The sequence below is a fragment of the Anopheles funestus genome, chromosome 2RL (genome assembly GCF_943734845.2).
Source record: "Anopheles funestus chromosome 2RL, idAnoFuneDA-416_04, whole genome shotgun sequence".
Taxonomy (NCBI): Eukaryota; Metazoa; Arthropoda; class Insecta; order Diptera; family Culicidae; genus Anopheles; species Anopheles funestus.
The window spans coordinates 56,774,432-56,918,610 of NC_064598.1; the positions used below are offsets into that span (position 1 = coordinate 56,774,432).

The 144,179-nt window shown below is 39.3% G+C and overlaps 9 protein-coding genes across 22 annotated transcripts in view; 3 read left to right on the forward strand and 6 right to left on the reverse strand.

The window, feature by feature from the left end:
• The window catches only part of LOC125760966 (zinc finger protein 345-like), a 3,382-nt gene extending 2,568 nt beyond the window's left edge, over positions 1–814 (reverse strand). The window contains exons 1-2 of the mRNA XM_049421624.1: positions 416–814; positions 1–313 (exon numbers count right to left, since the gene is read on the reverse strand). The exon at positions 1–313 is cut by the window's left edge and continues 2,568 nt beyond it. Coding sequence (XP_049277581.1) covers positions 1–313; positions 416–426 — 324 coding nt within the window. The 5' untranslated portion in view covers positions 427–814. The remainder of the gene's footprint in view (positions 314–415) is intronic.
• Positions 815–910: 96 nt separating this feature from the next.
• Positions 911–3,178, forward strand: LOC125760968 (spindle assembly abnormal protein 6 homolog). The gene is made up of 3 exons (XM_049421628.1): positions 911–1,684; positions 1,762–2,929; positions 3,015–3,178. The coding sequence occupies exons 1-3, from the start codon at positions 1,427–1,429 to the stop codon at positions 3,119–3,121; spliced, it is 1,533 nt and encodes a 510-aa protein (XP_049277585.1). The 5' UTR covers positions 911–1,426; the 3' UTR covers positions 3,122–3,178.
• Positions 3,179–3,198: 20 nt separating this feature from the next.
• Positions 3,199–3,937, reverse strand: LOC125760980 (coiled-coil domain-containing protein 12). Its single transcript, XM_049421661.1, has 2 exons — positions 3,673–3,937; positions 3,199–3,581 (listed from the first exon to the last, which is right to left on the reverse strand). The coding sequence occupies exons 1-2, from the start codon at positions 3,804–3,806 to the stop codon at positions 3,221–3,223; spliced, it is 495 nt and encodes a 164-aa protein (XP_049277618.1). The 5' UTR covers positions 3,807–3,937; the 3' UTR covers positions 3,199–3,220.
• An 8,219-nt stretch (positions 3,938–12,156) lies between these two features.
• On the forward strand, positions 12,157–30,976 carry LOC125760961 (transmembrane protein 132E). Of its 12 annotated transcripts, XM_049421620.1 has the most exons (16): positions 12,352–12,538; positions 14,083–14,287; positions 20,887–21,799; positions 22,408–22,590; positions 22,668–22,908; positions 22,978–23,121; positions 23,206–23,408; positions 23,518–23,842; positions 23,910–24,157; positions 24,286–24,478; positions 24,538–25,150; positions 25,219–25,447; positions 25,516–25,636; positions 25,793–26,009; positions 26,130–26,734; positions 26,819–30,976. In XM_049421620.1, exons 2-16 carry the CDS (start codon positions 14,233–14,235, stop codon positions 26,831–26,833), a joined length of 4,305 nt encoding a protein of 1,434 aa, XP_049277577.1. In that variant the 5' UTR covers positions 12,352–12,538; positions 14,083–14,232; the 3' UTR covers positions 26,834–30,976. The 12 variants fall into 12 exon arrangements, with proteins under 12 accessions (XP_049277576.1, XP_049277573.1, XP_049277564.1 ...); XM_049421619.1 differs by lacking the exon at positions 12,352–12,538 and adding an exon at positions 12,157–12,344 and having other exon boundaries at positions 25,793–26,734; XM_049421616.1 differs by having other exon boundaries at positions 12,343–12,455; positions 25,793–26,734.
• A 21,131-nt stretch (positions 30,977–52,107) lies between these two features.
• On the forward strand, positions 52,108–57,764 carry LOC125760967 (cytochrome P450 18a1). 2 transcript variants are annotated; one of them, XM_049421627.1, is made up of 6 exons: positions 52,108–52,615; positions 52,781–53,265; positions 53,951–54,072; positions 54,221–54,650; positions 54,757–55,021; positions 55,354–57,764. In XM_049421627.1, the coding sequence occupies exons 2-6, from the start codon at positions 52,881–52,883 to the stop codon at positions 55,742–55,744; spliced, it is 1,593 nt and encodes a 530-aa protein (XP_049277584.1). In that variant the 5' UTR covers positions 52,108–52,615; positions 52,781–52,880; the 3' UTR covers positions 55,745–57,764. The 2 variants fall into 2 exon arrangements, with proteins under 2 accessions (XP_049277584.1, XP_049277583.1); XM_049421626.1 differs by having other exon boundaries at positions 52,108–53,265.
• On the reverse strand, positions 57,589–87,670 carry LOC125760969 (cytochrome P450 306a1). 2 transcript variants are annotated; one of them, XM_049421630.1, is made up of 6 exons: positions 87,574–87,670; positions 59,745–60,070; positions 59,215–59,360; positions 58,838–59,046; positions 58,231–58,711; positions 57,589–58,142 (listed from the first exon to the last, which is right to left on the reverse strand). In XM_049421630.1, exons 2-6 carry the CDS (start codon positions 60,055–60,057, stop codon positions 57,774–57,776), a joined length of 1,518 nt encoding a protein of 505 aa, XP_049277587.1. In that variant the 5' UTR covers positions 60,058–60,070; positions 87,574–87,670; the 3' UTR covers positions 57,589–57,773. The 2 variants fall into 2 exon arrangements, with proteins under 2 accessions (XP_049277587.1, XP_049277586.1); XM_049421629.1 differs by lacking the exon at positions 87,574–87,670 and adding an exon at positions 60,818–62,962.
• On the reverse strand, positions 69,760–79,836 carry LOC125760965 (serine/threonine-protein kinase fused). The gene is made up of 4 exons (XM_049421623.1): positions 78,653–79,836; positions 76,224–78,271; positions 76,028–76,157; positions 69,760–75,970 (listed from the first exon to the last, which is right to left on the reverse strand). The coding sequence occupies exons 1-4, from the start codon at positions 78,761–78,763 to the stop codon at positions 75,908–75,910; spliced, it is 2,352 nt and encodes a 783-aa protein (XP_049277580.1). The 5' UTR covers positions 78,764–79,836; the 3' UTR covers positions 69,760–75,907.
• On the reverse strand, positions 83,020–85,588 carry LOC125760974 (chitooligosaccharidolytic beta-N-acetylglucosaminidase). Its single transcript, XM_049421653.1, has 3 exons — positions 84,885–85,588; positions 84,480–84,796; positions 83,020–83,878 (listed from the first exon to the last, which is right to left on the reverse strand). Exons 1-3 carry the CDS (start codon positions 85,507–85,509, stop codon positions 83,300–83,302), a joined length of 1,521 nt encoding a protein of 506 aa, XP_049277610.1. The 5' UTR covers positions 85,510–85,588; the 3' UTR covers positions 83,020–83,299.
• Positions 87,450–110,737, reverse strand: LOC125760978 (homeotic protein ocelliless). The gene is made up of 3 exons (XM_049421659.1): positions 109,842–110,737; positions 108,161–108,272; positions 87,450–89,741 (listed from the first exon to the last, which is right to left on the reverse strand). The coding sequence occupies exons 1-3, from the start codon at positions 110,046–110,048 to the stop codon at positions 89,215–89,217; spliced, it is 846 nt and encodes a 281-aa protein (XP_049277616.1). The 5' UTR covers positions 110,049–110,737; the 3' UTR covers positions 87,450–89,214.
• Positions 110,738–144,179: the final 33,442 nt, after the last annotated feature.

The window sequence follows — 144,179 nt, forward strand, 5'->3', positions numbered from 1 at the left end:
AACCATGCACAGCTGGCAAATGTTTTTATCAGAAGACAATTGAATTTGGGAAGATACTTCATTTGGTTGCTCACTGCATTGTTTTACAATTGAAACCGCATTTGTATCCGAATTCGCTATGGTAACGCTTGTGTCGGTTCTCCTGTTAACAACAGCTGTTGCCTCGATGATTGTCAAAACACACTGTTCAGCTGTATCTTGTAAATCACAAGAAGGTTCACTCCCGTTTTCTATAGTTTCGTTAACAAAAGTCGGACATTCCGATTTTACAATGTAAATTTCTTCCACAGCGTTACTACCAGTAACAAATTGCCTGCAATTTAATGAATAGATCATATTTAATCCAAATATACAACATAAATCGGTTCAACAGACTTGCTTAATGTAGATCACCTAACACCTATTCCGTACTTACCGGAGAATCATTGTGTATCACTGTTGTTCACACGCCTGCAATTGCCTCTCATACATCAATCGAAGTTGTTAATCTAGTGAACGAAACAAACCGATTGGTCTTTTCCAATAGTAACAGAAAAAACGGTGATAAGATATTGCAAATGTAAATAGCAGAGCGTTTACCAAGCTTCTGTTAGTTCGTTTTTTTTCTGTTGTTGTCTTTTTCGGTTGTCACTTTGACATTTTCTATTTTTACAAATTAAAAGTCAACATATATACAGGTTAGATGTATCCGAGTCGGATTTCGTCTTGAACGCTGAGCAAAAGCGTTCGCATGACTTCAGAAATTATGTGCAAAAGTGATTGAGTTTTTATTGGTCAGGCGTAATGCGAGTTCTAGAATCAATATCAACACAAATTTTTTTAATATTTAAAAACCCAAATGTGTGGACTGGCCCGGTGGTGTATGTAATAAACCTACCCCATCCACACGACAGGACCGGGATTCAAATCCCATCCGGACCGTCGCTCCGTAGCAAGGACTGACTATCTTGCTACGTGGTAAAATAAGTCTGAAAACGGCCTGGCCGTTCTAACCAAGCAAAACAAAAAATCTAAATGTGGGGAAATTCGGGGATCGCTGAAGCTTCTACACTTTTTCAACTTCAACTCTATTTCACCCTATCCTTTAATATATTAAGCGTTGTTAGTTTCCTGAGCATTTCCTCCTCCTATGTTGGCTTATTCTCATCATATTCATTTTCCATTTTAAATTCTGCCATTGACGGTGGTTCGAATTCGAGGAAATGTCATGATACTGTAATAGTGTTATGATATGGTTTTATGTTTGTTCTTTTTTTGTATTTTTCTGTTAATGAAATCTTGAAGTTGCCAATTTTTTTTTTAATTTTATTAACATGCAATTGATCTTTAAAAATAACATTAGCATACTGAAATTCATATATGTCACCCTGTGACCTGCGAATGGCTGTCAAGATCACCTCTTGTGTGTATACCTAGAGAAAAAAATATGAAATCGAAATGTCAAACGGTTTATTGGTACGTAAACAAAAAGAACGCCAGCGTCCAATTCAGTTGCAAATATTTCGTTTACAAAATGCATAAGGCATCGCAGTTTGATAATAAATTTATCGATCACAATCTTAGGCGATGTGTTAAAGTGCTATTTCCCGTTGTACCTTTGCGGATAAACATCGAGAGTGTTGCAATGCGCAAACAGCAAATGTTTTACATATTAGTTGAGCAAATTGATCTTCAAAATCTGATAGTATGTCACGATTTGCTGCGGTTGAAACAAGACACTTTAATAAATAAAATGTTCTACTTTGTTATTTCTTTTTGCAGCAAATAAGAATGACTCAAGTAAACGATCATTCCAGAATGTTCATTAGCACCATCGACAACGCATCATACGAACAGATAAGAACAGAACAATCGCTGCATGTAACATTCCAAGGGTTTGTTGATCATCTAATCAAAATTCTTGATAGTTGCAAACGAGAAGAGCTACATCTAGCTCTGGTAACGGAAAACAATAGCCATATGTTGCAAATTTTCGAAAAGAGCTCATTCAAAAATTTAACACATTTGTTACTTGCAATGGAAAATGCATCAACCGAAACTGTACTTTTTCACATTAATCAATCACTTCAAATGCTTCAAGAACAGACATCTGCATACTCCTTACAAGTGCAGAAGTATCAGACTGAGATGAGTTCAAAAAATGATACTATCAGCAAAATGCAGGAAGAAATGATATCCTTAAATGGGAAAATAAGGGAGCAAGAAAATTTGATATTCAACAGAAACACTGAAGAAGTTAATCGTCTGCATCAAACTATTAAAAATTTAAACGAATGCAAGGATGCGGAAGAAAAGCGATTGAAATCTATACTTCATAGCATGCAAGAGAAAATTGACCAACTGACGCAGGAAACTTACGAGCGCACAGAACGTATGGTGCAGGAAACAAAACGTTTTGAGATCATTCGAGAAGATAATGTAAAGCTTCGAGGCCAAAATGCACAAATCAAGGAAGAATTGGAACGATTACAGGCCAGCGTTTCATCACAGCAGAGCCGCGAATCTAGATCCGAGATTACTGTTGCAGAATTAAAACGTCAACTGAGCGAAATGCAGAGCAAACTAAAGATTGCCCAAAAGCAACGGTCGGAATTGGAAGCTGAATTAGAAGCAGAGAAAAATATATGCCACACTAAAAAGCATGCGTTGCAATTAACGACCGATGAACTTGCAAACGCCTCATCGGTTATCAATAAACTCAACAAGGAAAACGTCAAACTGCAAAGCAAAATCGATCTACGTACCGAAATAGCGATGCGTCAAGAGAAAATGCTGCTCGAAAAGGAAAAACAAACTATGGAACTGAGCAATACATTAGTAGCTATACAGCAAGAACATGTGAAAAATAAATCTTGTAACGAAGAGTATGCAGAAACGGTCAGACGCCTCAAGGAAACAACGGATCTAATAGAAGAGAAGTACCGAAAAAGTAAGTATTTGCAAGCAGGGCATCATTTACTAAATATTTACAATTTACAAAAAATATGCAATGTACGTTATGCTCTACGTTACAGAAATTAACGACATGATACTGAGAATGACAAACAATCAGCCCGTTGAAGGAACGTCCGTGTTGGGCTTTCAAGGAAGAAACTTACGCCCTCAGAATAAAGTAGAATAAAGAATACATTTTGTTTATAACGCATGCTAACGCACTTTAAAAAATACTAGTTATTAGTTAATGGTGACCAAAGTACGTAATAGAAAAATATGCAAACTTTTATTGATCATCAGGATTGTCCTTATCGTGTAGCGCGGTAGATGCAACAGAAGTTGCAATATTTACAGCTTGCAATATGTCTTGCTCTTGTCCGGCTTTCAGCCGCTCGCGTATTAGTTCAGCGATAGCCTTTTGTGTTCTACGTTCCAATTTTTCTAACTTTTTAGAAACATCCCTTTTCAAATCCCAATCAGGCTTACGCGGGGCAAGATTAGCAATATCAATTTCTTCAATAACAATCGGAGTTTTCATCATCTTAAGGTGCGTACCGACCTCCTTTTCCACAATCCCAGCGTGATCGTCCATTGCCATGGATTCTTGAAATTCTTCAGTTTCTGGTTTGTAATTTCGAAACACAGGTCTGCAATAAATTCGAATGGCACACAGTATAAAAATATGAACTCCATTTAGATTAATATATCGCCAATTTATACTAACGAGACGCTACTCACTTAGGTACAGCGACACCTTCTTCATCGTTGATGTTGTGCTGTTGTTCCTCATTTGTTCTCTTTCCTCGTAATTCCCGCAAACGATTTTTACGCTTGAGAGCTTCCTCCTCGAGTTTTCCTATTACTTCTGCCATTTGGGATAAATATTCGCTAAATTACAGCAGGAACGCTTGCATATTAGCGACAATTCCTTTCGTTTTGCGATATAACAACATCAACTGAGTGTGAAAAAACAAAACAAAGCATGAAGATGACATTTTGAATGTCATGTTGATTGATCGCGATTGGTAGCGGGCTTGTTTCACGCACTCAGTATGTCATAATATTCAAAAATCATCATTGTCATATTTCGTACCCCAACCGATCCAGTAAAGCAAATACTCTCTACAGATACAAAAAGCAGTCTTCCTTCCTCCTATTAAATTACTGTTCATTCAAGTACTAAGATGTTCGTGTTTTGTGAACTGTGCTACGAACAGAGAACAACGGGCGAGTTAGAATTCTATATAACAACTTGTGGCCATATATTCTGTCGTAAATGTTCACCAATTTCGAAGGAGTGTCCGATTTGTACGCAAATGAATAAAGACTTGCCATTGAAAGTAAAGGAGCACTTCATGAACCAGGAAGACCAGCTAGGTAAACAGCTATCAATTCCAAAACAGCAAAATGGACCAATTTATAGAAGCAAACTGGAATGTATTCAAGGAATACGGAACAAGAAAACAACGTTTCCAGAAACAGAAGCAAATGTATGAAGCATACAAAAAAGGAATTGATGAGGATAAAATACAGCCGCTAAAAGATTTTAGTGCTGAAGCTTTGTAGCATATATGCGTTGATGCTGGTTGTACGCAATAAAACTTATTTTGAAACAAAACACTGAATGCTATACGATTTTAAATATTTCTGCTTAAATATTTTGTCCATTCCAAACGCAAATTAAACCGCAATTTCGATTTAGTGTACACTACATTACGTACCGCGCCACGGTTAAACTACAAAACCATACTAAGAAAAAAAACTGAGAAACTTTCATGCTAATCAAAAGGAGGATGTGAGTATTGTTGAAATGTGCATCGACGCTCAAACGTCACTTTTGGTGAACACATTCTGTGTTCACACCTTGAACTAAATCACACCTTGAACTTTATGTATGTAACAATCTTGTAAATAGCAAATAAAGAACTCTAGGTTAGTTGAGCTTAAACCGTGAGCCAGAACGGATCCACTGCGTATGGTTATATTATTTGTGAAGCGAAACTCAACAGGTTATGGGCCCAGGATAGAGGCTTATAGTGAAAAATTCACGAAATAGTTTTGATTTGTTCATTCGATCGGTTAGTGTCGAGTATACATCGCAAAAGGACTCGGTCGCGTTTCCGAGCATAAAAGCTACAGTGGTAGTGCAAAAGAACAATGGCGGACACAAAGCTACGGTTCCCGAAATTGAATGGGACAAACTGGAGCACGTGGAAAGTGCGCATAGAAAATTTGCTGCAGCGTGAAGATTTATGGGACGTGGTAGAAAATTCCTCGAAACCCAAAGAAACATCGGATGATGATTGGAAGACCAACAATAGACACGCAAAAGCGAACATAATCTTAGCGATTGAAGACAACCAGCTCCCTTTAGTTAAAAATCAAGAAACAGCGCACGATGTGTTTAATGCTCTGAAAAAGTACCACGAGAAAAACACACGGTCGGTGAAGGTTTCCTTGCTAAAGAAACTGTGTGCATTGAATTTAGACGAGCATGGCGACACAGAGCAGCATTTGTTCAAGATAGATGAATTTTTCGATCGTTTGAGTGCAGCCGGATTATCCCTCGATGAAGACACGAAAATCTGCATGATTTTTCGTAGCCTACCTACTTCGTACGAAACGCTTGTAACAGCGCTTGATTGTTTGTCGGATGACGACATTTCGGTGGAATTAGTGCGATCGAAAATTGTAGACGAAAGCCAGCGAAGGAACGAGCGAGATAGTAGTGGTACTACGCAAAGAAACGAGAAAGCGCATGTTTCTGCAGAAAATAACAGGCAACGGACGCCTCGCCTTTGTCATTTTTGTAAAAAGCCCGGCCATCTTGTGGCAAATTGCAAAAAGAAGCAAAAGGAAAACAAGTACAATGGAAATGCGAAGACAGTACTGAGCACTGTTCTTGGAACAGCGTTTGTTGTTAACGGCGGTAGCAGCAACGCTTGGATAATCGACAGTGGTGCGAGCGCGCACATGTGTCATGACAAAGCCATCTTCACGGAACTGAAAGAATTTGCTGGAGGTTTTATTACACTTGCAAACGGGGAGAAAACTAGAGTTCTAGGTGAAGGTAGTGCTGTGATTACTGTACTTGATGGAAGCCAGAAAGAGCGGCGCATAACGTTTAGCGATCTGAAGTATGTGCCTGGATTAGAAGCTAATCTAATCTCCGTGGATCGTTTGGCAAAGAGAAAGATGAAAGTAATTTTTGACTACGAAGGCTGCAAAGTAATCGATGTACAAGGAACCATCGTGGCGACTGGAGTGCGATACAATGGTCAATACTACTTACGTTTGACTGAATCATCAATGAGAGCAGTACATGCCCAACACCTCGAGAACTGCCAACATCAGTGGCATCGGCGTTTAGGACATCGCGATTGGGCAGCTGTTGAGAAAATCAACAAGGAGGAGCTCGGCACCGGGATGAAAATCACGGACTGTGGTTTGAAGTTGGTGTGTGAATGCTGCTTGCAAGGGAAATCAACCCGAGCCCCCTTTCCAACAGTGATAGACCGAAAATCAACTAGGGTGCTTGACCTTGTTCACACGGACGTATGTGGCCCTATGGAGACACCAACACCAAGCGGCTACAGGTATGTGTTGCATATTGTAGACGATTTTAGCAGATTTACTGTTACTTGTCTTATGCAGAAGAAGTCCGAAGCTGCTGAAAAGATCATGCACTACGTACAATGGGTAGAAAACATTTTCGGAAGAAAGCCCCGGTTTATTCGCTCTGATGGAGGTGGAGAGTTCGACAATACACAATTGAGGAAATTTTATACAGACAACGGTATAAAGCCACAGTTTACAACGCCATACTCTCCTCAGTCCAACGGCGTGGCAGAGCGCAAAAATCGATCAATTACTGAGATGACTACGTGTATGCTGATGGATTCAGGGATGGACAAGCGATTCTGGGGTGAAGCGACGCTAACTGCAACTTATTTACAGAACCGTTTGCCTTCTAGGTCCGTTTCTAAGACACCGTACGAACTCTGGTGGAATCGAAAACCAGATTTGAGACACCTACGCATTTTTGGTAGCGATGCGTATGTGCATATTCCAAAGGTTAAAAGGAATAAGTTAGACGAACGGGCGGTTAAACTGAAGCTGGTAGGATATTCTCATGAGCATAAGGCATACAGATTCGTAAACCCAGAAACAGACTGCATAACGATTAGTCGCGATGCCCGATTCGTGGAAAATGAAATTGGAACAAATTTCGTGGAAGTTTCAATGACCGAGACGCTTCGTAAGAAAGCTGATAATGAGAAGAATGTAACGACAGATTCATCAACTGTAACAGAGCCATCACAAAAGGGAAATGAAGATACAGAAACGGAGATAAATACGGAGGAAAATGGTCGTCCAGAAAGAAGATCAAAATTACCAACACATCTCGAAGATTATGTTCTGGGTTATGCAGCAGGTGTTGCATCATGCGCACGCGAGGAACCATTGAATGTTCAAGAAGCCATGACAGAAAAAGAATGGCGTGAAGCGATGTCCTCAGAGATGGAATCGCATCGTAGCATTGGTACATGGGAACTAGTACCACTTCCCAAAGGACGTAAGGCTATAGGATCCCGATGGGTGTTCAAGATTAAGCGGAACGAGAAAGATAAAGTCGTAAAGTATAAAGCTCGCGTAGTAGCACAGGGGTATACACAGCGGTATGGAATCGACTATTGTGATGTATACGCTCCCGTGACTAATTACACAACGTTCAGAACTTTTCTCACAATAGCTGGGAAGCAAAAATTAACGGTTCAACATTTAGATGTGAAGACGGCGTATCTTAACGGTGTCCTTGAAGAGGAAATCTATATGCGTCAACCACGCGGTTTCGCAGTACAGGGACAGGAGGAGCTAGTTTGTCGGCTCAAACGGAGTATTTACGGTTTACACCAATCGGCTCGTTGCTGGTATCGAAAACTCAGCGAGGTACTGGCCAAACTAGCATTCAAGGCATCAACGGCGGACCAGTGCTTGTATGTGAAGTCTGCAAATGGGAGATCGTTGTTCTTATTAGTGTATGTAGACGACATGCTCATAGCCACATCCACTCAAGCGGAAGCAAGGCAGATATGCGATGACCTAAACCAAGAATTCAGCATCACCTGTTTGGGAGAAATCAAGCATTTTCTCGGTATGGAAGCACAGCAAAGCGGTGGTTTCTACAAGATAAGGTTGAAGACATTCATCGAAAGGCTTTTAGAAACGCATGGTATGAATGATGCAAAATGTGCCAATTCACCGATGGACCAGGGTTATCTGAAGCAGCCAAGCGAAGCACAATTGTTTGAAGACGTTACGAAGTACCGTAGTTTGGTGGGAGGTTTACTCTATCTCGCAGTGACCGCTAGGCCGGACGTAGCAGCCGCTACAGCTATCCTCGGGAGAAAATTTACATCACCAACGCAAGCGGACTGGACCGCAGCTAAACGTGTGCTGCGTTACTTGAAACGAACGAAGGAGCATTTTTTACCACTAGGCGGGACGGATGAAGCACTGTGCGGGTACTCGGACTCTGATTGGGCTGGTGACAGCGAGAGTCGTCGTTCAACTTCTGGGTTCATTTTCTTATATTGTGGAGGAGTTGTATCTTGGGCTAGTCGACGTCAGACGTGTGTTACACTTTCGTCGATGGAAGCTGAGTATGTTGCACTCACACAGGCATGCCAAGAGACTATTTGGCTGCGGAAACTGCTTCGCGATTTTGGAGAAGGTCCAAAGGATCCTACCGTCATTAAGGAAGACAACCAAGGTTGTTTAGCATTTGTGAAAAATGAGCGTACTCATCGTAGATCGAAACACATTGACACAAAAGAGCATTTCGTTCAGGAATTGTGTGAAAGGAATGAAATCATCCTCGAGTATTGTCCGACAGAGGTGATGATTGCGGACATCATGACCAAGCCGTTGGGACCGCAAAAGCACGAGTTCTTTTGTGATCTACTCAACATGAAGTAGTTGGTACAGAGAGAGTCGTCGATGAGGAGGAGTGTTGAAATGTGCATCGACGCTCAAACGTCACTTTTGGTGAACACATTCTGTGTTCACACCTTGAACTAAATCACACCTTGAACTTTATGTATGTAACAATCTTGTAAATAGCAAATAAAGAACTCTAGGTTAGTTGAGCTTAAACCGTGAGCCAGAACGGATCCACTGCGTATGGTTATATTATTTGTGAAGCGAAACTCAACAAGTATAAGCTTGGTTTGTTGTTCATCCGTTCACATGCGGAACGTGTGATTGAATGTTGGCCGATCAAAAGACTAAAGTTCAACATAAAGGATTCGTGCAAAGTTGTTCAACATCAATATTGTTCATACGCCCGGTTTTTATACGCAATTGAAGAAATAGTGCGTTCGATGCCCACTGAGCATCGGAGATCCTAATGTAGAAGCCCGAAGGAACTTCACCACAGAACACATTATTACCCAAACAACGGCGTTTTCATCGATGGATTTTTCGGATATCACCGACGTACAGAACTACACAATCTAATATTTTATGGACATGTGTAAAACTTCGCTACAAGGTTTCTGTGCTTGACAAGTTACGATGGTAGTTTACGGCAAGACTTCGTGCTCATGTTCCACTGCTGCCAGAGGAACTCTGCTGCGATTTCCATCAAGGACCACATACTTGAATGAACCATCAGCAGCAATGCGGATCCAACGATCTGCCATGTAGAAATGAATTTAACAAATGAACTAAATAGTGAATTGTAAAAATCTAGTTGTAATGAACAGTTGAATACACGCTAGCAAGCCGACCACACGCGTTCTTCTATAAATGCCTAAAGTCTGAAATAAGGACCACCCCCCTCGCGGTCACTTATCTGCGTGTAAATTTTTCATACAGGGTGGTTCGGAGGCTATGCAATGTGGCCTGAATTTTATTTTTTTTATAATTACAAATACATTGTAAGGAGGTTTTCGCATAGTGAAAAGTGATTTATTCATCGAGGAACCAAGTTCCATACGCTGTTTGTGAAACCGTAAAATTTTACTCATTTTTGACCCAACTTTGCCCCATAGCTCCGCCGGTATCCAAGATATCGCCAAACTTTCTTCTGGCCATGGCTAGATGGCACTTGTGGCTAGATTTCGTCCATGCACCACTAATCGCTACCATGTCTGTGGCCGGAGCTATTCGCGAAAGTTCCAACGGATCGCCAATCTTTGGCCTGTGGTCGATAGATGGCACCAATTGCTACATTTTCTTCTTCGACGGCCATGCCCTCAGGTGTCTGTGTCTCGAAACATAATTAAAAAAACACGCAACCGATTTCGAACCACCCTGCACGAAAGAAAGTCACTCAAATGAGTGCCCGTGAGTGGGGGGGGGTCGTGTTTCAGACTTTAGCCGAAAGTTTGGCGATATCTTGGATACCGGCCGAGCTATGGGGCAAAGTTGGGCCAAAAATGAGGAAAATTTTACGGTTTCACAAACAGCGTATGGAACTTGGTTCCTCGATGAATAAATCACTTTTCACTATGCGAAAACCTCCTTACAATTTAATAGTAATTGTAAAAAAAATCAAATTCAGGCTACATTGCATAGTCTCCGAACCACCCTGTACGAAAAATTGACACGCAGATGAGTGACCGTGAGTGGGGGGGGGTCGTGTTTCAGACTTTAGCCCATTTTTGGCCCAATTTTGCCCCATAACTCGGGTGGAATCCAACGGATCGCCAATCTTTGAGCTGTGGTCGATAGATGGCACCAATTGCTACATTTTCTTCTTCGACGGCCATGCCCTCAGGTGTCTGTGCCTCGAAACATAATTAAAAAAACACCCAACCGAATGCGAACCACCCTGCACGAAAAAAAGTAACACACGTGAGTGACCGTGAGAGCGGGGTGGGGGTTCTTATTTCAGACTTTAGCCCCAAACACGACATTACATTTAAAATCGATAATGTTCGTATTTTTAAGGAAAATTACCATATATTCTCCATTGTAGCTTTATTCAATCGAAAAACTCAAAAAATTACCTAAACTCCCCTTCATAAGTTCGGCACAATTTGTTTATGCGGAGAAATGACAGTAAGTTTTCGCCAACATCATATTACAGAAGCTTTCCGGGCGTTTATGTGAAATTCACGCGGCTAAACGAACCGAAATCTTTTTGATGTGAGGTCGATTACATACGGGCCGCGGAAGACGCGGTACCGCGGAAAACGCGTACCACTTTCATTGTCAAAACAGCACTTCGGCTCGGCTCGGCTCGGTACGAGTCGGCTGTTAATAATGAAATGTCGTCAAACGCGGTACCGCGGAAACGCAAAATTGTTGAACATCTACAACTCTGCGGAACAGCACCCGCGTTTGAAGGCGCGTCGATTTGACAGCCAAACTGTTATAAAAGTATGGTATTGCCAACACAAGTTATCCGCGTTTACGCGTACGCGTTTTCCGCGGTACCGCGTCTTCCTAACTAAATGTAGTCAACCTAAATTTTTAATAATTTGAGTTTGCGCATGTACATGTTTGCGGGACATGTACCAGTACCTTAAAACCCTTTTTTTCTTATTCTTGAGTGTCGTATTAAAGGGGAGTTATCTTCAAATTCATGATGGCGGAGCGACAAAAGAGAACCCTTCAAAGATTATCATTCAAGTCAACTACAGACAGGCCGCGGTAGACACGGTACCGCGGAAAACGCCTATAACTTGTGTTGTCAATACCAAAGTGGGTAAAGAGACTAGGTGGGCTCATAGGTTTGATGCGGTAGACATGCTGAAAACCAATTAGAAGTTTGTGGGTTCGCTTGTGATACGTACATTTTCACTCACACACATAGCACATTCCAAAGGATTCACGCACATACATTGACAAAAGATCAAATCCATAAACGTCAAATTTTAATTCATTTTTCTTTAATTCATTATTTCTACAGCGCAGAGTTGTAGATGTTCAACAATTTTGCGTTTACGCGGTACCACGTTCGGAAGACACGCCTGTTTGACAAATTTTGTACCTAAGTTATACGCGTTTTCCGCGGTACCGAGTCTGCCGCGGCCCGTCTGTAGTCGGCCTCAGAATTGTCATAGTGAAAGAGCGAGAGGGAAATTGTTAGCTGGGTATAGCTGGAAATGGAGGGTACTTGGGCAACAATGTGTGTGTAAAAAGCAAGATAACCGTTTAAACGTAAAATCAGTTTGTTTTGGAATAATCACTAATGTGTTTTGCGGTCCCATAATTATGATACTAACTTCACGAACTTTCTTGTGTTGTACGAAATTTAAGTTGTCAAACAATGTGTATACCAAAATGCTGCGGTTAACCCTATGTGATTGGACTGGAATGTGTATGTGCAGGCGTGTTCAGCGAAGAGAGCAATAAAGATGAAAAAGAAGGAAAGCAACAAAATACCAGGAGGCTGTACAGTGCGTGCATTTACATAGCTAATGCGAAGGAATAGGTCGTCAGTTCGACACACGCTTTGTAAAATCGTGTTTATCTGCTGGCACAGAGAGTCGTTTATCGAAAAGAGCCATGTTAGTAAAAGAAAAAAAACGTGAAGTGACATGACAATGCTGTTGGTAAATGTGAAATAGAGCCGAAAATGTAATTACAAAAGGTGACAAAACAACCAGTCGAAGACGGACCAGCGAATGGTTTTTTTTTCTTCTGTTTTACACGAGCCGAAAAAGAGAGCGTGCGATCTCTGAGTGTGACACCAGTGGGCGTATGTGTGTATTATAGTCAGTTGTTATAGCTGTGCATAAGGTTATGTCAGTGTGCGTGAAACAAGTGATATCCTAGGAAGGGAATTTTCTCGACCACGAAGGATACGAAAGAAATTTGTACTGCTGGTGAAATAGTCCGGAGTAAATTGTATCTTTTGCTTCTTTCAAAGAAGATACCTAAAATGCATAGATACAATGCAATAGTGTAGCCATAACGAATGTGAATGTAAAATCAAAGAACGTGAAGTGTAAATATAATTTTCTCGCGTACGGTGTTATGCATATTTGTACGATGGGAGGATATATGAAATAGGGCTGTGTGACGTAAAATTGTTCTTCGATTGCTTTGCTTTCAGTACTATTGCAAGTTCTGATTATAATATTTTGCAGTGAATGTTGTGTAGAAATGGAATATTAGTGCTATATAAAGATTGTGTTTTATGCAACCGAAGCAAAACAAACAAACAAAAAAACACAAGAAAATTCTGTAATGTGCAATTGCGCTAAACTTTCGTGTTGTAAGGTGTTTCCTCTTGAAGTACTTTGGAAATGTGATTGGAAATGGTTATTTGGATGCAAACGACGAATAAATTGGATGTACCATCACATCACAGTGATCATATAATATAAATTGAACATGCAGTTTCGCACGTTTCATATCTATACTTTGAAGCTTTGCGAATATGTAGTAATATTTTCATTACTATGCTGTGTATCTTTTCCCTTTTAAACGTTTATTATTGCAAATTATTGCACGCTGCTAAATAAGTGCATGAAAAGTCATCCACGCTTCACTGTTTGTGCGAAAGAAAAGCATTCCAATTACATTCAAATGATAAAGTATAGTTGGAAAAAGAAAAAAAATGTACTCAAGGTAGCAGCAGTATATCGATGAATTTAGCGTAAAATTGAAGAAAAAAAATCGATTCGCTACCACACAGAAACTAACACTTGCTGTGCAATGCGAAGACAGGAGAGGAAAAAAAATCGATGAAAACATTTTGCTGCTTACAAAAAAAAAACACACAGTGAAAGAGTGACAGAGCAAGTGGTAACTGACTGTTGAGAGTAAACTGAGAGAAAATAATGACACAACGCACATATCCACACGTTCACTCTTTACATTAATACACCGAGAAGCATTCCTAGTAGTGAACATATCGAGCACGATTAGAACGCAGTGCGTATAGAGAAAAGGCTACTACTGTAAGAAAAGGTGTGCCGCCGTGTAGTGAAATGTTGTTTAAAAACGCATCAGACTATACGCATTTTTTTCCTTTTATTTTAACAACATGTAAATGGCTCTCATGACAGACGGTGTAATGCATATTAAATGTATGGTACATGAGAATTCCGCCACAACGTAACTTATAATATCCTGCGATGTTCTTACGAAACTAACCGTACCAAATCCTTGTTTTCCCAAATGTAATAGGTAAAAGGATAGGTGATATATATTAAAAAAAAGAAGAAACGAACAAACCACGGTTGTGCCCATATTGGGTCAACCGGTCAAAGAGGTTTAAAAGTCGTTGGACTGCGCAACGGAAGGTTCTTGAGAGACAAACAAAATTAAACGTGTATTATGAACAAACGACACAACATGGGACGTAAGCGGATTAGCTTGATATCGTTAATAGGTAAGTTTAAAAAGCTTGTTGATTTCTCCTGTTGGCTTAGTACTCATTTTACTTTATGAATTTGTATTATTTGAATCGCACAGGAGTATGTGTGGCGAAGTATGTGGAGAATTTCTTGTGTTCTCCTTTGCATAACGAGCCTCTATTATATGTCACTACCATTTATGTCTTACTAGACTTATTTTGACGCATGTAGCCGGAAAGGTAATATTTGTTACGGGGGAACTTAGCGTGGTGACCATGTAAAGAAAATAAATGGTAATAAATTAAATACGATTTAGACGATAAGAGAGAGATATTTCATAATTCCAGGTTGGTTAACAAATTAACAAATAGAAAAAAAAAACAATACAAAATTAGGCGCGCAGTAATGATAGTAACGATTAACATGTAGTAATAAATTCAATGTTTTAGTGTGTCGTTATGTGTACTAGATTATTGTCAACAAGTTTACTCGATGTGTGTCCCTTGTTTCTATCAACAATATGCGCAAGCCAACACCGCACACTAGAACACGTCTTTCAAACTCGTAGTCCTCCTTATATGTACTGTCACATGCGTAATATAACAGACCGCAAGATCTTTAGTCTATGATCTAGGATGTTTTGCAGGCTTTAACGTACGCCCAAATAGAAAAATCCGTAGGGTTGTGGTCCTATCTCCTTGCGGGCTACAAAATTTTAGACTTAAAGTAATTCAAACTTTTTATTTACAGAGCTACATTTCAACCAGGGAATCACATAGCTTTCCAAAATACCAGTACACATTTATAGTTAACCACTTCTTTAGCATACTTACTCGCCGCGTTATTGTAAAACGCAAAGTAGTGAAAAATTCAGTATATAAACAAACTAGTTGTTTTTAAAATTTAGTCATTACCGAAAGAGATTGACTTGATATTTATGTATTAAGATATATTAGATATCCATGTATATAAAATTCTCGTGTCGCGGTGTTAGTGTGCAAACTCCTCTTAAACGGCTGAACCGATTTGTATGAAATTTTCGCTGAACGTTCGTTAGGTATGATAATAGATTTACCGCTACTTTTCGTTTCGATTGGTGGCCTCTGGCCAATATTATGGAATTTTTTCTGTTTTTCCTACGGGGGTTTTGACAGTTATTGGCACATGAAGTGGACATAGCCATTTTTTCAATACGTACCCCAATAAAACGTAAAGTGAGTGTTAAGTAAGTTAAAAGCGTGATAAGTGTGTGAATAATACAAAAATGTTATGTAGTGATTTGCATGTGGAATTGGCGCCTTGCCTTGTATTGAATCCCAATCGTCAAGGAAAGCTAAAAATACCTCCTGAAGTGCCAGAAAAGGAGAAGAAATGCCACAACAGAAGATGAAGAAATTGCTTATATTAGGAATATCATTTTGTTCAAGAATAGTAATAGGTAATTGAAAAAAATTCAATTGATCAACGATTTTCTCTAATCACCACACGGATCAAAATTGAACATCCAAATTGTTTGCTAGAAAAGTTTAATTACAAAACGCATGTTTAAGGGCAAAGCTAGGTTTGCCTGGTAAGCTAGTATATTTATATACATATCTATCGTTATCCCCCTTTCTCCTAATCCCCCGTTTCTACAACACAATGTTTTCTCGTATTTTTGAAAAATTATTATTTGACGTTCTAATTAAAATTTTAAATGTTATTTGATAATAATTTGTATTTGTAATTGGAAATTTTTTTTTTATTAAAAGTACTACCGCAGAGAGCCATTTTATTATCGGATAACGCTCCGCCACATCCAGCAGAATCAATTTTGAATAGAGATGCCATGTTTTTGGCCAAATTTCTCATCAAATGTAACTAGCATAATCCAATCAATGGTCCAGGGAGTAATATTAATGTATTACGTAGTAATAGTAATATAAGTTTGGGCGGCTCGGTGGTGCATGTGATAAACGGCGCTGGTCCACACGGCAGGACCGAGTTTAAATCCCATCCGGACCGTTCCGCCGTAACAAGGACTGACTGTACGGCCACGTGGTAAAATAAGTCTAGTAAGCCAGAAATGGCCGGCGTGACCTGTAAGCTCGTTAAAAGCCGAGAGAGAGAGAGAGAGAGAGAGAGAGAGAGAGAGAGAGAGAGAGAGAGAAATATAAGTTTACTTAAACGACTGTACCGTTCCAGTATTTTAAATATGTTTCTGGAACAGGACAACCAAGTGTTGGATTTTTTGAAAAATATACAGTGATACAGTATAGTATCCAGATATCGAGATATATAAGTGACATTTAAGAGACTATTATCCGTGGAAATCAACTAACCGGTATTAGTCCGGTCCAGAGCCTTCCGGATAATCGACGTTTTACTGTATCTGTTTCTCTGTAAGGCATAGTTAGGCTTCATCTCAGGTTTTTTTCTTTCGTGAAATGTACTCTAGATAATAAGTATAGGATAAGGATTAGCTATTGTGCGTATAACTTAATTCTTAATAAACCATTGAAATTAAACAATTGATTTTGAAATATTGAAGTTTTAAATTGTATTGGTAATCACCTCCATTATAATGAATTTTTCGAGTGACAACTATAACACTGGAACAAACAGATTAAACTCGTTATAAGAGGGTCTGTAGTTATATGTACACAATTTTGTGAACTTTACGAAAATGAAAGTAATTTTGAATTTATGAATTTATTTGGAGCGTTTCCATACAAAATTATGCACATTTGAAGCTGTATGCGAACAAAAATTACAGACTTGTCGTTTAAATGCAATAAAACACACGAGATGGCGATAACCACTAGCGTTTCGTCGAAATTATTGTAGGTTTAAAATTTAAAAGAAGAAAACATGGATTATCTATCCAGTACTAAACGAGTCAACCTTCGTAAGTTTCAATTTATTAAAAAATGGCTACTTTTAAAGTTTGTAAAAAGAAAGTTTATTAAAAATTTATTAGTATCAGCTATAAACCAATAAAAATAAAATAAGATCAATTGGTTTTAAATTGTATGAAGAACATTAGAAGGAAATTTCAAAATCATCCTTCTCGTATCGATTTTCTAATCGTTACTGTCAGTACACGTTCAAGTGCTTTTTATACTTTAAGAAAATGCTAATTTATCTTACAGCGCTGATTATATACAGTCATCGGTGTAAGAAAAATGAATATTTTCTTAAAAGTTAAGGTCTCTGTAAAATGTAATAAAAATCAAGCAAATCAACGGTACTATTAATATCGAAGGTCTTGCTGGATCTATCTCCCAAAACCTTGTTCTTAACGTTCCCCCGCTTTGTTCTTATTGTTCCATAGTGATAGTTGTCTTATGTTGTCATGTTATTTTAATGCAATAAATGAAATCTTATATGAAAAATAAAATTAGAATAAAAAAGAAAACTAACAAAAATAAACAAAACGAAAATGAGACAAATACATCTGTCTGGTCATGAATTGTTCACACTTGTTTCAAGAATGTAGGTTAAACGAGCGAAGACTCTTGCTACCGATGGTAATGGTAATTTGGTGCGGATTTTTAGATTCAAAAATAACTATTGTGGCTTTCTAACCTGTTCATGGGTCTCTGGCAACGGAATCTTTGAAATGCTTGCGAATGTTTGATCTAGAGCCAATTTTGCTTATGGGATGTGCACATAGTTTTCAACAACAGTTCTAATGTGAGTTTTTTTAGGGGAATGGTAACAAAATGAAGATTGCGTACTGTAGACCTAAAACCTTTGTTTTAGTACATTTTCATATATATTTACTCTTTCAGGATCAAGTGGATCACTATTTGTACATAGTTTGATAGTTCATTTGGAAGTTGGAAGATGAAGTATATATTTAAAAAAAAAATATGAAAAATTGCTGCTGCTGTTGGTGTTGGTTGGTGGCGGTCATCAATTTGGTGTTTGCCTCGCTAATTTCCAACTCGATATTTTCTGCCACCTGTTTGTTCTTGTGATGAGCATCCGCCGCCATGATGTTTATGTATATCACCAGCGTATGCCAGAATGTAAATTGACTTATAGAAGATGGCCACCGAAGTTTTCACCTCTGAAAAGCGGATGGGCTTGTCTAGCGTTATTTTGAAGGGTAGACATACCACTCATCTCCTTGGCGCAGACCCTTGATAATAGGCTACTCTGGCTATGGCATCTTGTGCGAAAAGAGTTGATTGGCCATCTTCTTCAATATCCGCCGCATTGTAAAGATTTGATCAGTAGTTGATTACACGTATCGGAATCCTGTTTGATTATTTCATACTCTAGGTGGCTTGAATTCATCTGCTAGAGGAGTTCGTCGAACTGAGTGTTATTTAATTTACCATAAAAAAACTGAGCGCGATAGGATGTCTGGCCCGGTAACTGACCAGATCTCCATCCTTGTATCGACAGCAGGTTACCTTAGGTACAAACTCGCTAGGACGGCATTCTGTCTCTTGGTTAAACTTTCTCCAGAATCTGTTACATACTCTGATTTCTTCAAATTCCCGCACCCATTGTTTCTCCCAGTGTCTTTTAACGGTGAGATTGCTCTTCCTTCATTTTAATCAGTGTATATTTCTCTGCGCATGCTCTCGTGTTCTATGCTTTTGCTGCATTTGCTCCGTATGCGCAGTTCTTAAGCTGCGACGTCAGTTACGACTTTCCCTCAAACTTTTGGAAACGTTTGATAACTTTACATGTTTCATTGTTTCATAGAAAAAATCCTCAAGGAAGGAAAACGAATGTAAAATTATTTAAATGATACAGTGAAGTTTATGTAGGCTGCAAAACTTACCCCACATGGAAAACTTGAAGATGGCAGTCCTTTCGGTTTGCATCTTAGAGAAACTTCACTATATTTTATAAAATTATATATAAAAAAACATTTTCTTTAAAAACTTTTAACTCATTATTTGCCTCACAACAGTAGATAACAATATGAAATAGACCTATTTTTGTGGAAGGTTTTGAAGTGTAATTGTTAACTAATAAGATAATTAATAGGTAACCATTCAGGGCAAGCTGTAGAAAATACTCAAAATATGTAAATGTGGTTTCTTAGTTTTTTTGTTGTTGTTTCGATCGTATTGGTTGGTCTTATTTGTAATATTTTTCCCATGCACATGTCCCTTAATGGGTAATGAAAGCTTAGATATTTACTTTTTCGAGCAAAGACATTAGTCGAACCAGCTCCAGCAATTCTTTTATAATGTTACATCTTCTACGATATATTGGATGCAATACAAAATTAAACATCAAGACAAAATTAAAACAAAAGCTTACTACTTATTGCTGTTTTCATTTCACTCGTGAGTAAACTGTTAAAAAAATTGCTCCATTTTTATCCTGTTTCCAATTTGTTTAATTTTGGCTTTAAAGCCACTTATTTCAGGTGCTACCTCTTACCAAAAAAGATTTAAACAACACAAACACACCATAGATTGCAATTGTGTCTTTTTTGTTGTTGATTCTATGTGGGTCTGGTTTTCATCGAAAATGGAAATAAACATGCAAGACATTTCAACAGCGACTATTTATTAATTGCCTCCGTCTTAAGTGCTTATGCCAAGTGCTGATTGGCACTCACTTCACACGTTAAAATGTTTTCCAATTCCAAGAATGTAGTGAAAATTTAAGCATATTCATCCAGAGATCTGTAATCCGTTCTATTTTTGGTACATTTAGGGTTTCTTCGTTCTTTTCAAGACGCATGATGTGGGTGGGCTTGGGTTTGGGAAAACATCACAGATTGTTGAGTTTGAATTGAATCTAGATTGACCGATACCCTAGTAGTAAAATAGTAATTGATTGTTAAATTTATCTATCCGGCTACTTGATAAATGCATGTCTAGTTAACCGATACAAGACTGATGACAATGGATACAACACAATAGTTTGGCTGTAGTATAGCGCATCATTTAGCAATAGGTAGTATCAAAAATTCTTCTGCATTTAATTGCGTTAATTTTTGGAGGATTTTATTAATATAACTTCTCTCTATCTCTTAACGACATGTAAGGTCATATTGTTTATTTCTAGCTTACTATACTTATTTTTACCACGCAGCCGGATAATCAGCCCTTGCTACGGGGGGACGATCCGAATGGGATTTGACCGCCGGTCCTGTCGTTTGGACCGTTAAACCGGCGTGACCCGGTTGTTTAGTTGGTAGCTGCACTTTTCATATGTCAGGACCAGTAGCAAGGATTGACTAAGAGGCTTAGACCAAGTATGGTAGGCATGGCCCACTGATTTTCATATAAAGAGCAAGAAGAGTCTAATAACTGAAAATTGAAAGTTGATAACAATTTGGATTTCAACTTGTATTTAATTTTCGAAAGAACGGCCAGATGGTATAAATATTTTTATAAATCCTATAAATAAACACGAGGACTTTTCGCTTAAGAACGACAAGGTTGTATTCAAACTTCTTATGTGTTTATATATTGTTTATGTTAGTAAAGTATATAAACAGAAGTACATAAAAGCACGAACTATTTAGATGAGGAGAAGAAAAAGGTCAAAAGCCAATCTTATAATATTTGAGTTTTTTTTAACTATAACTAAACGATCTCAAAATAAAACTATTTTGCCGCAGTTTTTCATTCACCCTAATAATATTATTGTTTTATTCATTCGTGTATTACAGGTATCCTAAGTCTGACGTTTGCAGTTGAAGTTCACTTCGAAACCCCCGACAGTGGATTTTTTCTGAAGCATTCTCCGCGACAAAGTGCACTGGCATCAGTCGTGTCGGGTGCAACTTCTAGCGCTGGCAAGGTACGATCAACTAATGGCGATTCCTTGCTTTCGGTCGATCGATTTACAGTAGTACAAACTAGTCAACCCGTGTCCGTGCGTGCTAGCTATGGGCCTTTTTCTACGAAACAAACAGTACCAGCACGATACATCGTACCCGATGTTATAGAAAGTACGAATTCAGACGGTAACACCCCACAAAATACCACCGTCGCATTGATGGACTTACAACAGCAAGCAAATCTTCATCTGGACATATCAGCTCACGTTGTTCGGAGCACTGTGGCCCGCGATTCACCGGTGCTTCGTGTTTTGTTTCATGCTGGTGCCGACCCTGGTGGTCATTTACAGCGACAAAAAATATGCGTGCTTCTTCACGCTTCCATGGGTAACCGGATCCCTCTTAAAGGTAGATGTATGCCGGAAGGAGAAGATGGAGTGTGTGTCGCGGAAGTAGTAATACCATCCAACTGGTGGCCTGCACTACCACCTCCAGAAAGAGATGGCCGTGTATCCAGCACTCCACCGAAAAGCCCACAGAGATTAGTGCAAGTGTCTTACAGCGTGTTCGAACCTCCTGCTAGAAGTCCTGAGCTATGTGAGCCGAAAGTGCAGATTCAACCGTTAACATCATTCGCAAAAATACCCTTAACTCAATCACAATTGCCCTACAAAGAACTACGCGCTGATAATACACTTACGATGATGGTACCACAAATACCATTGTATCCTCTTTCAAAAATACACGTTCCAGTTTTTCTACATCCAGAAAATGGACAAAATATTGCAGTATTCATAGTAAGGTGGGTAGAAGATGGCCAATCATAATCAGTCTGTAAAATCATAATCATAGTTTCATAGTTTCTTAGAGATAAAATTAAAAAAATAGTTCTTGTTACAACATTTGCAGCCATCACATACTTGATTTGATGCCATAATGCAGGCATGAGCAGCCTGCGGCCCTCGAAGTGGTTTTATGCGGCCCGCGAATAGCCTGTAGCAAATTTTATAGCAAATGTTATTAAGAATTAAAAGTGCAAATTACCCGGTTAATGCAACACGCAAAACTAAAAAAAAAGATTTTTAATCCTAATTCACTTTTAAAAAATACAACAATGCATCTAGTCCGAAAAAGTCCGGATAAAAGCAGCTTTACTACATTCATTATTATATCAATGCATCCTGCAATGTGGCCCGCCAACCAGTTTTTGATTTTGAATGTGGCCCGAAGCTCTAAAAGGTTGCTCATCCCTGCCATAATGTATATTTTTTATAATAAAAAAATCTTAATGAAATGTAAGGGAACAACATCTTACAACAAAGTATGAAACAATATTCTTAGAATATATATCTATATTATATGCATATAGAGGTATAAATTAAAATTGAATAAAATCTCAAATAATTTCAGAGCTCGTGTGAAAGCCGGCATGCGCATCCTTGGCGCTGTGGCATCATCAGATGAGTGGAACGTTTCGGTAGAGAAAGAAAATACAAAGCACACCGTGGCTCGAGTAACTGCTTTTCGTAAAGACCAGGATCCTGACAGTCCTACCGGAGGAGTGCGTTTTGATGATGTATCTACAAATGACGGGTACGCATTGTTACTACAATACAAAGAATGATTTATTCTGTATGTTTATGATGCTACAATGTTTTCTAAAATTTTAGCGTTGTGGAAGTTTTTTCTTGGTTGCTTGAAGTTTCTAATGATACCAAGGAATATTGGGATGGTGGAAGAATAATTTGGTCTGTTAGTTATGTTCATGATGGCCCAAAAATGAAGCTAGATTTATCGACCGAATCTTCACTGATCAGCAGCACCGGACTGCAAGAAGAAGGTCGGAAGAAAATAGTGGCAAAACTCGAAATACAAAAGGATGACATTCAAGCTGTATTACCTATTGCAAAGGTAGATAGAAATGTAAAGAAGACCCTGAAAAACCTGATGTATATTTAACAATTATTGCATTTGTTATAGAATTGGGAACTTATGAATACCGCCGTTCTAACCGGTAGACAAGTATCACAGGCCATGAAAGTATTCATTGTATCACAGGCAGGCAAGATGGCTGATGTCACACTCCAGAGTTCATGTCAGACAGAAGATGAAAGTGTGATAAAGGTAAAAGTAAACATGCAACTAAAGAACGAAATGAATTAATCGAAATACTTACTAATACTAATACTATACTAATTCTTCTCACAGGTATCGTCGTCATGCAGCTCGGTTTACATAGATGGGTCCGAAGTAAGAGGCTCATCCAATGCCTCAATATTGGTAAAATATGGAACATATTCCGGACTTGCGCGTTTCACCGTGTGGATGCCTGAATTTCCCTTAGAGGTATCTGTCGCCGATTTTCGATTATCTCAGATCAAAGGTTGGAAAATTCCGGAAGATCATAGCACGTAAGTATAGTTTCACGTATTTCTCTTTCACTTCTCGTAAAGATCTGCTATATACCTGATCTTGCTATACCTACCTTATATTCTCAAAACACATTCGCGCGTTTTGTAGTGCAAACGGGAAGCCAAATCGACGTAAGAAACGAGCATATGGCAATGGTGGTGCTTGGGGTCATCATAACGATGATTTCAACAATGGCGTTTCGCCAGAAAGGGGCGTTTGTCGTGCAAGATACCAACAAAGTCCGGTGGAAGTATATGCAAGGTTTGTAGCAGTGGATCAAGATTCAGGACGTGTCAGTTATTTAATTTCCCGCCGAACTGGTCTGCGAGTTACGGATTTGGTTCAATCGTTATTGCGAGTTGCAGATCCAAAAATTGCCAGTTTAAGAGGACGAACACTTCAAGGGCGTGCTATGGGCCGCACGGATGTTCAGGTAATTCATACAAACGTAATGTGATGCCGCATTGCACAGGTATTTGACTTTTTGTTTTGTTTTGCAGGTTCTCTCTCCTATTAATGGTAGAGTTATAGGTGCTCGTGAAGTACGTGTGGGTAGTGACAAAGTGACTATCACGCGTTTGACGGTAAAAGTGGTTTCCGGATTGCAATTATCAATATCTGGCGATGGTTCCATCGATAATGGATATATCGCTGAAACTTCAGTTACACGCAGGTTAACTGCACAGTATCAGGAAGGTCTTCTTGACATTGAACTAGAATTTTCTGATGGATCCAGAACACCGCTCAGGTTAGCAATGCAAACATAATAACTGTTTTGGTAACAGTACGCTATCATGAATGCTAATGCTAAATAGATTAATACATAATGTACTCATGCGTTCTCTATTGGTTTGAAATATGTTTTGTCTCCTACAGGGATATTTCGGTTGATGATTATTTCCTCCTGGTTGAAAGTCTTGATACGGAAGTAGTTGCCTTTGCACCAATGCTTGCATCGCATCACCCGCGAGTGATTGCAGTTGGAGAAGGAAACGGAGAGTTACTACGAGTTACCTTACTCCTATCCGAGGAATGCCGTATTCGTCGTAATATGCCGGTTTCCAAACAGGTACAAATTGGAATCATAAAACTATTTTTTACGATCATACATAATTTGACTTGTTTTAGGGTATGAAGACATCTGTTGGCCCGTTGGTTAGTGCTCTTGCATCGGTACAAGTTGATTTCAGTGAATCAGACACGAATACCAGATCCGATACATTACAGAACGATGGTGCTGTGGGTCGAGATCGTAACAAAATGGGGAAAGATTTAAATGATTTAGAAGACATACTTATTGGGATTCCGCTGCAGGATGATAATGGTCACGAAACCGCAGCTGTTGTGCATTCTTCCAGGCAACATCATCGAGGAAGTGTAGGAGGTGGCATTATTAGCAGTAACAGTGGGATGGTTGGAGTTTTCTCATCAAACAAAAGTATGGTCCATGGCGATGCATCCACACTAGAGATAGGCATGTACATTGTATTGACTGCATTTTGTTTGGCGATTGTCGTGTTTGTGGTGTCGTGTGTCGTGTATGCGTCGAAGTATCGACCCGTTATGATTGATGCAAATGGGGATGCTAGCGTACGCGATGGTATGGGACATTCAACTGTGTTTGATGTTGGAAAAGGTAACGAGTCGTGTGCTACCAATGCGCACGATTGGGTTTGGTTAGGCCGAGCAACTGTTGATCGTTCTAACGCGGATGGTTTAGAAATGGGTGTAAATCAAAAAGGTAAATATATACGTTAGAATATGCTATAGTTGCAAACTTATAATGCTTATATTATTTTGTCATCGCAGACTCACGGATGCACATTATCAGTAATCCAATGAACTCGAAATATGATGATATGAGCGAACACGTCGTTCAAATTAATAGTTTCGATAATCCAAATCATATACAATTGCCATCAACTGTAGCTGTACCTTTTCAAAATAATCGAGCAGGATTAGGAACAAACGAGAAATCAGTTGCACCGATTAATTCCTGCACATATAAGACACGTGATCGACACACTGCTACCATAAAGTAAGATAAGTTAATAATTCATCTGTTAAGCGAATTTAAAAATATAAATAAAATTTGCTCTATTTTAGCGATGAGGCTTCTTTGCTTCCACAACGGAGTATGGCAACAACGGTGGTAGATCGTATCGAATACCGTCCACCAGTTCCACCACATCGTAATATTGGTGTAACTGCTCAAGTTTCTAATAAGGTATGGTTTGTTTTTATATACATATAAATATGCATTCTCGAATGCAATTTAGTTGTAGGAAAATTTAAATAGCTTATGCAACTATTGCCGTATTATGAAGCTTTTTCAAATATAATAATGCGTCTTTCAATATATTTCATCTTAATAATCATTTAGCAAATGCCAATTGACACCGTTCCTCAGTTAAAAGCATCGAAGCGTTATCATCATCGCCCTCCCAGGAACAGCGGTGGAATTGTGCTCAGCAATGTGGGTAGCAGTTGCTCGAGAACAAATCCTGCTTTTGATATACAGTTACAAAACGTTTCGGGATTGCAACAGCGTAACATAAATCATACTCAGCAGCAACTAAATTTGGCGCTCTTCAACAACGGTAATGCTAATCATGCTAAACAGTACGAATCGGTGCAACCGATGCCAACTAGAAGGACGAACAGATCACCGCATTCGTTTGAAAACATGGGCTTCTCTGTCATGTCACTATCTATTGCAGAAAACTTTCAAAACGGTGAAAAAAACCAGCAGCAGCATCGACCACCAAAAGAATTGCATATGGCTGAGCGCTTGGTAGAACAACCAAATGATCAACAGACGGCATTTAAATTTGACACTATTAATCAACATCAAAAATATCATCAACCATTTGCATGCCCTAAATCATCAATACCATCAGTTGAGACCACTATGAATCCCGGCGATCGAAGGAGTGCAATTTACAGTCAAAAACTCCAGCAGCAACGAACAAACGAACCCTTTGAAAAAACGCTCGATGGTGTTTGCAAAGTTGGCAAACCACAACACATCGATGAGGAAGATTGCCAAAAAAGTGTCTCTCTTTCCTCGGATGACGATGGCGGCTTTATCCCAACAGTTGAGCAGACCTGTAGAAAAAATAATGTTAATATGGAAAATACTACGCCAGCCTTTGTTGCGTCCATGATGGCAGCAACGAAAAAAGCGAACAAAAAACCGACAGTAGTAGGAAATCCGATGTTTTCAACTACACCAGATAGTGAATTGGGTCCGGGAGAAAGTCTTGGGTTAGATGATCTAGACATGGATTACGAACAAATTATGCATTACTTCGATAATCTGAAGGTATGTCTGCAAATATTAATTCCGTAATTTTGTAGTGTATTTCTATTATTACTGAAATAATGTGCAATCTTCTTCTTATTTTAGGAATCGAACGCCTGAGTGCAGGAGATCATTGCAAAGATTCGCGAAATATTAGCCACGTTTCAGCAGCAATATAGAAACGTGGCGAAAACACCGCTGTCCAGTCCAAGCTGTATTCCCGGTATGAAAGATCCTAACTTTGAGCAGTTTTTTGAACATTTAAGTGAATCATACGCTTAAAAATGATAAAGGCTATTGTAGGTTTTACTGCACCAACACAACATCTGCCTCATATCGCTGCAAAAGTATAGCAATGTTGTCATTTAAAAAAAAACCGAATGATGTAATTACAAAACGTCCGTACAAAGTGACCACAATCAGCGATTGTGACTTATTGTTCTTAGACATATTTTTGAAACATTTATTTATTATTAGGTGCCATATCACCTAGCGAAGCTTAGTGTAATAGCATTTATCTTCATACATACCAGTGCTTGAGCGTGCTAGAAGCGAAAAAAATGAACAATGTATATTTTTATCATATTTGTAATGAATCTCAATCCACAACGTAATTTAAGCTACTGCGCAATTGAGTTCCGCGTTATATTGTAGAGATCTCAGGTTTTAGTTTTAGCTTTTTCCAAATATTATTGCCCATTAAATCTAGGTGTGCTGCTGGATACATTTTCACTTGAGAAATTTGAACAACACATCAGTTTTTATTACATCTATTACAAAAGGTATAATCATTAGTGTGCTGCTATGTTTGATTTCGATTTTTATCTGACTTAATTTCCCTATAAGTATAATTTTACTCAAGGAGCGGATCTACAAATTTTGCGAATTTGCAGTGATCTAAAGAAAAATCTATCGAATATCTTAACATCATAATAATATCGTCGAAGTCAATAGAATAAATATACATAAATATAATGGATTATTGCACCTGATGTCATGTGAGCTTACAAAGCGAAATTCACGTATTGAATTGGAAAACGTAAATCTAATTAAATATAATGCTACCTAGTACGACATTCTAAACCTACTTCGAATGTTGTACATTTGCTGTATTAAAAAATACTATACAATTCTAAACTCAGCATGACCAGGCTAGTTCATGGTAAAGCAATGCGTTAAGTACTGAATGTGTATGCTATGGTCTTGTAAAATATAATGCATGAAAATATCATACAGTTGTATAATGCAGTGAAAACCTATTGTAAAAAAAACAGAACAAATGTAACATTAGCATGACTACACGTCAATCGAATTGTTTAGAATCTGTTTCACTAAAACAATGCGTTTATGTTATCGAAATAAATTCACTGCCTGCGTTTTGTTCCGTATTCCATAATGAGTACGATGATGTTCGTAATGCAGCGGAAATAGAATTTTATAGCCATGAATATTTTGTTGAAGAAAGGCTAACAGATTGTATATCGTACAAGACATACATTATGACATATGTATTCAACCAAGTGTGACAGTAAAATAGAAAGTAGTAAATGCAAAGATAAAATTAAACAAAATAATTACGATTATCTATGCATTATGCAGCGAAAATTTAGCTAAATGAGTCATTGACCAAATTAAATGTATATAAAGCTATACATATAAATGGCGCGGTATGTAAACAAGCACACTTGCTTGTTTATTAATTTGATACATTTTGATTGCAAACACAAGGTGCGATTTGCAAGAAATCACACAAAATGGTTTGGAAGTATTTTGAGTAGATCTGCAATAAAGAACTGCTTTTTGGATGCTGCATATTTTGAACGTATAAAAACATTACGGCTGGGAGAGTTTCGGAAAAATGCTCTTATTACGAACGAAGTAAAGCAAACAACGGCATGCTTAGTGGATTGGTTTGGTTATCGCTGGAATTAACATTCCGCAAATTGTTAATTATTGCAACAACTATTTTTAGTACTTATACATACATACTTATACTCACAATCAATGTACAAACATTTTTGCTGTAATAGTGAATATGTAATGATTATACTGTGTACTGTAGATACCTAATATATTTTGCTAATTTCGTTCATTTAATTGTAAATGATCATTTGTACCAACAAATATCTCTTCCTACTGCAAATTTGTGTTATATGTAATTATTCTGATCAACAATGAATACATAAAAAATCGAAAATTTCCCACAAATTTACTCTATGTATAATTAAATTATAGCTCTTAAGAAAACTCATAAGAAATATCTTGTGCAAGATAGTAAAACCTTTATACCAAAAATTAGCTTTACAACATTTATAAGCTGCCTGCAAATGACTTACTGCGTGACGTTCTACACTTGCACATGTACTCAGACCTAACCAGGTCATACATACCAACGACGATAGTTTTGTTAAACTAAATCACTAAACTACAGCTCGATTCCCGCTAATATTTGTAACCTTTGCTTCTAAAAAAATCCGTGCCATAAAAAGGTGATTCGCAAAATAGTATAACGGAAAGAGATGCACGATGCAGTGCAGAATAATCCCTGTTTTGAAATTTGTAATAGTCTCTCAGTTTTATAAACAGGTTTATCCCATATAAGAAGAAAAAAAAGTTTAGGATAGCAGAGAATATTCTAACATAGCTTTTTTTGGCACATTATTTTATCACACAGCACATTTGATTGATTTGTACATCGATTTTAAATAATCGGAGGATTGCTTTTTTAATCTGTTAATCGACGCTTTTGCGATATGTGCATGACGAATCGAATCAGCTAGTTTGTAACGAGTAAAACCTGCTTATTGAGTACTAGTTACAGATGGGTTACAGCTGTTTATCAGTTTCGGTTTTGAATATCTCACGGAATACGGAAAATATTCTCAAAAGTATAAAATATATTAAATGGAAGTGACGATTATTATTATCACGGAATATATACCATTACAATTTGCGCTTCCATGGTGGATTACCTGAAAGTTAGCATTTGCTACGCCGATGAGCGTCATTCGTTAGCAGAACACATCGTTTACCAAAATGTTAAAGCGCTTGTTGTTGGTGCTTTTTTCTATAGTGTTAAGCGATAATTTATTACTTTTGTTCTCTTCACAAAATGAAAGAATTGCTAGATATTAGGTTTTAATTTTGCTTTAATGAGTTCGTCATATTTACCTACATGCAACGTAAGGCAAGAATCAGTTTTATGTTTCAACTAAATTAAGGTTCAAGTAATGTAAACCCATGAAATATAAAAATGTCAAAGGTGATGATTGATGATTTTTCCACAACAATGTGCTGTGTTGTGCATGAGTATAACGCTCATGTACGGCCTAAAGTGCAGTATAACCCAACACAATGTATACCCTGATTAAAACAACAAAGCCAATATATGAAGGAATGGTTCAATAGTAAACCAAAATTAGAAAATGAGTAAGAAAATTGCTTCGCTTAAAAGAAAATCAGTCTAATGCATGTACTCCTGCAAATAAATGGATTATGTATTAATTTGTTCATCTACTATTTTTACTCAAAAACTGCAATGTTTAACACATATAAGGACAACAAAACTGTATAATACTTAAAAGAGCTTGAATATACACGTAAATGCGCTATACTTTTAACATGCAAAAAAAAAACTCGAAAACATATATTCTAATTATGTAATACATTTATCATCAAATACCGATCATTTAAAATTATTGAAAAAACTATCAATTAATTTAAAAAAACATGGTAATCTATAAATTTACCTAGATTTTGACATGTAACAACAATAGGCAATAATAGAAATGTTTAAGAAAATTATTTTGAAGTGGTAATTTTCGTCAACCACAGAAAGCTTATGTGAATTTATGTGTTAATTTATTAATCATTGGTATGCAACAATCTAAACCAAGAAGAACGTGTGGCCATTAATCGGCCATATGGAAAACAAACATTATATATTTAACAGAAGCATTAATGTATGCAAAAAGTGTGCGGCAGCGCGCATGAAAATAGAATGGAAATGAAACATAGACTAAAAAAAACATTCTAAAGGAACATATGCGTGAACTACGTCAAGTAAGCTTAGTACTAAATTGGATGTACATTTGTGTTTCTGATATTGCGTGATGCCATAAAATGCTCAACTGTTATAACCAATACAAATCACATCCCAGATGACAAATACATACTCATACCTACTGCAATAGAAATACAAAAACAAACTTGAGTACACATTGGAATAAAACAATATGAAAGATGGCAAGCGGTCAATATAAATAGTGGTCAATAGTGGTCAAACTTGAATGGAAACTCATTTGCTTGAGAAAAAATAGCTATATTCCGAAAAGCAAAACATAATGATGTAACATGTAACGACCTCCTTGTAACAGGTTTCGACCTTACCTGTGTTTATCATTTTGCTTATCATCGGACTGTCTTCCTTGCATTCCATCACTTGGTGGAAATGAGCGAAGTGAGGATATATCTTACGGATTTAATAACGTTGGACACACGGAGGACAACAGTGGTCGGGGGATACTCAATGGTCTGAAAATAAACCGACACAAATTGGTTACGTTCTATGCCAAGTCCAGATTAAGTATTTTTTATGTAATACCTGTTATTTTAATACTATAGCAGAGCTGTATAGCAGACCAAATAATATCTACTTCAATGTGTTAGATAGTACACGATCGATTTTTATTTATCTATTTACACAAAATTCATCCATCTGGTTTTTGACTTAAAAAGACCTATTAAAAAGACAACACTTAAAGTTTATGTTTCAGCTAGGGTTCCGTTACGTATTAAATCTTCTGTCGTCTCTCGGGGCCCCTCCAAACGACGAGGCCCCTCCAAACGGCGGGTCCCTAGGTGGCCGCCTACTCCGCCCACCGTTAGACCCGCTACTGTCGATAACGATCACAAAATCACCAACTTTCAACCCTTTCTGATCCTCAAACCATTTGCGCCTCTGATTTATGGACGACAAATACTCTTTTGTCCATCGCTCCCACATCCTATCGGCTAAATGTTGTGAGCGTTTGTAATGGTTCCTATATTCTTCAGCAAGGCTATACGATTCGCAAACCCGGGTGCCCTCAAAAATCGGTTAGGAGATAATCGACCGCAACTGCGCTGAATGGACGAAGGTTTGGTGTTGATCACCCAATAAGTAGTGGCGCCATCCTCGGTGTAAAAGGTTTGCACTTGTAGACCTTACATCAAGTGCATTGACAACGTATCTCTTTGATCGTTGCTCGAAGTTTTGGGATTTTGAAATGTTGTCGTATCTCGTTTAAGACCGTTTCACTATTGGCTTGTTCATAGGACTTGTGATAGTGCTGAATGAACAATTTTGTGATGTTGTTTTGTCTTGCCAATATTTTTGGGTCACATTGTGTCGCTGACGGAAATTATGTCCTTTTTAGGAACCGCTGTCCGCGCTCAAAAAAGGTCCCTAGCTTAGGAGAATAGTAGCAGGAGAGCGGACTTAGCCGCTCTCAACGTAAAGATAAGCTAGGAGACTAAGCTTACCTCTCTCGCATCGCTTCACCGTGAAGCGATGAGTGAGAGGGAAGTTAAGCGTCTCTGTCTGTCTCGCTTGCTCCTGCAGGCGCAGACAGATAATGCAAGGACAATGCGGGGATCGGCGCGAAAAATCCTCCCCAAAATTATTAAATTTATTAGGCAAATAGGGAAATAATTGAGGAAATAGCTACAGGAAATTAGAGGAAATTACAGGAATTACAGGAAATTAGGAAATTGTTACAGGAATTAATAATATAAATAAGAAGTAGGGCGAAAGGATAAAGGGTGAATAAAGGGTTGAGAAACGCGAGGAAAACACGGTTATGCGTCGCCGTCAAGGAAATGTATCGATTATGTATCGCTAAGGCAGCATGTACGATAAAAGGGGGCTACGGGGAGGTAGCCCTAAATAAATAAGCTTTCTCACAACCGGAACAAAAAGCCTTTTTATTTCGGTTGGCCGCGGATAAATTAGTTTAGTTTCTACCTTCTCTCACCCTCGGTCGGAGTTTGATACTCCGGTCCGAGAGCTCAACACGGGTTTATCGCCCTGCTGTGCTGGGAACATTGGTGGCTCCAGAGAGGAAGGTAGTACTTGCTAACGTTCCAAGGCACGAGAAAGTTTCCCGCCACGAGGTAACCGGAGGACCCCATTCCCGGTCGAAGGAAGGAAGACGCCAAGCGCCGAAGAGAACCGGAGGACTCCATTCCCGGTTGGACGGAGGACGAGAGAGGGCCACCCGCCTCTAGCAGACCGGAGGACCGCATTCCCGGCTGAAGGAAGGACGAGAGTAGGCCACCCGCCTCGAGCAGACCGGAGGACGTTCATTCCCGGTCGAAGGAAGGAAGGAAGACGCTAAGTGGTGAAGAGAACCGGAGGACCCCATTCCCGGTTGGAAGGAGGACGAGAGAGGGCCACCCGCCTCTAGCAGACCGGAGGACCGCATTCCCGGCTGAAGGAAGGACGAGAGTAGGCCACCCGCCTCGAGCAGACCGGAGGACGTTCATTCCCGGTCGAAGGAAGGAAGGAGAGGGGCAACCGCCCTGTGGAAACCGGAGGACGTTATTCCCGGTCAGCGAAAGGAAGGAGAGGGGCAACCGCCCTGTGGAAACCGGAGGACGTTATTCCCGGTCAGCGAAAGGAAGGAGAGGGGCAACCGCCCTGTGGAAACCGGAGGACGTTATTCCCGGTCAGCGAAAGGAAGGAGAGGGGCAACCGCCCTGTGGAAACCGGAGGACGTTATTCCCGGTCAGCGAAAGGAAGGAGAGGGGCAACCGCCCTGTGGAAACCGGAGGACGTTATTCCCGGTCAGCGAAAGGAAGGAGAGGGGCAACCGCTCTGTGGAAACCGGAGGACGTTATTCCCGGTCAGCGAAAGGAAGGAGAGGGGCAACCGCCCTGTGGAAACCGGAGGACGTTATTCCCGGTCAGCGAAAGGAAGGAGAGGGGCAACCGCCCTGTGGAAACCGGAGGACGTTATTCCCGGTCAGCGAAAGGAAGGAGAGGGGCAACCGCCCTGTGGAAACCGGAGGACGTTATTCCCGGTCAGCGAAAGGAAGGAGAGGGGCAACCGCCCTGTGGAAACCGGAGGACGTTATTCCCGGTCAGCGAAAGGAAGGAGAGGGGCAACCGCTCTGTGGAAACCGGAGGACGTTATTCCCGGTCAGCGAAAGGAAGGAGAGGGGCAACCGCCCTGTGGAAACCGGAGGACGTTATTCCCGGTCAGCGAAGGGAAGGAGAGGGGCCACCGCCCTGTGAAGACCGGAGGACGCTCATTCCCGGTCGGAAGGTATAGTGATAGTGAAGTGCAACGGTTCCAGCGGCAGCAGCAACAGTGGTGCCTAACACGGCTTAAAAAAAAAAAAAAAAATAGTGCGACGGTTCCAGCGGCAGCAGCAACAGTGGTGCCTAAAACGGCTTAAGAAAAAAAAAAAAAAAAAATAGTGCGACGGTTCCAGCGGCAGCAGCAACAGTGGTGCCTAAAACGGCTTAAAAAAAAAAAAAAAAAAAAAATAGTGCGACGGTTCCAGCGGCAGCAGTAACAGTGGTTAAGCTTAAACCGGCTTAAAAGAGTGCATCAGCAGCGACGGCAGCAGCAGCAGCAGCAACCGGAGCGGTAGCAGCGGCAGCAGCAACAACAGCAGCGGTGGCAGCAGCAGCAGCAACCGGAGCGGTAGCAGCGGCAGCAGCAGCATCAGCAGCCGAAGCAGTAGCAGCAACTGCAGTAGTAGCAGCACAACAAGAAGCGACGAACCCGCAAACAAACCGTGAGTAAAATGGCAAACACTAAAGAGAAAATTACCAAATTTGAGGAGGAAGTAGGGAGTGATGTGTGCGAAATGAGAAAAGAAATAGAGAGGTTGAAAAGGGAATATAAGGACTTATCCGAAAAACATGAAGAAACGAAACGCGAATCGCAAGAAAAACAGACCAAATTAGTCACACAATTAGCGGAAAAAGAGGCAGAAACTAAGAAATTGCGCAAGGAAAAGGGACAGAAACGTGAATTGCAAGATGGAAGTGCTACAGTCGCAAGCGCATCGACAAGCAACTCAAGCCCTGCTTCCGAATTGCTCATAAAGGGATTGGTCGATGCTTTAAACGAGCGGTCTAAAAGAGATTCCTTAATGGAGCTTCCTGAATTTAATGGTGATTTTAAGAAATGGAACCATTTCAAATCAGTGTTTTATAAAACAAGTGAAGAGGCTAAATTTTCAGATTTGGAAAATCTAAATCGTCTGCAAAAGGCTCTGAAGGGAGATGCCCTGGAATGCGTGAGTGGTTTGATGCTCGATGCGCAAAACATCGAAGGAATTTTACAGCGATTAGAGAAGGAATTTGGTACGCCTGATTTGATATACAGTGCGTTATTAAAAGAATTGCTAGCAGTAGAGAACCCAACGATGCAGAAGCCAAAAAGTTTTATAACGTTTATGCATGCGTTAAACAACCTGGTCATAAACATGAACACTATAGGAGAGCCAGAATATTTAAACGACCAACGTCTTTTAAGGGACTTGGAGAATAAGATTCCCACTAATTTAAAACACAAGTGGTACAATCATATCTTGGCAGACAACGAGAATTATGGTAGAAGCAAGCTTAGGACTCTCGAGGATTTTGCTAAGTGGCTTAAGCCCACCGAAAATTTAGCTATTATGCTAACAGCGGATGTTGCTAATGATGTTGTGAATTCACAATCGCATCAGCACAACCAACAGTTAGGTCATAGGAATTTTCGTGCTCAACCACGACAACAGTTCCAAGCGAATATCCAATCGCAACCAAGGCGTAGAATGGGTTGCTTGATTTGTGGCCAAAATCATAGGACGACAGAATGTTTTCAATTTCAAAACATGTCGGTCGAACGAAGATGGGAAACGGTTAGGCGGTTGCGCATTTGCACAAACTGTTGCAACCAGTCGAATCACGACGCCCAAAATTGTTTTCTGCCACCACAATGTCGGCAATACGGATGTAGAGCGAGACACCATACCCTACTACATAGAACAACTCCTACTGGCTTAAGACAGGTTGAGAATGTTAATACTCACCACGGTTCTGATTTGCCTGAGTTATATTTTCAAATCATCCCAGTAACGCTTCGTCATAAGAATAGGGAGGTTGATACATTCGCGTTCATGGATACGGGTTCATCTGCGAGCTTAATACATCGTGAGCTCAAAGAAGAGTTGCAGGTAAATGGATCTCCACGACCATTTTCGCTAGCTTGGACTAACGGATCAATACAAGATGAGCCGGAAAGTGAAACCATCTCGATCCTAGTTAAGGATCAGGATGGGAAATTTATAAACCTTAATGGATTAAGGACAGTAGAATCCATGGTGCTGCCAAAACAAACGGTTGACGGAAAGGAATTAAGAAGAAAATATCGCCATTTGAGAGGCATCAATTTACAAAGCTATCGTGATGGAGCTCCGAAGCTAATTATCGGATTGCCACATGCGCATCTAATGTGCGCATTGCAAACCAGAACTGGCCGAGCAGGCGAACCGATAGCAATTCGAACCCACTTGGGATGGGTATTGTTAGGATCAAATGATCTTAATAGCAAGCAAGCAAAACTCTTTTCTCTAATCGAAGCAAAAAATGCTAACAAGGACATAGCGAATATGATGAGAAATTACTTCTCAACGGAAGATTTTGGTGTCAAATTGGGTTGTAAGATACCGCAGCCCAAGGACGAAGAAAGGGCGAAACAAATAATGGAGAAAACGTTGAAGAAAACTGGAACCGGTTACGAGATAGGGCTCCTGTGGAAAACGGAAGACGTCAGTCTACCCGAAAGCTATGGCCAAGCTTTAAGGCGACTCCAAAGCCTAGAAAGAAAATTGGCACGAGATGAAATGCTAAAAAAATGGTACCATGAGGAGATAGACGCATACTGCAAAAAGGGTTACGCGCGTCCAATAGGTCAGAGTGAGGTAAATAGCGATGAGTTTAATCCCAAGATCAATTATATACCACACTTTGCTGTAGTAAACTACAACAAACCCGTGCCTAAACCGAGGTTGGTTTTCGATGCAGCCGCAAAAAATAATGGAATATCCTTAAACTCGCAATTATTGTCAGGGCCAGATGCAGTCGCATCTCTATTCGGCATTCTAATACGATTCAGAGAGGGACGCATTGGTATATCAGGTGACATCAAGGAGATGTTTCACCAAGTGAAAATCCGGCAAGATGATCGCTGCGCGCAACGTTTTTTGTACAGACGCGAGCCGTTCATGAAACCGGAAATTTATGAAATGCGGGTTATGACCTTTGGAGCGACCTGTTCCCCAGCATGCGCCCAATACGTCAAAAATGAAAACGCATCGCTCTTTCAAAATCAGTACCCTTCAGCGGTAGTCGCAATCATTCACAATCACTACGTGGATGACTATTTAGACAGTTTCGATAATGAGGATACCGCGGTAAACAGAACCCGACAGGTAATTGAAATCCACGATAAAGCTAATTTTTTCATTAGAAACTTCATATCGAATTCAAATGAAGTGTTGAAAAGTCTGCCACCGGGAAGAGTGAGCGAGAACACATTGATCAAAATAGGCGAGAAAGATGCAAATTTCGACAAAATACTTGGCCAATGGTGGGATAGGGAAGAAGATGCATTAAAATACGTGCCGAAAGGATTATATGAATTAGGAGGAGAAGTTACAAAAAGGATGTTGCTTTCTAACATAATGAAAATTTATGATCCCCTAGGACTTATTGCGAATTACATAATAGAGTCGAAGATTTTGATGCAGGATATTTGGAAGCAAGGGCTCGATTGGGATGCCAAACTACCCAGAAATTTAGCAGACCGATGGCAGGAGTGGGTAGAAAGGATGAAGGGTATAGAGAACATAAAAATTCCGCGTTGCTATTCAGTAGCGGAAGATGTTGCAAAAAGAGAATTGCACGTTTTCGTAGACGCATCAGAAAAGGCGTTCGCGACGGTTGTCTACATGCGCACTATTCATCAACAAGGAATCGATATCTGCATTGTTGCAGCAAAATCACGCGTTGCTCCTACTAAACCGCTATCCATACCGCGTTTAGAGTTGCAAGCAGCTGTGTTAGGAGCCAGATTAGCTGAAACGCTTAGAAGAGAAATGAGGATCGACATAAACGAGACGTGTTATTGGACCGACTCGAAAACAGTTTTAGCATGGATCAGTTCAGAGCCAAGAAACTACAAACAGTTTGTTGCGTTAAGAGTAGGAGAAATTCTCAATCGATCTGGTGTAAATCAATGGCATTGGATAGGAACGAAAGATAACCCAGCCGATGAGGCAACAAAGGTAATAAAGGGACCCTCAATTTGGTTCGAAGGACCTTCATTTTTAAAGGCGTCTTATATTCAATATGATGGATTTGAACCGACGACGCTTGAAGAAATTCGACCGGTGCACACTATTAATGCAGTGAACCGACTAGATTGGGAAGTAATCAATGTAAAATGGTCTTCAAATTGGTTGAAACTTAGGCGCGCGATAGCTATTTGCCTGAAATATCTTGAATGGTTGAAAGCAAAGGTTAATAACAACTCATTCTCACCAATCATTAGTAAGGGAAATTTAGATAAAGCAGAGCATCTTTTGTTTAAAAAAGCACAGTGGGAGGGGTTCAGTGACGAAATGGCAGCCTTAGCTGCAGGACATCCAATAAGCAACAGGAGCGACATAAAAAACCTCTGCCCGGTCCTGGACGAAAATAACGTAATGAGAGCCGAAAGCCGATTAACCAGAGCGCAATTTTTGGGGGAAGATACTAAAAGACCGATCATACTCCCAAAGCATAACTATATCACTACACTAATAATACGTTACTATCACGAAAAATACTTACACAGAAAGACAGAGACGGTTATAGCTGCAATCAGACAGCGCTTCTGGGTAGTTGATTTAAGAGCAACGCTCAAAAGAGTCGTGACATATTGTCAAAAATGCAAGAACGATAGAGCCAAACCACAACCGCCAATGATGGCACCTTTGCCTGCATGTAGAACGACACCATTCGTTAAACCGTTTACCCATACGGGTGCAGATTATTTTGGCCCGCTTACTGTTTACATTGGAAGGCGATCCGAAAAAAGATGGTGCGCTCTATTTACCTGCCTCTCTACTAGAGCAGTGCACTTGGAGTTGGCAAGCGATCTTAGCGCGAATTCTTTCCTTGTATGTCTGAGGGCAATGCAACACAGACGCGGAAAGATCGCTCATCTATATTGTGACAATGGCACGAATTTCGTAGGTGCGTGCCGCGAAATAACAAAGTTGCAAGAAAAATGCGCTACGGAGGGAATATATTTTCATTTCAACCCACCGGCGGCGCCACACTTTGGAGGATCGTGGGAGAGAATGGTACAAGAGGTAAAAAGCCTTCTCTCACTATGCAACGAACCCTATCAAGAAGCAGTACTTAGAAGCGCGCTAACTGAGATTGAATTCATGATCAATAATAGGCCTCTTACGCATATTCCTTTGGACCACGAAGACGATGAGCCTCTCACACCAAACCACTTTCTAATAGGCTGTTCTGGAGAAGCAGAACCAACTCAGTGTGAGATTTCGGAAGCTGAAGCTTTAAAGACACATTGGAAGAAATCCCAATGGGTTGCACAAAAATACTGGTCTAGGTGGATAAAAGAATTTCTACCTCGATTGGTAACGCGAGAGAAATGGTTAAAACCAGTGAAAGAATTGCGCATAGGCGACATAGTAGCATTTCCAGATGAGCAGACTCGCGGAAGGTGGCGTAAGGGGATAATTACGCAAGTGCAAGAAGGAAAGGATAAACAGGTTCGATCCGTAACGATAAGAGTAGGAAGTTTATTTATTAGAAGACCAGCGGTAAAGGTCGCACGGTTGGAGGTTCGCGCCGAAGAAGAAATAGGTAGGACATAATTCCGTCAGCTTATTATTGTTTGTAACACCTCTACGAGGAATTACGGGGGAGAGGATGTCGCTGACGGAAATTATGTCCTTTTTAGGAACCGCTGTCCGCGCTCAAAAAAGGTCCCTAGCTTAGGAGAATAGTAGCAGGAGAGCGGACTTAGCCGCTCTCAACGTAAAGATAAGCTAGGAGACTAAGCTTACCTCTCTCGCATCGCTTCACCGTGAAGCGATGAGTGAGAGGGAAGTTAAGCGTCTCTGTCTGTCTCGCTTGCTCCTGCAGGCGCAGACAGATAATGCAAGGACAATGCGGGGATCGGCGCGAAAAATCCTCCCCAAAATTATTAAATTTATTAGGCAAATAGGGAAATAATTGAGGAAATAGCTACAGGAAATTAGAGGAAATTACAGGAATTACAGGAAATTAGGAAATTGTTACAGGAATTAATAATATAAATAAGAAGTAGGGCGAAAGGATAAAGGGTGAATAAAGGGTTGAGAAACGCGAGGAAAACACGGTTATGCGTCGCCGTCAAGGAAATGTATCGATTATGTATCGCTAAGGCAGCATGTACGATAAAAGGGGGCTACGGGGAGGTAGCCCTAAATAAATAAGCTTTCTCACAACCGGAACAAAAAGCCTTTTTATTTCGGTTGGCCGCGGATAAATTAGTTTAGTTTCTACCTTCTCTCACCCTCGGTCGGAGTTTGATACTCCGGTCCGAGAGCTCAACACGGGTTTATCGCCCTGCTGTGCTGGGAACACATTGATTGAATGGAAGATCGGTGTTGTTAGTCAGTCTGGTCTCCATCCGCATTCACCCGTTTTCATCCAATACTGGGGAATATTTTATACTGCGCTTTTTTCTTTATCTTTACTCTTAGCCCTTTCGTCTGAGCTATCGAGATTACAGCTTAGGATACAAATTTCTTCTAGGAATGATTCCCATTGTGATAGTCTTACCAAATTGGTCTTTGCTCTTTCCAATTCTTCTCTTCTGTAATGGTAACTTTTGAGCGATCAGATTACCTTTTAATGATTTAGAAAGCCTTTCAGTTGCTTCTACATACAGTATGGATTGCTTGATTTTGGCTCTTTCTAACGCAGTTGTCAATGAATCGACCGACGTATGACATAACACGAACCAATTGTCGCCAGGTTAGAAGTTGTGGCGATGAAATCACTGAATGAAATAACACTATCTTCAGGGTGTCTTCTTCAGTGCTTTCTACCAGTACATCTTGAACAGGTAAATTTTCTGCAGGCTCATAAAAAAGGGTTGGACCTTTGAACCATTCTCCATTCATATCTAACGGAGTACCTTTGCTACATTTGATCATAATATCGGCGATGTTCAGTTGAGTTGGCACCAATCTCCAGTCTGCTTTGCTGGTTAGCTCCCGTACTTCGCCGAGGTCATTCGAAACTTATGCTTTTACCTATCCTAAAGAAAGGTAATCCCTCCTTGGTCACGAATTACCGTGGCATCTCACTTCAATGTGCGATGTCAAAGATGTTAGAGCAAATGCACCACTCTTTCCTTCTAAAGTCTTCCAGGCCGTTTATTATCCCTTAACAGCATGAATTCCTTCCCAACAGATCTACCACTACTAACCTTATATCCTTTACTTCCTTTACATCCTACAACCTAGAATCGGCTGATCAAGTTGATGCCGTATATACGGATTTTAAATCGGCCTTCGATTGCGTCCCTCACTCCTTACTCCTTGATAAACTTTTCGATTAGGTATTATCCAATTTTTGTGTGATGGTTGGTTGTTTTCTGTATGTTCGTTCGTATTGTGTTAAGTATAACAATAAATTCTTCTACCCTTCTACCTCTAGCGAACGCTTTGAAGGCTTTGTACTGCTCGCTAGTCAGATCGATTATGGAATATTGTTCAGTAGTCCGGTCACCACTAGCAAAAATTCATATCGAGCGTATTGAGCGGGTGCAGCGATTGCTCACTAGGTTTCTTCTTTTCTTCTTCTTTTCTGGCCTGCTCATGGTCGAGCACGTCGCGTAGACATGGCCTGGTCGCCAATCCGTTTCCAGGAAACTCGCTCCAGTGCTGCAGTCCTCCATCCACGGCTGCATCCGATCTCCGACAGGTTTGACTCCACCTGATCCAGCCAACGAGCTCGCTGTGCTCCTCTCCGCCTCGTGCCGAACGGATCGTTGACGAGCACCTTCCTGGTGGGGCATGAGTCCGGCATCCTCATCACGTGCCCCAGCCATCGTATCCTTCCGGCTTTGACCACCGTCAGGATATCTGCACCGCCAAACAGCTCAGCTAGCTCGTGGTTCATTCTCCTTCTCCACACGCCCTGCTCGCACACACCGCCAAAGATAGTCCTTAGCACCCGCCGTTCGAAAATAGCAGAGTCCAGGCTCGTACCCGTAGAGTACTGCCGGACGTATCAGTGTGCGATATATCGTACATTTCGTGTGTTGCTGGAGCATTCTGGATCGCAGGAGTTTGTGGAGCCCGTAGTAGGCACGATTTCCCTGAACAATGCGCCTTCGGATTTCGCTGCTCATGTTGTTGTCCGAAGTTACGATCGTACCAAGGTAGCAGAACTCCTCTACCACCTCGACATCGTCGCCGTCAACTGATACTCTGAGTCGGGCTCTATCACGGTCAGAGCCTCCGGCAAGCAAGTACTTTGTCTTCGTCGCATTGATCCTCAATCCAATTCTGTCGGCCTCGCGTTTCAGTCGGGTGTACGCGTCGCACACCGCCGCAGATGTCCGTCCGATGATGTCAATGTCATCCGCGAAGCCGAGAAATTGGAGAGAACGGGTAAAAATCGTGCCCCGGATGTCGAAGCCCGCGCTTCGCATGACACCTTCCAGAGCGATGTTAAACAGCAAACAGGAGAGTCCGTCCCCTTGCCTCAGACCCCGGTGAGATTCGAACGATTCCGACAGCATGTTCGATACTCTCACCTTGCACTGCACCCCATCCATCGTGGCCTTCAACAGCCGTACCAGCTTCCCAGGGAATCCGTACTGCTGCATGGTGTTCCATAGTTCGGTCCGATCTATGGTATCGTAGGCCGCCTTAAAGTCAATGAACAGGTGGTGCGTGGGGATCTGATGCTCTCGGCACTTCTGGAGGATCTGCCGTAGAGTAAAGATTTGGTCGGTGGTCGATTTGCCTCCAACAAATCCAGCTTGGTAGCTTCCGACGAAATCTGTGGCAAGGGGCGCAAGTCTGCAGAAGAGTATTCGGTACAGGATCTTGTAGGCAGCATTCAGGACTGTGATGGCTCGGAAGTTAGCACAATCCAATCTGTCGCCCTTTTTGTACACTGGGTGTATGACACCCAGCTTCCACTCGTCCGGTAGTTCTTCCTGGTCCCAAATCCTTACGATCAGCCGATGCATAAGCGCGGCAAGCCTCTCCGGGCCCATCTTGAACAACTCTGCCACCAGCCCATCGCTGCCAGCTGACTTGTTACGTTTCAGCTGTTTGATGGCACTGATGACTTCGTCCAAGGATGGCGGGGGCACTTCGTCAGCTCACTAGGTTTGCAGTACGCAAATCATGTGGTGGGCTTTATTGCCTCCCCCCCCCCTCCCCCATTCCTCCTCTCCCCGAATATGAATCCAGGTGTCAGCTGGTTAAACTAGACTCGCTGGAAGCTCGCCGTTTCAAAGTGTAATCAGTATTCATTGCCGCTCTCGTTCTCAGTCATACCGATGATTCTGCTTTGTTATCATCTATACCATTTTACATCGCTTCCCGTGTCCTGCGTAATCGTCCCCCTCTTGCGATTCCAACTCGCCGAACTTCAGTAGGGCGCAAAGACACCCTCATGTGAGCTATTCGTCATTTCAATTCCGTGTGCCATGTGTTAGACTTCCACCTTAGTTTATCCACCTTCCCTTCTTAAACACTCATCCGGTTAAACCCGCGTTACAACGGAAGTAAATAAATAAATAGTAATAATAATGTATACAAAAAAAAACTTCGACTGACTGGATACGCATAGCAGCCGTTGCTAGTTGATGATGGTCAGGAGTAGAATGGTGGTTTGGTTATAGCGTCTGCAAAATTATATGTATAATGCGATTCTAAAGGAATGTGAAACTCGACGGATTTACCTGCATATTTTTTTATCCGATTTTTTTATCCAGAAGAATCCAGGAGCAGAACTCCTCTGCCACCTCGAGATCGTTGCCGTCGACTTATAGTCTGCTTCCAAATCGAGCTCTATCACGGTCACAGCCTCCGGCAAGCAGGTACTTTGTCTTCGTTGAAGTCAATGAAAAGGTGGTGCGTAGGGATCTGGTGCAATCGCCACTTATGGAGGATCTGCCGTAGAGTAAAGATTTGGTCGGTGGTCGATTTGTCTCCAACAAATCTAGCGTGCTAGCTTCAGACGAAGTCTGCGGCGAAGGGCGCAAGTCTGCAGAAGAGTATTCGGTACAGGATCGTATAGGCAGCATTCAGGACTGTGATGGCTCTGAAGTTAGCACGATCGTAGCTGTCGCCCTTTTGTACACTGGGTGTATGATACCCAGTTTCCAGTCGTCCGGTAGTTCTTCCTGGTCAAAAATCCGTACGATCACCCGATGCATCGTGATGGTGAGCCCCTCCAGACCCATTTTGAACAGATCGGCCACTAGACCACCGCTGCTGTAACTTAAGCATAACCAGGAAACGGTCTGTGTCGACGTTTTGCTCCCGTATATGTACGTACGTTTATAATATCCTAGAAATGATTTCCATCGACAGTGGCGAATCAAGCTTCTCGGGGCCTTAAGCGGAATGGGATCCTAAAAGTAAAGAGTCGCAGCAATAGTTTAATAGTTTAAAACCAGCAATAGTTTACAGTGAGACCGATGAGCACATAAGGAAAAAAAAACCCTCTTTGGTAATTCATTTAAAGAATGTGTGGGACATGAGACGAGGTTGAAGAAATGTAAAGTGTCAAGTGAGATAATTGAAACATTACGAAAGCAAACGTTGGCACACGATTTTGACGGGAACTGTTCGAAAAACTCCTTGTTGAAAATGTGAAACGAATTTTTTTAGAAGTGAGACCGGCACAGCCCTAGAACGATGAATGAGTCCAGAGAATTCCGTAGCCTCAGAAGGATAACAATAGAATTGCATAAAGTGTGAGAACAGCAGAGCCGCAGCACATAACCAGTAGTGATGTGTAATCCGGAGTGGAGTCGTGGATCCACTCCGACTCCGCGTATAAAAAAAATGATTCCGACCCCGACTGAAACCAAAATTGACTCCGGCGAGACCGGTCGAGTCCGGGCGACTTCGAGTTTGATCGAGTCCGAATGGGTCCGATCGATTGGTTCAGATACGGATTGGTTCAGATGAGTCCGATCGAGTCCGACTAGTCGTGGGTAAATTGTAAATGTTACAGAACTCAATCCAGAAAATTCTGCATCAAATAACTGCAGGGTCCAGCGACAATTAAGTATGAGATAAAGGATTAGAAAACACAATGAAACTCGACTAATAGATTAACTATGCGTTGAATCGGGAAATTTTATTTTATTACATGATTGCGGCTTTTGCCGTATTATCAGCCACGGAGGGCTGAAATAATTACAATTTTCACAAGGCATTTCCTCCTTGTACTTTGCCTTATCCCGAACATACTTGGTTGATTGAATCGGGAAATATTGACTAATAAAAATACTCCGATGATATGCTAAAATGATCTTGAAGTAGTGGCAGTTCTGTTGTCAGTGTTTGTAGCAATACCGCACGTATGGATCCGAAGCCCCTCGAAAGATAATATAGGCACTCCATACCCTACTCCGACTCAATACGTCCACGTCGTACAGAATGGTAACATATCTCTCCAAATATCTGAGCTTGGGTATCAAGTATTTCGAATCGGATAAACAGATACCGACCCACTCAACTGAACAAGGACTATAGTATACGATTGGAAATTCGGGACATGGAAATGCAGATCCCTCACAGAACCTGGAAGTACTCGCATTCTTTCGGAGCTCTCCTATCGCAGTGGTTGCATGATCTACCAGAGCGGAGGAGAAAAGCATGAACTCAGTACAGCGTTCCTGGTCATAGGTGCGATGCGAAAGAGAGTAAGCAATTGGAGGCCGATCAACGAACGGATGTGCAGGTTGGGGGTTGGTGGAAGGTTTTTCAACCTGAGCATTTTTAACGTGCATAGTCCGCACCTTGGAAGCACCGACGACGATAAGGAGATATTTTATACGCAGTTGAAGAGGGAGTACGACCGCTGCCCACAACACGGCGTAAAGATCGTCATCGCAGACTTTAACGCTCAACCCGGACGGGAGGAGGCATAGGCGACGTACACATGGAGGCTCATGAGACGTCCAAAAAAGCCAAAGTCATACAAAATTTCAAAAAAAATTGGGTTCTACTCTGCACGCGTTCACATACCTGGGAATTATACCTGGAAACTTTCGCGAAGTGAAAGATGATTCGGAAATTATACCTGCGATCCGCATATGCACTGTTTATGGTTCTATTAGAATACCACGTACGCTGTATTCGGGTTTGCAATCGGTAAAGCATTGTTTTGCTTAATGCAGTGCAGTAAGCATAGAGGGTTTCTTTCGGCTTTCTGCAAAGTTACTTGTGGACGTGGGCAGGGTGTGGGCGTCACGTCTGAGTTCTGCCATACACATCCACGATAGGAAGTTTCAGCGCCTACCAGCTGACGAACTACAATGGGCTTCGCCTAATAAACTTTGCCTCCTCCAAGCACATGACCATTCGCAGCACCTTCTTCCAGCACGCACCCCGCTTCAACTACACCTGGAGATCACCACAGCAGACATATTCCCAGATAGACCACGTTCTCATCGATGGAAGGCACTTCTCGGATATTACCGACGTACGTACGTACAGGGGAACAAACATCGACTCAGACCTTTTCCTGGTTATGGTTAAGTTACGCCAGAAACTGTGCGTAGCCAATAAGCTGCACTATCGGCCCACCCCAAGGTTCAACATAGATCGGTTGCGGCAAGCTGATGTGGCGAGGGACTTCGCGACCGCGCTTGAGGAGAAGTACCTCAATGACCATTGGCGCATTATGTAGCAAGCAGCACGGCCGATTGAACAATTGGCCGCATAACACGTAGGCGGACGAAGGAATGGTTTGATAATGAGTGCAGGCGAGCACTATCCGAGAAGAACACAGCCCAGGCAGAACGTGGAAGACTACAGACGACTGAGAAGGCAGCAGTCCCAACTCTTCCAGGACAAGAACAATGAACAACTGATGCAGCAACTGTCCCAATCGAGGGAAACTAGCAAATTCTACAGGATGCTGAATGCGGCACGAGGCGGTTTCACACCCATGAGCGCTATGTGCCGCAACGAGTAGGGAGATATCCTGTCGGACGAGCGAGAGGTGATCGACAGGTGGAAGTGCTACTTCGACAGCCACCTGAACGGAGCAGATGCGGGAGAGACTGAACCAGGCGCAGGAAGCAGAGGAGAGGAGTATTACCACAGCCAGCATGCATCGGGTGATCGTACGGATTTTTGACCAGGAAGAACTACCGGACGAGTGGAAACTGGGTATCATACACCCAGTGTACAAAAGGGCGGCAGCTCCGATTGTGCTAACTTCATAGCCATCACAGTCCTGAATGCTGCCTACAAGATCCTATCCCGAATACTCTTCTGCAGACTTGCGACCCTTGTCACAGATTTCGTCGGAAGCTAGCACGCTAGATTTGTTGGAGGTAAATCGACCACCGACCAAATCTGGGGCTGGAGCACGAGATGAGGATGCTGGACTCATGCCCCACCAGGAAGGCGTTCGTTAGCGATCCGTTCGGCACGAGGCGGAGAGGTCACAGCGAGCTCGTTGGCTGGATCAGGTGGAGTTAAACCTGACGGAGATCGGATGCAGCCGTGGATGGAGGACTGCAGCTCTGGACCAAGTTTCCTGGCAACGGATTGGCGACCAGACCATGTTTTCGCGACGTGCTACACCGTGACCAGGCCAGAAAAGAAGAAGAAGTAGCGGCTGGAGCCTACGTTAGCCATGGAAATAGAAAGAGAGGGTGGAAGCAATCAAGAATAAAAAACCAAGCAAAGGAGTGCGATCGAGGCGGGTGTAGAAACCACACTGATGAGCTCAGTTTTTTATGTTGAAATTCTCATTTTTGGAGCGCATGTTACTGTAGCATCCACGCTACTTTCAACCAAAGAAAACAAAACGGATCAGGTCCGTGCATCGAAACGGATCACGTTCGCGTAATTAGCGAGTGCTACTAAATAGTATATAAGCAGAACAAATTGTCAGGTCAAGGACCAGAAGGTTTTGGCAAGCCAGCGAGTGAGGATCTCCGATCCTGATCAAAATAAAAAAGAAGTTCAACCCCACTTCATTCCTTTTTGTAGTTCACAAGAAGGCTTCCTTTTCGCAAGTGACGTGGGTAATACTTTTGACATTTCACCGCTTCTATCGTCAGACGTTCGCGTAACGTCTGAGCCAGTTCCAAAACTTCGTTGCGGCGCCTGGGTAACGAACACACACTAAAGAGACATTCGATTGTGCTGCACGCAGAGCTCGGTGTAATGGTTGCTGACGTGTAGGCTGTTTCGAGTGGGAAATGCAAAACTGGCAGCACACATATGATGCGGCCATATGTTGCTTATACTCGGAAACGGTCCGCTTCAACGAACGTCATTCTAGAACGACGTCCATCTATTGAAGAACGGGACCACCGCATACAGCAACAGAACATAACGTCGTTCTACAGTAGAACGTCGATTATCCGGGGTGCTCGGGGCCGGACTGATGCCGGTTAATCTACTTCCACGGATAATAGTCTCTTAAATATCAAGGTCATTTATAAATCTAAATAAAGCGTATGTAGTATCTATATACAATACTATGGTAGTCCTTGTGATGCTAAAAATGATTCTCGATTAAGCAAAATATTATCAAATAAAGTTTAGTACGTAAAATAAAATCATTTCAAATATACGTTTGGTGACGATTTCAATAATTTTAACCAACCTGACATCAGTACAAATGTTCACCACGGATGAACAGCACGGATGAATTTCGACGCACGGGTAATCCGCCCACAGGTTAATCCGCCCGCCGGTTAATCCGCCCCCGGATAATCGACGTTCTGCTGTGTATGAGTTATTAAAAATGATTGTGATGGATAGTTGAATTCACGCTATTGGAGGACGTTTCATCACGCTGAATGTTATTCACAATCACGCGGAATAACAACATTTATGACAAGTCCTGTCGGAGATCGGATGCAGCCGTGGATGGAGGATTGCAGCACTAAACTCAGTTTCCTGGAAACGGATTGGCGACCTGGCCATGTCTTCGTCAAAATTTGAGGTGGCCGTATATGAACCGCGATGTTGACGCTCAAGTGCAGGATGCGCTACGGTTGTCGTTTAAACCTCTAGTGGAACCCATGGTGAGAAAAGAAATAGCAGAACGCGCGTGAAGAATTTTGCTATAGATTTTTTCAGTTAAAGAATGCGCAACTTTCTTTGTAATTGTCGATTACTACAGTCGCGATATTCAACTAATAGAAATGAAATCTACGAAATCGGAAATAGCTATAGAAGCATTGGAAATGGTCTTTATTAAGCGTAGATACCCGGAGACGATCCGCAGTGACAACGGTCCCCCATTCTCGACTGAGGAGTTTAATGCTTGCTGTAGGCAGAATAATATTCGTTTAGCGTGCACGATATCATACTGGCCCAAATGAAAGAGCTAACCGAGTCTTGCTAAGGGTGATACGCATAGGCAAAACCTAAAAGACGGCTTGGAGGAAAGAGATTTGAGACTAAGTTTACAAATATGATCCTACCCCTCATACTATAACGGAAAAAGCGCCCCTAGACCTGTTAACGAATAGACCCGTAACAGAGCTACTCCCAAGCCTTAGGACAGATCCTTTGTTGGAATCGAGACGAAGAAATCAAGGACGAAGATGTCATCAAAAATCAAAAAGAAATCTTTGCGCAGACAAGCACAGCAACTTGAAGCCGTCAAATATATCCATAGATAGAGTCCCTCTCTCTTGTTGGCTTTAACGACCTCTAAGGTCACGCCAGCCCATTTGGAGAAGGTTTGCAGCAAGGCATAACGAATGTCTTGAAAAAAACTGTTTACAGGGCATGGGTTTTTCCGGAGTTACTTCGTCGAAAAAGGAATCCTAGACGGCTCGCCATACTGCCCGGTATGTTGTGAACACGCAAGAACTGCAATATGTCGACCACGTAATGTTCTACTGTCCACGGTTTGCTCGAACCCAACACGAGATGCAACAGCAGAGCCACACCCGCTTGACGATGGACAATCTGCCAGCGGAAATGTGTGCCAATAGCAAGACATGGGAAGCAATCCGGACTGCCGCTGGAACCATCTTTAGAAACCTTCAAGTAATGTGAAACGAGAAAAGTCGCAGCAGCAGCAGCGACGAGTAACCAGAGCAGCACCAGTAGCTAAGACCCTAAGGAAAGTAGCGGCTACGGACGGGCGGATTTGAGCAGCAGCAGCGGAAGGAAGGCACGAAGCAGCAGCAGCAGCAGAGATAACTAGGACGGATGACGCAGCAGCGCGTCAACAGGATGGGTGCACTGCCAAACGTTCCTGCATGAAGTACTACGCACATCAGCGCATCGGCAGGTTTCGGATCTGGACAATCGCTGCTTCGAGGCCCCCTATTAGCTCGAGGCCCCCCGCGGCCGCTTACTTTGCGTACCGCTTGATCCGCCCCTGCCAAGAGGACGATCACCAAAGAAATAGCGATTTGTATTAAGCGAAATCCATAAAGCGTGGATTATATATCAAGGGGATGGGTTTCTCCATATACCCAAGCTCAGATATTTCTGATTACTACCCGCTCTGTGGGTAACGTTCTGTGGGAGTATAGGGCATGGAGAGCCTATATTTTCCTTCCAAAAGATTCGGATTCGTACCTATATCAATGCGATATTGTTACATACACTGCCAACAGAATCTAAAACATATCATACATGTTGGTTCTGGGCAATTTGTATGCGTCTGAAATCTATTTGTCGTGAGTCATTTTTGCGTCTATAGTGCGTCTATATTTCATTTGTATTTTCTTCATCAAGTTGTTTAGTAGCGATCATGATAATCATGAGATTGATCATGTTTGATTTCTAAACTGCAGAAACTGAGATGAAGATATACTGCTGATTTAATGTACATTTTTCTTCAACGCAGTATGATTTGAGGTTAAAGAGTGTAATGCTGCAGTGCTAATCTAAAGGGGAAGCAGTTGATAATAGCTCATACTCTCACTTTATGCAGTTGTCGCAAAAATAATATATAATTTTGAGATTCTGTGTATAGAAGAGATAACTGAGAATGTCAAAAAAAAGGGAAAAAATCGTGACAGTAAACGCGAGACGTGATTGAAACGATGCGGCGGAACACGAACTGTTTTGATAAACTGTTTGACGATATATGTAGTTAATACTTAATCCTACACCAAAAGCATCTGAATAACACTTGTGTTTTGTTCCTTTCGACAAATAGTTTTTTTTTACATATATTGATGTTTTTTTCTCGTTGTTTTTTTTTCTTGGTTAGAACAGCCTGGCCGTATCAAGACTTATTTTACCACGTAGCAGGATAGTCAGTCCATGCTACGGGGGGACGGTTCGGCTGGGATTTGAACCCGGTCCTAACGTGTGGACGGGCGCCGTTTTTCACATGCACCACCGGGCCGCCCCATTTTCTCGTTGTGTTGTACTTATTTTTGAACAAAAATTTTCATTTGGTATACACAATATTATCATCTGTCTACCCGAGTACGTTTTTACACATTCAATTCTAAATAACATAACAAATAAAATAACAAAACATGTTTTCTATCAAATAATTAAAAAACCACATTTTTGCAATATGCCTTCAATTCAATATTCGATTTGTATCCTTTTCTTGCAAAGTTCAATAAAATCTTTATGACCTACACAGGTAGATGATTGTAGAAATGAAGATTTTTTGGTCATTAAAACGAATGGTAATTTATTTGACTACAATAAAAAAGAGGTGTAAAAAAACAAGTATTATATATTCATACTTGTATTACACGTTCCATGCTACGTACAATATATGATGTAACACACTTGTTTTAAATTCTAACCATCATTATACATACTACATGATATGATGTCTCTCATGCTTATGATGTCTCTCATAAGCCGGTCATACATCTATAAACATAACGAAAACCATGTTTCATCCATGAGGGGTATAGACTTAAAAACGTGTTAAACTTACGATCTTGAAAGTTCTCAAACGGTAACAAATATTGTTTCTCATTGATCTAAACCCAAGAAAATAAATGAACAGCTTTTAAAAACCTAAATAAATTCTCTCACGCTTGCTTTAACATTCTCTCTCTCTTTTTTTCTCTCTCTCTCCCTTCTTTACATCTCAGTTTATCACTCTCCAACATTCTCAGATGTCTCTTACATGGCTACAAGAAAGCATAAGCCGAGAGCATATATGTCGCTTAATTCTCGCCTGCCTCCCCTCAACATCGGGTTCTCTTTAAAAGTTAAACATATCCAGCGCTGTGTCGAGAAAATGTACAAACCGTCAGCTGTGTATTTTTATCCCAGTCAGGTGCATGCGTTAGGAGGGAAAGGCACGCGTAATATACTTAACTTTGGAACACACGCTGGGGACTGATTTCCCCTACTTTTACCCGACAGTGTTTATGTGTTCGGGCTCGGAGAAACTATAAAAGTGGAAGGACATACCGATTCATTCATTACAGTTGTGCTTTTTATCATCGTTGTAGTTTGGAAACGTTCGACCCGCTTATAGTTCAGTTTGGTGCTTCGGATTCGAAGCTATCAGCGTCTTAAGTGCTACACGCAAAGTGTTTGCATGTGCGCGCACTTAAATAGTACGTCCCTTGTATACAGTGGAAGTGAGATTCATATCGATACTGTGCAGTGTGCTACTGTAAGTTTTAGAAGCAGAGTACGAAGTGACGAAAAATTTTTATATATGTGATTGTGATTTATTACAACCTCCAACCAGCGTTATCTTTTATTTATGTACCGTGCGCATTGAATGTGATAAAAGGTTTCCTATACAGTGTTAATATTTGCTTTCCATTCATATTAGCGTACATGAATAGTAATTACAGTGTTGCGTTTACTATACCACAAGAAACAACCGCCTATAAATTGTTCAAACGTTAGCCAAGTGTCGCACATTGCGAAAAATGTTCATCGATTCGTATATCGTTGGGTTGATGCGTAAAGAGTTCTTCGATCCATTAAACGCTCGAAAAACGTTGCTGGTATTTTGCTGTGCGTTGTCCTGTGTTTTATTCGTGCAATATTTGTTTCGCTTACTTAGCCAGATTAAGAAACTGCCACCGGGACCGTGGGGTGTACCAATTTTTGGTTACTTGACTTTTATCGGTCATGAAAAACACACCCAGTATATGAAACTGGCCAAAAAATATGGCGCACTATTTAGTGCTAAGCTTGGCGCCCAGCTAACGGTAGTAATTAGCGACTACAAAATCATTCGCGAGGCATTTAAAACCGAGGAATTTACTGGCCGTCCCCATTCACCATTGCTTAAAACGTTAGGAGGATTCGGTACGTAAAAAGAATAATAATATAAGTAATAATATCAATAATAATAATAAGACACCCGTGCAACATCTGATGCATGGTTGCTTAAAATCATATTGCATTAGTAATTTAAAAAAAATATTTTACTGTATAAACCGTTGGTACATTGTATAATATTCATCACATATCACTGTTCACCTGAATCAATAGAAAGATGATCTTTATTACTTATGTGATAAGAAATGTAATAACAGTTATGTAGGATATTAAGATCATTTAGTAATCTTTGCTCATGCTGGTGAAAAAAAATAGAATAGAATAGTGTTAAATTCTACTGAAGTTTAAAAAAGTCAATTTTAGGGTGTTCACGTTCAACAGACACACAAAAAAATATATTAAATTTCTCATATTTTTCGTACAACATTTATTTCGCACAATATTTTAAATTTCTACTTTTTATATTTATTTTTTGCACATTATCATACCCTTTTTATGTGATGTTTCAGAAAAGCAGGTTTTCAGTTGCGTTGTGATGCATATTTTTCACGATATGTCTTTATTCATGTTGGTGTTCAACCTGAACATGACAACGTGATAGCGTTTTGCTCCCATTTTAAAAATTATTTGCATTTTCATTGCTGGTTGTTGTAGCTGGATATTGAACATAATCACAGTTTTAAACTGCGGTAATTGTTTTTATTATACCTAGGCATCATCAATAGCGAGGGACCATTGTGGAAAGATCAGCGCCGTTTCTTGCACGAAAAACTTCGTAACTTCGGTATGACGGTACTCGGAAATAAGAAGCACCTAATGGAAAATCGAATAATGGTACGTACGAATTATAACCGTTAGCTAATACGTTTGTTCAGAACTAGAATACATTATTTTAAATGTGTTTTGAAAACGTTAAAAATTGGTTGGTTTACTCAATTTATCGCTACCACCTTCTGTGTGTTGCATTGTTGATCTTTTTCAGACCGAAGTAACAGAGCTGTTAGTTACGTTGAGCTCCGTCGAGAACAAGTCCACCGATCTCAGTCGGTATCTATCCGTGTCGGTAAGCAATGTGATCTGCAACATAATAATGTCAGTCCGCTTTTCGATAGACGACCCAAAGTTTAAGCGTTTCAACTGGTTGATAGAGGAAGGAATGAGACTATTTGGTGAAATACACACGATTGATTATATTCCTCAAATACAATATTTACCCGGCAATATCAACGCGAAGAATAAAATAGCGAAAAATCGTGAGGAAATGTTTGATTTCTATCGTGAAATTATCGAAGAGCATAAGCGTACGTTTGACAACAATAACATTCGGGACATTGTGGACGCTTATCTTGCCGAGATCGAAAAAGCACAAGCAGAAGGTCGAGACGGAGAACTGTTTGAGGGTAAAGATCATGGTAAGCGCCAGTACGGAATTGCACAGAATCGCTTAGTTTACTTTTATAATTTTGGTATTTTTTTTTCACTTTTCATCTTGTTTTATCCATAAATTTATTGGTTTAGAGATTCAGATGATGCAGGTGATTGCCGATTTGTTTTCTGCCGGTATGGAAACGATTAAGACAACGCTGCTGTGGTTGAATGTGTTCATGCTCCGTCATCCTGATGCAATGCAGCGTGTACAGGATGAGTTAGATCAGGTGGTTGGACGCAATCGACTTCCTAAAATCGAGGACGTTCCTTATTTGCCGATCACAGAAACAACAATTCTTGAGGTTATGAGAATATCAAGCATTGTGCCATTAGCTACTACACATTCTCCAAAGAGGTAAGCACAATTTTACTTGCTAACAACTGTTTATCTGAAATGAATACGTACTCATCAGTATGACACTGAGTTTGTGTCAGTAAAATAATAAGTAATGATTCAAAGTTCACAGTAAAAAAAATCCAGTTCCATTGAAGTACAGTATGATGTTTTGATTTAATGTATCAACCAACACTGTTTCACGGTGCTATGAAACTACATACACTGTAGTTCGACTACATGATTGTGTGTGATTGTGAAACTACATGTAATTTGCACGGTATCAACAATGCGATATATAATTTGGATGTACACATATATTTGTTCTTCTTTTTCTTCTTTTTTATGAATAGTGATGTTGTTATAAATGGTTACACAATACCTGCCGGGTCTTACGTTGTGCCACTGATTAACAGTGTTCATATGGATCCAAACTTATGGGACAAACCAGAGCAGTTTAACCCTAGCAGATTCTTAGACGCTGAGGGAAAGGTCCATAAACCGGACTACTTCATTCCGTTTGGAGTCGGGAGACGTCGCTGTCTGGGGGATGTGTTGGCACGCATGGAACTGTTTCTGTTTTTTTCTTCAATTATGCACACTTTTACAATCGAGCTGCCGGAAGATGAACCAATGCCTGGATTAAAAGGTATTATCGGAGTCACCATCAGTCCACAGGCGTTTCGGGTTAATCTTATACAACGTCCATTGGAGACAAATATGTGCACGATGAGAATGTGTTGACAAGGGTTGAATTTAATGCCACTACTGGACAATACACAGCTACATTACAACCGTCGATCGAAAAAAAAAATCATAAACCGATCTTCTTATATCAACAAATCAGAACAGCAGTAGTATCATCAGCTGAGCACGGTATGTTCCTAGCGTATTAAACTCAAAGCGTCAAACAAAGTAAATTATCTCTCACACGAAGGACAAACATGACCACATTTGAATCGACTATGACATAGAAAAAGAAACGACATCACGCAACCTGATTGTTAGTATCAATTTGAAGGAATCGTTATGTTCGCCTATATTCGATCACTAGTCAATTTCGCTCTGTACGGTTTCTTTATTTTATTTGTCTAAATAAATTATTTATACTTCTGAAACGCACCTCACGCATATGCTTACAAAGCACTGATCAAGAGGATCGATAAAAGTCGCTTGCTAACACACTCATATTCATCAGCAAAGACGTTAAAACAATCTACGAAATTCTGCAAACAAAAAGGTTGTACACATATTTACCGACCAAACAAGTAATGTGTAACAAAAATGGAGTCGAACAGGGAATAGAATTTCCACATAGGATGACGGAATCACATGTACTTAAGTGGTTAAGTGGTAGAAGGGGGGAATTTAAGTGTACAATAATCTTAACATAGGTAGTGCAGCACAACATAACATCTGCGTTACTATAAAAAATAGTTACGAATGTTCCATGACAACATAAATCAACAAAAGCTAGCTGTTATTAGTGTTGACAATCAACTACGTTATTCAAAAATTGGATAATAACAATAAACGATAAGTGTTCCAGGATTATTTCCAAAACAATGTGTTCATCGTAATATATTATTATTATTTAAATTAGAGTGGAAGTTATTTAAAAGTATAAGAAACAACCGAGTAGCAACATAAGAGCAAGTAGGACCTGCAAGTAGGAGATAATAATAATTAATAATGATTGCCATATGATGTGTACGATGTTTTTAATGGGGTTTCTTTCACAGTTATATAGATGAGAGAAGAGAAACAGGATACGAGAGAAGATAAACTATAATTGAAAAAACTTGCCTAGCTGTTTAATCCTGGAGAATCTGTAGATTCGCCAGAATCTGTTGATCAATTCATTGATGTTCAGTGCTGTTATTTTTCGTGCAGTGGAAATACAGTGGAACGCCAAATACCCGAGTGCCATTTAACCGACCGTCGGAATATCTGTGCAGCTCGAAGATGGCAGTTTCAAAGGTGATTTGATGTGTCTAATCCAAAACCAATAACAGTATAAAACGAAAGTTTCAATTGTGAATGATATATAATGCATAAGTTCACAGAAAAACATGACATATTTCTTTTGTAACAATAAACAACAAACTAAAATAGAACCGTGCCCTCATCATTTACATATAATACATTTATTTTTTTTATCAGCAAAAGCTTATTGTACCTGTTATCCGTATTATCCGCTAGGCACAAGTCGAGTCGGCGTTCCACTGTACATGAAATTAGGTCCAAGCATATATAGTACATAGATGAAAAAATAATCATACAGAATGGTTCACAGTATTATTCATTCAATAGTTTGGTGACATCTTCGAAACATATTTTTTCCCAATGTTTCAAACTTAGCGACCTTTTTATGACAACAACAACAAATTAAGGAAACAGCTCGAAAATGGTCATTCTTAACAGTTTATCATTGCTTCCCATGCTTAGGTATGATATGTTAAAGATAAATTCGTTTCTGTTGCTTTTTTTAATACAAAAAATCGTATGATTACCAGAAGAATTGATTAACAGAAAAAGTGACGAACCTTACAACAATTGTAACTATGACAGAAATAGTAATAACTGAATTAGCTGCAACATATTTATTTCGTTACTTTTATTACTGTTTGAATAGGTTTAGACGCAAGCATATCTGGGCTTCCCAATAATGTTTTTTGATGATGCGAATCGCGGCCTTGTTGTTTTAGTAATAACGTACATTATAAGTGGAGTAAAATAAAAAAGCAAAAAATCCGAGTACAAATGTTTGTGTTTAATGTTTGGTTGCTTTCGTGAACACTAAACGATAATCTGGTGGCGTTAGAGTTAAGCCACAGTTTCCGGTCAAGTCGATGGAACACGCATCTTCGGGAGTGATGCAGAACCAATCGTAATGAACCACGATTTGAGCAATGTACATATGAAGAATATTCTTGGCTAATTCATCACCCAAACACATGCGTTTTCCAACCTGAAATGGAAGAAAGTAGCTTGGGGTCATAAAACGCCCTTCTGGATCTAAAAAGCGTTCCGGTTTGAAGATGTTGGGCGCATCGAAAAGTTTCGGGTTCATATGGACTGCCCATATCAAAGGGATGATCATCGTATTTGCGGGTATCTTAAAACCATCAATCTCAATTTCCTGTGGTTGAAAATATACAGAGCGCCCAATTACAGATCCTATATTATACATTGATCGAGAAAGTGTGCACTTAGAAAAATTCTCTTACCTTTGTTGTGCCGTGTGGTATACCAACAGGTACGACGGTTCGAATACGCTGCACTTCCGCGATGGTAGCGCGCAAGTAGGGCAACGCTTCCACATCGTCCAACGATGGTGACTCATTTGCAACCAACCTTTGTCTTAGCTCTTCTCGTAGGCGCTGCTGAACCATTGGGTAAAGGGCGATGTAAAGCAAAGCCCAACGAATCGTCGTGAACGTTGTATCGACACCTGCACCGAACAGGTCTGCCATCAAATGACGCAGCTGTATGTCATCGCAAAACGCGGCATCTTGGCGTCCTGCTTCTTGCCGTTTCGTGGCTTCTTTCAGGAAGCATTTTAAAATGCATTCTCGTTGATCTTCATGAAGTGAATCAGAAGTATGTATTTTGCTGCGTGCTTCAGCAATTATTGCGTCATAAATTTCGTGTGTTTTACATTTTCCGTTTAAAAGAAAATGTATGGTGCTCCGCGTGGAAGGTAAATGTCTAAATAAATTTAAATTTATGTATAAAATATACATATATACATAAATATTTTGTATATATACAAAAATACAGTTGTATAAACTATTATCAGTGGCAAGTAATGACAAACAGGTTCAATTATCTTACCTCAAAATTGGTAAGAAATTTACAGCCATGGATACCCCAATATGCTTGATGCCTTCCTCTTGTAGATGTTGCAAATATTTCCATGTTGGATTGTCCTTTTCGTATTTAATGCCAAACACCAGATCGTTTAACAAATTGCCGAGGCTATGATGAATAATATCTGATGGGTTGAAACCTTGTTTTTCCTTAATTGCTTTGCAGTTAATATTCTTGCAGTATCGTAAAAAAATATGCAAAAAAAACACAGAACAATTACATATATGTTGTATACAATAGACTCAATGTAAATTTAAAATATTCCATACAAGCTACTGGTAGCATTATTCCTGAATATAGGTAAATATGTAGTTCAGCTTAAATATGTATATACAATTTACCTCAATGATTTCCATAATCCCAGAAATAATTCTGCGTTCGAGGTCAAGACGCGTTGGACCATATTTGATCATTCCTAGACGACGCAGCCATTCTATCGACAATCTCCGCTGGTCACGCCATAAATCGCCTTGAGCACAAATTATTCCTAAAATCGGTTTCATATGTTCCAGTAACAACGGAATTATTATTATTGTAAGTTGTTTTTTTTTAAATGAGTATTTGATATGGGTAGCATTTAAAATGGATTATTTTTTATTGGTCGGCCCCGGTGGTAAATGTGGTAGCAGTGCCAATCTTACACGACAGAACCGTGTCTCAAATCCCAGCCGGACCGTACCGTCCTGAACATATTTAGTAGCATCATGAGTAACTCGAGTCAAAGAAAGTAAGAAATGGCAGGCCCAAGAAGACCTCTTGGAGGTTGTAGTGCCAAAAAAGAAGAATAATAATATTTAAATATTTCTTATTACAACATATCATATTTTTTCTCGTCAAACTTTTATCATTCTTCAAACACCAAAACACTTACCGTAACCTCCCATAATACCATGCGTAATAAATAATGGGGCTCGTCCAGTAGCTTCTTCCTTTGCCAAAATAGTGCGAATTGTAACATGGTCAGTTAACACAACGGCGTACACCTGTCCCATCCACAGTCCATATGTAGGGCCGTACCGTTTGGCGAGTTGAGCAAATGTTTCGTATGGTTTGCGAGGATTAATGAATGGTAAGTAGCCGATAAATGGTAAACCATAAGGTCCAGGAAGCTTTTTGTATCGCCTGTATAAGGTAACGGTGAACCAACCCAAAAGGAATAACAATACAGCAACAGGGATAAACATGGCTGGTACGAAACTATTAATGGAAAATAAAGAACATTTCAAACGGTATTACTCATTACACGTTACACTTATACACATTGTCCTTTAGTAACTGTTGTTAGTATTTGGTGTAATTATTGGCCTATGAAAGATGTAAATTGAAATTGTCATTGCATCGAATTCATGAAAAGTTGCGTGATCACCGCAGAGATAAATATTCCGTTAACATTTCCTCGAATCGCTCAATACACTATTAACACCTGTACCTTTAATAGTGGAATAAATTGTATTTCAATCCGTTGGTAATAGTGAAATCAATTCATTAAACATGATAATTTTATCCAATTGTGTGAATGTGTGTGTGTGTGTTTTTTTTTCATATTCTCGTACTATTATTATATAACACTCATTTACCTAGGCACAATTTATTCAATATCGGAAAAAATTTTTTTTTTAATACGAAATAAAAAAGACATCTGGTTGTCGACCCCTGGAAAGTTATAATATATTCAGTATCTTTATATACGTCTTTGGATGCATGGATAATACGTATGCGTAGGTTACGATATTGATATATTTTTAATGTACATCTTGTGGGATATAAATGTGCGCATTGGAAAAGTAAAATAGTAGCGAATTGCACAATGATTAAAGAGCACTATTATACGACCAAACGACGGTATGTGATGTGTTTACATCATTTCTTAATCACGCACATACTGACACTTCCACATGAAACGCTCATACACACACACCTGCACATTGAGACATATGCACATACCTGAATATGTATGCCAGAAAGAAGTTTTGTTTTAATCAATCTGCTTAAACTACCAAATGTATATATGACAGCGTTAAGGCTCAAACTAATACAACACAATATACACAGCACTACACGCTTATCGGAAATGTCAGGTTACATTGGATGAGTTGGTTTATTTACAAAAGACCGGCACGATTATCCCAATAGGTATAAGAATACATGTTCGGAATGTGCTACACTTCGTGATGCTTCTATTTCAGCTGTGAAGTGGAAACTGGCAATCATTCGCTCACTGCAATCACACAAATAATTGCTACAAACAGCACCTGAATTTGGTAGTCTAATCAATTAATCAAACTTTCAAATTGAAAAGCTCTGGTACAAGCCCTTGCTCACAGCATCTTAGTTTGTATACATCTGTTTGGAGAACGCATAGCGTACCAACGGTAAGGCCGGCTATCGAGAAACTGACCGGCTATACACGATTGTCAGAACCGATGGATTGTTCTATGTATTTTCTTATTATTCATTCTCTTTCTCATTCTCAACCATTCGCCATTCAACTGATGGTTGGTTTTGCTTTCGTTTATTGTACATATTAAGCTTAGAACAGCAATAAAAAGAACTGAGCGATTCAAGCTCAACATGATATTGGAGAATATGTTGCCAATCAAGCGACACCAGGTAAAAGAAGACAAGTTAGTACTGATGAAATTTTGTGAAGAACAAAATAAATCTACATTACTGTATTCACATATCGATCATTTTTTAGTTTCCCCCAGTACGTGAATAATGATGACTGTTGTAACTAGTAGGTAACATTTAATTTTAATACTTACAACAAAGGCGTTTTTCATGCTTTTTTTTAAGTCTCGGTCAGAATGCATTTAATGCCACTTAGATGAGATTTAAACAACATTCAAATTTAAATGGCATAATAACATGAATCCACATTAATCTCGACACAATGACAATCATTTCATACAATTCTTAACGTTAACGATCACACATGTAATTTACACACTATTTACTTCGCTCACAACAAGATCGACACCAATCCCCAAAATATGGACTAACTAAAAGTGAACACACACAGTTTCAGTTGTACTGTACAGATAATTTAAGCGGACTCGCAGAATAAATGACCAGGAACGAAGGTAATTTGCTTTAAAAGTTTCAATCGCAAAAGAAATTGTACCGGGATTCGACATATGCGAATTTCCTTGGTCTGCTATAATAGTGTATTTCGGGTATCACCCTCTTACTGGTTAATGTTGTACGGTAATATGTTATGCAGATAATTATAAATTAATGTTTTACGGTAATATGTTATGAAGATAATTAAAACAATTCGTTTCAAGTCGAGTTTGGTATTAATTCTGATTTTGTTAGTCCACAATGTTGTGTTGCTTGTGCAAACTTAAATTCGAAATTGTACAATCTTACTCATTATTATTCTTATTCGGTTTGACAAACGGATTTTGTAATGTACAAAACGTAATTGTACATAATTATTACAGTGGGACTACAATCTCCACAGTATTGATCTGCCATTTCTGGCTTTCCTCGGCTATATTAACCCGTAGCAGTATAGTAAGTCCCGCGTACAGGGGTACGGTTCCGTATGAGATTTGAAACCCGATGCTGCTGTGTAATCCTGGAGTCGCTATCGCATACACCGCGTGGTATGGTTTAAGTTTTATGATATACGTAGTTTATATAATGAATTATCGATTTATTGAAATTTTAACAATATCGTTTTAACACATTACTAGACCCAATCATTTGAAAACTCATTATTTTAATCCACGGACCTGGTTGAAAAATGACAAATTCCATTTCTAGACCAATTTAAACGTGTTTGCAAAATAGAGCTATCTTTCATTGAAATTACATTTAAAACGTACATTTAACGATAAACGCCGTAAACGAATACGACCATTACTTTGACATTAGCGTATTGAAATATAGCCTCTAATTTATATCTATACCATTAGATGGTGCACAACTAACGCACAAAAAAGACTCATTAAACAATAAAAAAATGTCGAATTAATAATAAAATGAACCGTGACTACAGAAGTTATAAAAACAAAATGCTAATTTTATTAGAAGAACCTGTGCTATTCCATTAGAAGAACGAAATACACTTTATATTCACACATGTTTTCTCATCTTCTCTTCTTCTAGGTCATATATATTTAAAATTCTTACGTTATTTAGATGCCATTATTATTGCAACTATAAAAAATAATACAATTATTAATTGTACAAATTGTTATAAAAAGTACATTTTATTGTGGTCGTTTTTTATATCTCTCAGCTATATTTATACATTTTTCCTTATGATTGAATTTAATTTTTGGTCTAGGTGAACAGCAAAGCGAACTGCCATTACAATGCAACAACATTAATCTGCAACGGCTTGTGCGTTGGAGCGCGTGTTCCCGTCTTACCGGATATAAAATCCACTGTACAATTTTCTCTTTTGCCGTGTAAAGTAAAGACATGCGAAGAAAGTAGTTCAGACCATAATACAATGATATAATTTTCTTCGTCCCAGTAATATCTATCTGAACCGGGATGCAAACCCTTCTTCTGGGTGAAGTAACGTACAACGCTGGACAAGAGGCTACGCTTGCCGCGTTTTACCTGTTACCCATCCACCCTCAAGGAAGTCGGCTAACCTACTTGGCAACCTACGTCAGATTACTCAAAGAACAGTAGAAGCTGGAGAAATGGTGAAGAAAGAAGAAAAACTGGGACGAATGTAACTTTTCCACACACCCTTAGCTTCAGGACTGTCTCAGCCCTTCCGCGTCATCATTGCCAGCATCTAAGAGCTACCTCCAGCGAATTGCGGGATTCCGTACTTTCATAATATCCGTCTACGATGCTGACGACGGTACACGAACGGGTAAGATGCATGATCGGGTGGCATGGTATTCGTTCTTCCTTCCTGGACCATACCCGACACAAACAAACTAGCTATCGGAGTCGCTACTCAAGATCACGTTTGTGATCACGACTATGATGATGACAACAGCAACGGCAACACCATTGGCACTTGGATTTCTGGGTTCAATTAGCTTTCCCTACCTCAAGCACTGGTGTGTGTTGTTCCTCAATGGGAAAAGTTGATTTTCGAAACAATGTCCTCCCTCAGCGTTTGCACCCAACCTCTCATTGAGGGCTGAAGTGTTTTGATGTCACCCTACCATATCTTGTTTCTTAATAGTAGCATGCGTTTCAACTTAGCTATTGGCGCACAAGTGCGGTTGTTTTTCCATCGGTGTTGCTCTTCCAGCCAGTAGTAGGAATAACTTTGCACGATGGTCAGAGCAGCATCCATTTAAGCCAGATCCTCTCCTGGCATCGTTATCGCTTACCGCAGTTGACCTAAAAACTGAACCATCGGAGCCACCTCATTTTCTTGGTCTTGAGAAGTATGCTCACCACGTAGCTTGTGTCGTTTACAGGACCTGCGAAATGGACGCCTATAAAGTAGCTCACCTATAAATGATTCAATTTCAATGTAAATCAACTTTTCTCTAGTACAAATGGTTGGTTGCTGCTTTATTTGAAGATCTATTAATATTGTTTCGTCTCGGAAGGTCAAAATAAAAAAAAATTAATAAAATCAAGCCAGATTTAAGATAAATAAAAACCAGGCAAATTAATGACAAATTACATCAAGGGATACATATGTACATTGAACTGTGAACGTTTTATAGGAGATCAAAATGTTTTTCATTTGTTATGAAACATTTATATCCATTCCTTATTAAAAATTATATACAAAGTAAAACCTATGTGATAATTCTTGATGACGGACAGAATATTCTTCAGAAATTAAAAACAAATAAAAAAACGCAGAACAAAAACTTTAGATTAACTTTAGATTAACATTCAGTAGCATGGCATCATTTTAATGGAGACTATGAAAAGCACATTATATTTTCATATACTTGAAAACATCTGTTATATCCTTACTCGGCAAATTTAATCTTGGATTGTTCAGTGCAGATTAGCTTATTCATGTGGAACCGTAAAGATTAAATTCCTAGGTTTTAAAACAGTACTGTAATTTGATATAATAATTATTGGTTTGCTATGGTTATCGGAAGCAGTATGCTTTTATTTTTCCAGCTGAAATATTTCGTACCATTTTACTAAAATAAACTAGGCTTATTTAAATAATTATTACCACTCATCTTACGCTTCATGTTTCCAAGTTATGCACTTTATAACAAATCCAAATGAAAAACAACAATACAAGTTTATTAAAAACACATTACACAATCAATGCAATTCAAACAAAAATAATATTTTTGATTATGCCCTCATTTTAGTAATATTCCCACAATGCTTCACCCATAGTGAACTACTAAGATCATTGTTTTCCGACGCCCAGTTTAATTTGATACAGCATTTTGCACAAAATAGAATATCGTACGTGAACTATCTTAACATCTTAACAGGCTGTAAAAGGTCAATGACTTTTTCTACTGACCTCCTTTCTTTACGAATGAGTACCGCATCATACGGCACAAATTGTGTTTTAAAAGATCCATGTCTGTTCTAGTCATGTATAAGGTTTTAGCTTTGCCTTCTGTTACACATAAATATGTGTATATATCTACATATTTTCACATCGCTTCAGTGACCGTTACTGTATTATACAAATTGTGTGCCAGTACATAGTGTAGTAGTTAGTATGGCACGAACTTCGCCCATGCTGTCGCTCAAATCTCGGTTGGACCGGGCTCCCACATACGCAGAACTGACTAACCGGTAACTGGTTATTCAAAAACCTACCGATAATCCAGCCTGGTTTGGGGCAGGATTCGTGTCTGACGATAATTGGTTTGAAACAATGTGAATATCTTCAATACCAATCCAGTTTGCCATCCGAACTTATTGTTTTCAATTGTTAACAAACCAAAATGTTATGAAGACACATTAAATAAATGTAGTGTATAGGCTTTGTCCGTCAGTAATAATCTCCTCATTAAGTACAACTTTGAAACCATTTACTGCATTTCGTATAAAATTTTCATTTCTATTTTGGATACAACAGTGGTCATAATTTTGTTTGGTTGAAGTATGTTTCCATTTAAGCAAACAGTTACTCGAATCATAAAAACGCATAACGAAACAGTTTATGAAGTATTTATGCACTTATCTGTTTAAGATACACGAAATCAGTTTTTGAGCTTATCTTGAAATATTTCGGTTATAAAATGTTTACAACATATGTTGTAACTAAGTGAAAAATTTATACTCGACAAAAGAAAATGATGCTTAATCTTACATATGAAGGTAAAGGAATTTGCAAAAGAGGTTTATAGGCCTAATGAATTTTATACATTGCCTAGAAAAATCTCTTCCATAAAAAACATTTTATAAATATATTACTAGGTGGTCTTTATGGTGTACTGCCATCTGCAAACATAAATAATTAAACATATTAGTAATATTTGTAAATAATAAACATTTGAAATAAATTTAACCTTGCTGATTTCAACAAATTATTTAAATCATGACGATTTTTGAGTCAGTAAAGTCAGTAAAGAATTGTAGTTAATACCTTGCTTGTTTATTGCAGCGTTAATTAAGTTAGAAGTTACTTATTTTTTACAGCAGAATTGTACACAATAATTATATATGATGATATTGGAATAACATTTATTCTGTTTCATTCTAACATTATGATTGAATTATTTTTATATCAGTTCCACAAAATCCAAAATATTGTACAAGCAGTAAGCTATTTTTGTCCAGGTTTGCCCAGCCAACTGTTCATGCCTGCAAAAATGTGTGCTAAGAGTTCAACAACCGATCTCATGAACATATAACCGTATTGAATTAAATCAGGTAGCAACTGGTTGAGCAGCCTGCTGTCTACCAATACCTTGCGGTGGTAGATATCTTTTTCCGTATTCCTGTATATTATCTCGTTAGTTTCATTTACCGATTAGCAGTTTGCCAAGCTGTGTCTTGTACTCTGTTGCACATTCATATACGAATGCGGACATGGTAAACATACACATTGCAAAGTGTTCGGACTTTCACTATCAAAGGTAATTGAACCTTTAGGCCAACGCGTTACTCTGTGTTCGACCAGTATCTCGATTGCCGCTAATAAACAACTTACCGGTTTACGGTCTTTTGATGTCACATACTTCCTCCTTCGAGTTCTGTTACACTCGAAACAACTGGCTTGGAAAGAAGAACTAACAAACCCCACTCCATGTGTCTTCGTTTGATTCAGAACGATATAACACTAGGAAAGGTGTAAATTATATAGTTTCACGGAAGTGTAAAGCTTCTCTTGGATTTTGTTCTAATTGAGACTATTGTTATATATCTACTATTTTTTAAATTTGTTCTTATACACGTTTTTGACAACATATGATTCATGTTAGTTTACAACAAAATGCTCATTTTTTCGAATACGGCATTAGGGTTTGCTTAAACGGTTTCAGTAATTATGATGGCTCATTTAACTATTATTTGTTTTAGCTTTCCTACTTAAATATTTTTGTAAGATATCTGCGTGGTTTGTTGTAGAAGACTAAATTTTCATTTTAAAACATACCTATTAAATTCGCCTTAAAGCTGGTAAGTTGAATTGGTCGATCACGAAATCAAGTATGGTCTTTTTAAAGAACAGGATAAATATAATAACCGTTTTGCCTACTTTTCAGTTTTCTCATGTAGCCGCCATTTTATAAGGTTAGATGTTCAAATCATTCAAATTTATCAAAGGTCCAGTCATTTAGTCGACGATTAGGCTTAAATCAGAAGAGTTTTTTTAATCATGAGGAACGGAATAGCCGTAAATCAGAAGAGTTGTAAAGCACAGACTTTGTGGATTAAGGTAGGTCGACCCAACAGTGTTTAAAATGGTTATAATTTATTTATTTTTATGTATATCACGTATATCTGTACTACACAGATAGTCACCAAGGTACCTGATACATGCGGTTTTTGGAAATGTTTTAGAAAAGTTGCGCCTGAAACCGCCTTAAAAATTGCGCTGGTATATGTGATACATGGCGGCGAGCCACACGATAGGACCGGGTATAAACCCCATCCAGACCGTTCCCACGACTCTGATGCCTACGTGGTAAAATTAAGCATAGTAGGGCTAGAAATGACCTTTCTCCAAACCAACTAAACAAAAACCAAACCAAAAATGACCTTAAAAGGTCGTTAATTCAAAAAGAAGGAAAATTAAAAAAAGATTGATTATGCATTCAGAAACACTCTAAAATATTTGTTTTATTTTTAGTTAATACTTTCATTCAAAAAGTCACCAGAACCAGGCTGTATGAAGTGATATATTGAAAAGAACGTCGACTTTGTAACTTTCAACCATTCAAAAATATTGCAACTGTTGATTCAACATTAATCTATAATAGTCATCTATAATAGACATCTATAATAGTACATCGCATGGACTACGTGTATATTATAATAAATAATACAAAAAGCATTATATTAAACAACGGAAATATATGTACATTTCTATATTTGAACTTTTTGTTGTGTTGTAACCAAATATCAGGAAGGAATCTACAGTACGCAGAATAAACTGAAAAATAAATACATGTAATCCCTACAAACTAAACGATGCAGAAACAAGTCCCAAAAAGAAGGAAAATAGCGATCACGTATTGGTCAATCGTTAAATTGGTCAAATGCCTAGTAAACACCTAAAGGCAGACAAAAAGATCAACACCACCCTGGCCGGTCAAGCTGGTCATCAGTAGTATGACCGGTACCGAAGTGAACCTCGTTTTTCGTCATACCTCATTCTCCTCACGTATCGAGACAAGTCTGAGATATAAAGACCGACCTGATGATAACGTACTTGTGGCAGGGATAGACGGCGTGAGTTTGGGTGTAAGACTCAGTAAGAGGATGGTGCAGACTTTTGCTTTAGGTAACGCTCGGTTAATGAACTCACACGAATTTCTGTTCAGACTTTCTCCAATCAGCTGGTCAGTATTCAAATTAGGACTACGATTGCTGTTTTTTATTTGTTTTGAATAACCGTTGATTTTTGTTGCAAGGCGTTTTGATTTATTGGATTATTTAGTATCATTTCAATACTTTATGCCACTGTACTTTTTTACGATTTAATATTTAGAAGCTATGTTTGCATGCTTCACTAGTAAAGCATTACTTTACATTTTATGGAACTTACATTGTATTAAGCTAACAGATCTAATCTATTAGAACAAGACCAATTTTAAATAGGAACTTGTTGCAAATTTTGATGAAAAATTACAACGCTTATGATATATGCAATCACTTGTGCTTAATTAACATTAAAAGACACAATTACATCACACCGAAACCGGTATCAACTGCGTATAAATGCCCCGGTGTCGTACAAACGTTAAAATTACTAGTTTGGTTATATTATTTTTTTTTATTAAATAATAGCAAGACTACTCTCAAATCTTGTCAAATCTTGTTCAAACACAACGTGTCACTGCTTATGCATCAACAAAATGTATTTATTACAACTTAAACGCAAGTTAAAATTTGAAAGGTGAGACACGTTCTCCTGAGTTTACGATATATAAAAAAGGGTTCCATATCAGCTTCAGTAATGTTGTTTTTTATCGAATGCGTTTATAATATAGTTAGCTAAAAAATATTGGATTTGCTAACTTAAACTTGAAGAAAATTTTAGTTATCAGTTATTTTAGCATACAAACAAAAGATTCGGATTGCACATGCCCTGGTACATTTCGTAAACGTAAAACGATTGTTGTTCCATTTGCAATCGTTAAGTTCGAACGCAATTTAATTAAAAATACAATAAACATATATATAACACACAGTACGATGTTCTAATTTATCAACAGTTCCGTACATGTTGAAAGCATATTAATCTTCGGATGAAATCATACAAATTTTGAAAAAAAACTTGATACGAAAAATTCAATTTGTATCGCCAAAAAGGAAGCCAGAAAATTTATTAAAGCACCCTGAGTATAGAAACTAAGGCAAAATAACAACAACAACAACAAAATACATACATAACTACTACCTCTTTAACAATCATAGTTCAAATAATAATAAGTATGACTAACACAATAGCTACATTATAAGCGCCGCAAACATGGGAACAGAGTTGCTCTACAACACGACGATGTTGTGACGGTCATTGAACCCCAAGATTTGCCCCCTTCGGTGACCCATATTTAAAGCGAAAATCTAGAACACTAGGTGACAGCGAGCGGCGCACACGACAGAGTTATCTTTCTCTTTATTGTGCTATCTTCCGAAAGATGAGGAAGGACCAATGTCTGAAAAGGTGGAAACGAGTGTTGGTTGAAGGGAGTCGTTTCTGGAATGGAATGTCCAGCAGGAAAAATGGAAAGAGAAAAACGTGGAACAAACACTATATGCAAAATAACCCTTATGTATGTAAGAACCCGTGTGCCTTTGATATTTTTTCAAATAAATTTGTTTATTGAGTAAGCTCAGACAATATAAATCATACGGTCTGGCCGTCCTAAAAAAAACTGCCAAGCTATTTAGCAAATATAAAGCGATAAATATGCATTTTGAATTATGGAAAATCCTTCAGTTTCCAACCTGGTCAATGTGCTCAAAAATTAGCAATTGTTAATTTACCCATTCAGCAAGTTTGGAGTATGGACATGGATGATTTATTGTATACTCATTTTCCCTATCTTACCGTTTAATTTATTGGTAAACTAAAAGGTAAATCTATTTCACTAAGCATTAGAAATGTGCACATGCGAATAACAGTAAGTGAATGACTTTAATCCAGTGCAAATGAATGTATGGTTTCAACTCAGAACGAAGAGTTATTATTATTCCATAAGAATGAGTAAGTGACTAAGTTAAGTCTAGTAAATCAGAAATGACCCGCATCACCTTCTTATTCTTAGCTTAACGACATCAAAGGTCACGCCTGCCATTTCTGGCCGGCATCACCTTCTTCTTGGCTTAACGACCTCAAAGGTCACGCCTGCCATTTCTGCCTTAGTAGACCTATAGTCAGTCATTGCTACGGGGGACGGTCTGGATGGGATTTCATTCCAGGTCCTATCGTGTGGAAAAGGCGCCGTTTATCACATATACCATAAGTCCGCCCCCTTAACCCGGGATGATCTTAGAGGTTGTTAAGCCAAGAAAGAGTGAGTGAAAATTGGTTTGTTACTCTATTTGCATTTACATCAGTGAATAAGAATGGATAAAATAGTCCAAAAATATTTGGATTGAAATCGAAACCGAAATCGAATTGGATTGAATTGAAATCGATCTATTGAAAATTAAAAAAGGAATTACAGTAGAACGTCGATTATCCGGGGTGCGGGGTGAAAATAAAATAATTTCAAATATACGTTTGGTGATACGGCAGGGACCGGGTTCAAATCCCATCCAGACCGTCTCCCCGTAGCATGGACTGACTATCCTGCTACGTGGTAAAATAAGTCTTGATACGGCCAGGCCGTTCTAACCGAGCAAAAAAAATACGTTTGGTGACGATTTCAGTAATTTTAACCAACCTGACATCAGTACAAATGTTCACCACGGTTGAACAGCTGTCAATTTTCGGCGTACGGTTAACCCGCCCGCCGGTTAATCCGCCCCCGAATAATCGACGTTCTACTGTAATTTTATTTTATTGGATTCAGTTAAATTTATTTATTCGTAGTTAATTTAATTAATCGAATGCTTTCATTTGTTGGGAGCATACCACAGTTAAAAGCATGGAATAACTAATCAGTCAGTAGAATGTTTTAAATTGAAATTGCAAAACACTGTAACTCACTCTTATTGGATGTTTTGAAACACAAAATAGTAAGTCGCTAATCGGCGCAGAGAGTAAGTGTGTTAAAATTCAAAGGAATAGTCAAAGGGCCAGTGTAGCGTATTATTTTTTATCAATCTAAAAAGAACGAGCAAAAATCCTTATAACCGTCTTTACGGCTGTGACACCCAGAGCGATCTAGTTAGTTAGGACACGAACATATTGCAGAGCGCCACCTAGGACGAAACACACAAACTAAGAAAAATTGTCAGTTGGGTAGGGCAGAGCGAGAACAATATGGTCCTTGTTCAATGTAGGCACATACTGGATGTACTGGATGAATCTATAGCAAAAGGCAATTAAGAACAATTAGTTCGAGATAAAATAGTATAAATGGTTCGGGACGCTTCCAGCACAGTGTACAAACAGTGACATGCCAGTATCATAAGTCAGTATCGTTCGAACTTCGACGAGGAAGCCCAGTGAAACCCTAGCAGGAAGGAAAAAAATGCTGGGAGTCTTGGCTGTACAATAGTGAGCTCATCGTACTACTCATAGCGCTCGTCATTATAACGGCTCCTTCATTGTCCTTCTGATCCTCTGATCGGGTCGATGCTTAAACCTCTGATACGCATCCGCTACATAGACGGATGAGAAATCCGCCTTTTTTAAATACAGCTTTATCAGAACAGATTTCTATGGTACAACTTGTAGATAAGAAGGATAGGAAATAGTTTGTCGATTAACTAGTTCGTATATGGATTAAATCAGGCTTCGCGCAGATTAAATGAAAAATAAAAAAATCATTACATAGTTTATGTCAAACATATATGTAATTTGTACGTAGTACTAATGATATGTGTCTACTCCCAACAAAAGATACGAAAATATAATACTTCTTGTGTTCCAACAAGATAACGTCAGCTTTTAAACTAGCATAACCACAACAACTTGGTTTCACAACATGAAAATTGATTCACCAGCATGAAGTCCACATCTCAACCCGCTAGAAAATGTTTGGGAAATAATTGTCAGGAGAGCATATACCATTATCTGACAGATTGTGATGTAAATGAGCTAAAAGTAGCTGTTTCCGAAACATGGAAGTATTTAGGATATCGAATACTGAAAAATTTGGTTAACCGCATGCCAAAGATAATTTTTCAAGTGATTAAAGGTGCAGGAAATATCAACAATATATTTAAAAAACAGTAAAACATGCACCAAAAAAATAGCAATAGATTAAATATACGTTTTTAGCTATTTTCTGAAGGTGCGGCCATACAAACGGGAAGATCAAAATAACAAAAAGAAAAATGAAATAACTCGAGCTACACGCACGATAAAATTATTCAAAAATGCAATAAATTATTCGTTTTTAATAGCAAACAAAATTCCCGTAGTGACCAATAACGTATCTTTTCAAGATACCAAGAAATTTGGGGTGCGGTCATAGAATCTGGTGGCACTGTATTAATGTAAAAAAAGGTTGCAAAAGTTAGGTTGATATACAGATTTGACAGACAATCTGTCCTACAATATCACACAATCTGGGTGTTACGCTTGTTGAATGATTTGTGGACAACAATCGATATCTATAAGACGGTATATCTCTAAGACGATAACCTATCTATACTCAAAGTTGCAAAAGAGTCAAAAGGTATTAAAAGGATGATCCGAGAATCACATTCTCTCTCTCTCTTCTTGGCTTTTAACGATCAACAGGTAACGCCGGCCATTTCTGGCTTACTAGACATATTTTTACCACGTAGCCGGATAGTCAGTCCTTGCTACGCGGGGACGGTCCGGATGGGATTTGAACCCGGTCCTGCCGCCCCGGCGATCACATTACAAAAGAATTAATTCGATACAAGCGGATCGATATTCGAGATCGACAACAACAGCTGATTGATCAGGTCTTCATCGATCAAGCAAGCAAAAATTATTATGGAATCTGCCATTGTACCAAAGGGCTTACATTTAGGAAAAGCAGTCAGTTCTTACTATATACAATAAAAAGTATTATTCATGTTCAGGATAACACGGCGGAATTGCGATTTTAATTAAAAGAATTATACGCATTCAAATTGTTAATCGCAAACTATGAAAATGACATCTCCGTGTCTCTTGAAATTAAAAAAAAAAATAACTTAATGAGCGTACAGACGACCTACAGCTCCACGCCACGGTGAAAAATGCTAGTGATGGTGTTCGTCTGCATTATGAAGTTGAGGATTTTAGTAACTAATGCTCGTTCTCCGTAGATAAAGGTCGAGTAAAGTCCTTTTGGAGATCCAATAGGATGAGAAACTATTTGACAACAACAATTCCAACAGTTTACTACAACCCATTGTATATTTTAGAGATTTAGGTATCTTTCTTGTAATCACTAGATCTTAGCTAGATCTCACATGACAAATATTTTAAATCGTGGTATCTGATTACCATTATATTATATTATATTTCGAAATACCAAAGTGTTTCGCAACCCTATTAGTACAAATTCATATTGTTATTCGTTACCCTATCAGGATTCATAGGCTACAATTATTTGGTGTCGATTAATATACTTTTTGACCCAGCAAATCGATACAATTTAGCGAAAGGTTACGAGATTTGCAATCAGTCCCTTCTAAATGGAGGTAGAGTAGGTCAACGACCTACTAAAAGATTTTCGCACATGATGTTTCCTATTAGCAGCCCAGCTACTGCCAGTAAGCCGTCCCTCATCAAAGTGACTGTTTTGGCTAGTTTGATCAGTAATGACGTAGATACACCAGATGTCTACATATAAGGCCATCGTTGTTCAACTCATCTCGCTAGCCCCTATATAATGTCTAATCTTCAATATTAGACAATTAAACCCTATACTTCATTATCCTATTATTCAATAAGTAATTTGTATGTCTGGTGAACATGTTAAAAATTAAACGAAATAAATACTGTCCACATTAATTAGTGAAATCGTAATTATTTACATGACTAATTTAATCACCACATTTCAACTTGCATTCAGTATGTGTTAAAGATTATCAATACTTGTTATCTTTTATCGTATAGATGTGTTGTGCGTCTAATATAATATTTCAACTTGCATTTCAACTTGCATTCAGTATGTGTTAAAGATTATCAATACTTGTTATCTTTTATCGTATAGATGTGTTGTGCGTCCAATATAATATTATTTAAACAAATCGTTTCACAGTAGAAATAATTCTTTTAGTATATATGATCCGTCATATGAAAATTCGACGTACATAACATCCAGAGCGACGTTTTCTGAAAAGTTTAACTAATCTAAAAAAAGAAGTGAGTTGAAAAAAAATTGAACAGAAAAATTTATCCAGGAGGTCTGGAGCAGAGAAAGATTGATCTTGAATCGAGAATGGAGTTTTCAAAATATGCTTCATACAAACATCTCCACACATTTGTATCACTGACTATATACAAAATGATCACTGGAAAACCTTCATTACAAATTTTTACATGCAAAGCTAGGTTTGCGACACCAGGTAGTAACTACATAAAAGGGCTTTGTGGCGAACAATTTTCATTGTAAATAGTTAATGGTCAAATGCCATCACGGAAATTGCACAAGACAGATGATTGGTAACATGAATAAATTTATTAAATGAACAAACAGCTTGATGTAAAAAAGTGAGCAAATCGATACACAAAATTGGAATTATAAGGGAGGACATAATCATCGGTTTTGGAGGCATACGATATACGACACAATATTATGATTGTGTGTAATGTGCGGCAGGGCAGATATATAGTCCCAACTTATATGATTTGGTAGTATATTTCTAAAAATACATAACTCCACATTTTGTTTTGCTTAATGTAGGTTTGTAGTTATATATAATTTTCGTATTTGTGGTAGGGTAACTGCTTCAGTTTCGGCAGATTATTGCAGCTATTTTGCAAAAAAACGAAAAAGCATCTATTATTTGCAATATTTGTACTTGATTATTTCGGTTGATAAGCTTTCGTAATATCTTTCTGCACACTCATTTTCGTGATTTTAATGCGTTTTATGTGCAATGCAACTTAAACGTTTTAAACGATTGAAATAATTATAAAATTGAAGTATAAACACTGCTCCACTCTTATTTTGATAATATTGTTGCTTAAAAGTGGTTAAACATGTAAATCTATACTGATTTATCAAGTTAAAAACAAAATAGCATAAATTTTACAACCATTTTATCTTTCAGAAATGTGCTTCATTCAATTCAATTTTTCGATAAAAGAAAATGTATAGATATTTTCGATAGTAGTGCAGGAGTCATTGTCAGTCAGCATGTTTCTGCAGTAACACAGCTGAGGTACTTAAATTCTGCGATTGCGTTCTTTGCTTCCTGAAATAAAATAAAAAAAAATTAGTAAAAGACACATTTCAATGCGGAACCAATTACCTTTTTAACATCCTGATTGTCGTCCATCATAAGTTCTTCTAAGTGCACTTTTATTTCGTTTGTCCAGCGTTTTTGCAAAGCCAAACAACTGAATCTGGCCAATATCCGAAGCAGCATGCAGGTACGAAGCCTAAAGAAAACAATAAATAAAAACTATACTTTACAGCTACATTGCTTATTAATAGTATTCACCTACCGAAGGAATGGATTATTGTGTTTTAACAGTGATGATAAATTTACATTCTCATGAAATACTATCTGTTCGATAATCTCTGCATTCTCCGGAAGTTCACGTAAGGCACAGTTGAGAAGCGCTAGTAATGAACACACTAACCGAACGTACTCATTATTGACATGAGCAGCGGCAATGAAATTAACAAAAAGTTCTTTTGCGCCAAGAATTTCAATAGCATCGCAAAATTGATTCAAAAACATGTCCCCTAAATGAATCAGATAGCACATCAGATCGTACACGGCTATAAGGGTTTTTATCTCATCGTTGTCTAACGTGTAAAGTTGGCGCTCAGAGCACATTGATTGATTACCGCTCAACCCTGGTTGGCTTTCATTTGTTGAGGAATCTTCGCAAAATCGCTTGTTGCACAATAGTTTCGAAGCGTATACTAAATTCGGCACTAGTTTCAATTCTCCATACACATTAATTATATCTCTTAAAATTGTGGGTGGTGTGTTGATCGCTAATGGCAGGCTGAGCAAATGAGCAACATTCTCCACTACCTTTGCACTAGCACGTCGATTTCGTAACGGTGCGACGATGATGCATACGAAATTCTGTTGTTTCAGCGATTCCAATTCACCATCCAGTACTTCTTGTATGGAACGTTGTAGAAACGCAAGCCATTCTTCGTTTTCTATGGGAGGATTTTGTGATTCATCACAAGAATCCCAACCGGGAAGCAAGCTAGGTGTGAGTTTTTCCAATGCTTTTTCTTTTTGATGTTCTTTAGCTACAACTGAACACGTTACTGGGTTTCGATTGGCGGCCGCTTGCATGCCTGATTCGATGCGCATTGAAAAATTATCAATGCTTTGGCTCAATTTTCGTTTTTCTAGCCCTTGCGATCCAACACATCCAGGCATAACTTGTTCCTTTGAAGTCTGAAGCTCTATACCGTCACTAACAGTGGTGACTGGAGCCAATGGCATATTGCGATACAGCGGCATCATTGGAAAATTATCATTGAAGCGGTTGACAACAAGATTAGGATTTTCAAGAAATAAAATGGCTCTTGTTTGTTGCTCATCAGTAACATCATATAAATTATTGACATGCTGTTGATCAGTAAGGTTTGTTAAATTTATCAAGGACTCATCATGATCTGTTTTTATATTATTCGTGCATTCGTCGGTATCCGTTTCTTGATACTCTACATCACTCTGCAATATTACGTTGATGCTGTCCTTAGATGTTGTTAGCTCTTCGTCGCAGGATGTATTTTGTAGCATTCTCTTATTTTCCGCGCTGTTCGTGTTTTTATGGGTTTGATTATTTTTATCTCGTGATTGCGAGACCGTAAGCGGATGTGTAAAGGGAAATTGGGGCACGTTCTCGTCAACAGTCACAATATGCCCTTTCACAAATGGATGGATTAGAATTCTACTCCAACTTATACGCTTAGCAGGATCGCGCTCAAGCAAACCTTGAACGAATGAAATACAATTGCTTGTTAGGAAGCTTGGCCATTTGATGTACTGATGGCGAATAAGGCGAACTAAATGTATCATCGAAGAAGAACTAAATGGTGGTTCACCAGCAAGCATTTCATAGATAATGCATCCTAATGACCACAGATCGGCGTGATGATCGTAAGGCTTTGCCTCTAACAGCTCTGGGGCCATATACAGCGGAGTTCCTTTAATCGATGTCAGCACATGCGTACCTATTGTCATATTGCGTGCAAATCCAAAATCGCACAGCTTTGCACACATGTTACGATCTAACAATATATTTTGTGGCTTTAAATCCCGATGCAGTATACGATGCGAGTGAAGGTAGTATAATGCAGAAACAAGATTGAAGGTGATAAGTTGAGTCTTTGGTTCTGCTAGCGATCCATCGCGGAGCAAACTGTGCAAATCAGTTTTAGCATACTCGGTAACGACTATAATTTCGTTATTGGTTTCGAAAGAATCCAACATACGAATAATGTTTGGATGTTTAAGATTTTGTTGTATTTCACATTCTCCTCGCAATCCTTTCAATTCACGCCCAGATCTGTTTCGCTGCAATGAAAGTAAAATAATTAGTACGATGTATTGATTACAGATGATTCCATATTAACTTTCGTTTCGTACAACCATGTACAACTACTGTAAGATTATTCCAAATAGTTAGATTATTGTAAATATAAATAGAAAATATGTACATTTGTACACGATTATTGAAATTCATTTACTTCATAAATAACATGAAGTACCAATGCAAAAGAACTATTTGACATGGCTCAGATTGCAAGTTGGTATTTACCAACCAAAACCAACCTATCAAAATTTTATTTTATTAACTTAGTACGGTCTTGCCGTCTGGCTGTATCATCATTTACAACATATGTAAGTGTACAAATGCTTCTTTGGAAGAACGCATGAAAAAACATAAACACTTACCTTGTTTATAATTTTGATAGCAACTGTAGTTGCTGAAGACTTCTCAACAGCTTTATACACCTTTCCGAAAGAGCCTTCTCCAATAAGGTCACTTAGAACATACTTTTCCATATTTGGTCGATTTTTGTTCTATGTTATAATCAAATTACAGTAATCTATGTTCGTATAAACTGCAACGCGGTTAGGCACATGTATTGGAAATAATATTTTTGTTCACCGTGGGAAATAATCATAGATGAGCATTTGGATGTAGTATGATTACATATCTTGCAGATCTACGCAGATCTCTGTTGTACCATTACTGCAAGGTAATGGTATCAACATAACGTACAACACACAAATTCCGGAATAGCTGCGGTTTTATTTTCGATACAATAACCAATTTTTTGCTTAATGTTGCCTAGCTTAACAAATGCACATCGCGTTATTTTCGTTTATGTTTGTTGTTTTATTGTTTTACCTGTCACCGCGTTTATATCGTTTACTTGAACATTTAACGAAGAGTGAATCAAGATTACTTCAACAAAGATATATACTCTAGCGGACAAGGCACAAAACATCTTTACGAACGCTTTATTGCTTTTGGCTTGTACTTTAAATACCTGTAATTATTGTTTTAGGTTTTGTTTTAATTGTTTTAGTAAAGTGACTCAAAGAAAATAAACTTTTTTTTAAAAGGTACTGAAGAAATATTTATAATTTCTTTAATTTGAAGCAATCTTGTTCCAGTGGATGTCAACTCGTTTGCCAAAATACAGGGTATCCGCGATTTTTTGACACGTTCCTAGATATTTTTGATTTTGTCCCACAATCTTTTAAACCTGTCCCAGTAGTTTTTGAATTTGTTCCGCAATCTTTTGAACGCTGTAACATAACATACACTAAGAAGGACCTATAGAAGGATTTATAAATCCCCTTAGCTTTTGAAAATACTGTAATATCTACGACCGCATACCCGGTTATGTTTTTCATTTTCAAACTTCAATAACTTTTTCCAGAAAAAAGATAACCTGCTGATTTTTTTGTATCTGTTGCAAATTTAATCCTCTTTTTGAATGCATTTTTAGTTTATTTTTATGTTAATCGCAAATATTTTTTTTCGTGATTTTCTTTTCATACCCCTCAAGTCTACGACCGGCATACCCGGGTATGCCATACATTTTGTATGGCGAGTGGAACTCGCTTAGCTCCCTATGAAAAATCGTGGTTGTCATTTAGAAAAAGTTGAAAAAAGCAATATTAAACAAGTCAGAAAAAATCCAATTATTTTCCAAAATAAAGAAAACTAATGTATGTAGCTGTGTACGAAATTAAAAATTTTAATATTCAATACAGCCTGAGTTATTACAGTTTTAAGACGAAAAAGTTCCGTTCGCCATACAAAATGTATGGCAACCCGGGTATGCCGGTCGTAGACTTGAGGGTGTAAATTTGGTCGTAGACATTACGGTTAATAGTGATGCGCGTTCCGGAATGAACCTGGTAGGTCCGTTCCGTTCCTTACAATGAACGATCGGAACTAGGTTCAAAATTTTGAAACACCACTGGGTTCGAAATTTTGAACCTGCTAGGTTCGCGGAACCCGGTTCGGAATTTCGAACCTAGTAGGCTCACGGAACTAGGTTATATTTGTTGAACATGGTAGGTTAATGGAACTCGGTTCGGAATTTTGAACCTGGTAAGTTTACGGAACTAGGTTAGAATAGTTGTACATGGTAGGTTCATGGAACTAGGAACGGAATCTAAAACCTGGTAGGTTTAAGGAACTAGGTTAGAACAGTTGTACATGGTAGGATCACGGAACTAGGTTCGATATTTTTTCACAATTTAAAAGTAATACGAAAGAGTAAAGTAAAGTAGTATTAAAAGTAGTACCTAGTTCACGGAATTGGGTTCGATATTGTTTCACAACTTAAAAGTAGTATGAAAGAAACGCTACATACAACGAAAGAGAGGGAAAAAGATAACACAATTCGTCACAAATGTGGGTCACACACGCGTGCTCAACAATAAACGGCACTGGTATAGGAAATAGTGAAGGGTAATCCGGAGTGGAGTCGTGGATCCACTCCGATTCCGTGTATAGAAAATTGTTTCCAACTCCCACAAAAAACCAAAATTGACTTCGGTGAGTCCGGTCGAGTCCGGTGAAGACCGGCCAAGTCCGGTCAAGTGCGGTCAAGTCCGATCGAGTCCGGTCGAGTCCGAATGGGTCCGATCGATTCCGACGCAGATGAGTCCGACCGAGTCCGAGTAGCCATCGATAAATTGTAAATTGTTCAGGACTCGATCCTACGAACCTTGTAAATAGGAAAAACGTGAGGAGAGAGAGCACTTTTTTCTTTTTTTAACAATGTATATAACACCTTATATGCCGATATAACACACATATAACACAAAAACGAGGAATAGAAGAAACATTATTTAAGTTCAAAGTATTAGATGTATCATTTTTTTTCTTTGCTTGAAAGCGATGCTGGTTCGCGCAAACGAGAACGGTTTACAGTGCAAAGGGTTAACAGCAGATTTTTTCCAAAAAACAAATAAAAAGGTGACAATTACTCTTTTTTTCAAAAACTCCAGATTGTGTAGTTGGAAATTATTAGGTGCGCAAATAAATAACAGCCGTTTTTTCATAAGTTTATTTTTACTCGTGGCATTTTTATTTGTGGAAATTGGGTCAATCAAAGTATTGGCCATAATTATTTAATACTTTCTTAAACCTTTCGGATAAATCGCGGATTCCTTTTCGGAAAAAGGATACGTTTTTCAACGCAATCCAGGTATCCAACCAATTCTGGATCTGTTAATAGGAGGAGAACTGCTGGTCAGCCAATCCATGTGCCTAGGATCGGAACAGATGGATCCGATGGTGCCAGATCCGGTGAAAACAGCGGGTGCAGTAAAACGTCCCATTTGAGGGTATTAAGGTAGTTTTTCACAGGTTGCGCAACATGTGGCCGAGCATCGTCATGCAGCAGAATAGCTTTGTTGTGGCATGATGAGTATTCTGGCCGTTTTTCACGCAGTGCTCGGCTTAAACTCATTAATTGTTTCCGCTAGCGTTCCCCAGTGATTGTTTCTCCCGGTTTCAGAAGTTCGTAGTAGATGACGCCGAGCTGGTCCCACACCAAATACTCTTTTAGCGCCTTCCGTCACGTTGAGTATCCTCCACGGCGAAATCACCGCTTCGAAAGCGTCGAAACCAATCACAAACCTTGTTTGTGAGTTGCAGCATTGTTTCGCTTAGAGCAGCATCGCCGTAAACACTCGAAAGCTCTCGATGCGCTTAGGCTGCCGTTTTCTTCGCTCGAAACAAAAACAGCAACACCTCCCGCATATGGCGCTTATCCGGCTCAAAATCAGACATTTTCAAGAACTAGGAACTTGGGGCGGCCCGGTGGTGCATGTGATAAACGGCGCCCGTCCACACGGCAGGACCGGGTTCAAATCCCATCCGAACCGTCCCCCGGTAGCATGGACTGACTATCCTGCTACGTGGTAAAATAAGTCTTGATACGGCCAGGCCGTTCTAACCGAGCAAAAAAAAAGAACCAGGAACTTTTACTCGCACGAAATAATCACTAATCTGTTTACACAGTTTGATTATGTTATTCCCAAACTTGGTTTATGACTTATACTTATACAATTATACTTCAAGCAAGATGTAACAACTCGATGGAATTCGACTTTTGTGACTTTGAAGCAATTAGAATATTAGTATTTTTAATGTAGTTACAATAAATGTCTGAAGTGAGGAAAGTGTAACTATTTTCAAACGGGGCGTTTTGTGCCGGTTATTGATCCATCAAATGGAAGCTTTAGAAGACGCAGAACAATTAGAAATAGAAGTATACATTGATTACTTCTTTTTCTAAATGTTCTGCGTCATCTAGAATCACTGAAGTAATAAGCTTATGTAAATATTAAGACCGTCGTCAAGTCGGAAAGAAGTAGAAATAAGAAATAATAGAATACATTAATGGGCAAACGCAACGAAAACCCACCATCTAGCTACAAATGCACAATAACTTAGATACCAAATCCGTTTCAAAACGATCACAAGCGAGGTTGAATTCACGGCACATTACAAGGAATAAGGATCAGAGACCCCAAAAAGGGTACGACATTTTCCTACTTCAAGAAGAGTTCCAGCGCCGGATAACGCGGGGGGCGTTATCCTAGCAATCTCGGGAGACTTGGAGAATTACTACAGCTTCTCAATAAGGCTGGAATATGTTCTTGGTGACGCTGAATGCAGAGGTCACTCTGCTATTAGTCTTCCTTTTTTATTTCTTTTTTACAAAAATCAAAACATTCCTCCAATTCACGTTTGAACTAAACACACATTACAATTAGACTGTCTGTTAGTCAATGGAAATTATCTGATTTATCATTATTAAGTTCAATAAAAATCAATAATTTTATAAGCATCTTATCTATCTTATTTTATCTTATCTTATATTATGTTGTGCAACAGTCCTCGTCCCCCTTTTTATGCTGGTAGTTAGTGCCATCTCCCTCTACCAAGCGTGGAGGATATGTGGACCGGGTGTTTAAAATAAGCTTATACTATTTACAGTTAAAAATACATACAGTTTAAAATACCCTTATACTATCTACACAAATAGAATTTTGTTGTTATGTTTAATGACATTGACCTTCGTTTTGCTGACACCATTGCGGCGCTATAGCTTCCGGTTTTATCCCACGGCTGATAAGGCGGTCACGATGACGAAAAAACCGTGACTCTGCGTCTAACGACTTAGTTGTTGGATTTGACCAAAGTCTCTCAGCGGCAGCTGCTGCTCGTGGCCAAGTTCGATCGTCAATTGTATACGCATCAATGAATTCGGTCCATACACAAACCTCTCCGCCCAAAGTGCCATTACCCTTAGGTAATTTATTGTCGTACACTTTTTTCCAGTTATAGTACGAAGTTACACCCCAAAAACCGTGATCAAGATACCAAGCATCTTTGGTTGAAATTATGAGCTTGTAGCCTAACTTTTGTAATTGTTGTGGGGTATTGTCTGCTGTAGGCACCCATGTTTGTATGACATAACGCTCACTTGGCAAAAATTGTTCAATCACTGACGGATCTGTTAAGCGACTGGACCATACAATTACTGGACTAGTAACTCTATTTTCACTGATTGTCGAACTCCCAGTTCTATTTATAGTTGCTAGATGTAGCGCGTTGTCCCATAAGCGTAGTACATTATCCTACAATGATGAACAATCTGATTAACATTGCATTTAATATCATTTTGTGCGGAGTTTGGATAGTGGATTTTTTTTATATAAAGTCAACCATTTTATAACGAGTTTAATCCATTCAAACTTTAATCAAATTCAACTTGCTCATGAAAAGTGAATTAGTTTGTATGAATTATATGAATTCTTTGTCATGAATTTGTTTGAAAAGTGAAATAATCTGTTCCACACGATAAAATATATTTAAAAAAAAATTATAAAATCCGGAGTAGCGGACATATTAACGCGACCGGTGCCGGTGACGTTGCCGGTTGCAGTGCCTCAAAAGAAGAACCTTGTAAAATATAAACAAAATTATCCTTCTTTTCTCAAGTTATTATAAGACTGGTTCTTTGGTTGCATTGATATGAACAGCTTTTGAACATTTCGTATCAGCCAAAATTTAAGCAATCTTTTTACTTGGACACCGAGCAGTAGAAAAACAAAACATTGCTCTTTATGCTGAATTTAGCTCGTAGACAGCATTTAGATTGACCGGCTTTGCATACAAATCGTTAGAAGGGTTACTCGCTTTAAGAGGGTTGAACACCTATTAGTAAATTGCACTTACTTGAAACTCACTCCATAGCATTAGAAAGTCTGCATTATTCTGACCCATTCCATGATTCCTTAAATAAGTTACGATTTCTTCTGTAGCATTCCAGCAACCGAAAAATACTTCATCGCCTCCCATGTGAAAAATCAATTCATCTTTGTTCATCCTAGCCAAATCATAATAAATATCTTTTAATACAGTATACAAGTTTAGATTGATTGGATTTAATTGACCACATGGAGGCTCGATGCAAAAATTACGCCATGGTTTCTGATTAATACACACAGCTAGGTTTCCTAGCCCTTTGTCAGGTCCCCATTGCCATCCATTGCCTGAAAGTATTAAACAAACCGAATCCAAGTTTAATAAAATAGTTTAAACTATCGAACTATCGGATTACATGATACATATTACACTTACCAGCGTGCGATGGTGCATCAAGCTCAAAAATTACACGTATGCCCCGATACTTTGCATATCGTATTATTTTTCTTACGTCGCTAGGACTGTAAATTGCTTCGGCAGAGTATGCTCCATTTGTTGTCATTTCAGGAACGCTTTCCAACTGTATTGGGAAACTTTGTGTGTCGGTCACATGCCAGTGAAATACATTCATTTTGCTAGCAGCCATTGCATCCAGTTGCCTTTTTAAACATTTTGTGGGAATATAATTTCTAGCTGTGTCGATCAGCAACCCGCGATGCGGGTACGTTGGTTGATCTATGATGATTGCTTGCGATAGCATATGCAGTGATGTAGTCGAGTTTTCTTCATTCACTGTGGTAAATAATTGCAACAGAGTTTCACAGCCATGACGTGCGCCGAATATAGTATTTGCTTCTATTATTGCAACAACTGTAGTACTGTTTTCTATCAAAACATTTAACGTATAACTTTCATCCGTAGTCCAACTGATGCTAGTTGTACCAGAAGTAGTGTACAATTTAATAATCAAAGAGAAGTGTGTTGTATTGTATTTCATTGTTTGATGATAAAATTCTCGTCGCAAATTGAATAGAAAATATTTTTCTATTTCGTTTAGCATGACTATCACTTCAGCAGTTTGATTAGACGAAATTTGCTCGAATCTATAATATAGATCAACGATTAGATGATCGTTGAAATCGATTACATTTATTATAGCTTACCGTATAGTGAAAGGATTGATAGGAATTGTATTTTTGCCAAGTTCCACTCGACCTGATGGTCGCGGCCACAAAGGGCCATATTTGCCACACACCAAACGGCAGTTATTTAAAGTAGAGAACCCATCCGAGGTTCTTGAGCCGTTAATGGAGCCTTGTTCTTTAATACATTGTTGTTCATTTGTACATCGATATGTTGTGTTAATATAAGAAGAAGCCGAGATTTGTAAAATATAAAGCAAAAGTACAACCATACATTCGACGTTTATCATTGCACTACGTAATAACTATTACTTAATATTGGGTTAGTTTCACCACACTGGATGCTGTGTATGAAAAACAAAACACATAGAGGGTATATTATTACACATACGAAGAATTGGATGGTACGTATATATGTAGTTTACTATGTGTGATTAAAGTCTACTATGTGACAACATTCATAATAGACTAAACAAATCTTTGTTCTTCAAGATGCGACACAGAATATTTAGTATTTATTAAATATTTTAACCTTTGTCAAAATAAGAATTGAACGGACTATATGTGTCCCAATTGAAGCATTTTTGTAAGTTAAATACAGCATGAACAGTTTACAAATAAGGAAGTTTTGGATTTAACAAGTAGGGTCCAATTATGGCTATATTATGTCATCAACATATGAATTTTTTGTTGGGCAAATTGCTGACTGGGCAATCTTTCGTGATGTTATATAATGCTACAAGAACAAATACATAAGTATATTATTGATTCTCGAAATGCCTAATTGGATTAGCTGATTATAGCTAAAAATCGTTTTGTGATATAAAATTTACACAAATGAAATACATGTTAACTTCCCACTATGATATATAATAATAACGATGCAAAGTTCCTATACAGCCGTAAATGGATCATCGAAGTTCAATTATACCATCTACAACTACAACACGGTAAAAGTAAACTTTTTTCCATTAAATATTGGTACATTTTAATTTGAAGTCATTACCCACACAGATATCCTAATGTTGTTTATAAGTTAAAATAATGATTATAAGCTTGAAAATTGTTTATATTTCACTGTGTGTCTTTTAGTATAACGATAATACTTTTCCGTCATTTTACACCATATTTTAAAACCGATTTATTGAAACAAATATTGCAAAAAGCTTAGTAATGTTAATGTTTGATGCTAAAAATGTGTGCATGCTTTTAAATTGAGCATAAATCGATTAACAAGAAATATGAAGCCCACTATTGGCATAATTGGTGCTATAGCCGTTATTGGATCGCTTTCTCTAGTAAGCCACGCAGCATGAATACAATTTAAGAACTAATTAGCATACTGCAAGCGTGCAATTAAAAACTATTTGTAATACTCTCGTTTGAAAAAATGTTCAATTAGTATCAAAGCCTTTTGATATAATCTTCAATAAACCTGAAAACATTGTTTAAAATATATGATTAAAAAATATTAGGTACCCGATGCACGAATCATCCGATCATTCATAGACAATTGATTGATGATTTATAAAGTTGATATTTAAAAAAAATGTGAAACTGCTGTAAGCAAATATTATATCCCTAAAGCGTTCTCACTCAAATCCTAACATAGTACATGTACATATATATATATGGCAAGTAGAACCAAAGTATGAAATAGAGCACCGCTGTGTGAGTCGTACGCATTTGACACCACTCACTTCCAGTCATTTGTTTCTTTTAGAAGAATTGATCGCAAACGACGTCGTATGCGAGATTGCAGACTTTCAAAGTAAATGGCTATAAAATTGACTTTGCTTTATTGTAGTAGTCGTTAAATCTTTAATCAAATCATGCAATTAATCTGATTCTTCATAACTACATTATACAAAATTTTATTACGAACAATATACAATATACCACGAATAATTTTACTTATCAGTAAAATTGCACCAGCTAAGTACCAAACTATACAATTAAACTTATTTCCTGTAGAATCATACCTTTAATGTGTATCACTTTATTCACAATACGATATCACTTTATGCTCAAAGTAGGCAACCGGTCACATAACACGTCCAAATGGTACTGTTGATAAGTGCTCCACAGTAGCTGCAATATATTCAACCTTTCGGAACGAACTGTAAGGTAACACTTGAAAACGTTGCAAGTAGAACGAATGTAAGCTGATAAGAAAATGTGTGATACACTAGAATGAGGTCATATAAGTAATCTTGAACACCTCATCGAGTGTGTGATAGAGCTGTATAGAGAAAATTACTGTAATTTCTCGGTTAGAATTAATGACTAAAGTTTGTTTTTATTCTATGCGAGAGAGCACTATTGAATGATGATTCTTATTACGTATTGTTCTTAAAAGTTTAATACAATCATATTTCTTTCTACGCCCCTTGTCGGCATTTTCCTGCTAATAAAAATCGAATAATCAGTTCCGTTTTTAGGTGGTAGAGTGAGGAGGAGCGGAGGAGGAGAGGCGAAAAGTGAGAGTTAAACATATCTACAATCTAGAAAGAAACACAGAACGGGTATGAATTACTGTGTATAGTAGTTATCTGTTTCAAAAGCAAATTCGAATTCAATATTGATATTCAATATAATAATTCACTATTCAGTACTCTATTGTACTTTTCACGTCATTTTCAAATTACTCTATATTAGAAATTTTCTTATAATATTCCTCAAAGTTATTTTTGTCTGTTCGTCGATTTCGAAAGGCAGAATATCAAGGGAGCACTATACTCTGATACATATCACGTCGCTACATGGTCTTGGCGGTTGCGCACTGTTATAGACATAGCTTTTGTTTGTACCTTTATTTTTACTTTTTTCATAGAGTTAAAGAATATAAAGAATCAGACAGGGATACAATATATAACGCAATCACATGTGCACACAATTACTATGAGCGGTTAATTAAACCTCTGATTTTTTCCTTTTTATTAGTGATCCTAAATTTTGAAAAAGATCCAGATTGAGCAGGCTTGATTTCAAAGTAAAAGATGAAAGCCATTAAAATATGTTTTAATATCTTTTTTTATTTTAAATAACCTAAAATGTAACCAGCGGAAAGAATTTTCTAATACATAATTTTTTGCTCTCATTTCATTAAAGTAGAACGTACCACCTAAACGCTTATAAAACAAATTAAATTTAATTAATTCTGTCTGCTTATTTTTGGATTTAAAGTAAGAATCCCATGTACTGCTTTTCAATTGTATTATTTTTATTAGACATTATGATAGTAAAATGATGATCAAAATTAGTTATTACAATGCCATGAGAGATGCCATGAAAAACAATTAAAACATTCTATTTTTACAGTACAATAGTGAGAATTGCTGTGAGATGTTTATGGAAAGTTAATTTGGAACTCCAGGGAGATCTATTTAAATATAGGTTTAGCTGTGTGCGCAGACTCTGTCCAATCCGGACTTGAAAGATCACGTGCAACAGAGGAAAAACAAGCATAAATTGCGCGCTTACCACAACACAATACCATGTGTACGCTCGTCGTTCTTATATAGAATCATATGCTTCGCCCGTACAATGCTAGTAATGCGCAATGTAATTGCAAAACTACTGTTAATATTATTTTTAGCTTATTGTTATATGAAAGCTTAAGATCAATTTTTATTAACATTTGAATTGGAATAATCGATGCACCCTAAGTTACTAGTAAGATCTATTTCTTCAGAGTTACTAGATGTGTCGCTGGAGTTCGAATAGCTCATTTCTATATGCAACGGTCGTGTCTCTTTCCTGTTACTTCCTTTGTATATCTTACTTTCTTTGTGATGAAAACGATTATGTTCGAATGATAACTCATCGGGCTTTTGTTTAGAAGGACTGGTTTCATTGACGCATTGTTTTGCAACTAACTTCTCAATATTATTCGATTTGTTATGGTGTGCGAGCGTTAAATTACTACTGCCTCCTGAGCTGCCATCTCGATCGGTTGTACTTTGATAAGGTGATTGCGTAATAAATACTGTTTCTTGCATAAGTTCCTGGGTTGCTGTATTCTGCGTAGTCTTTGTATCGATTATTGTTTTATTTGTTTCATTATTATTATTATTATTACTATTGCTGTTATTGTTGTTGTTGGTGTTGATCACGGTGCTGTTGTTGGTTGCAGATTGCGACTCACAGGCTAATAACGAGATATAATGCAAAATATCAATGGTATCAGAACAAAATATATTTGTCAATTTTAACACTAGACTAGATAATTCAGAAGTCAATTTAAATAGTTGCTATCAATGTGAATTGCAGGTATCCCGTATATGTCATTTTCGCATGTATAGCACTAATCTTGTGTAATCCCGAACCGATATTTCTGGTTCATGCCTAAGTGGAAAAAATGACATCGAAAGAGCAAAAACATTTTGTATAAAACCACTAAAATATTTTTACATCAAACTTCTGTTAATTTTTCTTCCAGTCGACATGAAGAGTTTTTTTGTTTTTACCATTTTCCAGCAATTTCTAGCACTCTTGGTCTAATGTTAAAGGGATTTTTTTCTTTTAAATTGAATAAATTTACAGCTATTTCGCTATTTCAACTTTACACCCGCCATTTTATCACAAATCCCCATAAGGATCCGCCATTATAAGTACAGTGCAGAGTACCTTTTATCCGGGTGTCTCATCATCCGTGCTGCTCGGAAATGATAGTTCTAAAGGCGAATTGGCATATTAGCTGCAAAACCGCTTAGGCCCAGTAATAGAAGCCTTAATAGCGAAGGATTCAAATTTGCTCATGTCCGACCAAACAGAAAAGATTTATTTTGCAACGTCTAATTAAAAAAATCAACCATGATAAGAAAAAAATAGTTCACCCCTTACACTCTAAATACTAAACACTAACTGAAGTTCAGCTAGTTTTTACTCCATGCAGGGTAATTGCAACCTCTATCCATGAAATTTAGTTTCTGTTATGAAATGTATTATGTGATAAATGTTTTCTCTTTCATTAGTCGCGTTCACGTTGTATAAATCATGCGAGAGGTATTATAATGTAATCAGTGATTAGTGAAATTTATTATTAAAAAACTCACCCAGTACTATCAAGTGTTGTCTCTTGCGAGAGTTCATTACAATGTAATAATAATAAAATCAGGTCAACCAGACATATGGTAAGTTACTACATATATTTACACATTAGTTTAGATTTCAGTCAAGCCGTGCCTTATGAATAAAAGAATGTTTTAAATTTTTTGGTCCGGTTATCCGAATCCGACTACAATATTGTTTGAAGTACCATGGTAGGGTGATTCATATAATGTGTATTACATACAATGGTAGGGAAAAATGCGCTCTATATAATATTTAACATATAACTACTGTATGTAGGACAATTTGGTATAGCCGCCCTGCAGCTTTACTGCTGGTATAACCGGTACAAGATCAGCAGCGTTATGATGGCAGCACTTAAAGCTACACGTCTGCAGTGAAAGCGGGAGTTGCTAAGCACTCTCAAAAAAAGTCAAGTCCGTAACTAGTCTGGTGTCTGGGAATGAGACTGTCAAAGTCGAGATATGTGAAAAAATGATAGAAAAAATCATGTTTTTTTTGCAAATTTGAAATCAATGTAATTCAACAGGTACTGGACCGATTTTGATAACTTGTTGTGATTTTAATGGAAATTTAATATTCTTTATGCATATGTACAGGTTTGTGATTTGTCTTAAACTATCATTAAAATTTTGAAAATGTTTGCATAAAGCCCGTGAAATAATTTCATGTTTTTAAATTTAAAATGTTTTTAAATTTTCACTAGAACGCATTCTGGGAGTTTTGTCGAGTTGCGTCGACTCATTAGTATCACACAATATTTTTTTTTTCCATTAGTATCACACAATAGTGTAACATGTGTACTCTCATGTAGTGAAGAGATATTGTGCGAAAGTTTGCAAAAACGATTTTTATGATACTTTTTAGAAAATTAACTTTTTTGGGGACTTACTGGGCGTCTCCATAAGCCATTGATTTTGATACAGGGGTTTGATCAGAAAATATTTATTTATTAACATTTGCCTAATTATTCCTAATTATTATTCGGGTAACACATTAGGTTGGATGGTATGGCCGCAGTAGGGTTATAACAATATTTTAAGGAGTTCCATATCAATAAGTATTGTATGATCTATTGGAAGTATGAGGTATTTATAATCTGTATCACGAAAAGATAATGCTTCATTATACCTCTCAAAGTATACAGTTTGTATTAGTTCTCTTGTATATAAACATGCGTAAAAAATTACGCTCTTAATTTTTATAGTTTTCATTGAAGTGTCAAGATGGTGTCGAGCTACAAAGATATCTATTAGCATTTCCATAGTGATTAAAATTGAGCTATTCAAGCCCTGAAATTTATTCAGAACAAAGTTAGCATTAAAAAACTGAAACAAAAATGGTTTCTTATGAATTGGAGAACATGATTTATTCTGTTTATTTCAAGAGAAGGAATGTTCAATATTACAAATTGTTGTATTTGCATCGTTAACAACTGGTTTCGAAAATAATATGGAAAAGTAAAGGTTGAAAACCAAGAACGGGCCTGACTTAAAAAATGTTGTTTTGATGCTAAATCGAATATTGAAAAAAATTTGGGAAGCACGCTCCCCACGGATTTGTAAGACATTGCTGCTTGAAGAAGTTATGACTGTATTAGATACACTAAATATAAGTTTTGAAGGTGATACCAAAATCATTACCAATTGTTAATCTTTACCTAATCAACACGATTGAACCATAATACCATTGAACATATCTAGATGTCGTTACAATAACTCCCTCTAAAAGACCAGGCCCCTCCATTACCTCAGCTAGCGCGCGACGATAGATAACAACCTTTAATCTCGTACCTCTGATCACGATATTTTTGCCTAACTTTATAAGACCCTTATACAGGTGGAGATCCTAACATCAAGAGCCTGGAGCAATATTGCACTAGTATGGTGGTTTTTTAGTGATGTGTATTCGACGGGTGAAAAATTACCTATAATTGTTGTACCGAAGAACCCAAAACAGGAGTTAATAACAACTTGGTAAACCAAATGATTATGATGATGATGATGAATGATTAATTAATTAATGCAATTGTTTTATTATTATTTTTAATTAATTAATTAATAAAAACAACGAAACAAAAAGTTAACATGACTGTCGGACTGATCACCGCAACAATGATGGTAATGATGATCAGGTTAATAATTTCCGTGTTGCAAGATCACAATCAAGAAGATGGTGGCAATAATAAAGACGGTCCATGTTTTATCGTTCACTAAGTTTCGATGCACAAATAGGAAAGTACATATATATCTAGATAGAATCTTTATCTATATATCCAAAAATTATTTCCTCATATCCTCCGACAGACATAGAAAGGCGCGCGAATTTTTTTAGAACAATTTTCCGAGTTGTAGTTATTTTTCAATGTATTTTTTTTCAGCCCCTCAAATATATCAAAGAGGTTAATAAATATCACGAACATTATTGTTTGTGTAATAATGAAGTGGCTCGCTCAGCAACATATCTTTCTGGAGAGTTTTCCTATTCCAGCAATACGGTAAGGCCTTTTTTATTATTAGAAGATTTATTATTGTAAGATTTTTTATTATTACGCGAAAAACTATCTCTGAAGGCATAATACGAACACATCGGTATACATCCTCGGTACAAACCGTAAGCACAACGCACATGCGTCACCACTAAAATGGCTACGCCGAATAATCGTGGTCACTGTGGGGATAATGCGTCTTTTCCGAGTCAGGATATTCTGAGCCCTTCCGATGGCTGGCTAGCTGACCATTGGCACGTTAGTCAGCTGGGAACAAATATTGCGATAAAATTATTCTTTAGGATATTTTATGTTTTTATGGATTTTTATCATTGATAGAGATAAAAAATGCATTTTGGGTTTAGTTCAGACCAAAATCACCAGATGACGCTCAATAAATTGGTGTTTTCGGACGTTTTTCATGAGTTTTCTTCTGACAATGATAATTTTTTCAATTGTAAGGGGTTCTAGTAACGGTTTTTTTTGCTTTTAATACTTTATATAATAGCAATGGTTTACTTTTTTATTCATTTTGAGAGGTACAAAGATGTTTTTACTACTATTTTGGGGTTTTCGGTACGACAATTATAACTAATTTTTCATCTGTCGGACACACATGTCTAAAATCACACCAAACTAGTTGAATGTTGTTCAGGCTCTTCATCTCCGCCTATATCTAGCTAAGGATCTGTATAGGTAGGAAAAAATATCGATATCTCAGGTACCTTTAAAAAAAATAGCCAGAGTTAGTGGTGCCTGTTCCATATAGGCAGGTATTGTAACAACATCTAAAGTATGAACCGTGCGGTCATACTACTGCTTGCCAAATTTGTTTCAGTATTTGATTAAGCAACAAAAAACGTTTTAACAACATCTGGAAAGTCAGACTCGTTCTTCGTTTTCAACCTTTTAAGTAGCGAAATTGAATTGATTAATGGATCAGAGGAATAGAGAACGTTCATAATAATGTCCTTTAGGCTGGGAATACTTGAACATTTTCTAGCATGCTCTCGTCTGTCTCTTCTGTAAAATTTATAACGGCTTTCGGCTGCTTCTTCTCCCAACACCCCAATTGGTGCTGATGCATACAAGACAATTTCATCGACATGGGCTAAAACTTTGTGAACAGCAAAAGGCATTTTGTATATTTCAAAACCTTACAACGAGCTCTTCTTCAATCTATCAAACACGGCTCAATTTTCCCATGTCCAAAAAAACTTCTACATACATTTCCGGTTGTACTACTAGCCCTCGTTGTTCTACGTTCATCCACTTTTAATCCAAATTCTTTTCAAAACCAGTTGTTTACGATTCAAATACAACGGTTTGTAATATATTGTAACGTTCCATCTCTTGAAATCAGTTGTATACAAAATATGTAATAGACACTCTAAACACCGCACCCAGCAATGTAACGGAGAAATTTCAAAGTTCAAATTTTCAGGGTTAGCACAAAATCTATTTTATGCTAATCTAGCACTCTAAAATAACTAACACTTTTTCTTTTGTTTCTTTGACAAATTCTACTTCAATTGGCCGACAAAAACGTACACTTTGAGGTAGTAAATTGAGGCAAATTATATCCTCCTCATCCGAAGCAAACGAAAGGCGGATAGGACTTAACGCTGATACAAGTAAATCAGAAATCAGTTATCAGAAATGATGACGCCTTGTTAAGATCCCGGTTTACCTTTCATTACCCGCTATAGATACAGATTATTCTAATGGAATCCATACCTGATATGGAATCATACGTGATATAGAACACCTTCAAATAACTTTAAACCCCTACTGCGGCCATAACATCCCTCCTTATGTGTTACCCTAAAGTATGGATTGTTCAAAGCAAGTAATTTGTGCACCTGTTGACTGCCAACCGGCTGCAGAAAGCACAGGTAACCACACCAGGAACACACGTATCTGGGTGTAACACAAAGTACAGAACGCTACTATAAATAGAGTACAGGTTGAGGAAATATCAAGAACTATACCTTTAAAAAGGAAAGACAAACCAAAGGCAAATAAATAAATATTTTCTGATTAAATCGCTATATTAAGATCGATGCTTGATGGGGACGTCCAATACTTTATGTACTCGTTCTCAAAAAAAGTTAGTTTGAAAAAACTGTTATAAAAATCGCGTTCGCAAACTTTCGCACAATATCTCTTCACAACATGAAAATACACATGTTACACTATTATGTGGTACTAATGAGAGGACGCAACTCGACAAAACTCCTAGAATGGTTTCAAGTCAAAGTTTAAAGACATGATAGTTTTCACGGACAACGGACACGGTTTTCTGCAAACATTTTCAAAATGTAAGCTTAAATTCTACACAAATCAGAAACACGAAGATATATACATAAACAATATTGAAGTTCCTTTCTAAATCACAAAAAAATATCAAAATCGATCCAGTATTAGTTAGTTGATGTTTTGGATTTTTCTTAGTTTAATCCTGTAGATTGAAAAATTTTGTTTGGTTTGCCACTAGTTGAAAGTTGGTTTTTTTAATTTCGTCCCGGCAAGTTTCCATCGTAGCATCGATGCCATTTAATTTTATTTATACTTAATTGTTGCGGAAATTACCGCAGCATGGAACGTCGATAAATAAATAAAAAATAAAATAATTATTTATTTATTTTATTTATATTCCATGATCACGGCTTTAACGGTATTGTCAGCCACAGAAGGCTGAAGTAATTACAATTTTCACAAGGCACTTTCTTCTTGTCCTTTGCCATACTCGGTTAAATAAAATAATTATAATAACAAAACAAATTAAAATAATAGTCACCATAATGCGTAACGCGTAGAATGCTCCCTTACGCTTCAGACCCGATGCCGCGAGAGCGAGATGTGCTGCAAGCTTAGGGCGCTGCTACCCGGGTATTAAAATATGGGCATTTAAACTGCTCGAGCGGAAAACACTGCTGGAATCGGCAACCCCTATGTGCCTCTCGCGCGCCCGTATTCAAAAACGTATCGCGACCTCTCGTTCTGTTTTCCAATTTTTGAGCTTTTTCATGGTTTTTATGTAGGCGGGGCTGTAGCTCCGCTCTACAATTATAGTGTAAGACGTGTAACAGTGTGTGTCATGTCGCATGCTTCGCTGCATGGCAAACACGACGACACACGAACAACACCGAAGAGGACGACAAAAACACGATCCTTCACTGCACACTGGATTAGGGTGCGCGTACGATGCGGCAAACAGCGCAAGAAGAAAAAACGATCCTTCACTGCACTCAGGATTACAGTGTGCGCACGGCGAATGACGCAGCACAAAAGAAGCACAAAAGGAAGACGAAAACACTATCCTGTACCAACGCGTACAATATGTTTGACACTACCCGACAGACAAAGAGACCTAAAATTTGAGAGAATTACGGTAAAAGATCAAGAAGAACATGGAAAACGACGGCGAAACCCGAAAAAAAGCATGAAACCCTTGATTGTGTGTGTGAGCCGACAGAGTTTGTTGAAGCTAGAATTGTTTCCATCTCGTTCTGACCTACATTGTTATCCTGCGTCCTTACTCTAGCGTTCATCCCACACTGTGACGAGCTCAGTTTGCTGTGCGCTAAGTCCAGGGTGGACGTGTTGTGGGACTTAGCAAATTTTATATTTGTTTGTGCGTGAATGATGCGCGGAAGTTTGCAAGTATGCGCGATTGCTTTGTGCAGTGCAATATGCTGACCAGTGTTGTGATTTATGTAGAGTTGATGTGCCTTTTTATGCCATTAACGTGTGGTGTTAGTTTTTTCCCTACACTCCGTGCTTGCTTCGGCAAGCGCATTGAAATGTAGTGAGGGAAAAAACTTTCGGTGCATGTTGTGGAAACTTCTTCCCCTTTTTTCACGACTATGAATTCTGTTGGTGCTGTGTTTGGTGTGTGAATGTTTATGCGTGTTTTTTTGGTGACAAATAGTGTCAAACATATTGTACGCGTTGGTACAGGATAGTGTTTTCGTCTTCCTTTTGTGCTTCTTTTGTGCTGCGTCATTCGCCGTGCGCACACTGTAATCCTGTGTGCAGTGAAGGATCGTTTTTTCTTCTTGCGCTGTTTGCCGCATCGTACGCGCACCCTAATCCAGTGTGCAGTGAAGGATCGTGTTTTTGTCGTCCTCTTCGGTGTTGTTCGTGTGTCGTCGTGTTTGCCATGCAGCGAAGCATGCGACATGACACACACTGTTACACGTCTTACACTATAATTGTAGAGCGGAGCTACAGCCCCGCCTACTTAAAAATCAGGAAAAAGCTCAAAAAATCAAAAACAGAACGAGAGGTCGCGATACGTTTTTGAATAGGGGCGCGCGAGAGGCACATAGGGCTCATCGATTCCAGCAGTGGAAGCAATTCAAGCAGTTTAAATGGCCATATTTTGATACCCGGGTATCGCTATATAAATTCTACTCGTGCAGTAACGCAGCGTTACTGCAGTGTTGGTATACCGGTTTTTGTAAGCCAGTGTTGTAAAACTATAATTTGCCCAATATGAAAGCTCAATCAACAAACCCTGCATGATCACTAGGATTGGTTTCGTTTTTTGATTGTTGTACAAATCTAAACCTACTTCGACTTATCGAAATGTTAATCGATACGATCAAATGCTCAAAACGATGGTTTACGGTAGTACGATGCTAAATATTTCATAGTAGGCTGGCTCAACAAATGTTACAAGTGGTACGGTTTCCAGAGTGTGTTGGCCAAGTGAAAATAAGCAAAATCAACCACATTTTAACAGCAGCATATTAGTTTGAAGCAATTCCACGAAGATTTGGCATTTTTTAATTGCTGAGCGGGAATTGCTGAATGGTAGAGACGCGGGTTTGTACACCACAGAACGGGCGATCAAATCCTTTCCGGGCTAAACTTCCGTACGCAGGACAGACAGTCTCGCTACGGGTTAATAAAGCCAAGGAAAGTTAGCAATGGCTGGCCAAGACCTCTTCAAATTGTAGTGAATTTAAAAAAAGAAGAAGAGTAAATGGTGATGCCCATACAGGAGAAAAGGAATAGCTGGTGAAGATGGTGATAATATTAGCAGGACCGGGCAACCGGGCCACCGGGCCACCATTATCTACAGCAAATTTTGAAAAACAGTGAAAACATCCATTAATATACTGCGTTAAACTGATTTGATTGGCTGTTGGTAAGGGGTAAGAAATGGCACATCATGAAACCAAAACTGAAGAGACCTGAAGTGCATCTTAAACGGATTTTTTTAAGCCTTCCACTAACATCTTCAATGTTTGAATTATCCCTATTTTGGCGATTGTAGCAGAACTATTGTAAAGAAATTTTGACGGAGCCAAGATAATAAATTGGACATTTTAGATGGTTGAAAAGAAGCAATTAAAAACCACGATGGCCGGGTTGACATTGGCCTTTACCAACTTTGAAATCCTCAAAACGAACGAATAATTCTCAAATCGGTTATTAGGAGCTCGCGGTGAAGGCTAAGGAATGATTCGATTTGATGAAAAATTGTTTCACAGGTTATTTTTCCTTTTGGTTGTAGCAGATAAAATTCATCTTATGTTCGAAGCAAATTGGCATGTTTAGTCTGTAAGGCTGGATTTCACTGTAAGTATCGTAGTATCGCCAACGTAAGCCGTAATTACATCAGAACATTTTCAGCATGATAAAAAAACTTCTACTAGATGTGACGAAAACTCCATAGAACATACCTCGGCATTACGTAGATCTGTTGTGTAGCCATGTAACCGGGCCTATTAACTAGTTTACCACCAAAATACACGCTTGTGTATAAACTTAAAACACATAACATAAACTTAAGTTAATGTGTTTGGTGTATGAAACTTATAAACACATAAACTTTCATACACCAAACACTGCACCAACTGAATTCATCGTCGTGTGAAAAGGGGAAGAAGTTTCCACAACATGCACCGAAAGTTTTTTCCATCACTACATTTCAATGCGCTTGCCGAAGCAAGCACGGAGTGAAGGGAAAAAACTAACACCACACGTTAATGGCATGAAAAGGCACATCAACTCTACATAAATCACAACACTGGTCAGCATATTGCACTGCACAAAGCAATCGCGCATACTTGCAAACTTCCGCGCATCATTCACGCACAAACAAATATAAAATTTGCTAAGTCCCATAACACGTCCACCCTGGACTTAGCGCACAGCAAACTGAGCTCGTCACAGTGTGGGATGAACGCTAGAGTAAGGACGCAGGATAAACAATGTAGGTCAGAACGAGATGGAAACAATTCTAGCTTCAACAAACTCTGTCGGCTCACACACACAACCAAGGGTTTCATACTTTTTTTCGGGTTTCGCCGTCGTTTTCCATGTTCTTCTTGATCTTTTACCGTAATTCTCTCAAATTTGAGGTCTCTTTGTCTGTCGGGTAGCTAACTGATAATAATCACCCGGTGTGCAAAGAGCGAGAGAAATGAACAATTTTGGTCCCATGACAGGTAGTTTCGGTAAAAGTTTCGAAAAAAGTTGATCGCGACGGGTTTCCTCTCCGAAACGTGACTATTTTCAGAGCGGATCCGTGTTATTTACACGAGGGGGTTTTTGATTGTATGGTCGCGTACACATTACGGCTCATGAGACGTTCAAAAAAGCCGAAGTCATACAAAATTTCAAAAAAATTGGGTCCTGTCCTGGGTGGGCAAAATTGTTGAACATCTACAACTCTGCGGAACAGCACCCGCGTTTGGGGCCGCGTCGGGTGTTCACAGGGTAAATGGAAATGTTGAAATGTTGTGAATTTTGTCGTTCTCAGCGACACAAAAAGAGCCAAACCTCGGGAGAAACATTCAGTGTTTCATTGTCTGTAGACAATTTATTCATGACATTAATGACTTCTTCACCCATATTAAGAAACATCTGTGATTTTCGGTAGGATTCTTGAAAAATCGGTAGTTTCGGGGTGCTTGTCTGTGAATCGGTAGGCTAATCAAAAATCGGTAGGAATACAGATAAATCGGTAGTTCTGGTCACACTGCTCTTTACCTACTTTGGTCAACAGTACCACCCGACCAGCCAAACCAACATGCTTTCTCGCTTTGGCAGGTTTGATTGTTCATAAGATAGAACGAGAAGGTATGTTGATATTGCTACCCGGGCAGCATAGCGAGAGGAAACAAGCATGCTGAGCTTTTTGACAGACCCAACAGAGTGTCCGTTGGGTGTGCTGTTGGACCTCTACACATACTGTTACAAAATTGACCTTTTTTGTTATAAGGGATACTGTCAAAAAATGATCTTTTTTTGTTATGCGGGCAGCTTAATTTCGATTTAGAAAAAAGTTTCAACCACACCAAGGCTCAAGCTATATACCATAGTGCAACTTCAGAAACAAAACAACATACAGGGAAACACACATGATAAGCTGCGGAGAGCCCACTTTTGGAAATCGCGCAAACGAATATGAAAGTGCGGAAGGATGATACGGAAACACCCAATATGTTAGCAAATCGCCCAATATAGATACGAAATCGCGTGCAATTGATATAAAATGTCAGATTGGCGAGGCGGTTTGAATGCTGGGTATATACTTGTCGGTTCGAGAGTTGAAAAATGTAAACAAATATTTTAAAATAATTTTTAAACTATATTACGTAGTTTGTGGTACGGTGGCGGTGGCCGGCGTACCTTTCCGAGATCGTTCTTTAAGCGTGCGTATTAAATCCAACTTCGCGCGCCACGCCATAAAATTGTGTGGCGTACATTTTCCGATCCTCGATGGTCGTCGGTGCGTTACGCCGCTCCGGTATTAGCTTCACCATCTTCAAGGGGTAGTTGAAGCCTTTTATTTCCCTCGCTAGAAACTCGCACACCGTGTTCCTGCAACAATTTTTGTGCGAGTGATTTTAGCGTCACCGTACAATCGTCATTGACCCAGCATTGAATATCGCTTATGGCTTGCTGCGATAATATTTTCTGCCCATTGCCACCACGTTTCTTGGCTTCGACCTGAAATGCTGTTTGGTATTTTTTGACAATACCGTAAACTGTCGTTAGTTTTATATTCAGCATTTGGCTAATGGCAGCATGAGTTGCTCCATTTTCATACGTTGTTACCACGCGCTCTATCTTCGTTGCTCGTAGTCTTTCGACGTCGAAGTGCTTGCACTGCCCCGTTCGCACTTTGAGCTAGTTCAGAGCTTTGGCTAGAGCTCATGTTTGCTTATATAAAATTAAAAATTGCCGATTTTAGTTACAGTTAGTTTGCCTCAGTCCTTTGCTCAATTGTAACTTACTTTACTCTTACACGGTACGTTCTTGAAGCAAAAATTCATCGGCAAAGAAATTACTCCTTTCGTACTCAAGCGCCTGCAAGACATGAAAAGGCACGGAAATTTTAAACTTTTACACTATTTTAAATGAACTATTGCACTATTTTAAACGTATACATACCTTCAGGGGCATGATTGTATACACCAAAAACTAACGTACGTTATGCTATTTTGTAAATATCCACAAAGCACACAAAATTTGCCAAAGATTAATCCGTAAAACTGTAGACGCTTCGCTTGTAGACCAATATGAAATATTTTCTATATCCCAACGAATTTTAGCCTTCTCAACAGAACAGTTTTGAACACGGGTGTATATAGGCACTGGTTTAAATCTCCAATTTGAATTTTAGCATGTTTTTGAAATACAGTTTACAGTTATAGTTCGCAATTTCAGTTTGAGCGAGATAATATTATAATTATATTATTAAACAATAATTTTGATACGATTTTCGAATGCACCAACTACTTAATTTAATTAAAAATTATTTTAAAAATATTTGTTTACATTTTTCAACTCTCGAACCGACAAGTATATACCCAGCATTCAATCCGCCTCGCCAATCTGACATTTTATATCAATTGCACGCGATTTCGTATCTATATTGGGCGATTTGCTAACATATTGGGTGTTTCCGTATCATCCTTCCGCACTTTCATATTCGCTTGCGCGATTTCCAAAAGTGGGCTCTCCGCAGCTTATCATGTGTGTTTCCCTGTAAGAGTTCATTAAAACACATTGACCCGTATTTTGGCAAAACCTTAAAAGAAGTAAAAGTAAATAATTATGCTCAAGTAGTTAGCAACGCTAACGTATTCGACATGCGGCATGAAAGAACTATTGTATCAGCGCTGCGCGACGACAGTTTTAATTGATATGATATAATATGAATAGTAAGCATTTTTGTTCGGTTCAACGACCAGGGCAATTGTGCTTTAACACGTTGACTGCCACATCACCCATTTCGTGGGTGATACAAACACTTCCCAGGGGCCACATCACCCAACTTCTGGGTGATGACACGTTCTGGTTTTCTCTCTTTGTCTAAGTCCCATTATCTAAAAATATCTGGAGAGCAAATTCATCACATACACTATCATTAACATTGTAATTATCAGACTCAGAATCAGAAGACAGAAGAAGTTTCCATGAAATTAACAAAACAAACGACATCATAAAATCGGTTCAAAGAGCGATTTGGTGGCCTGACGGGCAATTTACTGAACATGTACCATGGCAGTCAACGTGTTAAAGCTTATAAAATAGACTCAGCAGAATCATGAACAGATAGGTTGAAACATGTTTCGTCAATCTTTGCAAACAAACAAAATCAAGCAATCCAAGTATATGAATAAATAAAGCGAACGAGCCGTGAAGCAGAAAGATTCGACTGGGCGAAGAGATCGATTGGACCTTCATGGACTTGAGAAGTTCAACAAACACAAATAGTTCGAAGTTCTTACCATCAGTGAAATAATAAAAAGTTTTTAACCTTACATCACATTGATGTTACACTCCCCATCCATCTGACAAAATCAGTAGAACGTTATTTTTTCCGTTCTCATGAAACCGTGCATTTTAAACCGCGGTATATCCATTCAATGTTGACACGGATCTTCCAGTTGGTGGCACACGACAACTTTTCCAAAGCGTTGCTATACCACGCTATTCCGATCTACTATCGGTACGTTAAACCAACTCCGAATCAGTAGCAACCGTGACAGGAACCGGGAACAAAGCACTGGATCCGTTTCACGCCTATCGAGAACAACCGGGCCGAATGGTGTCCTGTAACAGGCACGTGATGAAACCCTACTGCTTGCGGTTAATTCTTTGCTATCATATGGATCACGGATCTCGATATTATCCACCTTAAACCGCCTCAGCAACGAAGAGTTCATGGTGTACGAAACGGTCACGGCGGCAATTGATCGACAATTGGCAGCAGTGGCGACGACGTCGGACGTGACCAATGATTCTTCTGTTTGGATGGCCCAGGCGGCCACACACACATAGCCGCAACCGCAGCAAGCGGCGTACCAGCACTGTTGCTTACAAGAGGGAAAACGGTGCACTCCAGGTTCAAGTTGGCGCTGGACTTAAACGAATCTTCTTGTTGTAGCATTACAGTTCAGTCGAAACGGGTCAAGTTGATCCGACAGGCAACGCTGATCGTTTGGGATGGTACTCTCTCGAAGCAGTCGATTAATCCTTTCAGGACATAACGGGTGTGCAGCGGGAAGGCGTACCCACTGCGATGACGATCTTTTGCCAGCCTAAATCCAGCCAGTTCAAGGAGGGGTTTAGTGAGTATGTATGTCACACTACATAGGCCCTGGTGTTTTTAGAAGATTTCCCTGTCCGTCAACAAAAAAAACTGTCACACACATTTCCCATCACTTTACGGTAAGAGGCAATCAATCTCTTTGCTATTATGCTTACATTTAATTTTCCATTCCTTCAATGTGCACCGGATATCCACTAACAACGTTTGGCTACCAGAATCCGGAACAATGCGGCTGCTAAATACCAGCGATATAAGTTTACTTAGTTCTTTACTGTCCTTATTGCATTTCCATTTCATGCGGACCCCGCAATACTAGACAACTGAACTGATCAGGCCCCCCGCAATACCAGACCGGGTCTCTTAAGCTACTTACTGCAGTTTTCGCATAGATGTGTTCACCAGTCAGCGTTGTAAAAATTTAATTTGTCAATGTGATAGTTCGACTATTGAACCCTGCCAGTTCACTAGATTGCAAGAATTTCGTGATTTAAGACGTTTTTCATAAGTTTCCTTCTAATGGTAATATATTTTGCAATTGTAAGTGGTTCTAGTTTCAGGTTTTCGTTTTTAATGCTTTAATGACTTTTGTTTGTATTCGTTTTCAAGGGAACAAATTTGTTTTAGTTGTAAGACAACTATAGGTAATTTTTTACCCGTCGGATACACATCACTTAAACCACCCAAAACGTTTTAGTTTTAGATAATTTCAAACCAAATTAGTTGAATATTGCTTCAGGCTCTTCATCTACATCCGTATGAGAATCTATATAGGTAGGCTAAAACAAGCAAGATCACAGGCCCTTTGATTAAAGATTGTTACCTACCGTTGCACGCTAGCTGAGGTAGAGGAGGGGTCTGGTTCTTTAGAGGGAGTTATTGTAACGACATGTAGATATGTTCACTGGTATTATGGTTCAATCGTATTGATTGGATGAAGATTAACAATTATTAATGGTTTTGGTGTCATCTACAAAACTTATATTTAGTGTATCTAATACAGCCATAATTTCTTCAAGCAACACTGTCCTGTGGGCAAACTAGTGCTTCCCAAATTTGTTTCAATTTACGAATGACCACCAATAAACGTTTAAAACATCTGGAAAATCAGACTCGTTCTTGGTTTTCAACCTTTTACGTAGCTTTATACTTATACGTACTTTGTACGTACTTCCCGAATTATTTTCGAAACCAGTTGTTAACTTCCATCGTTAATAACAATTTGTAGTCATACGGCCTGGCCGTCCTAAGTGAAATAAAAAAAAAAACCAAAACAAAAATTTGCAATGTTGTTGAACGTTTCTTCGCTTGAAATAAGCAGAATAAATCATATTCCCCAATTCATCCGAAACCGTTTTTGTTTCAGTTTTTTACGCATCTTTATATACACGAGAACTAATACAAACCATCCAGCCTTATGTATTACTCGAAAGTATTGATTTTCAAAGCAAATACTTTTGTGCACTTGCCAACTGCCAGGCGACTGCAAAAAGCAAAGATAACCACGTATCAGGATGTAACACAAAGTACACAACGATAGTATAAGTACAGTACAGTTTGAGAAAATATCAAGAATCATACATTAAAAAGGGAAGACAAAGTAAAAGTAAATAAATAAATATTTTATGTTCAAACCACTGTATCAAAATCAATGGCATATGGGGACGCCCAGTACGTTCCCAAAAAAGTTAGTTAGTTAGTAGCAAAAAATCTATTGTGTGATACTAATGAGTCGACGCAACTCGACAAAACTCCCAGAATGCGTTCAAGTGAATGTATAAAAACATGAAATTTTTTCACGGGATTTTTGCATACTGTTTCAATTCATGCATAAAGAATATTAAATTTCCATTAAAATCACAACAAGTTATCAAAATCGGTCCAGTACCTATTGAATTACATTGTAATTACATTACATCATCATAATTTTTTTTATCATTTGTTCACAAATCTTGACTTTGACAGCCTTGTTCTCAGAAACCAGACTAGTTAGAGACTTGATTTTTTGGATTTATCTTCGTTTAATCTCATGGAATGAAAAACCGGGTTTGGTTTGCCACTAATTGAAAGTTGATTTTTTTTTAATTTCATCCCGGCAAATGTTTAACGTGGAGTGGTGTCGTTTTTGGTTGTTATATAAATCTTGTTATATTAAACTTATCGAAACGTGAATGGATTCGACCAATTTCTCAAAACAATGGTTTACGGTAGGACGATGCTAAATTTTTCGTAGTAGTCGGGCTCAACAAATGGTGCAAGTGGTTCAGTTTTGAGAATGAAATAGAGAAAACTAACAAAATCAACCGCATTATAACTCCAGAACATTACTTTGAAACAATTGCACGAAGATTTAACGTGGTGAGTGAAAATTGCTGAATTGTAGCGGCACACCATAGGACCGAGCATCAAATCCCGTCCGAGCCAAACCCCGGTGAAAACATCCATTAAAATACTCCATCAGGACCATAAGTTATACAAGACTAAAAATGCCAATACGACACAACAGTTTAGCTTTTAGGGCTTTAAAATGCCCAGAAAAACATAGCAGGATGTGTAAGTTTTCTATAATATAATAACAAATTTTTTTCTTATAGACCATAAAAGTAAGTAAACTATGAGTTTGGTTTTTTATATTGGTATTTTTTGAATTGTTTTCTAATACAAATTGCATTATAAAACTACCCAGAAAAGTAAATTCATAGATATTTATGATTTTCCTCGAAATAATTACGTGAACTTGTGAAGCACAAATGAACTTTGCACAAAATACATGTAATGTGTTTTTGGCGCAATAAAATTTTCGTTCGGAAAATTTGCCGCCTTCGACATGGATTTTATTTTGATATTTCGTTTAAAAAACATTGGTACAATAATATTTGAGCAATTGGTAACGATTTTTGTAGATGAGAAAAATGTTTCCCTTGGGCGAGAGGGTTAAACTGATCTCATTCGTTGTCGAAATATAACCAATACCCAATAAACAATAAACAATAAACAAAAGGGATAAGAAATTTTGGAATTTGCAGACATTTTATTCAAAAATTTACTATTTTTTATGGTTGTATAAAACGAAATACGTGTCATGCAGTCTGAAAATATTCCTTTTCGAAGATCGACCATACAATGGCATATCACGGAACGAGCATAGAGACGCCCCGTGCTAAGGCTAATTTCTAAGGCTTCCATTAAAATGTTTCGTTTTTGAATTATCGCTATTTTGGCGACTGTAGTAGAATTATTGCGCGCAATTCAATTATTCCCCTGCGCAAAACGATAGTAAATTGGAAATTTCCGATGAGTGAAAGAAGTAATTTCAATCCATGATGGCCGGGCTGACATTGACCATGATCTACTTTAGAATGCGCAAAAAGAACGTAAACATCACACTTAGTATCGTCAAAGTTTGACACAACACTAACCAAGTATTCCAATAGCTTAATAGTTGACTAAGTGCTACTTGGAATACGCAAGGGGTAATGGATAGTCCTCCGTGTGGGAAGGCCGTTTGAGGTTAGAACCCAGACGAATCCATGCCGATGAAAAGTAATGGCGAAGGAACCGTATCACCATATTGAATTGAAAAAAGATCTTCTACTTCATGGGAAGCAAACTCAAGAATGTATCGGTCAAGTGAACGTATTATTGTGAAGGTTCATCAAACAACGAAAACTAACAAAATCAACCACATGTTACCACTAGAACATGATTTGGGAGCAATTGAACAAAGATTTGACATTTTGTTATCGGTGAGTGGAAATTGCTGAATGTTAGCAACACCATAGCGCACTCTCCACCACCACAGGACCGGGGAACAAATCGCATCCTGGCCAACAACCCCGTACGTAGGACTGACTGATTGAGGTTGTAGTGCCACAAAAAAGGAGGATGAAATCAACACATTATGAAACCCTTAGTGTGCCTCAAAGACCTAAAAAAGACCATAAAAATCTTACAGTTTTGAAAATACCTTCTTTTAGCGATTGTAGTAGCATTGATGCCCTGGTCGTCCCTACGCTAATAAAAAAAACTAGAATTGATGTGCGCAATCCTGACGGAGACAAGCCGGTTGCGCAAAAGGGTGGTAAATTAGAAATTTTAGATGGTTCAAAAGAATCAATACCAAACCACGATGGCCCGGTTGACATTGGCCATGACCCACATTGGAATACGCAAAAAGAACAAATAATTGTCAAACCGAATCTCAGGATCTCGCGGTGAACATTTGTATAGTGTTTACTGAACTTGGAATCAAAAATGGAGGGGAATGTAACCAGTATTTAGATTGGTACTTTATTGTGCACATCATTGTATAAATAAGTTAATAAGGTTGGATTTTATTTTTGGTTCATTATGAAAGCCATTTTTAGCACAAATCAAAGTTTCACCCAATCTAACGAAATGTAGAAATGTTAATGTTATATGGATTTACCTATGATTATTTGTGCATTTCCCATGCTCAAACAACGCATACGCCATGCATCTTGTAATAATTGTAACCGCGCTTGTTTCCTCCATTTTGCTCGACGATTTTGGAACCAAACCTGAAACATAGTGAAGCGATTTGTTTCATTAGGAAGAATAATTGTGCCATGATTGAATTGTGTTCGTTAATTAGACAACGGGTAATTTGTTATATGTTAATTTTTGTTGTTGCTAGTATCATGAAAAATGTAGGCATGTAAATAAGTAGAAAATATCACGTGGCGTGTCAACAATTTGACGAAAACGGCGCCTGTTAAATAAACGGATTCTCTCGTAAAATGGATTGACTGTTCGGCTACATAGTATAAATAAGTCTTGTAACTCGATATGGGGCATGAATTCATAAATAACTAAACCAAGAAAAAGGATGTTGTTGTTACAGTTTTTAAATATTAGGTATTTGGGAATAGAATATTTGTTGCATTTATAGTTGAAACCAAAACAATTTCATGTTTTAATGATTTATTTCAACTACTGTTTTTTTAACAAAATTAAATAGACAATTATACCTAGATACATCAAATTTGTTGAAAAATTGATATGTTTTTCTTAATTGGTTTAAAAAAATTGCATGGTCACGCTTGTCAAACTCAGGCTACAGGTATCGACTTATATTACAATCCCAATCCACGCCTTGCTAGGTTTAACAACATCAGAAAAAATTTCTGATATTCAACAAATTATATGTCAAGTTTTATACCACAATACATTTATTGTTGGCCTAAAACATCATGAGTTGCGTGCAATGATAAGAACATTTTTTGGAAATTTTGATTTTCTACAATAAACTTCTAAAAATTTCTGGGATCACCGATGTATTATATAGCATATTCCAGTAAACAGTGGACGGTGTACACCAGAAACGTCCAGAACACGAGCCTCGGCGTAACAATTTTGTTTTTGTTAATAATGCATCGTCGTAGTATAGTAAAGTAAAGTATACTAGAGTTAACCTGGAGTTTGTAGCCGTATAATTGTAAAATTAAAAAAAAAACACAAATTACTCGACTTTGATTTATCATGGCCGCGTTTACATGAATGGGATCCCAAACTCAAAAACGTCTATAAGGCAATCAATTAGGGCAATTGTAAAACACAACAAGACTATCCAACAGGCGTTTTCATGTTCTTGTCCATACATAACATATGCATATAATTCTTCTTTTTGATCAATACGGCCAGGCCGTTCTACCTGGATACAAAAAAAATTCTTTTCGGCTTAACGACTTCTAAGGCCATGCAGGCCATTTCTGGCTTATTACACTTATTTTCAACAAGTAGCCAGGTAGTCAGCTGCCAGGTGATGGTTTTGAAAGGATTTGATATTCGGTCCTGTAGTGAGCGCCACAATCACAAACACCACCGGGGCAGCATAGCTCTTCAAACTATTGTAAACTTGTTACTTATACGTACTATAATGAAGAATAAAATTTCATATAAACACTGGACACATTCTGTTTTACACACACTAAAAGTTTTTTAGTAGACAGCGTTTTTTATAGATTAAAAAATATATTGAATGTGTCTGTATCTCCATTTGGGGGTTTCAACTAATAAATGAAATACTTGGAAAACGTATATGTGTTTCATCTTTTCTTCACATTTCAAAATAATTTGTTAATTATCACCTGAACTCGTGCTTCACTCAAATTAATCCGTAGTGCGACTTCTTCACGCAAAAACACATCTGGATAATGTGTTTTTTGAAACAACTGTTCTAATTCCTGAAGCTGTTGTGGTGTGAACGTGGTGCGATTCCGTCGCTGACGACGTCTACCAAACATGTATTCCGTGAGAAGATCTCCAGGCATTGGAGATAAAAATGGACCCGCCATCAACGGCTTTTTTTACACGGTTTTTAACGAAATTTTCGTTCGTAGAAGGAAATGCGATAGAATGACGCGATTGTTACACCTTTTAGATTTGCAAAAACACCTTACTATATAAACATCTAATCTGGATGGTGTCTGGAACAAAACTGATTCATTTTGATGATAAACATTACTCCTTACCATAAGCAAACCAACGTTATTCATTACTGTCTTTTTCACGCTGTTCTGTGTTTCCCCTTTTTACACGCCGTCTATCTCTCTTTATTATGTTCTACCTTACTTTACTCAGGATGCGGATCGGAATAAAACTGCATCCAGTGCAAGTGACATATTATTCACCACTACAAAAGAAACCCGAACATGTCCCTTTCGGTTTTTGCATTCATGATGGTAAATAATCCTACGAATGTTACCTGTTATGAAGTTACCATGCATACATTTTCCCCTATTTTCCATTGCCAAGTATGTTGTCTCGTTTTAATGAGATTATATCGTGTATACCTTTGATAAACTGTGCTTGTTTTAAACTTTTTTACAGAGAGTATAGAAAAATAAAACAGAGACAAATGGAACATTTTCCTATCGAGCTATTCTTCAAAACAGGCGAAAAGGAAGATTAATTGTGTACGTTGATTATTACATTTTTTTGTTCACAAAACGATGTACTAATATGAATCCACGTGTTGATTCTGGTTACATAGGTCGCATCACGTAGGTTATGAATACTTCCGAAATACATATGTATAAATATAAATATATATGTATATGAATGAATGAATCCTCTTTCCTCATATATATATTATTATCACATGTATAAGTATATAAATATTGTAAGTATATAAATATTAATATTATTATTAATATAAGTATATTATTATATTATTATATATATACATATACATATATATGTTTACTTTTATATATAGTATACATATACTTGTTTTCGGATTGGATAATAAAAAATTGATTACAATACGGCAGAGTGCCGTTATAGTTGAAAATAAATAGAAAAATAAAAACGTGAATGATTAAATATGATTCAATACATGATTTATTATATTGTTATGTATGACTTTCGATTGCGTCACAACAACGTTGCAGCCATCATTTCATTGAGATTCTTTTCATATATGCAATTCAATTTACTGTTCCTACTGACCGAGTATGCGCGCATTTACCTCAATAATAATAGAAATTAATGTTAGCGCTTGCGCTCGTATTGTTATGCTAACACTGATGCAAAGGAAACAATTATGAGTAATATGCTTGCGATGAATGAGAAAGATGGTGGCAGTTCTTACTCCATCTCATAATTTTAAGGTGTATATATTCTCATTCACATGCAGATTTGAGTATCGTAGGCTGCGAGGCAGTGGATGGAAGCTAGTGAATCTGAAATGAGGCAAGGTTTGTGTGATTTTCCCTGCATTTTCTTTGACTGTAGAGTAATTTTTGTAATGAAAAAGGCGGAGCAAATCGAGGCCAATCAAAACGTTATGCAAAATATGTTACTTCTTGTTTTGATTTGTACACCATAATGTGTTTTCCATTTCTAATGAATTGATCTACTCTATTCAGTGCTACTTATTTTCCTTATTATTCTGTCTCCTGGCAAAGTCTAAATTCAACGAAGGAACAATTATTATTTTTGTTTTATTCATGAAGAATGGAAAGAACAATTATATTAAAAGAAAAATAAATACGGAGCACTTCAGGTTAGAATCGAACATATACCTTGTAAAGTAAGGACCATTAATGTTGCACGGAGCTTTTGGAGAATTTATATATTTTATCTAATTTAAAAAAAAAAACAGGTATTCATATACATGACTAGGAACAATGATTTTTGCTTTAAATACAATACAATGCTGATTCAAGATATTTTTATTGATGCTGGTCTTCGCAACATATCAATCGGTTTTAAATATTATCCGCAATGTTACTTCCGTAGCCAAGACTATTCAAGAAAGCGAATTCAACCGCATTTTACCATAAGAATATTATTTTCAAGCAATTGTACGAAGATTTAAAATCTTTGTTGAATTGCTGAATGATAGCGGCGTTGGTATCTACACCACAGGACCGAGGATTAAATCTCATTTAGGCCAAACCCCCATACGCAGGACTGGTTGTGACGAACGAGAAGTGATTAAAAATTTATGAACAAAAAAAAACATTTCAACAAAAAACATTAAATATTAGAAACCACCAACTAACGCTTTTCCGAATTGAAACACTGTTAAGAAATTACTGTCAACAATACGGCCAGGCCGTTCTTTATGAATAAAAAAAAAAAAATTACTGTCAAAGGACAAGTAAGCAAGAAATATAAAAGATTAATTACATCAATTCCGTCTGTAATATCAATCATTAAAATACAAATAAATGTAAGATAAACCAAAATTAACCGAATAACCAAAATCATTACGTAAAGAACTTTGGTAAACAATAGGATAGTAAATTGTCCAAATATGAATAAGCGGCTAAAAAGGTAAAGAATATGTATATATCAAATTCTTCAGCTTTTCAGCTGCTTTGAAATGCGAGTAATGTAGGAAACTGATTAAATTTGTATTTGGAAGTAACACTGTGTAAAACGCGAGCAATCTTTCAATCCATAAATTACGTAACGCTAAATTTGGGATTTTTCGATTTTTGCTTTTCTCATACAATGTTTGTTTACGTTTTTAATCCAGCCGCTAGCAAGAAAAACCATCTCGAATTACATTAAATTAATTTAACAAAAAAGTTGTAGTATCATAAGTAATATATTTATTGATTTGACGAAGCCGTGAGAAAGGTAAGTTTTTTAAGACCAGTGATGATACTGCAAAACAACGGGCCATTAAGAAAGCTCGAAACTAGCAAACTTCGACGTTCGTATTTTAAATTGTTTGTCTTACGAATAGTACAGTATTGAAACGCGTGGTTTCAAGTATGAAAAGTCGCTAACTTGTTCCATTCATTTTAGCCTCAGCCCTGGTACCGCCATGCCGAGTGGTCGCGGTACCGTCACGATAGCTTACAGAGGTTTAAACAGTGGTGTAGCCGTTTCTTTGCAGTAGTGTCAACCGACGGACAGGCAAACAATCCATCCGACCAGGTTTCGAAAAAACATGAAAACGCGGAGGAAAAGACGGACAAGATGTTGATGAACGACGTTCCTTCGACGGATTCTCAATTGTAGGTGGTAGTTACTACCACTACTATTGCCACCAATATTACTACCCATATATTGGTGATAATGAGCCAAGAAAGGTTGAATGTACAGGTTGAGGATAACGTATACTAGAAGTGCTGTAAGCTGTTCGTGAGGTACAGAAGACATAACATTGTGTACGGCCCGATATATGTGCTTTTACTAATGGTGAACCTATTAATAAGGACATGAAATACGGTCATAGGGGCAAGCGAGAACAAGCGATATTGTTTACGGGAAAAATAAACCGAACATCATCTGCATCCTCGTCACCGTGAAACTTGGTTTCCTTGTTCTGCGTCAATCTGATCGTCTTCATACCGATCGTAGCTTTCGTGCTTTACGACCAGTGCTTACTGGGACCTCTGGACTGCTAACTGTTGGTCAACCACGCCCGATATCTTTGGGGATCCTCATTTAATAATTGTTATTATTATTATTATTATTATTACTATTATTATTATTATTATTATTATTATTATTATTATTATTTTTACTATTATTATTATTATTATTATTATTATTATTATTATTATTATTATTATTATTATTATTAATTCGTTAACAGACTCATGAAGCCCACTCGACAGCGTTCACAACATAAAAATCACGAGTTTAGACATTAGGAATCCGACGTAGCGCTCTGGATATTAATGTTGTCGACGAAAGTCGCAGTTGCCATGCCTGGCTCGAACGCATCGGAACCATCGTTAAAATTACGACACATGATCAGGAAAGGGTCGGATGATCCAAACACTGTGCGCCGATTTTCCACCGCCAGCAAAGATCGCGTCCGGAGAGAACGGGCCGGAACGTAAAGGTTGATGGACGAGAGTAGTGTAGCAGAGCCAACGTGGCCATTCATTAGACCCGAACAATCTCCTAGCGTTCAGCAACCTTTCCTCGAGGAGCGATAGGCCAAGCAGCAAGCACCTGGTCAGAACCACAAGGCGAAGCGCGTAAATTTCCGCTGGATGGACTCGAGTCGTGCAAGTGGCCGAGCTCCCGTAGGCCACCAAACGACATTGACGTACTCCAGTACCGATCGGACAAGCGAACAGTACAGCGTTTTAGCGCAAACAGGGTCGCGGAGCTCGCGGGTAAGGTTAACAACCAGACCGACCAAACGATTTCCTCTAGCGACAGCGTGTTCGAGCTGATTCTTGAAGGATAGTCTCGAATCTAGAAGAACACCAAGATTTTTAATGCACTGCTTTCGTTCGAGTTTGAGGCCATCAATTTCGTATGCGAATGTTGCCAGGGCTTTTAAACGGCTCGACGTTATCACACTGCACTTCGCGGGACATATTGCCAAAGCGTTACGTGCACACCAGGAGTTGAACTGCTTGAGCGAATCCTGGAGAACAGAGTGATCATCAGAACAGCGACTCCCACGAAACAGTTTCGCATCGTCCGCGTACAAAAGGTGGTTGTTGGATGGCAGGATCGTTGTAACATTGAGATTGCTGCCTTACGGCACTCCAGAAGACGACGATATGGTCCTAGATAAGGATTCGCTTATCCGTACCGAGTAGCAGCGATCGGTGAGATACGACCTTAATCATTTAGGTAATAAATCAGGAAAACCCAAAAAGGTCAGCTTGGCCAGCAGGATGCGATGTGATACGCTATCAAACGCAGCTTTGATATCAGTATAAACGGCATCAACTTGAACACCTTCATCGATCGAGCGGTGGCAATAATTTACAAGTTCCAATAAATTGGTCGTTGTTGATCGTTTAGGCATGAAGCCATGCTGGGTCGCACTGATGTAATTACGAGCGGAGGCTAGTACCGGCTCAAAAACCTGTAGCTCGAACACTTTAGCGCAAGCACAAAGTGACGTGATGCCGCGATAGTTACTTGCGTCAGATTTACACCCCTTTTTGTAGATAGGGACCATCCAGGAATTCTTCCATACCGAAGGGAATGTACCGGACTCGGAAACGATTCGCAAAAGATTTTAGATAAAATCGGAGCGATTGAAGACACACAGCGTTTAAGTACGATCGCAGGTATGCCGCCCGGTCCCGGAGCGTATTTGAGGCGTCCAATCGCGGTAGCGAGACTTTCCGCGTTAATGACAGGCAAAGCTGAACAAAGGGCCCCCATGGGCGTGTTGACCAGTGCGGCGTCTACAGTTTCGAGATCCACGACGGCCGGTTGGAATGAATCCGCGAAACATGTAGCAAATAACTCGCACATCTCGTAAGGTGAAGTCGCGAGGGTCCCACCGTAAGTTATGGTGTTCGGAAGGCCAGATGAATTACGTTTATTGTTAACAAAATTCCAGATAAACCGTGGGTTACGGTGCAGGTTGAATTGGACACGGTATAAATGTCTTCGGTAGCATGACCTATTGTAGCGCCGGTAGAGCGAGTGCACAGTATTGTGATGCTGCCTTGATGTTGCAGAACGCCGCGCACGTAGATTCCGATAGGCTACACGTTTAGCTTTTTTCAGAGCCCGTAAAGTACGATCACCCCACGGTGGTCCACCGGGTGGTAGCTGCAGAGGCATGCATTTGCGCAGCGCGTGTGACATAAACTCAGAGAAAGCCTTAACTGCTAGGTCAAGAGAAGCGTAATCATTGCAGCTAAAATTCACATAATAATACCAGTGTACCAATACCGTTTTCAAAAACTATCATACCGTGGTACCTTCATGTGTAGGCTGTTCGAGCAAAGCATGTAGTAGAACTGGCATGTTCAACCTGAGGCACCTCAACCGCTAATGATCGAGGATTGCGGAAAGTGGGGTGGCGTGGCATTAGCTATGCGAGTCATCGCCACTAAACTCCAGCTCGCCTGGAGGGTGGACCAAAGACTTGGTCGAGTGTGAAGAGTGTTACGTGTTACGTGTAATGAGCTTTTTTTTATGAGTACTTGGTGTCAGTAAATGTGAGTGCCGGTGGGTACTTGTCTGTACTGAGCCTTGAATTGAACCCTGATGTTACTGACGGGAACAAATCGGACTACGGGGTCCGCCGTACAGAATTGACTACGCGAAGAATAGTCAACTTGAAGCTCTTGCGCTAGCTTCTTTTCGCGTCGCGGAACTATCGCACTTCTCTTGCGGAAATCGGCGATTGCCAAATCACTCGAGTCAGGACAACTAGCCTTTGCTTCTGGATTATCCAGAACAAGTATCTAGCTGTGGACTTTCGTAATTGGCGTTGCGGTCGTGCCGGAAGATGGCAAGTGCCAAAGTTACTTGAGTCAGGACGACTAGCCTTTTCTTCTGGGTTAACCAGAACAAGTATCTAGCCGTGGACTGTCGTAGCTTGGCGATGCGGACTTAAACGACGCGGACTGCTCTGCGGGAAGATGGCTTTACAGATCAACTTGGATCAAGACAACTAGCCTTTGCCTCTGGGTTAACCAGAGCAAGTATCTAGCTGTGGATCTTCTTGGGTATCCGATTAGCCAGAACCTAAGACGGAGTAATGAGCTTCGAACTCGACCGTTTGAGGTTTAGATTGCAAGAGTGTCGTTTATTCGTAATTTCTTCCGGCTTATATACTAACTATGGATTCTGAGTTTTAAAAGTAAAAGTGAGATGAAGAATTAGAACGAGATGGAATCATTTCCGTACGATAGCATTAAGAACATTCTTGGGTTTAAGCATAGCACCCGTAATGCATCCTCAGCGTTTTATGTCGATTGTTATGATTTCCTCGCTGGTGCGCGAGCATGATCAACTTACGCTTAATGTTCGGAACTCATATGTTTATCCCAGCACACTTCTGAGTTTGTTTACGCTTATACGTAGCGCGCCATGACCGTTCTATGACGCGATGTCGCGTTCGCGACAATAGCACCCATAATGCACTATCAGCATTTTCTTCTTCTTGGCTTAACGACCTTACAGGTCACGCCGGCCATTTCTGGCTTACTAGACTTATTTTACCACGTAGCCGGATAGTCAGTCCTTGCTACGGGGGAACGGTCCGGATGGGATTTGAACCCGGTCCGGCCGTGTGGACTGGCGCCGTTTATCACATGCACCACCGGACCGCCCCTCAGCATTTTACATTGTTCGATTCTCTGATTGTGTCTCACCGGTGACGGAGCATGATCGCCTGAACGTACGACCTGACGCTTAAGATCAGAACGCACTTCTGATTTGTTTATGTTTTCGCGCGTCGCGCTGTGACCATTTCATCGTTTGATTCTCGCCTAACGCTTAAGGGTCTGAACGTGTTCCGACTTGTCTTTGTTTATACGTATCGGGCCATGACCTGCTTTACCTTGCTTATGATTACTTAAAGTTCTCACATGCTCGTTCTATGATAATATGTCGTGTTCGCAACACCTGAATATACATCTCGTTAGTGCGTTAGTATGTTGACTAAGTCCATTGCAGAGCCCTAGTCGTGAAGTTATACCGCGAGGTGATCGCCCGCGTGGTGGCAGCTACACTGCGTGATGAAAGAGAGTTTGTTACTGGGTAAAAATCCCATGTTTTTTCCCACCGTTGGTGGTGTCTAAGAAGAGTTCTCTCTCCTTGTTAAAAAAATTTAAAAAAATGCTGCGGCACATGAGGAGATTTTATGCGGCCCGCGAAAATAGTTTTAAAGTTTTTAGCCAATAGTTCCATTATATCAACTGTTATTAAGAATTAACTGCAACACATTAAAAGTGCAAACATTGCCTTTCAACAATCCAGCAATGTGCCGAGTCCGAAACAGACCGGATAAAAAATAGTTTATTTTTTATCGTATTATGCATTATTGTATCGTTATTATATCAATGTGAATTGATTATGTATATTGAATGTGGCTCGAAACTCTAAAAGGTTGCCCATCCCTGCAGTAGAAAATGTCGTGCGTTTTGGAATGGATCTGTTAATATAGAATAAGGTGTTGTTATCGACACTGGACCTTTTTTTATAGCGCATTCTTTTATGTTTACTTGTGATACGTGGTTTAAAAACTTAGTCTTCTCTCGACCGCCTTATTCTCCTAGTATCTGGACTCCGGATGCTGCGCTCTTCTTTCGCGCGAGCGAAACAGGACTACCAATTTCGCTATTTTCTATGTCGCCCCGTTCGCCCGTAGTTCCCTGTTGACATTTTGTTGCAACAGAATCTATTCTTCGGTGTCGTTTACAGTTTTTCGCATTCTTGACCACCATTGTCTTGCAGATTTGTCCGTTATGCTTTTTTGGGTGTTTGGCGCTGGAAAATCTTCTCATCATTTTTGCCCATAGCCAGAAGTCAATGTAACCAGGTAAATAGATGAACGAAGATGTTTTTGTTTTGGGATCGACTATTACGGTTCAGACAGCACTGATTACATGTAGCACCACGTAGCATAAAGATGAAAACCTTCGAATCTGGTCAATCAAACTTGTCCACCTGTTTTCCAGTTTTATGACCATCACCGTACATTCGATAGACAGATAATCATATTCACGATTCTAACACAGCTTCCAAAACGGATCGAGCATCTATACGTAGTGTAGAGGTGGTAAAGTTCCTACTTTCATGTGAACTTGAGCGAACCACTTCGTTCATTTTAAAGAACTGAACGAACGATACAGGTTTTACGTTCATTTTCCGAGGTAACGACAACCATAACAATACAAATTATTATATTTTTACATTAATTTATTCTTAAATTCTAGACGGGTTTTATTTTGATGTTCATATGAATACTCATAACATTTGTTATAAGTTTTTCTGAAGGAAAAGCATTTCCTTTATCTTTTTTGCTTGAAGTCTTGATCTTTTATCATTATATATTTTGCCTGCCTTGAAAGGAAGGAATACATAAAATATACATAATACATAAAATATTTTAGGCTATTGTATTTCTAGTTTTTTTTATTCATTTTCTTTCCACCAAGGAAGCGAATCTTCATCAATTTCTATTCCTCTATTATTTATAAACTCTTACATTTCTTTTATTGCTAGTTGTTTCTGGCTTACGGAATCAAGATAATTTGCTTCTCTGTAGTCATCTGAATCGCCAAACAACATATCTATCGTTGTATATCATTGAATAGCTTTTCTCCAAATGAGTATGTTGCTGAGCGAGCCAAGCATTCACACATTGTTAGCTTAACAACAAATAATGTGCGATACTTACTTAACTCTCGATTTATCTGAGGTCTAAAGTCATACATACCGAAATACCTACAAACTTGAATATCAAAGTCTTCATTTTCAGAAAATTTTGTAGATGATTAACGGAAATCTTTCCCATTCCTTCCCTATCCTCAGATCCGTTCGACAAGGGGATCCTTTATCCATGCACCTCTTTATCCTCTACCTTCAACCCCTTATCACTAGATAAAAAGCATATGTTCTGACCAGGATGATCTGATCAACGTATATGCTGACGATATCTCTGTGATAACTACCACCTCCAACAAAATCCAGCGTGTGCGAGAGCGTTTGGCAGTGTCTCCGGTGCTCGCCTGAACGTCGACAAAACGTTAGCCATCGACGTTGGTCTTGTCAACCCAGCTCGCGAATGGAATGTGCCATGGCTAAGAACCGAGGAACGATTACGTTTGCTTGGAATATTATTTTCCCACAACGTACGGCAAGCCATGTGTCAAAAATTGGAACATACAAATAGCGAAATTCGGACAGCTGGTGAGACTACACAGGATCAGGTGTCTCAATTTGGAGCAGCGGGTTATTCTCCTGAATACGTACTGTTGTACTACAGAAGCGGAGGTATACGCGTTCCACTGGAACAACTGGCTTGTGGCGACTACCACAAAATTTACGCGGCTTGATTAAATACTCTTTGGATTTATTTTTAACAATCAAAGATTTGTATCCTCTTCCGACCTGCCGCGTTCGCTTCGTCTTTTGGAAAGAAGCTTTTTTCCTACTTCCTATTCGTCCTGACCTATCCTTTTCACGTGGCCTACGCACTGTGTTTATATCGCCCGCTTCTCTTCTTAAGCTAGTCCTTTAAACTGTATGATCGAGTTCTTTAGTTAGTGTGAGTTTAGGTTGAATCTTTCATAAAAAACATCGCGCGGCTAGCTTTGTTCGCAACACCCCTACCCGTAACCTTGGTCTATCGCTCAGGTCGAGCAAGTGTTACCTCCTATCTCAAGAACTGCTAGCTTTGACGTTGCCCTTTTAAACAATCCACTTTTCGTTTTCACCCAGGCCTGCCTACATCTTCCGTCGTTTGATATGATCGTGTCTTCTACAATGCCTCTAACCCACAGCTTTCTATTTTTACCGTCCACTACATACACAAGGTCGCCTACTTTCAACGGTTTCGATTCATCAATCCATTTAGTCCGGTCATTTAGCTTCGTCACATACTCCTTTATCCATCGCTGCCACATTTCCTCTGCTAGCAACTGAGAGCGTTTATAGTTGTCACGAAGGGCTTCCGCTGCATATGGAACTGGCGGTAGAAGCTGGGGCTCATTTGGAGATACGCCTCGTAAGAAGTGGTTTGGTGTCAACGAATCCACTGTGTCATCGGCCACGTATACAAGCGGGCGAGAGTTTACCAAATCTTCTGCTTCTAAAACGGAAGTTAAAAGGACTTCGTCTGTTAGTCTTACGCCACTTACCAACACTCCAAGAGCTTCCTTCACGGTTCTAACTAGCCGCTCCCATGCGCCACCCATATGCGGAGTTCCGGGTGGAATAAATCGCCAGCTTGTGTGAGCGCTCGTGACTTCTTCCGCGCATTCTTCCTCGATATCGCGGATTTTTTGTACGATTTCCTTGCTGGCGGCTTTCAGGTTGGTACCGTTATCCGAAATAAACTCCATAGGCGGTCCTCGACGACATACGAATCTCCGGATAGCCATCAAGCATGCCGAAGCGCTCAAATCGTGAGCGATCTCCAAATGGACTGCACGAACCACCAAACAAGTGAATAAGACTATCCACCTTTTTTGTCTGCTGCGCCCTACTACCACTTCTATGGGCCCAAAATAGTCAACGCCTACGCAACTAAACGGGCGTTGGTGGTGACTCAGCCTTTCAATTGGCAAGGGTGCCATCCTGGGTACAGTAGGACGATTTTTATTCACTTTACACCACGCGCAGACACTGATGACTTTCCTAACTTCCGCGTTTAAATGTTCGATGTAGAACCGTTGCCTTAACTCGTTCTTCACTGTTTCGCGAAATGCGTGTCCGTTTTTCTCGTGGTAATGTTGTATAATTTTCCTCGTAACTTCATGTCCTCTAGGTAATATGATAGGAAACCTTAAATCGAACGGCAAAGTTTCCGCTGCTTTCGTCCTACCATCCATTCGCATTATTCCGTTTTCATCTAAGAGTGGCGTCAAACGGTAAATTTCACTACTTTTCTCCAACGCATACCACTGATCTGATGGTTTATCCTGGTTCTTGACGAGCACTTTGAGTTCATCTGCATAAGCTTCTGCTTGAGCAATCTTAAGTAGGAAACATTCCGCCTTCTGATACTCCTCCTGTTTCAACGGGACCCGTATGAATTTCACATCTGTTTTTAAGTCCTTCTTTTGTATCCTTGTTCTTGCGTTTTCCTGTACAATGTCCAATATTTTCTCCATAGACTTTGTTGGTTTAATACATTCGATATTGTAACCAGCTCTCCTTCTTTTCAAGTTAGATATAAATCGAATTGCACAAGCCACCACGCGTACCATAACTGTCCATTTCGAAACTCTCGTTACAACTTCAAATGATTCTTGTAGTCGCACATCATGGAACAAATGAGTTGCTCGTAACTCCTCTTTGATATCTGTAGATAATTTCGGTTGTTGCGGCCAATCCGATTCAGGTTGGTACAGAAACTTTGGTCCTTTAATCCATGCACTTTCCTTTTCGAAACATCCCGAAATTTTCTTAGTCAGCACGTCCGCGACGTTTTCTTCCGTAGGAACCCATTTCCAGTCTACCACTGAAGATAATTCTAGTATTTCTCCTACACGAAATGCCACGAAAGGCTTGTATTTACGCTGGTTGGATCTTATCCACGATAACACGGTTTGACTGTCACTCCAAAAGTATTGTTTCGCTATTGAGTACCTGTGATTATTTTTCACCGTATTTGCTAGCCTAGCGCCTAATAACGCTGCCTGTAGTTCCATGCGAGGAATGGTTAGCTGTTTCAAAGGGGCCACTTTTGTACGACTCATCACTAAAGCACAACGAACTTCGTTTCCTATCGCGACTCGAAAATACGCGACGCAACCATACGCGTTTTCACTTGCATCAGCAAACACATGAAGTTGTATTTCGGCTAATTCGCGTGACACTGCATTACCAAAGTAAGATCGCGGAATCTTCACGTCTTCGATAGCATTCATCTGCTCTTTCCATAATTGCCATTTTTTGTATTCTTCATCGTTAATGTCCTCGTCCCAAGTACACCCGGTTCTCCACAAGTCCTGTACCAACATTTTTCCTAAAATGGTAAGTGGTGATAAGAGTCCGATTGGATCGAATATAGACATAACACATGCTAACACGATACGCTTTGTAGGATATTCGTCTCGTTTCATGATTTGAGGGGTTGCAAACCTAAAGCAATCACTTTTCACTTCCCATATCATACCTAGAACACGATCAGATGCGTTTTCGCCGGATTTGTCACTTAGATGGATCATTGATTTAGCCGTTTCCTCACCCATGTCCGTACAGAACGTTTCCGCGTTGCTCACCCAGTTTCTAATTAGAAAACCTCCTCTCGAGTGAACGTATTTTACATCCTTCGCTAGTTGCAATGCTTCATCTACGGTATCGGCACTGTCGAAATAGTCGTCAACGTAATGACGAAGTTGTATTGCTGCACAAGCCTCTGGATATTGCTCCCGATGTTGCTCCGCGTTTAGGTTTTTTACGTATTGCGCACTACAAGGGGAACACGTTGCTCCGAAAGTCGCCACGTCCATCACGAAAATTTGCGGGTCTGTTTCTCCACTACCAGCTGTGAACAGGAACCTCTGTGCCTGTTTGTCTTCTTCGCTGATTTTGATTTGGTGGTACATCTCTTTAATGTCACCACCGAATCCAATACGTCGTTCACGGAAGGGGAAAATCACGGATGGTAGTGAACACAACATGTCGGGCCCTTTTAGTAATTCCGAATTCAAGCTCACGCCTCGAACTGTTGCCGCTGCATCCCACACCAATCTTATTTTCCCTGGCTTGCGAGGATTCTGGACTACATTCAGGGGAAGGTACCACACACTGCTTGCTGGGGTTTCTTCAAGTTCCTTTTTCGTGATCTTATGCGCGTATTCCTTCGTTATATATTCATCAATCAGTTTGCGCACAGCTTGTTCTAGTTGTGAATCTTTCATTAATTTGCGTTCTAGTCCAGCCAGTCGCCGCTTAGCCATCGTGAAGCTTTCAGGAAAGTTTCTTTCATCATTTTTCCACAGTAGACCTGTTTTAAATCGTTCTCCGATTCTAGTTGTTGTCGATTCTAATAGATCACGCGCTCTTCTATCGTCGTCTGATTCTACTGCACGCGCCGATGAAATTCCGCTTTCTTCGATTCTGTAACAATCTCGTATCACGTCATGCAACTTTTCATTCGAGATTTGACCGGTCGTGTGGAAATGTATATATTCGACTTGTGGTTTCTTTTCTGGTTTTGGTCCGTAGATTGTCCAGCCTAGTTTTGTTTTCACACCTATAGGTTCATTAGGCTGACCTATCCGGGATTCGATTGGGGCAAATAAATGCAGATGGTCCAAACCGATGAGTATTCTAGGAACTTTTGAACACTTGTCATTGACAGGAATATCTTTAAGATGCTCATATTGCGCCTTAACCTTCGTGAGCGATAATTCTTGCTTCGGTATCACGAGTTTTGACACCGTGCGGATTCCTCTTAGCTCAAACTGCTCGGGCGATCCTGTAGCCGATAGCAGAATATTCACTTTCCTCGAGTTCTCTTCACGACGTGTCATTTCAGCTGTCCACGAAATGGTAAATGGTTCGTGATCGCCTTTCACTTGTAGCTTATCTGCAACGCCGTCTTCTAACATCGTCACCGACGACCCTTCATCTAAAAACGCCGTTGTATCGTAAGTTATGTCACCTGAACGTAGTGTCACTGCTACTACTCTGAAAATCGTCTCCTTTCTTGTGTCTCTATGAGCATTACAGCCTTCATTTGCCTTCTCTGCTTTTTGTTGGTGCAATAATGGATGATGTTCTTCATTACAGTTGTCGAAGGTGCATCTTTTGGTGAATCGGCATGTTCCTTTATGGCTGTTAAGGCATGATTTACATAGGTTCAGCTTCGATACTAGCTCTAGTCGTCCTGAAACCGCATTGCTTTTAAACTTGTCACAATCACGCACCCTATGTTGCTCACTCTTGCACATCCAGCATGTTTTCATCTTCGCGGACTGGTCTGTCATCTCAGAGTGTGCGAACACGTTTGCTTGCACTTGCCGTTTATGTGTTCTATGCCTTTCATCCTTTTTTTCTTCGAACTTTGCCACTTCCGACGCATCGGTCATAATTTCATCGATGAAGTTCGCAAACACGCCTAATGCCCTTCCACAATTGTATCGTTTGTATCGTACCCACTGCATCTGGTAGTCAGCAGGAAGCTTCTCTACAAGCTCATCTACTAAAAGTGGATTATTTAGGTGCTCTTCTAATTGCGCTGCCCTTAAATGATCGCACAATTGCTTCACCGCGATTCCGAATGTTATAAACGTTGCCAGTTTGTTGGCGTCGGGCGGTGGAGTATTTCGCACTTTAGTTAGCAACGATTTTAGTAGCCTTTCTGGCCTACCGAATAAACAGCGCAGGTCTTCTATTACACCGGGAACTGATTTGGGTTCTAGCAAACGGCTTCTTACCGCTTCTAATGCGTCACCTTTTAAACATTCTCTTAGTCGTTGTAGATTTTCAAGGTGCGAGTAACCGCATGCTTCAGTTGTGTCTTTATAGCTGTTATAGAACAACGGCCAATTTTCGAGTTTCCCATCAAAGCTTGGAAGACTTTTTGGCATAAACTTCCTGGCTTGCACTTGACTCCGACTTAGTATTTTTGAACTTTTACGCACGTTCACCTTTTCTCTTCTTCCTTCTTCTTCCTCTTTTTCTTCTTCGGAAGAGTCACTACGTTCACTGGTAACACGTTCTCGCGATGATCGTTTTGCTATCGCACTTTTACGTTCGAATTCAAATCGCATCTCGGCCATCTCTCTCTCGTGTGCCAACTCTATCTCACGCATCTGTCGCTCATGCTGCAATTGTAACGCGCGTAAATCTTTTTCTTCTTCTTCTCGCTTATCTCCTATAGTAAGCTCATTCGTTTTACGAGCGACTGCTCGTTTACGCCCTGACGCCTGCGCCACTTGAGGCTTCGATTCCGGCGCTTGGGACGCCCCCGCTCGTTCCTCTACTTGCTCAACCATCGATGAAACGCTCTTACCTTTCGGCGTCTCGCTCTCTCTGGCTTGATCCTTGCCTTCCATGGATTTGTTTTCTCCTACAAATTCAACGTCCTGTTTCGCTGGATCGCCGCTTGTTCGGTGATTACTGGGATCGGTTAACTTAGCTGGTCCTATGCTTCGTTGCTCGATCGCCTTGCCTTTTCACCTTACCCTTTTAGCGTGCTCGATCGCTCAGCAAATGATGATATTTGTAGTTTGGAGAGAAAAGAGAAATCTTTGATGAAACTGTGGCGACTACCACAAAATTTACGCGGCTTGATTAAATACTCTTTGGATTTATTTTTAACAATCAAAGATTTGTATCCTCTTCCGACCTGCCGCGTTCGCTTCGTCTTTTGGAAACAAGCTTTTTTCCTACTTCCTATTCGTCCTGACCTATCCTTTTCACGTGGCCTACGCACTGTGTTTATATCGCCCGCTTCTCTTCTTAAGCTAGTCCTTTAAACTGTATGATCGAGTTCTTTAGTTAGTGTGAGTTTAGGTTGAATCTTTCATAAAAAACATCGCGCGGCTAGCTTTGTTCGCAACATGGCTCTTCCACGCAAGAAAGGTGGTTTGAACCTTCAACTACCTCAAACAAAATGTATGGCGCTCCTGACAAACCGGTACGTGAAGGAGAGAGAGTGTTTGGCAGTTGGATCCCAGCACAATGCTTGTGCTGGAAACTCATCGAACCTCTAAGGCAGACATGTCAAAAATACGGCCCGCGGGCCGGATGCGGTACGCGAGGTCTTTGAATCCGGCCCGCGAAGGAAGAACGAGGACATTCATTATTATCTGATTTGGGTGAGGTTTAGCTTGGAAAATTGAAAAATAATTTGTATATTTTGTGTATGTACTCTTTTACATTTAAATAACACGCTCTTGAATCTTCTTGAAGTCTAAACAACTGTTGAATTTTATTTCCTTCCGACTTCTCCCTCCCTTTCCGACTTGTCTTGGCCCGCAAGATAATTTTTCTTTGCAAACCGGCCGCAAGCCAAAATGAGTTTGACATCACTGCTCTAAGGCATCCCGACAACGTACCCATGTTTGAGAGCAGTGATTCAGGAGATGGCGTACATTCTACTCGCCCCGTATGCAGCATGTACCTCGAAAAGCATAATGCAAAAACACATCCAGAGATTCACAGACGCTAAAATCGTGAGGACACCGTACGTTGACCGGAGGAACGTGTTTAGGAACATCCAAAATAAACGGCTGAGCTCACTACAAGGTTCCACTCTTTACCTTTTGGGAAATGGAAAGGTTCCCCATGGGGAGCTTTATAGAAGGTGGAACGGTTCAATCGCGCGCAGTGTTCTGGACAGTCAAATTCACAACACAAATTCGCGATGCATCGAATATTAAACGGATCCTGGACGGAGCCTGGACAAAAAATACATCGTCATGTTTCTGAACTCGTCGTCCCGTCCTATAATGTGCTGCGCTTTCCTGTTCTGGGAAATATAAGAGCCAGTAAAAGCGTGGCTGTGTGCAAAATGTTTGCAAATTATATCATCCACATCATTAGCAATAATGATGATGCGATTGATATAAACGTCCTTGATATAGTTTTGTCCAACACGTAATTGTATGTATGTGTATATATGTGTACACATTATCTGTTCAAAAACTTTTCTTTCTTTTTTTCCTTAATGTTTCAATGTTTCCCTAATGTATGTAAATATGTATGCTAATAGAAGTTTTTTATAAAAAAGAGTAGCAGCATTTAGCTCCTTTTTCGTGTTGAAAAAAAAATTAGTCCAGATGGCACTAGTGAGAGTTTCTGACGAAGGATTGCTGGGAAACAATTGTTCGTTGTGCAAAATCGTTGAATAATGAACTGATTTCCCCTCATTTTAATTCATTTTTATTCGTTTAATGGTTTTCATTATTTAATGGCTCGGGTTGCCGCCGTTCGACGACCGCAAAAGAGAGCTAGACTTAGCTCCATCACTGGGCTCCTGATCGAACGATTGTCCAGCGCTGCTTTCGTCGGTGTTTTTCTATGTACCAGCTAGGACGCTTCGAGCTCGTGCAATGTTAGCATTTTCGAACCCACGGACCTCCTTCGGTTCTCGTGACCCGCTGGTTTGTATGTGTCGACTTCTCAACACAGTCGGAGATGCGTATGCACCAGGCACTTCAGCGGCCGAATTGATCGCACGTGTTAGCATCGTGATTGTAACTACCTCTAACCATTAGTGTCACAGTTTGTTTGGCGTCTATTTGTCATAATTAACCACGTATGTCCAACGATTCAGTCTTTGTAATTGTAATGTTCGTGTAAAGTGTACTATCGAGTGGGCTAAATAGTCCGTCGGTATAAATAATAATAATAATAATAATAATAATAAATAATAATAATAATTTCAGGAGTCATTAGTTCATTTATTCATTCACAAAAGCCCACGCAAACCACCCACATTCATGTTTCCCGTGTTTCCTTTGCAGCTATGGTAACTGCAGATGGTATGGTAACTAACACTGCATTATTTAAAGTGTATTTTTCGATAGAGTTCATTTATCATGTAAAGTCTACAGTTACTCGTTGATCAACTACAGCGAATCGAACGATCGTTCGTAAGTGTAGTTTTCTTTGCGGAAATGCGGTATGTAGCTCGGGTTCTCTAGATAAACCAAACCTGTTTAGCATCTCAAGCATCTTCTTAGTTTGCGTACCAATGAGTACCAATTAGTTTGACCAGTACCAATTCGTTTAAGACCACGCGGCTGCTTAGTCCGCTTATAGGAAAATCCACCTCATGGTTCTGCGAAGTTGATATAATTTTTTCGAAGAAAATAAAAACAAAAAACCGTTTGTCCAAGGTCAGTAGGATTTTTTCCCCTTATGTAGCGAAGGTCAATGGAGAAGCTGCGCAATGATGAGATCTATGAGCTGTACGATGAGCTCACTATCGTACGGTGAATTAGACTATCTAGGCTTTGATGGCTGGTCATGCCATGTTCATCAGAAACAGCACCTATGTTTAGTTTTTTTTGTATAAATAAGAAGTATTACAAGAAATTAACTTTGTCTGCCTCAGAAAAATCCAGATCTATGCTTTAATATTCAGGAATGTAATCGCTCTAGTATTGTTAACGAATTAAAACATTCAGAAATAGATGTATACACGTATTACCTGATATACACTATCAATGGTTTCGCGTATCTCGAATATTAGCGTATATCGAATTCTTGGTTACCTTTCGTATATACCTCAAGTCCTCAGCATCCGCCGTTTGAAAATAGCGAGTGCATTGGCGTCCTCCGTTAGCAAAGTCCAGGACTCGTACTCGTAGAGGACTACCAGACGTATCAATGTGCGATATACCGTGCATTTCGTATGTTGCTGGAGTCGTCTGGATCGCAGGAGTTTGTGGAGTCCGTAGCAGGCACGATTTCACTGAACAATGCGCCTTCGGATTTCGCTGCTGCTGTTGTCCGAAGTTACGATCGTACCAAGGTAACAGAACTCCTCTACCACTTCGAGATCGTCGCCGTCAGCTGATACACTGCTTCCGAGTCGCGCTCTACCACGGTCAGAGCCTCCGGCAAGCAGGTACTTTGTCTTCGTCGCATTGATCCTCAATTCAATTCTGTTGGCCTCGCGTTTCAGTCGGGTGTACGCATCGCACACCGCCACAGATGCCCGTCCGATAATGTCGATGCCATCCACGAAGCCGAGAAATTGGAGAGAACGGGTGAAAATCGTGCCACGGATGTCGAAGCCCGCGCTTCGCATGACACTTTCCAGAGCGATGTTAAACAGCAAACAGGAGAGTCCGTCCCCTTACCGCAGACCGCGGTGAGATTCGAACGATTCCAACAGCATGTTCAATACTGTCACCTTGCACTGCACCCCGTCCATAGTGGCCTTCAACAGCAGTACCAGCTTCCCTGGGACTCCGTACTGCTGCATAGTGTTCCATAGTTCGGCCCGATATATGGTGTCGTAGGTCGCTTTGAAGTGAATGAAAAGGTGGTGCGTAGGGATCTGGTGCAATCGCCACTTATGGAGGATCTACCGTAGAGTAAAGATTTGGTCGGTGGCCGATTTGTCTCCAACAAATCTAGCGTGCTAGCTTCAGACGAAGTCTGCGGCGAAGGGCGCAAGTCTGCAGAAGAGTATTCGGGACAGGATCTTATAGGCAGCATTCAGGACTGTGATGGCTCGGAAGTTAGTACGATCGTAGCTGTCGCCCTTTTGTACACTGCGTGTATGATACCCAGTTTCCACTCTTCCGGTAGTTCTTCCTGGTCAAAAATCCTTACGATTACCCGATGCATCGTGACGGTAAGCCCCTCCAGACCCATCTTGAACAGCTCGCCCACCAGACCATCGGTGCCAGCTGACTTGTTGCATTTTGTTGCAGCTGTTTGATGGCACTGATGACTTCGTCCAAGGATGGCGGAGGCACTTCGTCATCCTGCTGGCTGTGGTAATACTGCTCTCCTCTGCTTTCTGCGCCTGGTTCAGTCTCTCCTGCATCTGCTCCGTTCAGGTGGCTGTCGAAGTAACACTGCCACCTGTCGATCACCTCTCGCTTGTCCGACAGGATATCTCGCTCCTCGTTGCGGCACATAGCGGTAATGGGAGTGAAACTGGCTCGTGCCGCATTCAGCATCCTGTAGAACTTGCGAGTTTTCCCCGACTGGGACTTAAAGGACTGGGCGTTAATGTCTCCGATGACAATCTTGACGTCGTGTTGTGGGCAGCGGTCGTACTTTCTCTCCAACTGCATATAAAATATCTCCTTATCGTCATCGGTGCTTCCAAGGTGCGGACTATGCGCGTTAATAATGCTGAGGTTGAAGAACATTCCACCAAACCTTAACCTGCCACCTCGGCCACCAACCGATTACTCTCTTTCGAATCGCACCTATGACCAGGAACGCTGTAACGAGTTCATGCTTTTCACCAAAACCGTAGGAGCGCTCCATAACTCCTTTCTCCTGAAGTGCTACTATCCAGCCGCCCCTAATATGGAGAATAGACGCTGGCTGTCCACCTCCGCTCAATTTAGCCATATACCGCATTGTCCCAAGGGGTTGGGTTTCACCGTATACCCAAGATCAGATAGTTTAGAGATATGTCACCCTTCTGTACGACGGGGACGTATTGAGTCAGAGTAGGTTACGGAGTGCCTACATTATCCTTCTAGAGGCTTCGGATCCATACCCATATTAGTGCGGTATTACTACATACACTGACAACAGAACAGGACAGCAAAACTATTATTTTTAATTTTAACAACATTCTTCATCCTTACTGAATTCTATACAAAAGAGAAGCATTTTGGTTCAACCCCAAAACAAATTTTAGTAAAATAAATTTTAATTTTTTTTCTTAATTTTTCTCAATTTATTTTTTGGAACATATTTCCACATGGAATATTTTTTAGCATAATGCTTCTTCTTATTTATGAAAAAATCATTACGCATTATCTATAAGAAATAATCCAGCAGTATATACTCATTCCTAGGGCGTCCACACGGCAGGGACCGGGTTCAAATCCCATCCGGACCGTCCCCCCGTAGCATAGACTAACTATCCTGCTACATGGTAAAATAAGTCTTGATACGGTCAGGCCGTTCTAACCGTGAAAAAAAATATATACTAATTCCTGGTGTTTCACCAGTATATTCAGTATTTAAATTTGATCGTTCATGACTATTGCGATATTTTGCCTGTCTTAGTGTGAGCGTACTTTTCCCGGTTCTTTTTTATTTGTTTTGTCAATATTTTTCGGTCGAAAATACGACTTTTTAAAAAAACAGTCATGATGTTCAAGTTGGGACGTATACATGTGACGCAGCATTTGTCACATACTGTTTGTTGTCGCTGACGAAAAGAGAGGCAGCATGACCGTCATGAGTGATTGTTTGTGCGAACAAATTTGAGGAAAACCTCGAACGGCCACGGAGAATTTGGTTTTGAGACGCTTTTTGAGGGATTTGAGTAACTGAGGAAGTTTGAGGGAAAGTCTCAACTGTCGTGGCCCCGCGGCTTCTCGTTTGTCAACTTGTCTCCCTCCGTGAATATGATGGATGTTGTGCAAAATTTTCACAATTACCCATACGTATGCGTAGCATACCGTTCGTTCTGTCTGTCTTTCCAGGTCGCTCGAGATTTTGGACGCGCTATTCGTTTGACCTATCGTTCCAGTTGGGTCGTGATTTTGGAAGTACTATTCGTTCAACCTGTCGTTCTAGGTTGCGTTCTAAATTGGACGTGCTGTTCGTTCAAGCTATCGTTCTAGGTTGCGATCTAAATTGGACGTGCTATTCGTTAGACCTGTCGTTCTAGACTGCGGTCTTTATTGGACGTGCTGTTCGCTCGACCTGTATTCACAGTTTTTGACGAACGGTAACTATACCGTTCTTGGGTCCCAACTCTAATGTAGTGGACTATATTTATCTGTCATGAAAGCGAATGTCGCTAAAATTACACGTTTGATGACATTTCGCATTTTTATATCGCAGAAAATATCTTAATCTCGATCGCAAACGCGACAATCGCTAAGCGTCTAGAGACTGGAATACGTAACACAAAGTGAAACCCCTACCCACTCTACTATGTAACAAATCGTAGCGCTAGAAGAAACCCCTCTCCTACTCCACCAAGCGTTACGTAATTTATGGATGCCCCCAAATAACAGCAGAACAGAGAGTGGATGCGAGGTAAGAACATTTCCGTAACGAATGAAAATATCGTAACGTATGCGCACAGAACATCATGTACCGGCTTTCATGATACAAAGCACAGTAGAACATAAAATGATTTCATGGGCTTACTACTATTATTTGCAAGTTGTTATTGTCTTGAAAAATGATTAAAATTACTTCATATGGATGACAATGTACAAAAAAAGGAAAAAAAAGCAACAACTAGATGAAACAAAACCTTCAATTTACGCTATGCATCATGTTCCAGATAGCACTGCTGGTAAAAATAAACATAAGTTATTGGTGAGTGAGGAGTCTGGGTAAAGCAATTTTGCTACGTACTACTGCTTTGCCCTCGGGTTCGTTTTCATCTACCAAAAGTTTATTATCATTATGAGTATTATTCTCCTCTTCCGTTCTGGAAACTGTCATTTCATTCTAGCAGTAATACAACAGGAATGGTTGCCCGGAATAATGCAATGGTTTTGTTATCCACGGTTGAGAAAAGCGAAGGAACAAATTGTATAGAAACTCATCAACAATATGCACTGGGGGAGTTGGAATATTGTTGGTTGCTTTTTTTTAATTAACACTGTATGTCTATGAAACAGCAACGAGCTCTGATTTGTATAATGCAAATGTCAGAGGATGTGGCAAACCTGCTTTTAATGCTTAATTATTTTAATTATAAGAATAGCTTGAAAAGACAGACCTCCAGCTTGGTACATTTTGTTACCCTCAATATTTTTGCATTATATGTAGACAACAAATACTTTTTGCTGTATAGGCGGTGGCAAATGGTTGCATCAACATGTGTATCACCATCCATCATCTATGAATAAGAAAATATTAGAGATACATTAATTGGGGGTACGCGGTAGTTATGGGCAATGTGCTGTTTTGGTCGGAATCGATTCCGGAGCGCTAAAATTTTCCAGAATCGATTCCGGATACTCAAGCAAACCGAGTGGGGCTAAAATGAACAGAATAGCGTGTATCATGCTCTAATTTTATGTCTTGCTGGTTTGAACTCATGGAATATTTTTTTGTGACGTCACACACTCCGGCTTCTGTTTATTTTGTTGTCATGCATTTCGTTTTCACTCCTTTTCCTTTCTTGCTTGAACTCACATGCAAGATAGATGGGACAAAATTTGCTTCATCGGTGGTTTCATTGCGTGTGTGTATATGCTAAGCAATGAACAAATTTCCTTCTGTTCGCCATTCAGGCTGCATATCGCTTTTTCACCTTTTCTCCCGCGATCACCTTTCACCTCCCATCTGTCATCAAATCGACACAACGGTCGCTTGCTCTATTGCTGTGCTTGAAAAGCTATATTCGTGTGTTTTTCTCAAAATTACACCACTGGTTCGATCGATACTATATTCATAATTCATTGTTAACTAAACGTAAAGTGATTGAATCCCTATAGCATTGGATATTGTGCATAATTCCGCCGTTTTGTGTTCTGTGTTTTCCAACAAACTGCTCTATGCGTGACGCCATTAGCACTTAGCCATATAGACTCTCGCTATAATTTGTGCACTATAGTTTCCCTGCTACTATCCCTGACTGTTTCCTGCTATCCACACCGTGACATTGTTTTTCACCGATTCACCGTGCGCTCGCATCTGCAACTCCTGCGCTTTGGAAATAAACGGCGCTTTCATTGATTCATCATTCCACCATCGCTGCACGGCCATACCCGAAGAGCTTCTTATACGCATAAATGACTTTAAACAACTCCATTGGTTCTGCTTAGGATGCAACATCGTTTTTCTCAATCCACGCACAAAGTCGATAAAACCTACATCTATGCAAGCTTGTTTCCAAGCAGCCTTATTAAGCGTCACCGACAGCATCAAGTCAGCTATCGAGCTGTTGACCAGAGAGGTACGCAATTGTTTCGCGGTTATCAGCCAAACTCCAACCCTCCGCAGTAGCCATCCCCCTGCTAAAATTCAACGCACCACTTCGACCAAGAGACTGTTCTCCGAAGTCAACCGAACTGGTTCTGGTAATTTTTCGGAACCCAATCACTCCAATGCAATCCACTACATCAACAACAACCACAGTACTGTTCCTGTAACACAACGGCCAGCTGCCATCACAGGCACAAAAAATAATACATCGCCTTCGCATGCTGTAAACATCGTTGCAGATGCACTTTTCCCGCCTCTTACCGAACACCACTACTGACCAAATTATCCGAATGGTCAAACATCTGTTAGCCACCGATTATATCACAGCGCACTGTCTTGTATTGACGTTTATATCATTCAAGGTCATTCTCCCGCTATCATTTCGGGAAAAGGCGCTTTTTTCCGGAGATTTGGCCTTTCGGATGAGTCGTTCACGAGTTCATCGATCACCGAAACAGGCTACCTTTGGTACATTTTCGACCACCACTACAGTTGTGTACTACAACAACTACTACACCGACTGCTAATGCACCACGAGTCGACCTTTCTCCGCGTTTAAACAACACAATCCGAATCACACCCACCGCATGTACAACACCAAAAAAAGCGATGATCGATGATCGATGCACTTGTGTTCCCCAGACACTTCGACGAAAATGCAACCACATAAATTGACATGGATAGTAACAGCATTTACACTCACCTGCATACCGAAACACCCGTCCAAACTTTAGCCAACCTTATTGACTCTATCCTCATTGACTCACCTGCAGCGCAAACACTACACCATGACCTCAATATGACAAAAATACTAATACAGGACGACAAGTGGTCACCGATAAACTTACTCATCAGACAAACACTACAACAGCGGCATCTATAAATTCTCCACGTGGTACGCACCAATCCACTTTGCACTGCTATTACCAGAGTATCCGTAGTTTACGATCGAGGGATGCTAATCCACGTCTCGCCGCCACTGATATAATCAAAATTCATCGAAACCTGGCTTCATGATGCGATATCGTCCAACTCCCTGCTGGATGGATCAATGTATAACGTGTTGGAATGTTATGTTCGGAATCGGAAAGCTTTGAAAAGATTCAAACTTCTTCGCAAAAGCCCTAGCGGGGGAAGTCGAAGAAGAAGGAGCAAAAGATTTGTTTAGGAAAAAAAATCTTTATAAAACGAAATCTTTTGAATTGTTAAAAAAAACACACGTCAAACCGCGCTGGAGATGGGTTGGATATGCATCGGTATGGGTGAATCACGCATCTTCATCGGAGTTATCTACATTCCTCCGTATCTCAGCAAGGATCGTTCCCTATCCGATTGTGCTAATGATATTATGGACCGCATGTCCCGTGTCTTTCTCTTCGGACCGTATGGGACAGTGTCTTTCTCTTCGGAGATTTTAACCAGCCACTCATTGCATGGAAATGATCAGTTAATGTTAATGATGTTAATGATTTAATGTCCTCGTCTATTGTGAGCACTTCGGGGGTCCCCCAAGGTAGTGTCCTTGGAAAAGGTTAGTCGTTTCCTTTTCCTTTTGTTTTTAAACGATGTCACGTGTGTACTTCCTCTTTCTGGACATGTACTTTATGCGGATGATATTAAAATCTATGCATCGATAAGTGACCAGAAGGATTGTTCGTTCCTCCAATCGTATATACACGTATTGTCCTACTGGTGTTCCGTCAATTTCCTATAGTTTTGTCCCAGTAAATGCTCCATCATTTCCTTCTCTCGTACTTATCGATCCGTTCTCTATAGCTATCACCTAAACTCAATTCCGCCATGTCGTATCCAAGCAATCCGCGAATTGGGAGTGACCCCGGTCACGGGAGAGTCGCGAGTGATCAGTTTACAATTGATATCAAAGATCCGGCATGCCTTAAGGCACTTTTTTGTTTCTTAGTCCGTAGACCTTTGGAACACACTTGCGTTGTCTGGAGTCCTGCATCTGTTGTTTGGACTACTTTTGTGTTCTCGTCAAAAGAAGTTAAAAACAAACTCACGTCACAAATTACAATATTAACTCAACACATTTATTACATAACGTAAAACTATACGACAGAACAAACCACGAACTTGTCGCTTTGGTGGCCGGTGATGGAGAGAACTAAACGATGGTGCGCAAGCCGATAACTGCCGAAGCGATAGGACCGAGTAACGGCGTTACGCTTATCGCCCAAGGTTAATACACCCGCACACAACAACTACAAAAATCGAACGGGCGCAAAAGTATTTCCTGGATATCAATCAAACACAATTGCCCCCATACGATACACGATGAAAAAATCTTGACCTGGAATCGTGGGAGATTCGACGGGATCGTGCCCAGGCATTCCCAATAGGCGGGCTGCTCCTAAGCGCCACTGATGTGCCCTACCTTCTTTCTCGCATCCCTCTTTATGTCCCTTCCCGCGCTCTTCGCTCACGTCCATTCCTGTCAGACCCTTCCAGGCGTACTACGTATGGCTCAAACGATCTGTTTCTTGTCTCTCTTCGGCAGTGTAACATCCTGTATCACCTCTTCGATTTTAACTCCTCCTTGGCCTCCTTCCGTTCCTGCACATCACAACTTTCTGATCCTCCCTCTTCCTCACTTCCCGGTTAAAAAAATTGAGCTCTGATTATGCTTTTAGTTTATAAGTTTAGTTCATAAGTTAAACTTTGTTAAATCTCTTAGGCGGCCAATTTTAAATAAACTAATAACAAATATCAAATCTCTCTCTCATACACGGTGTATCCATGATCTTTAAAGCGGTTTAAAGTTAACAGATTTTAACAGTCGTTAAAATTTCATTTTGCATGAACTCAACTCAAACTCAACTCAACTATCAACTCAAAAATTATGCGTATAATCATCTATCGGCCGACGATTTCTGGCTTACTAAACTTACTTTACAACGTAGCCGTATAGTCAGTCCATGCTGCGAAGGGATCGATTGGCTGACCCATGCAACGGGTTGGCTGCAGTCAAATGCAAAACAGTAAACCATGATGCCGAAAGAGGTGACTTTCATAGCCGTTCTACGGCATGGAATTTGTCCTCATCTGCGCCACTATATCGTCGTCTTTCCCAACAAGTGATTAGGCGACAACAAGCGACTATTTCCGAAAAATACGATGCAACAAAATGAGCATAAGAATACAATAATGTTTATTATTCTTCGCACACATATTTCAAGTTTGTAGGATACATGCGGATCCTACTTGCACATCAACAGTCTCGGCTGCGATGAAGACTGGAAAAATATTCATATTCACTTTGTTGTACGCAGCTTGTAACAGGCGCACTCAATCTGTTGACCAATAAAATATCTCTTAGTGGAAGTTGGGGCAAGTATGCCACATGGGTAAGTTATCCACTTAGCATTTTAGCAGTTAAAACTTAGGACACACTTAAGGTGGCACACTTGCCCCATTTCCACTATATTCATATTTTACATTGCCAAATCTACTCGACGTAAACAATCGCTTTACATTTAACGACTATCAATTCATCTGTTCGCGATACAAATGTCATGCAGTTTTTAATGACTTTTGTTTAATTCTAACGACTGCTTAATTTTAACGACCTTCTATCTATCCTTGCATCTATCTCACCGATGATTAGCTTGGACATAAAGGTTCACTGGGCGTTATCACGTCTCCTAGCAAGTGTATCCAAATAACAGACAACTAGTAGGCTACGAAGGACGAGAAGCTACATTACGCCATGGAGTGAAGTGAAGGAAAATACGTGTGAATCTTTTCTGGACTGATTCAATTCTGTTTGTTCAAACACTAGACGATGGACACCAGACCACTGCACTTTACTTTTGCGCCAGTCGGAAAAAACAGTTACTGAACGTTGTAGACAGCGACAGTCGGAAACGCACCGCAAAGGACGAATCCGCATATAGCAAATATTCGGCCTCTGTAATAGTGTAACGTCGTTAATGTAGAGTGCGAACAGCAAAGGCCCCAGATTGCTGCCCTAGGGAACACCAGAAGAACTCTCGAATTCGCATGGAGAAGGGTTGAAATTCTGCACGTGGAAAATACGACCTTCGAGGTAGGAGCTAAACCAATTTACGAGAGGTGCAGAGAATCCAAGTCGGGCAAGTTTAGCAAGTGTAGGGAACTGCTCGACGGCAGCAGCAAGCAATCGGCTCGATACTAGAAAGTAGGAATCTGCTCGATAGCAGCACAGAATTGTAAGCTCCCGACTCGTGGGCGTAAACACAACGTGAGTTATTAGTTAGAATTGAGTTATTACCACGTTTAGATTTAACCCGATTGAGGAAACGAGAGTGAAGCATCCTGTTGTGGCGCCTGTAGACGTTATGCGCAGCGAAGAATCGTAGCCTTGATTTTTGGGTGCCTTGCCTGCGATAGAAACGGTAGCAAGACGATTTGTTTCGTTTTAAGCAGAGGTGGTTCAGTTAAACGGCAATAGTTCAGTTAAAAAATAGCGCTGGAAGACCCATGTCTTTCGACCTCTAAGGCACCACCTGTTGTGCAATTGAACACGAGGTAGTTGAGTACCGAGCACGTGTGTATCCCGCGTCCTTCTGTGGCAGGCCTTCTGTATATTTCATGCCGCGGACCAAGCAGTTCGACGTTAGATCGATCGCGGCATCGATATTTAACAAGTATCCAGTAACAAGATTAGGGTAACCGGAAAGGATTGAGCTCAAGCCAACAACATTGAGGCTGATTCTGATTATACGGAGCACTACCGGGTTTACATTCCCGGTAGTTTGGTCGATGAATCCGACGTAATTGAGGATTTCGATTACCCCGAAGAGGAGGTGATAAAAATGGGGCAGGGTGTGTTTTCATCCCCAATCATGTCCAAAGTATAAGTACTGGCTTCGGTGGTTTTAACGAGACTACCGAAGCCTTCTTTAAAATGCGGCAGCCATGTACTCTGTTTATAGCTGAGGTTGCTGCAAATTTTTACGCATTCCTGCTGATAACAGCGAGCCCCCTGATCAGTACTTCATTTTTATTGATAGCTTTAGCGCTATTGAGGCACTGAAAACTCCAAGGGCTGTTAAGAGTAAAGATTTTTATTGTATAAATTATCGAATCACTGTTTGACAAGGCGTTTAGAATGTCGCTAATATGGTTTCCTTCTCATTGTGGAATTCCCGGCAATGCGAAGGCAGACTCACTGGCCAAAGAGGCGGTAAAGAGGGCAGCTGATTTACGACCGACCTATCTCATCCCAAGAGTTCCTTTGTTCCCCACCGGCAGACAGCCGAATACATCGAACCGAGATGTTTTGGTGTGTATGGACCTGAGGTACACGAGTCTTGTCTTCCACGTCGCCAGGGAACGGTCTTCTCCTTTGAATTGTATCCCTATTTCCCCTTCCTTCTACACCTATTGATATCCGTTGTGTTGTATAAGTCTATACGTACATGTTTATGTAGTTCCTTAGCCAAGCCGTTGAGGAAACAGGCGCCTTCGAGGATAACACCAGTTCCGCAAAAGGGGACAGAACGGGTTTTTTGGGTTGCCCACAAAATTCGAATTGTTGTTTACTTGTTACAGTCCTGGTCAGTCACGAAAAACGTACGACAAGTGTAGTTCACTATTCGTTCACTCCACCAACCGTGTAGACCCGAACATCGAAAGAGTAGATTGCTGTTGTGAATATACCACTACCAAACTAAGTCATGAACACCACTCCATATCATAATGAAGCAATAGATGTACATAAATGACTACAACACAGTGAAATAGGACATATTTAATATTCAGCAATATAGCACCAACCTCATGTAACAGCACCAAGAACTACAAACACAACAAAACACATCTACAACCAAGTATGCCCTGAATAAGGCAAAGGACAAGGAGGAAATGCCTTGTGATAATTATACTACTTCAGCATTTTGAGCCTTGCAATACGGCCGAAGCCGTAATCATTAATTATAAAAAAAATAAACACAACAAGTTGTGAATAGTCGCACAATATTTTTTCACATAATATTTGTTCAAATACTTTAATATAGCTTGTAATACATGGACCTACGGTGTTTTCGGATGCAAAAATTTTACATGACTTCAAAGCCCCATTTTGTCCAACTGTATTGAATTTTTTTACATGAAGTCTTCTAACTTCTTGCATATCTTTACGATAATTAAACAAAATACGATTGAAAAATACAAATATTAACTAAAACAATTAGTTTAACAAAAATATCTGTAACACTCTATAAGAAACAGCATTTTAAAGCTGAACTAAAATTGATATGTATTTTTGCCCTATTTTTTAAATGCGTTACTTTAAAAATTTTTAGATAAAAATTCTTCTGGAGTAGGAAACTAAGGTTTTGGTGTTTTGTTAAAAAGAATGCAAAATCAATTAAAATTCAAAGTTGATTTTTCGACTGTACTCCCGACAAATGCCCACTGTGCAAGTGCGAAGTATTGCCCGGCAAATTTCTTAAAGTAAGACATAAAAGAAGCGCATTTAAAATGTTTTGTAACAATTGCTATTTCTGAGAACGTAATAACAGAATACAGGTTTAGAAGAGTCAATAAACTGGTGTCCTAATTTGGTGTGTCCTAAACTGGTGTCTAATAACTAGCACTGAATTCGTATTATCATGTGATATGGAAATGTAATTACATTTAATTTTAAATAGTATTTTGTCATACACAACCATTGAAAAGTATAACTTATCATATTTTCACAGCAAAATACATGAAATTGATGGAACAATAACAAAAAAACGAAAGGGGGCAATGCAAAGCCCGAACAATACAATTCAGAATTTAATCACAATCATACGCTTCATACCATTAACACAAAAAGGGAATACGACAGGGGATGCTGCTTGCATTGTGATGTTTTCTTTTTATTTTCTCTGTAATCAACATTTTTCAACATTCGCTTTGTTAAATCAAAGCGTGGGTATGTATAACGCATCTAGTGTAACATGTGCAACACAGATGTAATCGCTAAGGGACGAATTTAATTATGAAAGTGAATGGGTGGATACATCGTTAATCGTGAAGCTGGTTATTTAACCAAAATGCTAAGGTAATCATAAATAAAGTAATAAAAGGCTTTTCAAATACAGTAGAACGTCGACTATCCGGGATGCTTCTGACCGGACTGATGGCGATTAATCGATTTCCATTTATAATAGTCCCTTAAATATCAAGGTCATTTATATATCTAGATAAAGCGTATATAGTCTCTATATACTATACTATGCTCCTTTTGATGGTAAAAATGAGTCTGGATCAAGCTATTTTTTAGCAAATAACAATTAAAATTTAAAATGTATCACAAAATCATTTTTAATACATCATTTGGTGACGATTTTAATAATTAAAACCATCGTGACATCAGTACAAATGTTCATCACGTTTGATCAGCTGTCAATTTTTGGCACACGGTTAATCCGCCCCCGGAAAATCGACGTTCTACTGTACCATTAACAATTGCATAGTTCTTGGTATCAAACTATATTATAGAAAAAAATCGAAATAAACAGAAGTGATGGAATAGGCTTGTTGTTACACATAGCTTTTCGGGTTTTTTTTAATGCACTTTGTTGGTGCAAAGCCAACAAGTGTACGAAACAATAAATTTTCAACGCACCGTATCGGTGCACGATTTTAATTTTCGTTGTTCAAACGAACAAAATGAATACAGTTAAACATAGTAAATTGTTCATTTTCGTATTAACACTTACCCAAACAAACCGAGTGGCACTAAAATGAACAAAATAGCGTGTATCCTGCTGTAATTTGTATGTCTTGCTGGGCCGCACAAATAGAATAATTTTTTGTGCCGTCACACACTTCGGCTTCTGTTCATTTCGTTGGCATGCTTCTGGTGTTCACTCCTATTCCGTTCTTACTTGCATTCACATACAAGATAGATGGGACAAAATTTGCTTCATCGGTGGTTTGATGGTGTGTGTGTATATGTAAAGCTTTGAACAAATTTCCTTCTGTTCTCCATACAGGCTGCATATCACTTTTTCACCTTTTCTCCCGCGATCACCAAATATCTTTCATTTCTCTCCCATACACGGTGTATCCATGATCTTTAAAGCGCTTTGAAGGAAATATGATAAAAAATGCATATTTTTGTATTACACAAAAAAACGCTAGATCTTCTTTAAACACATTAGAAAAATTATCAACTCACGGGTTGTACGAACAAACATGAAATAATTCCATTAAACATGCTTAATGATGATGATAGGAAAGCATGGTTTAACCTAGGAAAGCAATGCTAAACCGACGACAGTGTGCTGCGGTGACAGATGAAAAAATCGATCATCAAATATTGCAGCGATCAGTAGCACATACTTTTGCGTATGCGTGTTCCGCTAGTCAAAAATGTGAATCCTTTTGCTCAAGCGGCATGATTGCTTAACATTTACCAAGTTAGAACCAAAATGATTGTGGCGATTTATGGATTTTAACGCACCAACAATAATTGACAAGATTTTTTGAAGTGATGTATACTTTCAACCCCAAAACACAACGGAACAACAATTGAATAACCCAACCCCTAACCGCAACAATTCAACAACAGAAAAACCCATAGAAAAAAATAGGTTGCGTAGAGATTCTAACTCAGGTCGGGCATGTTGCAGAAACTTGCAAGGTATTTCGGTGTTCCTAAAATAAAACTCACTCAAACTCATAATGATGTTCCGCCATATAAGACCCAAAAATATAAGTTCGAATCTCTTCCTCACTAATAATTACAGCAGCAGTAAAAACATTGGATGCACTTCTCACACCGCATGATCTCTTCCTCGAACACCATACTACATATAGACACGTTTCGCACAAACAGGACAATATATACACCAGTGGCACAAATTTAAATTTTCGACTCAACTATATGGTGAATTGATGTATCAAACGAAGTTTTTTCACCACACCTGTGACAGTTCCATGGTGCTATGGTGAGCATTCATGTCAACAATCGTTCAGTCAACAAAGCAAAGTGAAAGTGGAAGTACTTAGCTGTAGAGTGTGATATCAAAGTGTTGCTATAAAATGAGCCCTACACCATTAACTTCATCTGGTCACAGGAAGAGTCGTGAACTACAGGCACAACGAAAACCCGACGCGTTTTTGCCGGAGCACGGTACAGCTTCTGAAGGCCTATGAAAAGCACCATGGTGAAAAAGGTCAAAAAGGTGAGTCGAAACAGGACTGCTAACTCGCAGCAGTTTCGACTCACCATGTATGGAGTTGTCAAAATTTTCGACCCCCGAAAGTGAGTCGAAATGTGAGTCGAGAAATTGAATTTGAAGCGTTTTGTGCCACTGGTATAGTTAGGTGCGGAATGTTCCCACGCCGCGATACATCCGACACCTTGGTACCGCTTCCTTGGTTGCTTCCTAGTATCAGCATAAAACCTGATACTCTTGGAATGCCAACATACAACAAGGTGCTAAGGGTCCAGCAGCGAACGTGAGGAACTTCTAGCCAAGCAGCGAGCAGTCGACCTACACCAAGCAGCCGGTTTGGATCATCGTGAGCAAGGTGCAAATAAAGTTAGTATTAATTATAATTCGCCTGTCTCGCGTTTATCTCTTGATCATCGAGAAAGAATACATAACTCATCGAGAAAGAATACATAACTATATATCCCCTCAAAACAAAGCTTCTTCTTGGCTTTAACGACCTTACAGGTCACGCCGGCCATTTCTGGCTTACTAGATTTATTTTACCACGTCGCAGGATAGTCAGTGCTTGCTACGGGGGGACGCTCCGGATGAGATTTGAACCCGGTCTTGCCGTGTGGACCGGCGCCGTTTATCACATGCACCACCGGCTGTCCCTTAAATCAAAGCTGTGGAGAATGAAATAGGCCACGTGAAAGCGAGAGAGAGAGAGAGAAGAAGAGAAGGGAGAGAGAGAGAGAATACGGCAACGTCACATTTCTTTTGAAGCGTGTTTATTTTAGC

Excerpts from the sequence above, each read along its gene's own strand:
- LOC125760978 (XM_049421659.1), bottom strand. The coding sequence starts at position 110,048 with ATGGCGGGTCCATTTTTATCTCCAATGCCTGGAGATCTTCTCACGGAA. Across the intron at positions 108,273-109,841 it reads TGAGTGAAGCACGAGTTCAG|GTTTGGTTCCAAAATCGTCG; the intron begins GTGATAATTAAC and ends ACTATGTTTCAG. Across the intron at positions 89,742-108,160 it reads AAATGCACAAATAATCATAG|CCTGTGAGTCGCAATCTGCA; the intron begins GTAAATCCATAT and ends TCTCGTTATTAG.
- LOC125760969 (XM_049421630.1), bottom strand. The coding sequence starts at position 60,057 with ATGTTTATCCCTGTTGCTGTATTGTTATTCCTTTTGGGTTGGTTCACC. Across the intron at positions 58,712-58,837 it reads AATTTCTTACCAATTTTGAG|ACATTTACCTTCCACGCGGA; the intron begins GTAAGATAATTG and ends AAATTTATTTAG. Across the intron at positions 58,143-58,230 it reads TACCACACGGCACAACAAAG|GAAATTGAGATTGATGGTTT; the intron begins GTAAGAGAATTT and ends TTTCAACCACAG.
- LOC125760967 (XM_049421626.1), top strand. The coding sequence starts at position 52,881 with ATGTTCATCGATTCGTATATCGTTGGGTTGATGCGTAAAGAGTTCTTC. Across the intron at positions 53,266-53,950 it reads TAAAACGTTAGGAGGATTCG|GCATCATCAATAGCGAGGGA; the intron begins GTACGTAAAAAG and ends TATTATACCTAG. Across the intron at positions 54,073-54,220 it reads TAATGGAAAATCGAATAATG|ACCGAAGTAACAGAGCTGTT; the intron begins GTACGTACGAAT and ends GATCTTTTTCAG.
- LOC125760961 (XM_049421619.1), top strand. The coding sequence starts at position 14,233 with ATGAACAAACGACACAACATGGGACGTAAGCGGATTAGCTTGATATCG. Across the intron at positions 22,591-22,667 it reads GATGTATCTACAAATGACGG|CGTTGTGGAAGTTTTTTCTT; the intron begins GTACGCATTGTT and ends CTAAAATTTTAG. Across the intron at positions 23,843-23,909 it reads TGGGCCGCACGGATGTTCAG|GTTCTCTCTCCTATTAATGG; the intron begins GTAATTCATACA and ends TTTGTTTTGCAG.
- LOC125760968 (XM_049421628.1), top strand. The coding sequence starts at position 1,427 with ATGAAATCGAAATGTCAAACGGTTTATTGGTACGTAAACAAAAAGAAC. Across the intron at positions 1,685-1,761 it reads TTGATCTTCAAAATCTGATA|CAAATAAGAATGACTCAAGT; the intron begins GTATGTCACGAT and ends TTCTTTTTGCAG. Across the intron at positions 2,930-3,014 it reads AGAAGAGAAGTACCGAAAAA|AAATTAACGACATGATACTG; the intron begins GTAAGTATTTGC and ends TCTACGTTACAG.
- LOC125760965 (XM_049421623.1), bottom strand. The coding sequence starts at position 78,763 with ATGGAAAAGTATGTTCTAAGTGACCTTATTGGAGAAGGCTCTTTCGGA. Across the intron at positions 78,272-78,652 it reads CTATCAAAATTATAAACAAG|CGAAACAGATCTGGGCGTGA; the intron begins GTAAGTGTTTAT and ends CTTTCATTGCAG. Across the intron at positions 76,158-76,223 it reads CACAATAATCCATTCCTTCG|GCTTCGTACCTGCATGCTGC; the intron begins GTAGGTGAATAC and ends TGTTTTCTTTAG.
- LOC125760974 (XM_049421653.1), bottom strand. The coding sequence starts at position 85,509 with ATGCTAAACGAAATAGAAAAATATTTTCTATTCAATTTGCGACGAGAA. Across the intron at positions 84,797-84,884 it reads TGATGCACCATCGCACGCTG|GCAATGGATGGCAATGGGGA; the intron begins GTAAGTGTAATA and ends TAATACTTTCAG. Across the intron at positions 83,879-84,479 it reads TGCTATGGAGTGAGTTTCAA|GATAATGTACTACGCTTATG; the intron begins GTAAGTGCAATT and ends TCATCATTGTAG.
- LOC125760980 (XM_049421661.1), bottom strand. The coding sequence starts at position 3,806 with ATGGCAGAAGTAATAGGAAAACTCGAGGAGGAAGCTCTCAAGCGTAAA. Across the intron at positions 3,582-3,672 it reads GAAGGTGTCGCTGTACCTAA|ACCTGTGTTTCGAAATTACA; the intron begins GTGAGTAGCGTC and ends AATTTATTGCAG.